At 38.7% G+C, this 105,104-nt stretch overlaps 1 protein-coding gene across 2 annotated transcripts; it reads right to left on the bottom strand.

Moving 5' to 3' along the window:
• Positions 1-11,465: 11,465 nt before the first annotated feature.
• Positions 11,466-89,918, bottom strand: LOC120523822 (anoctamin-4-like). Of its 2 annotated transcripts, XM_039745454.1 has the most exons (20): positions 89,508-89,918; positions 75,231-75,440; positions 61,295-61,355; positions 59,082-59,204; positions 58,650-58,857; positions 56,170-56,292; positions 42,401-42,493; positions 40,261-40,349; positions 39,654-39,775; positions 37,997-38,086; positions 36,639-36,791; positions 35,460-35,496; positions 35,036-35,145; positions 22,323-22,474; positions 21,948-22,116; positions 20,311-20,440; positions 20,071-20,204; positions 19,393-19,473; positions 16,373-16,439; positions 11,466-11,724 (listed from the first exon to the last, which is right to left on the bottom strand). In XM_039745454.1, the coding sequence occupies exons 1-19, from the start codon at positions 89,820-89,822 to the stop codon at positions 16,392-16,394; spliced, it is 2,448 nt and encodes an 815-aa protein (XP_039601388.1). In that variant the 5' UTR covers positions 89,823-89,918; the 3' UTR covers positions 11,466-11,724; positions 16,373-16,391. The 2 variants fall into 2 exon arrangements, with proteins under 2 accessions (XP_039601388.1, XP_039601389.1); XM_039745455.1 differs by lacking the exon at positions 16,373-16,439.
• Between the last annotated feature and the right edge of the window lie 15,186 nt (positions 89,919-105,104).

Below are 105,104 nucleotides of genomic sequence, written 5' to 3'. Positions count from 1 at the left end.
CCCTCACTCACTCACTCACTCACTCACTGACTCATCACTAATTCTCCAACTTCCCGTGTGGGTGGAAGGCTGAAATTTGGCAGGTTCATTCCTTACAGCTTCCTTACAAAAGTTGGGCAGGTTTTATATCGAAATTCTATGCGTAATGGTCATAACTGGAAGCAGTTTTTCTCCATTTACTGTAATGGAGATGAGCTTCAACGCCGTGGGGGCGGAGTTTCGTGTGACATCATCACGCCTCCCACGTAATCACGCAGTACATAGAAAACCAGTAAGACCTCCAAAAAGCGCTGAAGAAAACATGCATTATATAATTGAGAAGGCAGCAAAACAATAAGAAGCGAGCGAGTGACATACACAACCATATTCATGAGTTCTGCTACTTCGGAAACAAAGCACGATGTAAACCTACACTTTAAATTAAGTTCATACACAGGCTGCCGCTGGCGTTTGTAATTTAGTGCCCACCCATATAAGGCCGTCCGTCAGCGGCAATCCAATAGCAAACTGCCACGAATAAATATTCACGGGTGAAGGACTGTGCTTATGGAGAGGAAGATGAGATGGTCAGGGTGGTGTTTGACACAAACTCAGCGAAACTGCGAGAGAAAGTTTTAAGTGCCAGGACTAAGGTAACATTAAATACAGCCATGGACATAGCACGAGATGGCACCAGCACAGCTGGGAACCTTCGATGCAAGTACACCGAGCGGCTCACGTGAACTGACTCAGTGCAGAGATAAAAAGCAACAGTTCCAAAGAGCTGAACAAAAACCGAATTACACAATTGAAAAGGCAGCAAAAATATGAAGCGTCTCTGATAAGCATATTCATAAATCCAGCTACTGCGAAACAAAGCACACGGTGGAAAAAGTCAATGTCCCGCTAAAGGAAGACAGTGTAAAAACCTGTGCATGCAGTGTGTCAGGTCTCAGATAAAGAAGAAGACGAGCTGTTTATTGATGCAGTAAGAAACGAATCGATGAATGAAACCTGTCATCTTTACAACGATTGACAAACACGGAATGTAACTTGAACACAACACATCCTACAAATACGAACCTGATTGAAAGAAATAATGATAATCAAATCCTTGATGACAGCAACACTCAGTAACACTCACAAAACAAATACTGTATATTGACAGTCATGTTACGTTATTTTTAAAATGTTCCCTTTTCTTTTTCTACCTTTTTTAACACACTACTTCTCCGCTGCGATACGCGGGTATATATATATGTATATATATATATATATCCCGCTCTACATACTCGAATAATGGATACTTTATTCGCCATCAATGATTGTTTTGGTAAAGCCATACTCAGTGTATTCATTAGATGAACGGTAAAAAAGTAAGAGCGAGGGGAGGATGACTTATTGAGGCATGCAGGCTGTAGTGCGTCAACTCTATCTGAATTGCGCGATCACATTTCAAAAAATATATCTTTTCAAGTTCTATTTAGTCCATATTTGTCAAACTCAAGGGCCACGGGCCACATCCGCCCGGCGTGTAATTATATCCTGCCCGCGAGATCATTTTATATACTGTATTATTGTTATTAATGGCCCGGGTATATGAAGCGCTGGTAACACAATAAACTACAGATCCCATAATGCAGCGCTTCAGCTGCCTTGCCGAACACTTACCGCTTACTAGAGTTATTGCGCACTGAGTTTGCACGGCGCTTTGGTGACTTTGAAGAACAAAAAGTCCGTCTACATGCGCTCGAACCTTGTGCATGTTTGGTAGCACATATCTGTGTGAGAAGCTCTTCTCAGTGATAAAGACTAACAAAACAGCACACAGGAGTCGCCTCACTGATGAGCACCTGCAATCCATCCTGAGAATCTCCACAACACAGAACCTCACACCAAACAGAAACGAACTTGTTGCCAAAAAAAGATGCCAGGCGTCCAGCTCTAAAATGACATATGAGCAAAGACAACTGAATGATTTGATTTGTTATTGCACGTAAGAGCGGGAGTCAACCGTTTTAACAAACAGCGTATTGCACTGATACGAAATAGCTGTGTGTGTATATATGTAGATATGTATGTATATGTATATATATGTTTATATATGTGTGTGTGTATGTATGTATATATATATATATATATATATATGTATTTCTGTGTATATATGTGTGTGTATGTATGTATATGTGTGTGTATATATGTAGATATATATGTATGTATATATGTGTATATGTATAGATATGTATATATATATATATGTTTATGTGTGTGTGTGTAAATATATATATATATGACAACAACACTCATCACTCACAACAGTGACAAAACAATTACATTGACAATCAGGTTACGTTATTTTCAAAATGTTTCCTTTTCTTTTCATTGCTTCTTTAACACACTACTTCTCCGCTGCGAAGCGCGGGTATTTTGCTAGTGTTCTAATAAATGAATCTATGGCCTACTTCAATGTCACTGATGGTTGGACAAATGCAGACCTTCAGCTTAATGTTTGACTCCTTCACATTGAGTACTGGGTCTAGCCAATTACCTCATCCTCATCTGTAAAAGCTTTGCCGTTTACTTCACAGGACCACATGAATTCATTAGAGTCTGTCCCCACATCTTTGTCATTACTCCATCTCCTCTCTTTAGATTCGATACACCCATCCATTCAGATTAATCTCTCCTGCAATAGCTACAAAGAATCAGAAAAATATAAAACACTCCTGCTGGTATCCTGGCACAGCCCAACTCACTACTCATGGGTCACCCCATCCACCTGGCTCACCTGCAGTACCTTCAAGTCGAGTACAAGTCACCTATAAAACTTCATTATTAACTTAGAAAGCTGTCTGCTCTGCTTATCCAGGTGACATATAAGATTCTACTCTCACTGTTCCAGTTCCTTTCTTACAAAACCCTTGGTAAACATTAGTTTACTTTTGTGGCCCCACCTCTATGGAGCTTCATCCCTAAGTCCCATCAGGAACACACCTTAAACCAAATATAAAGACCAGCCTCCACACTTTAATTTCCACAGATGTCTGAAGCCACCAAAGATTGTATAACAACTCAGCTGACAAATCAAACAGCCTTGAAAATGGATTCCACTGGAGCACTGGGTCTATACATGGCCTAAACGTTTCTTCTCCCACTGTGGAAATTCTTCAGGAGTCACAGGGTTGCTTCAGACTATCCCTTCATATTTGAATCCCAGCAATTTCAAACATACATGACAGGAACAGCAGTTATATTATAGCTGTCATTAACCTGATGAAAACCTTTGACTCCATCAGGTGGGAAGCCCTCTAGAACAGAATTTTCAGATGTTCCACCTAATTTATCGCACCACTGTGGCTGCTTCTTGGTTAGATGATTGCAGCTGCCCTTTGAAATGGGATGGAAATGGAACCCTTCACCATTAAAATAGGTTAGTCAGGGTTGTCACCATGCACAGCCTAAATAGCAATTTTGAGAGAAGCTCCTCAACCTATACCTCTTTAAGGCTGATGATACAAATCTAACTTATTATTATACTTGTAATCATGGACCTCCAGTATAAAGTTGACAGTGTTGTTTTTGTCCCATCCACAAAAGCACTCCACACTACCCTAAACCAGTTCATATACATCTACAAGAGAAAAAACAAGATTTTTTGCCAAGAGGTTCCTGAGCTGGTAACTGTGTCCCTACCACTCGCCACCACCGGAAAAACACTGCAAGCTGCTGACCACTTCCAATAATTTGAACTTCTTCAAAGATGTTTCCTTTTTGAATGATTAGTTGTCAACTTTACATCAGTTGTTCCAAATTCTCTTTCTGGATAATTCGTCTTTACTCTTCAAGAATCATGACCTAACACAGAAATCAAGCTCCTGGTCTATACAGAGAGACTAAATCAGAAAATAACTGAATTAGTGCTAAACAATATGTCCTTGTGTTTCTGTAAGAGTATCATAATTACATTCCACAAGGATAACCTCCCTGGGCTGGAGTCCATAACAGTTCTTCATGCACGCAAATTCAACGATTCTTTCCTGGGGTGACTTGATTACTAATACGTCACATTTGGTACAGAACTACAAATTCAGCCCTTGTCTTGTAAGGTACAGTAATGAGCCAAGTCCAGGCACAAATACTGATTTTTTTTTGTATTAATAGAAGCTTCTTCATTATTGAACATTTAGTGCTATCTTTGCCCAAAGCCATATACGTATAAATCCCTGCCCACTACCACCACTACAAGCAAATTACTAATCCTACTCACATAGAAAATCTTCCTTCATCCTTTAACAACTCAGTGGCTCTCAAAGTCTGGTCTACAGACGATTAGTGGTCTATAAGCAGGTGCCAGGTGGTCAATGGACTGGTTTAGTCATCTTTCTTTGAACGTTTTTGCTGATAAAGCCAGATGAAACCACAGAGCTCCTTGCTGGACCTTTTTGTAGATGACAGCAGCTTTTACTTCTACATGACTACTTCATGCTCTGATCCTGTAGGTTGTACTTGGCAGACTTTTTTATGCACATACCACTGGCAACAGCAATCCCTTAATTCCACCTTTGAGGCTTTATTATGGATTGTTGGCTAAAAATCTGGACTTTTGAAATGTAAGCCCAGCAAAGTCTGAATGTTAGTCTTGTAATGCAGACTGTCTTTCCAGGTGGGCAGGGTAATGAACCGAATAGGCAAGAGATTCAATTAGGTGTAGTGTATGCCACACAGACCTATGAGAACACACCAGGGGCCTCATGTATAACGCCGTGCGTAGAATTCGCACTATAACATGATGTAAGCACAAAAGCCGAAATGTGCTTGCGCACAGAAAATTTCCGCGTTCTTCTGCTCCATAAATCCCGATCAGCGTAAAAAGTAACACACATGCACGCGCATTCGGTCCAGCCCTGTCTCCTTTCAGAATTACGCCTCTTTGAATATGCAAATCAATATAAATAGACCTTAAGCTCAGCGTTCTGTAAAAAGGCAATGGCAAAAGCAAGATGGAAAATAAGAAATTCAGCGAATACCAAGTGGAGGCAAAGAAAAACGTACTATTTGTTGGTTCATACAGTGGTATAATCAACAAAAGGAAGTTGATCGAGTGACATAGCGTGTTGGAGAAACAAACTCAAGTTCACAAACTCGCACAGTGCCCGACTTAAAAAAACAAGTTGTCACATATCAAAGTCACCGTGAAAAGGCGAGACGTAGCCCACCGTCTGAGTGTCATGTGGAAGCTTATTAGGGTACAGAGAAAAAAAAGGCACAGAGTAGGAAAAAAAGTACAAAATGTTAACTTCAATCTCAAAATATCCACTTTAATCACATAGTTTATTTTGTCATTAAAGTAGAACATAAACTTCATCCTAAAATCATTCAATTTACTAGTTTCTCAAATCCCATCGTAACTAAAGTAGCATGTTAAATGCTTTGTTTTGTATTTGATCTTTAATGTGCTCTATGTGTGTGAATCACTGCGTGCTTCCGTTCTTTCTCTTTCTCCGACAGGACACAGAATCCATTACATCCGTGATATTACAGCTCTCTGAATAATTAAAATACTGACATGTATACGTGATATCATTTTCATGATGATTGGAGTTAAAGCATGTTATTAAGAACACGATGGCGCAGTGATTGTTCATGTCTCATACAAGATGCTGCTGCGCCCTGAAATAATTTATTGTAGAAGTACTGTCTCTTTCAAACGTACTAACCTTCAATTCTTGTCCTTACTTTTCTTTCCCCAAATACCCAATCGCCACACAATCAGCTCTGTAATAGACTTTAAGCCATCTGTAAGCTTAGAATGCAGATTCTTCAAAACTTTTAAGGAACATTGAAATATCTTCATAGTACTTCTTTAATTATTCTATCCATCTATCCTTCCAGTGTCGCGCCAGTTTCAGCAAATATACAGCTTGAGGCAGAAACAATACGTGAACATGCAAGCGCTGCAGCACCGTGTTCTCACATGTTTAATTATTAAAAATACAGATTATTTAAATGAAGTTAAAGTTTTATCTGTATAATATAATCAACATATTTTGCTGCATTTCATCTTACAAATGATAACGTCATCATATGTAAATACGTGCTTTATAAAGTGGCGCAGGTTGTGCAATATTATAACTGTAGTGCAAGTTTACAGTGAGGTAATTGTACTTATAAGTACACACAGTTCTACAAGGAGCAATTGATTGAGTGCGTTTATAGTTCTTGGGATGAAACTGTTTCTGAACCGCGAGGTCCGTACAGGAAAGGCTTTAAAATGTTTTGCCGTGGCTGAGACAGCGTGTGCTTAATGCCGTATACCGATAATTCTCTTTCTGATCAGCTGCTGCTGTGATTCACACTCAGATACAGTGATATAAATACTCTGAGTGGTGCAGTGAGACTAATATGGAAAAAGATGATCCGTTGGGGCAACCCTTAACGGGAGCAGCTGAAAGAAGAAAAAAAAAGATGCAGTGAGAGTAACAATGTTAAAGCAATTATGGTATTTGGAACCGTCACCTTATCGTGGTGGAGGGGTTTGCGTGTCCCAATGATCCTAGGAGCTATGTTGTCCGGGGCTTTATGCTCCTGGTAGGGCCACCCAAGGCAAACTGGTCCTAGGTGAGGGATGAGACAAAGAGCGGTTCAATAAACCTCCAATGAAAAATAAAAACTGTGGACGATGTTTTCCCTTGCCCGGACGCGGGTCACCGGGGCCCCCCTCTGGAGCCAGGCCTGGAGGTGGGGCTCGATGGCGCCTGGTGGCGGGCCTGCACCCATGGGGCTCGGCCGGGCACAGCCCGAAGAGGTAACGTGGGTCCTCCTCCCCATGGGCTCACCACCTATGGGAGGGGCCAAGGAGGTTGGGTGCAGTGTGAGTTGGGTGGTGGCGAGGCGGGACCTTGGCGGTCTGATCCTCGGCTACTGAAACTGGCTCTTGGGACGTGGAATGTCACCTCTCTGAAGGGGAAGGAGCCTGAGCTATTGCGCGATGTCGAGAGGTTCCGGCTAGATATAGTCGGACTCACCTCGACGCACAGCTTGGACTCTGGAACCAATCTCCTTGAGAGGGGCTGGACTCTCTACCACTCTGGAGTTGCCCGGTGAGAGGCCGAGCAGGTGTGGGCATACTTATTGCCCCCACTGGAGCCTGTGCATTGGGGTTTACCCCGTGGACGAGAGGGTGGCCTCCCTCGCCGGGTGGGGAAGGGTCCTGACTGTTGTTTGTGCGCGTATGCAACAGCAGTTTGGAGTATCCACCCTTTTGGAGTCTCTGGAGGGTTGCTAGAGGGCATACCTTCTGGGATTCCCTCGTTTTGCTGGGAGACTTCAATGCTCACGTGGGCAATGACAGTGAGACCTGGAAGGGCGTGATTGGGAGGAATGGCCCCGATCTGAACCCGAGCGTGTTTTGTTATTGGACTTCTGTGCTCGCCACGGATTGTCCATAACGAACACCATGTTCAAGCATAAGGGTGTTCATATGTGCACTTGGCACCAGGACACCCTAGGCCTCAGGTCGATGATCGACTTTGTGGTCGTGTCGCCGGACTTGCGCCATATGTCTTGGACACTCGGGTGAAGAGAGGGGCGGAGCTGTCAACTGATCACCACCTGGTGGTGAGTTGGCCGATGGTGGGGAAGATGCGGTCAGACCTGGTAGGCCCAAACGTGTTGTGAGGGTCTGCTGGGAACGGCTGGCAGAGTCCCCTGTCAGAAGTAGCTTCAACTCCCACCTCCGCAGAACTTCAACCACGCCCCGAGGGAGGTGGGGACATTGAGTCCAATGGGCCATGTTCCGTGCCTCTATTGTTGAGGCGGCTGACCGGAGCTGTGGCCGCAAGGTGGTCGGTGCCTGTCGTGGCGGCAATCCCGAACCCGTTGGTGGACACCGGTGAGGGATGCCGTCAAGCTGAAGAAGGAGTCCTATAGGACTTTTTGTCCTGTGGGTCTCTGGAGGCAGCTGATAGGTACCGCAGGCCAAGCGCGCTTCGTTGTTGCTGAGGCAAAACTCGGGCATGGGAGGAGTTTGGAGAGGCCATGGAGAACGACTTTGGACGGCTTGAGGAGATTCTGGTCCACCGTCCGCGTCTCAGGAGGGGAAGCAGTGCAGTGTCAACACCGTATATGGTGGGGATGGTGCGCTGCTGACCTCACTTCGGGCGCTAGGGTCGGTGGGAGGAGTACTTCAAGACCTCCTCAATCCCACTAACATGCCTTCCAATGAGGAAGCAGAGCCTGGGGACTCTGAGGTGGGCTCTCCCATCTCTGGGACTGAAGTCACCGAGGTGGTCAAAAACTCCTTGGTGGCAGGGCCCGGGGTGGATGAGATACGCGAGTTCCTTAAGGCTCTGGATGTTGTAGGACTGTCTTGGTTGACACGCCTCTGCAACATCGCATGGACATCGGGACAGTGCCTCTGGATTGGCAGACCGGGGTGGTGGTCCCCTCTTTAAAAGGGGACGGAGGGTGTGTTCCAACTATAGAGGGATCACACTCCTCAGCCTCCCTGGAAAAGTCTATTCGGGGTTCTGGAGAGGAGGGTCCGTCGGATAGTCAACCTCGGATTCAGGAGGAACAGTGTGGTTTTAGTCCTGGTCGCGAACAGTGGACCAGCTCTTCACCCTTAGCAGAGTCCTGGAGGGTGCATGGGAGTTTGCCCGACCTCTACATGTGTTTTGTGGACTTGGAAAAGGCATTCGACCGTGTCCCTCGGGAATCCTGTGGGGGTGCTCGGGAGTATGGGGTACCGGACCCCTGATAAGAGCTGTTCGGTCTCTGTACAACCGTGTCAGAGCTTGGTCCGCATTGCCGCAGTAAGTCGAGCCCGTTTCCAGTGAGAGTTGGACTCCGCCAGGGCTGCCCTTTGTCACCGATTCTGTTCATAACTTTTATGGACAGAATTTCTAAGCGCAGCCAGGGTGTTGAAGGGGTCCGTTTGGTGGACTCAGGATTGGGTCACTGCTTTTGCAGATGATGTTGTCCTGTTTGCTTCATCAGGCCGTGATCTTCAGCTCTCTGGATCGGTTCGCAGCTGAGTGTGAAGCGGCTGGGATGAGAATCAGCACCTCCAAATCCGAGAGCATGGTCCTCAGCCGGAAAAGGGTGGAGTGCCCTCTCAGGGTTGGGGGAGAGATCCTGCCCCAAGTGGAGGAGTTCAAGTATCTCGGGTCTTGTTCACGAGTGAGGGAAGAATGGAGCGTGAGATCGACAGGCGGATCTGTGCGGCATCCGCAGTGATGTGGGCTCTGCATCGGTCTGTCGTGGTGAAAAGGAGCTGAGCCGTAAGGCAAACTCTCAATTTACCCTCACCTATGGTAATGAGCTATGGGTAGTGACCGAAAGAACGAGATCGCGAATACAAGCGGCTGAAATGAGTTTCCTCCGCAGGGTGTCTGGGCTTTCCCTTAAAGATAGGGTGAGAAGCTCAGTCATCCGGGAGGGGCTCAGAGTAGAGCCGCTGCTCCTCCGCATCGAGAGGAGTCAGATGAGGTGGCTCGGGCATCTGATCAGGATGCCTCCTGGACGCCTCCCTGGTGAGGTGTTCCGGGCACGTCCAACCGGGAGGAGGCCCCGGGGAAGACCCAGGACACGCTGGAGGGACTATGTCTCCCGGCTGGCCTGGGAACGCCTTGGGATTCTCCCGGAAGAGCTGGAAGAAGTGGCCGGGGAGAGGGAAGTCTGGGCCTCTCTGCTTAAGCTGCTGCCCCCGCGACCCGACATCGGATAAGCGGAAGAGGATGGATGGATGGATGGATGGAATACTATGGCTGTTCCCTGGACCATTATATTGTTACGAGTTAATTACAATCAGGTGCATTACATTAATAAACAATATGCGGTTAGTTTCAGTGTATTTATAAAGCCGCATCATGAAAATAAGGAGTAATCACACAGGAACAGTAGCACTGCTTTGACGCTGGGTGCCGCCAGTCTGCAAAACCAAGCAGAGAACTTCCGTACAACAAGGTATGAGGTACCGTGGAAAAGTGCGTGGCTTTATGCCAAGTGTAGGTTTTATATATCGCGATTTGAACGTGGAAAAGTTCTTACGCAACATTTCTCTGCATACGCACCGTTCATACATGAGGTCCCAGGTAAGAGAATGAGACCTCTTGATTAAAAAAAGGAGCCAGTATGGTGGCTCATAGAGGAGCAGTATAAGAACTGGTTGCAACCCAAAAAACAGACTGAGGTGCAGGGAGAGTTTGACAGCACTCTGTTTCATCTTTCTTAGTACACCTTCCAAAAACAGTGGGAGTAGTACAGGCACTTAAATTAACATCCTTAGCATTAGACCCATGTCTCACTCAAGCTATGAAAAAACAGTGTTAGACCCAAGTGTCACTCGGATAATTGCACAGACGCATCTCGTGTAAGCATTAGACCCGAGGATTACTTGGTGTGTAAAAATGCTAACAACATTAGTCTCAAGTGTTACTCGGGCAATGGTACAGGTGAGTCTTACGTAAGCGTCAGGACTGAGCATAACCCAGGCAATGGTATAGACGAGTCCTCTCAGCCTTTAATGACATCTTGTAAAAAATGTTTTTCAGCAGCCCAGGTGTGGCACACTCTTGACAGTGATACGAGCGGTGGTGCTGCGGAACCTCTCAGTGAAACTGGAATGGACAGTGAAATTGATAGTGATTTGGAAGAACTGAAAAGTGACCCTTGCGTTTGGGTTTTTATTGACCGTGATTCAAATTAACCAGCACCACCTCGCTTTGATATTATGGGGCTGCCAGAAATAAAACTGAACGTTGACCGCCACTTACTTACTTGAATTTATTTCGTGATGATGATGTAATTGAAAGAACTGTTGTTGAGATGAACTGTTATGCTGAACGGTGTAGTGTAAATGACTGTACATGTAACCAGTTTCCTGATCAAAGATATACCAGACAAAAGAGATTTTTGGACAGTATATACAGTATTAGTATCACTGTAATTATTAATTTCAGATTATTATTGATTATTATACTTTTTACTCTTCTTTGTACTTTTAGTATTTTGCACGTTTTATAGTAGGAAGATGAGATTTAATAAAAATTTAATTTTTCAAGCCAAAAAAATGGCTTTTAGTGTCTTTTACATGTAACACTAAGGAGGTTAAGGAAGTGCTTTCCAATAAGCAGCCCTGTCCAGGCCTACTTACTCAGCATTCGAGTCTGCAAACCAACTCCTCTTCTTTTCACATCGAGTCGTTAACAGTATTTTTCAGAGGTACATATAGAAAAAGAATGAGAAAATTATAACATACAATTTCCAAGAATAAGTGGCCACAGGTGATATTTCATACATTTGACTTTCATAAAGTTGTCCAAAACACTTTGCCAGCCACGGCTCCACGGCCACGGCTCCAAAAAATGCTTTTTACACGTAAAGTTTAAATGTTTTAGTCAAGCGTGCAACAAAAAACAAATTTGACAACAAGAATCAGACATTTGTCACAATTTAAAAGTAAAAAGTTCTATGTAAACAACCTGTAATGTTAATATAAATATATAATTTTTTTATTGACACATATTAATGTATAACAGTTAAACTAATTGATTCATGTTACATCTGGATTAAAAGTTCTTTTTTTGTATAAAATGAGTTAATTACAATTAAAACACTATTAAAATACAAATCTTTTTGATAAGTATGTGCACTTCATTTTCACATTATACATTTTTAAAAACTATATAAAAATTCAGTGAGTGGTTGAATTCCTTTTTCATCTTGTTATGGCTTCTTTGTTTCCTGAAAAAGGAAAATAAAATGAAAAAAAAAATTAATATTGTGTGTTTGTTAGAACAGAAAAATTCAAAAAGACAACTGTGCAAGTTATCCTACCAACCAAACTACCAAATGTTAGTACTGAAGACCAAATGCAAAAAAATTCTGGAAATAAACAAACACACCCCCACTGGGAAACCAGTTGGACTTCTAAACTCAATGGTGGTTACAGAAACACAAAACATTTGTTGGAAAGTTTTTTGCAACCTGTCGCTTAGTAAAGCTACCATGTTTAACACAAAACTCCAGCGTCCACAGTGGGCCTTGGTCAGCTGGCCACCCAAAGCACCCTGGGCAGTACTGAGACCAAACAGCACCCAAGACCATGGAGGTGGTCCGTCTGTACTGGTGCTGTAAACATATGGATGATAATCCGTTGTGTCACCTCACCTAGATGCTGGTGATTTTTGTGTTAAGTCTGCTGTATGTTTTCACTTTCATACTATTTACTATACCTTCTGAAACATATACTGTAAAAATGATGTTCCTCAGAATGGGCTTATGATGGATAATACTGTAGTAAAGGAAGGAAAGGACTTCTTTTCACAGCACCCATTTTAAGTGGTACCAATGCTTTAGTAAATAGTCACTCATCATCTTGGTCTACTGCAGTGGTCCTTAATGAAAGCGACCAAAACCCAGCGAGTGGGATTTGCATGCAAGTCTTACAATTCTGGAATGTGCAATGGGGAAAGAATCTGCAGTCAAGCAGCAAGCCAGCATATGCCAGTACTTAAAGAGTTTTTACTCATTATTTTGAATTTATTTTCTCATTTTTGGTGGCAAAATTTGTTTACATTTTAGCAAGATATTTTTTAATTTAAAAAAAAAAATTGCACATGCAGCAAGCAACACCCCACGGGAATTTCTACAATAGGTTCATTCTTTTGAAACAGCCAGAAAACATAATACTGATAATAATAATAATTACATTTGTATAGCACTTTTCTCACTACTCAAAGTGCTTTGCATAGATGGGGGGTGGATACTTCAGTCATCACCAATTTGTAGCACCCAGCTGCACGATGCATTCTCGCACCAGTACGCTCACCACACATTAGCTATTAAGTGGTGAAGGGGTGAGAAGCAGTCAGAGAGAGGGGATGATTAGGGTATGCAGAATGACTCGATTGTGATGGGAAACACAGTACTCTTTATGAAGGATGCCCAGGGATCTTTTATGACAACAGAGGGTCAGGATCTCAGTTTTACATCTCATCTGTAGGATGCCACCAATTTTTACAGCACAGTGTCACTGTCACTGCACTGCACTGAGGCATTGGGATCCATTGCACAAGTCAGCATGGGGAGTGCCTCCTGATGGCCTCTCCAACATCTCTTCGAGCAGCAACTAAAGTTTTGCCTATTTGTCTCCCATCCAAATACTGACTGGGCCCAAGCATGCCACACTTCAGGTAGATGAGCTTTTGTGAATTACATGTAGTATGGCTGCTGGATTACAGAAATCCTAAGAATGGCAGAAATAGAAATAAAAATAATTGGCTTCTTCAGAAAGTCCAGAAAAGGTTAATCAACATAATTACTGACAAAATATATTGTGTACTTGTTGAAACAATTTAGTTTATTAAAAAAACAAACAAAAAACAAAAAAAACACAAGATTACAAAGACAATTGTGCTTTACTAGAAAAGATCACAAAATAAAATTCATTATACACATTAATGACCCACTATTTATTAATTAAAATCAACTTCATTCATCCATTTTCTGATCTTCTCCGTCAGTTTAACTACTGTTGGGGTTGACCAGGCTCAACTCTGCTTAGTATGCTAGGACTTCGCACACTGACCAGGTTGGTTAATTTAGTGCTGGTGGTCTACACAAGGTTTACCCTCACAGTGGAATTTTTTGGATTGAGGACATAATGAGTGCAAACTCTACAACAGAAGATGCTTCATGAAAACAAAAAATAAAAATTGCACGAGATGAAGGATCCTTGACACTAATAGGACAAAGAAAAATGATCAGCTTTATAAATGTGGGTTTTCAAAGCTCAATCTACATCAAAGCACCGGATAAAACCAATAAATGTAATGTTAAATTAAGGGCTAAAAATGGAAGTAGATGTTTTTGCCCTCATGGGCACTGTCCTGCTAGGGTATGGAGCACTCAGCCTTTAGTGCTTTCTTGTCAATTATTGTCCCCAAGCCGTGTTGTCCCCCCCAGCGCCCCCTACTCTTTCTGCTAAATGCTGTATGAAACCCATCTCATCAATAAAGCTCCTTCTCACTTGACTGTTGAATTTACACTGTTCACCAGGCCTCACATCTATTGTATTCTGTAATAAAGGTTAACCACAAAATATTCTAAATAATAATTTTAAACAGGGACAACACTCTGGTACAGCACCTGTTTGTGGAAAGCTTACATGTTTTGTCCATTTCTCCCTAGGCACTCTGTTTACTTCTTATATCCTGCGATGCAAATTACTCAGCATGGCTAAGCTGGCCCTGCATGCCTTGTGATGGACTGCAGTCACATCCAGGGCTTGTCTCTGTCTTGTGTCCAGTGGAGTTTAGATTACAAAGAATAACTACAATGAATAACTACACAGAACAACAACCAAATCCACATCCTTATTAAGAAACATGTTCCTGTTATTTTCTGCATGACCATGAACATCATGGCCAGCCATCTCTGATTCAGCTCACTAAATATCATGCATATGCATTAGTTTTTCACTTCTGCATTTTTTTCTTATTAAAACTAGATGCTGTAGACATCAGAGGTAACCTACAAAACTGGATCTCAAATTGGTTAACTGGCAGGAGACAAAGAATGCAGATAAGAAGAGAAAGATCTACATGGAGTGAGGCCATCAGTTCCTCAGGGGTCTGTCATTGGACCATTACTTTTTCTTATTTATATTAATGAAATTAATTCTGGTATAGTTAATAATGTTGTGAACTTTGCAGATTATACTACAACTACAGCAATAAAAGACACTAAGGAAGAAACAAAAATAATGCAAAAAGACTTGGGCAATCTTCAAAACTGGACAAACACCTAGAAAATGCACTTTAATGAAGAAAAGTGCAAAGCGCTACAGGTGGGCAAAAGGATCATTGACTATAAATACAAGATCAGAGACACTGTCATGCAGAAAGCAACCTCAGAAAATAGAGGGTTACTGTATGTTAATGCAATATTTTCATCATCTAGGCAATGTTCAGAAGCAATTTAAAGGGCAAATAAAATATTATCATGAACCTAATGCAGGTCCCCAAAATCTTCTAAAGTACTGGTAAATTAGATCCAGCTGAATTCTTTGAGCTTAAGGGTGAATAGCATACTCGAGGACACCAGTGGAAATTCAGCGCATTTAGGATCGAATCCAAGAAGCATTACTTTACACAAAGAGTTGTGTGACTGTTGAACAAACTACTGAACCATGTAGTTGAACCAGAACCTTGACATGATTTTTAAGATGTATTTGGGAGAGATATTAGATCCCAGCTTAGCTATTAGCTAAATAAAAGAGCTCTCTCAGAGTAAGACATGTTCTAAAGTCCTGGGATGCACCAGGGGCACTCCTCTGCGCGGCTTCAAGTGCTGCTATGTCTTTCTTGTAGTGTGGGGAAGGGAAGTGCACATAATACTTCAGATGTTGTCTCACTAGTGCATCACAGGTTCTGAGCATAGCATCTCTCCGTTTGTATTCAGCAGTTTTTACAATACAGCCAAACATTTTATTTGCCTTTTCATTTGCTTCTGCACATTGCTTACATGATTAAAATTTTGTGTCAACCCCTTAATTGAGGGTCACAATTAAACGGGAGCCAGTCCGTCGCATGGTACACTCACTCACACATTTGCATTCACTCATACTGGGTCAACTGGAGCCGTTCCTAATAGTTTACAGTAAGCTTGTGCTGATAAACTCCTTATTAGTCGGGCTCACTAAATGAAGTGCCGTATGTGACCTACTGCACGCAAATGACTCACATATTTAAATTCCTGTAGAAAAACAAAATCCAGTACAACACTAATAATGTGCCATACAAACACAATGTTTTTCTTAATTATTTGAAATGAAAAATATACAAATGATTGCAGTGTACCAGGAGACATCTTGAAAGTTTTCATTGATCAAGGAATTATTATATGCATGCCATGTCAAAGTTAAAATGTGTGAGAAAAGATGGTAAGCTTGCACTTACAGTAAATTCATGAAGATAATCATAACACATGATTAAAGACAAAACAAACTGCTCCAAAGTTCCTACAACACACACAGACCATTTGTTTACACTGTAAACATTATTTAATCATTATCAAATAAGAAAAGGCTGCTTCTTGTAAAGATTGTCTAACAACTTTCTGAGAATCTCATGCACTTGATGTAAGAAACGAGCGATAAATAAACAATTCAACAGCAAGCCCTTTGAACTGGTAGTCAATGAGTTATTGTAAAAAAGTCTTATGGTTATTTCTGTTAAATAAAAAAGTGTGATCATCATTATGCCAGGCAACTCAATTCTCGGTATCCAGCTGTGGCACTTGGCACCACTGCTATTGTACTTTGACCATGTGTCTTTTGTTTGTGGAATGAGTGGTTGGTAATAATAATAATAAAACACACATTACATACCAACTTAAAAAATGAAATATCATTTCATTTTCTTCCTTGCTTTTTCTTTCTGAACTCTATAGTTTTCCTGTTTACAGTAAAAGAAACACATTTGTTAGCTACACAGCACACCTTTGCTCAGAAATTATAATACAAATTTCAGTTTTAATGATCACTGCTGAAAGAAGGAGTCGGTTGAAAACAGACTAAATATCACTATGTGTACACAGTGGGCATACTGTGTGGATTTTACATTTGAAAATGTGACTTGTGTTTCAGTTGCATGGAATTGTATTTTTAAGTATCTCAAACATTGTATAGCACCCTGACCTTGTAAGTGGAAGTGTGCTTTGTACGTGTAAAATTTTGAATAGTCATAGTCTGGCAATTTAAAGACTTAGCATTCAGGAAAAAGAAACACTCATAGAAAAAAAAAATGGTAATTTTTTTTAAATACTGTGACAAAATATAAAGGAGAAAACAAAAGTAAAAAAATGTGGAAGAACACAAAACATAATATTATCGACTATGGATTTTTTTTTTGCTTCTTGAACTTCAAAACAGTTCAACTAAAGATCACATATACAGTACAAACCACATATGTTATTGCAGTGTTATGTCACTCTCCCGTTTTGTTAATGAAGAATCCATCAAGCTAAAGAAAACAGTGTCACCAATTCTATGCAACTGAAAACTCCAGAGGAACAATTTCTGGTGTGAAGGAGGAACTGCTAGAATTCAGTTGAGTGGAATGTCTTTCAGAGGGCAGATTCCATGTTGGAGGAGCAGTCAAGGTTCTTTCTGTCTGCATGGGGGAGTGCAGATCTAAATTTAATATTGGGGATACAAAGTCATATCACTCAAAGAAGGCCTTTCTTTGGGCATGCCACAATGAGATAGTGTTCAGAGGTCATACTAATAGGACATTCTCCAAATTTGTATAGGCATCTGTCTGTACTGCAAGGCAGGCAATTCTGAAAGAATTTCTGTATGTCTGGTCTTTGAAATGGTGCTGGCAAACACTGGGGGTGGAATCTCTGCAGGAGCTGCTAGGGAGCACTGGGGTGTAAGAATGACTCAGAGTCTGGAAGGAATCCCAGGAGAAAGTCTGAATGGTTTGTCTTTACTAATGGCGCTTTTCCACTGCATAGTACGGCACAACACGGTTCAGTTCAGCTGACTTTTGGGGGGTTTTCCACTGGGAACCTGGTCCTTTTTTTAGTACCACCTCAGCTGAGGTTCCAAGCGCGCCTAACCGTTACCAAAACGTGACGTGTAAACTCTGCTGGTCACTGATTGGCCGGAGAAAATCGTCATTACTGCGTCACTGGCTATTCTTTTCTTTAAAGGTACACACATGCGGAAGTTTGTGTCCCGTCTCTCCATCGCTGGACGCAGTTTGTTGCATAAGTGGATGAATGTTTCTTCAGACATTCGAAAGTTCTCCAGCCACTAAGTGTTTGTAAAACCGGGAACAATCACATCCCACCACTCTGAAGCACGGTTAAATGTCCAAACAGATGGTCTGTTGCGGCTTTTTGCAAAATGTGGAAGATCTGTAATATACAGAATCAGCATTTTAATGTTACACTGGCAGTTAAGTTCATTTTATGCTTTGCAACAGTGATAAAAGTTAGCTAGTGATGTGCTTTTTTTAGATGCTTACCCTTGCGCGTCATCGAGATAAAGTGTTGTCGTTGTCTGCGTGTTGTTGTAAAAGTTCCACGGTGTCACGGCAGTAGAGGCGGCGCAACTATAACGACACGTAATAATCCCACCCACTCTAAAGCGGTATTAAACTGCAGTCGAAACGCAAACCGAGCCGAACTGAGCCGAACCAAGGTGAGCTGTACTGAACCGTGCTGTGCCGTACTATGCAGTGGAAAAGCGCCTTAAGTACAGGTAAGAATTCCCTGGGGCTAGGATGAAAAGCACTCAACGATAAGACGAACAATGCGTAACACGAATGCCTAGGAGGGCTTTGAGGCAGATACATTTGTGAATAACCACAAGAAGTAGTTACTGTAGAAGTCAAACAGGTCCCGTTTTGTCGTTAGGAGCTCTGCAATGGACAGGCACCCTCACCCATCCAGGGCTGTTGTCTGCCTTCCACCCAGTGTAGCCACCATGAGGGGTTTGAGAATATTATGTAAATTTTATAGGCCAATAATTTTATTGTCCTTTTCCAATTGTCTGACTGTGGCGAACACTAATGAGAAAAATGCAAAATATTATCAGATTTATACATACAGATACACACAAGATATTATAGCAGACATCCGGGACGCCTTCATAAGGGAAGGACTGGGGGGAAAAGAGCTTGCACGGGGCAGTATCTCCCCCTGGACAACAGAGGGCAATCCCCTTAGCGTGCTACAGTGCCATGAGGTTAGAGCGTGGAATCTCACCCTGTTGGGGCCCGTGGCCACTGCCAGAGGGCGCATGGGGAAGGCTGCTGTCAGACCCAGAAGTGATCACAGAACACTTCAAGCACTTCTGGGTGCTATATAAAAGGAGCCACCTCACTCCATTCAGGGAGCCAGAGTCGGGAGAAGAAAGGCAAAGCATGCCAGAGGAGGAGTGGAGGTGGAAGAGAGAGTGAGGCAAGGAGAAAAAAGTACTACATATTGGTGCTATGTGTTTTATTATGCTTGGGTACAAGTAGAAAGCGAAGGGGAAGAGTTTCACACACCTAAATAAAAATGTGTGTCTCTGGACTTGTGCCTAGTGTCAACTGTGTCGGGTTTTAGGGAGCTGGCACATCCCCCTGGTGGTCACAATATACACACACACTGTATCTTATATACATGTATACATACATACACACACATATATTAAAAAACATACATATAGTACGTGTAGAGAAAGAAATAATAATTTAGGAAAAAGTAAATTGTCAAAATATTGTCAACAGCATACTTTGCTACCTTAAAAAACTCAACAACTGCTTAAAAAAAAGAAATATTGTACTAGGATTTAAAAAGTGAACAGTGTGATGTTATTACCCTAGTCGCTACACGAATCTAACACAAAAAATGTACCTGTCTGATGGCCAGTTTTATCTTCTGAGGAAGGTCTGGAATGGCATTTGCCACAATGAACTTCACTATAAAAACGATATGCTAGGTGTGAAGAAAAAAGAAGACATAACAAGAATTAATTTACAGATCTGTCTTACAGCTAAGAAAGCTCCATATGCAGGGATTATTTCTGGTCACATCTATAAATGTTCGTTTGCAAAAATATGGCAGTGATGTCAAGAAATAAAAGTGCAATGTCAATGCTTTATATATAACAAAAAATGCATTACTGACACCAGAGTATGGCTTAGTGTATGTGTTTAGAAGATGCTGCATTTAATATCTGGGACTAAGCCTATCCCAGCAGCCCTTGGGGCAAACAGCCCCGGATAGTATGCCAGTGAATCACAGGTCCAGCCAAGCACACACTGACATATGTCAGATGTGGCATTCACCAAATAACCAAACCTTTAAATCTTCCTTATCTTCATGATGGTATAATAAACATAGAACATTTCCCAAATAATAATAATAATCATAATAATAATAATAATAATAATAATACTCTCTGGCTGAAAAATGAAAGTTACAAAAGTAAAATAATATTAAAACTGAGCAGAAGACAATGAGTGCAGAGTACAAATCAATTTTTAAACAAATGAAAAAATAAGCAGTAGAGAGAAGAAATCAAACATTTACCTCAAATATGATGAAGATCATTAATTGTTCAACCAAAGGTCTTTCTATGCCAAACTGAGAACTGAAAGCAATGAGACAAGCATTTGTCACAACTGCAACAGCATTTATGATCTCCAGTATTGAAAACCAAGGACCTGTAAACATATAAAGCGGTAGTATGAAATTAATGGAGACGTGCCTTACATAATCTTATCACCATCACCTTTTAACACATATTATATTTAATCTTTCATATCTTACCAATGTCTTGGGCAATCCAAGGGAGAGGGCGTCTGAATATCCAAAGCAAACGTTTGGAATCCACCTTTTTATCCACTAGTAGTGTGAAGAAAAAAAGCAAGGGGCCCAGGGGAAAACAGGCAGCAAAAATCTGAGGCATAAAGAAATAAAAAAATTCTGTCAGTAAATTGGAAACTAGTCACATCAGATGAGATTAATTTTAATTTTCAAAATGAAATGAAATAATGCAAACAACTTATAAAAAGTGACATCACACTGTAAAGAAGTATAGTATTAATGAACATTTGTTACTTGTGTGCCTTTTCATCACTACTGTCAATAAAAGCAAGTAAGTGCCAGGAAGGTAAAGTTAGCTTGCCAGTTTCAATAAGCCCTCTTGAATGCTCTGTAAACAGTGTTTGGGAATCCAAAGGCCATTATGGTGGCAATGGCAGGAAAAACCTACAGTGGTGTGAAAAACTATTTGCCCCCTTCCTGATTTCTTATTCTTTTGCATGTTTGTCACACAAAATGCTTCTGATCATCAAACACATTTAACCATTAGTCAAATATAACACAAGTAAACACAAAATGCAGTTTTTAAATGATGGTTTTTATTATTTAGGGAGAAAAAAAATCTACTCAAGAACAGCTTAATCTAGTTCAGAGTTGAACGGACTGGTGCCTGCCCAGCAACATGTGGTGCAAGGCACCAAATGATTCTAGAGATGGAACAGCTTGGGCACTTAGTGCATCTTTAGTAGATTGTTGAACACTGTCAAAAATGTTAAAATAGTTGTAGATTCCAAGACACAAAACTTATTATACTTTTAATTATGCAGAAAATAATGCCAGTGTAGTGATGGCCAAGAAAAAAAATTATTTTCAGGGAGAATGGAGAGAAAAAAAGCTTATGACATAATAGAAGCCAAAAGTGACCAATGCTGCACAACAGCAAATGATCTGAGAAACTTATGGTATTATACCATTTTTATTCTATTCTTATTTATGTGCAAGAATGTTGTGTTGTTTTACCTATCAACTATTTATTGTACAGCACTTTGGTCCTGTGCTGGTTGTTTTAAAGTGCTCTATAAATAAAATTGGATTGGATTGGATTGAAACATCTGTGAAAAGAAAATCTCATGTTAGTCGTGTTGCATAATTCACTTGTCAGTTATCCAGTTGTATACTCAAAACATTCAACATGCATGCCTTTGGTTATAAAAGATTGTTAAATAGTTACTTTAAGAATATATCAGTGAACGCCATAAAGAGTAAATTAAAGCTTCACGGGATTGCATTTTTTAAATTGAATACCCGTATCTCCCTCTCATTCACTAATCAAGAGTCCTGCTGTCAGTTCAAAAAAAGTGACCCGTTGCCATTATACATCATTAGTCAATATTGCTTTCATTATGTTATTTTTTTTTTCTCTATTCCGCCTGAAAATTGTCTTCTTGTCCACCACTACAAAGTAACTGGGTAAGTAACATACAAAAAAAATATTTTTGGGTGAAGTATTCCTTTAAAAGAGATGGAGATATCATGCAGTCCCTTTCATGTTACAAATTTTATACTTACAACTAGAACACCAGGAAACATTTCTCACAACACAATTGTATTGCATTAAACTCTCATTTCTTGATTCTTCTTACCATTTGGTATCCGTATTGAATGACTTTCTCATTATATTCTCCCAGCGTAAAGTTACCAAGATCAGGTTTTCGTTCCTCATCTAAAATGAATCTAGTCGTCAAAGACGTAGTTTCAGGATCTTCCAGGTCTTCCTTGTTACATGTTTTACATATGATTTTTTTCAGCCATCTAGAAAATTCAACATCATTTAAATTGCAAAGTTGATGGTTATAAGCACAAAATGTAAACAGCTAAGACAAGATACTGATTTGTGCGGAGAGGTAAAACTATTGACGGGATAAAAAAAAAAAAAAAACACACACACTTATCTTAATGATAAGAGTAACAGTGTAATATAACTAAGCTACAAAGAGGACACACAAAGAAAAACTTACGGATATATCAAATCGTTGCAAAACTTTGGTAGAGTTTTTACTATCATTACAACAAGTAGCTGAACACTTAGGTCTGATATGCAGTTATTTAGCATCCCACAGTCGTCCTCCAAGCCCTCAAATCCAAGTGAGTTGAAAACATCCCGATTATTCTGTAACGAAAAGTCAAAATACAAGTTAGCAACAACAATTTCCATTTGGATTACTCTTAACTTCTTGCAAGTGTAACAGCACAGAACAATATGGAGGTCTGCTTTGGCTGTCTTTCCAGAAAATCAGTACTTGATATTGGTAGCTACAAATGAAATTACAAATGTGAAGCAGCTTGTTAATTCAGTGCATGCTTGTTTTTTTTTATTGAAAGGTCTAAATTAAAAACATCCCAAGTATTACTGAAGGGGCAAAACAGGTAGATCTTCTAACTATGTTGTTAAAAGGAATTTCTATCAAAGATTCATATTTGTCAAACTAAAATTAGCCCAAATGTCCTTTATTTACATGCCCACCAGTGCAGAAACATCCTCCGTCATCAGTGCCAGGTTAAGCCACCTTCATTTCCATTTCTACTTCAATGTGTTTTTTTTTTTAATTGATACTATGAAAATGGGAGAGATGTTCCTTTCAAAATGTATTCTTTAAAAGGTACAGTAGAAGTTCATTGGAGAAGAACTATATCATCTGACCCACACAATTTTAATAAGGCATCCCTCACACTGTGATTTAGTTCATGCATAAGAGCTTCCAATGTACAGCCAAACCTGTCAACCCTTTTTTTTTTTTTTTACAAATTTCAAACCCTGCTAAAGAAAATATTAAAACAGTTCTACAGTACTTCTTTGAACATGATAATGTATTAGAAATAATGCACATTGTAACGCACATCTAACAAAGTTCAGCATTTTTTAATTTGTAGTTCTTCCCCAAAGTTGTGTGCTATTCTTTTCACCCCAGGGATAATTATGGCCACTGGCTTTCACAATGACTATTACGGAGGAGGTTTTCATGTAAACGCCAATAAACGAAGAGGGAAGAGTGCCGAATGGCAGCATTTTCTCATAGGAAATTTATGTGTAATGTGACACTAAAATGTGTGCATGTAGTTAATTAACACAAAACTGAGATTCCAGTTAAAATGTACATAGCATAGATGTGAAAACAAACAAGAAAAAAGTTGTGTGCACTTAGATTTCATTGAAATCCCTTCAATAATCCCTAAATTATGAAGCTGTGACTAGCAGCTCTTAGACTGGATGTTCATTGTAAAAAAATTAGCTAGTAAGCATCAGGCCTGATTTGGTTTCTGGTTCCCAGACATTCTAAGCTTACAAGTACACCACCTCTTACAACTCCTTGTCATATAGGGAAAGTTCAGCAACAGCGACAGGCATTTTGTCACTACCACTTGTTTAGCAGGACACAAGCAGGTACAGAAAAACACCCATGTGCAAGAAAAGATATCAAAGCAAGTTTATAAGTCTGAAAGGCAGGAAACTGAATAATATGGACATGCAGGAATCCCCTAAGGTTAGCTATTTCAGTAGTGGTAGGATTGAACTCAAGTTTAATACATTTTTGAGAAATTGCTTTGGATTAATATGTATTTAATAGATTTGAAGTCTCAAAATGGGAACAAATGCACGGGTACACCAGTGTATTACAATTACACTTGTACATTTGAAGGATTTTTATATAATTGAGCTACAGTCCCACTGGCCAATTTTGTAATCCACACGGACATACTGCTACCTACGGTTTCACTTAATAAAGCAAGAGTCTGAGGCAAAAAACACACAATGATGGGGATGTAAAAAAACTTTAATATTGTCAGACTTTAACATATTCCAGCATTACTAATAGGGCATAGTCTTCCTTAGCCAAATACAGTTTTATACTATTAGATGTCACATTCACACAAAACAGCCAAATCACTGTGTCATCAAACCCTATAGAACAGCCTTCAGCAGTCAAAGAATGTATCTTTGCTGAACAAAACAGCATTGGCTTCGGGCAACATAGTATGTTTAAGTAACAAAGGTTAACATGCTTAGATCTACAAGGCACAAATGATGTCCAAAAGAAAAGCAAGAGAGCACAGGCACAGAACTTCTGGCAAATAACATGAAGCAAAACAGAGTCAGAATCCACAAGACACAAGCAGAGATCAAAATTCCACAAACCTGAAACACAGCAAAACAGGGCATAAAAAAGGATCTTTGACAAATGATAGGTATACACAGCCCTACCTAGCATACGATAATGTTGTGTAGCAACTTAATTAGATAAGCAATACTAAAGCGCAAAAAGCATAGAGCGCAAGGATAGCAGGAAGCAGCATGGGAAAGGAAGGATGGAGGGTGGAGTTCAGTGACGACTCTGGGAAAACAAAATCATAAACACATGCAATACTGATGATAGTGTTCGCCCATGGTATATGCTGTATGATATTACCACCTACGCCCAACTGTGTGTTCGTCTTCATGTTTGAAATCCCAATAATGTACATCATCGGATCTCACCGTAAAGGATGCGGTTATTGATTACACTGTAATATATAATCATAAATAAACAGTTTTAATGTCACAATTATATTTGTAGAGATATCCCTTGATACATTTGTTATTGCTGCATTGAATAGAAATTTACTTACTTTTTATTCAATGTTCAAGTTTCCCCTTATAATTCTTGATTAACTTGATTAGCGGTTTACTGTATTTCTTGGATTCATACTGACCAGCACACAAATTTGTAGAACAAAATCCCCATAGTCAGAAAATTGTGTGCACAAATAATAGTACTGTACATTAATTAAGAATTAAACACCAAAGTGAGAGACTGCAGAAGGACAAGAAAGTACCAAAAAAAAAAAAAGTTAGACAAAATAAAGCCATGCTATCTCTCTGGGCATGCACATATGTCTTAAACCTTTGTCCACCAGGATGGTGTCTTGACCATTTGCCCCTTTCTTAACCACAACCAACACTCCTTTGATCACCTATTACTACTTGTCTTTCTCTTAGTGTCTTCCTCCCGCCAGGTGAGCCTTTGTACTAAACTTACCTGATGATTCCAGAATCAGTCCTGCCTCTGGCAGCTTAATTTTCCTTATTGCTCTCGATTCTGGCCCAGTTCTAGCACTACTCTGGCTGAGGGTGCCTCCCTTTGTTACATACAAACCACAGCTGATTCATGATTGGCCTACTGTTCTTTCAATTATTTAGAATAATGTGCCTTCTCTGTCAGCCTCTTGCCAAACCTCAGTGGCCATATTCTCTTTCTTGACAGAGGACTAAGCCTCAGCACTGTCTAGGTTGCCTGTCCACTTCCATTTTGGGGAATACTGCATATTTCCATCCTTGCTTTCCATCTCTTATCCCTATCTTGATACCCTACTTGCCAATTTTCAGGACACCTAGTGGTCTCAAGTCTGATATTACAAGTTGTTCTATTCTCTTAAATATTTTACAGGAGCTGAACATGTACCACCTTGGTGTTTCTCTTGCCCCAGTAAACCTGTCTGCCAAACGCCCCTTCACAATCTAAACATCAGTTTAGTCTCTCTATGGCATCATTTACAAGAGCAAATCTTAAACTCAGTTAAATGGGAACCTTTCGCCTACAACCTGTTGTTTCAACTAATTTCATAGTTATTAACTCATTCCAACATTTTAAATTAACTGGTCATTTTCTGCTCTCATTTTATAGTTGGAAAGAAAATGTAGTTCTTAATTTATCAATTAAATCATAGCAGCCGTTGTAAACAGCTGCTGCTCTCTTAATTCTCTCTTTTATCTATGTCCGGCCTCTTAGTACCAATGCAACACTGAACAAGTTACACAAGTTGCACATTATAGACTTGTATTGAATGGAACCTCAGTGTGGATGGAGACTTTTTTGATTTCATTAAAAAGAAATGCACAATAGTGTACAGTGAGGATGGGGAAACCAAGTTGGCTTCAGTCAACTATGGTCTGCCCTTGGGTCAAGGACTGTGCGACCCCAGTTGTTAATTTTTGCAGAGTTCTGTATAAATAATAGTTTTGTTTTCTTCTCCATCATAAACTCACCTTACTTTGAACCTAATTACTTTGTAAGACCAGATCTACGTATTAATGGATCTATTTTTGAGAATTCCAGTATTTGCCGAAAGCAATTGATGTCACTTGCTTAGCACGCATCCCACACCCCCCATGGTAGTTGCCCAATAGCTTGGGTAGGAAAATCTAGCTATGATATTATGTAACGCCAAAAGTCTTGCAGACTTCTTCTATAAACATGATGAAAACTTAATTTTGCATCAGAGCCCCTTGTTAAAGAATTGAAAAAAAAACAAACTTCCAAACAAAGTTTCTGCAACCTTAAATTACACCAAGACAAACAGATTAACTCTGTAGTAAAGAGCTGCTTTTTCCAGCTTCGTCGTTCAGCTACGGTCAAACATAAATAAACAATAATCCATTAGACTAAAGTTTTTTTTTTTTCACTATATCAATCACCTGTTATTTTTATTTTATCTAAAAGCCTCTGCTCCTTGGTGGTACCCAAATGCTGTTAATTAAAAGCACTGTTATAAACACAAACACAAAAGAGTGTGCTAAAGATTGCCTCGCTGTCATTTCCACTTGTCTGCTTATAACCAAGCAATGGCTTAATTTAAAATGGACAGATAGGGCACAGACAGACAGATTTTAACAAGCAATTGCTGGAAAAGTAACTCACTTCAGAACATCTATCATAAGAATACAAGTGAATACACCCTCTTGATTGTTTCTAGGATTTCAAAGCAATAATAGATACAAGTTTTAATAGAAGTAGAAACTGGTTAGACAAAGTAACAGTGGCAAAGGGGAGTTGATTTAACTACCAAAGGAATCGTACAATGCATTTGGAACTAAATGAATATGGAACAATAGTCATGTACAATATTTTGGTAGAAAAATATTTTTTCAATAAATGGATCATTGTGTAAGAATTCCTCAAATTATGCACACACCGCACAATGAAAACAAAGACCTTCTATGTGTCAAGTTACATTAAATATCATGCAGAGTTAGGCAGGGAGGACAGAAATGCTGTTGCTATTTCTAAAGAGAAGCAAGACAAGTCTTGTTTAACATGTGCAGTACTTAGAAGTACAATCATAAAAAGACAAAATGGCACAAGTCAAAAGAAAAATACAGCTTTGGAATGTCAGATAAGTTGTACCATAGACTATAGGGAGCAGGGCCTGAGTTAAATGACAATTTGCACAGCAGCTGTTGAACTGTCACCTGGTAAAGCATTTCTATAACCATAATCCTCCTATTCTGAAGTATATTTTACATTCTATATCATACTCTGAATACTGTTCAGAGTGGTGAAATTATTTTGGTTGGACTAAAGACAGAAACCCAGCTACTGGAGATTCAAATGTGCTTAACTTTGTCATCCAAGTGTCTATCCTTTAAAATTATATGTGCTTTTACTTTCTAAACCAAACTGTAGACACACTAGAAGAAAACAGAAATCAACCTATCTACTGAGTAAATGTTCTTTTATAAATTAAATCATATTTTGTCACATAAAAATTATGCATACAGTACAATATGTAATTAAATGATTATGTTATTAAAACAAACAAAACAAACACACAAGAAATTCTGGCTTGAAAAAGGAAAAAGGCTTTATATTTGCAGCAAATTTATTTTTTATGCTAGCTTATCAAATATAAAAAATAGCCCAGCAAGAGTAGAAGATTAACTGAAACATTCAGTAATAGTTCTAAGAACACATGGAGATTACAGATTATTACTTTAAATAAATGAATCAAACTGCAATCTGCCCTAAAAATTGAGGCAGATGTTGTAATGGCATGCTTTGGTCTATAAGGACAGATGGCATGAGTAGAGTGCCCCATTTGCTTAAGAAAGCTACTTACATGGGTAAATAAATTACCCTTTGCCACCATGCTTGGGTTATCTCTAAACATTCCCAATAGTGTAGTTATTTTGGCTCTACATTTGCTGAAATACAACAATAATATTATCCAGATGCAAGTTGTGTATTTATACACACTGAAAAATGTACTGAACACTGTTTTCCATTCATCTTCTGTCTTATTTAAATGTTCATGTTTACTGACACATGTACAGAGTACAGTGAAATTCCTTCTTGTGTCTGAATGATATGCAACAAAACTAATTATAGGTATGTCACAGATCTAATTTGGTAAACACTGCTGACTCACAGACTAGGTTAAAAAGTAAGGAAATAAAAATGTGAGAAAGTTTATTGTGATTTTATTAATCTATAGGTGGAATGACAGAACCATCTCTTTTCTAAGTTGCTATCTGTAATGTTGAATCTTAAATCTTGTTTTCTCCCATTTCAGAAAGTAAATATCTTTTTGAGGTCAATGCGCAGATTTCATGAATCAATTTTCGTAACTCAATTATCCAGGGTAGGGTCATGGGGCAGTTCCTATCCCAGCAAGCACAAGGTGAAAGGCAGCAACAACACCTGGGCAGGATGCCTGTGCCTTACAGAGTGAACACACACAGAAGCCAATTTAACAATGCTAATGCACCTAACCTGCATGTCTTTAAAATGTGGGAGGAAAACCATGTGGACCACCAGGAGAAAATGCAAACACCATGGAGAGACTACCAAGGATGCAAACCCGCTGTCCTTGTTGTGAGGCAGCAGTGCAACTACTGTGCCACCATTAAACCTACGTTCAGATTCCTTCTCAGTGATTCTTTGTTGTCCCAGAAGCTCTAGTTTACTTTTCCTATTCTTCCTTTTATTTCCATTAAGCAATCCTATTGCTCAGTTTCTATAGTATTAAAGGAATATTCCTTTACCTGCCCAAGTTCACCTTCCACATTTATATTTATCTGTGACAATCATTGCTCCGACATTTGATGCATCACTGATTGACTGCTTAAGATGGCAATGTTGCATAACAAAAACAAACAAACAAACAAACAAACGAGACGTCCAAACCTCAGCTGGATTCTTTAGACTTTGATTCTATCTATATCCAAAACTTGCTTGCTAGGTTCATAAACTTTTTGGTTTCTGACCACAGCACACTTTTTGACTCCTTTTAAACTTCTGTTTTTCTTTCAGTTCTTTCATTCTTCCAATAATCTATGTTTAGATCTTAAGTTTGTACTTCATTTTAGGGCTAGTTCCACACGGACCCACATTTTATTTGTGTGCAGGTAGATCAACTACCTGGATGGATGGATGGATGGATAGATAGATCAACTAACCAAAAAATATTTATTGTCACTATGCAAAACACCTACAGACATTTTGGTTTTGTAATGTTCAATTCAATTAGCCCAATTTTCCTCTTTAAATTTCCCAAAGGAAAAAATAATTTTTAACGTCATGGCCATACACCCTTCTCATTGCTAGGTCTGAGGACAGTGCTTTCTATCTGACCTCTAAAACTATGGATATGTTCTTTCTCCACTACTTCTTTCACTTCATTCAAATGACTGTAACTCTGGCGAATCGACTGTCAAATCTCTTAAATTTGCAAGTGACAGCACACTAATAGGCCTCATTTCAAACTATGAGTCATCCATATACAGATAAGAGGTAGAAAATCTGACATTGTGGTGTAGCCATAATAATTTTTAAAAACTCAGGAAATGATTATAGATTTCAGGAAACGGACACCTGCTCACAAATGGCTCAGCTGTTTGGATGACAGAATCATTTAAGTTTAGGGGCACTGAGCTGTCACAAAACCTTAAACAGGACAATAAAATCACATGCATTACTAGGAAACCCATCAGAGAATATTCTTTTTTGTTTCAGCTGAAGAAATTCAATCTTTCTCAAGAAATTTTGGTCCATTCTACACAGCCATCATTGAGTCCATTCTCACCTCATCTGTAACTGTTTGGTTTGGTGCTCCTCTGTTCAGTGCATCATCAAAGCCTATGAAAGGATCATAGGCTGTAACTTACCACACACTTAAGTACTATACGAGTCCAGAGTCAGGAAGCAGGCTACAAAGATCATTAATGATCCTACACACACCGGGCATCACCTATTCCAAAGACTTCCCTCCTGCAAATATTTTAGCTTTCACTGCACGAAGACAACATATCACCTAAACCATTTTCCTCCATGCACAGTTATTCTTACTAATCAGGTCTGTGATCCTCAGTATAGGTACTGCATACCTACACACTGGACTGCATTTACATTTTAATCCTACTATCTCTTTATGTTTCTGTATTGCCTTTGTATGCTGTATCATATTTTATTATTTTATGTTATCTTTTGTACTCTGTGTTGTCCTCGTATGGTGCATCAATACTATCAAGACAAATTCCTAGTACACATTAGCGTACCTGGCCAATAAAGTGAATTCTGATTTGGATTATGATATCAGATAGAAAGATAGAAAATTTAAAAGGGAAATTTGGCTTTTTACAGAAGGTTTTTAAATAAATAAATAAATACATAAATAGGTAAACAAATAAATTAACATATCTAAATAAGTATACAATACACATAATTCTGTTAATGCACATTCAGATTTTCTTGTTTTTCTTTTTAGTTAAAGGAGTTCTCAGCGTTAGGCCAAACAAATTACCAAATTTCATTAAGAGAATGACTGACTTACTGAAAAGACAGATGATCCATTGTTTAAAACTGACATTAAAAATAATATCATTCCAATATTATTGTATCTCAGATAACTAAACTGTGAATACTGCTTTCAATTCAGATGCATAAAAACAGCCCTGAAAGCTCGTTTACAAAAGATTTGATGTTGGAGTATTCAATGTCTAATATAGCAGTTAATTATTGTAATGGCTTATTTGAGAGTGTCACGCAAGCTCATTGGAGGATCACCTCACAGGCTCACTTGGGTCATTGCAATACCACCCTGAGGCAAGACGAGGCACTAGTGCTAACTATGTTGTATCCTTCTTCATCCAAAGTCTCGAAAAGATGTCCTTTAGCGCCCGGCAGCGAGGAGGATTCTCCGCCCCTTGAGGTCAGACCGGACCCGCTCTCTGAGTTGCACTTTCAGTTTAGAGCGACTCCGGCTTCTTTCAAGAGAACAGTGGAATGGCGACTCTCTGAAGCACATAAAGAATGCAGTGGTTCTCGTTAACTGCCAGCACGCATTTGCCCATGCCACAGGGACCTCACTTTGTCATGGATAATGAATTATTGTATCGGGTTGCTGAACATGAGGGAAGGTCCGGAAGTTGTTGCTAGTCCAGCGGACCTACGGCGGCAGGTTTGCGAGTTAGCCCACTCTCACCTTCTTGGAGGCCATCTCGGCTCCGATAAAACATTAGAGCGCATTAAGCTCCGCTTTTTGGCGGGGATTAATGAGGAGGTTAGCGCTTTTGCATTTCCTGCCGGAGTGTCAACTGCGGCAAATTCCTAGGAAGGACCGTGCTCCTCTGATTCCCCTTCCCCTTATTGGCGTTCCCTTTGACAGGATTGGGGTGGATATAGTAGGACCCTGGAGCCCTCAGCCGAGGATATAAATATATACTCGTCCTCGTGGATTATGCAACCCGATTCCCTGAAGCCGTTCCATTGCGCCGCTACCACTAAAAATATTGCACGGAACTAGTAGGAGTCTTTTCACGGTGGGCATTCCTAGAAGTCCTGACGGACCAAGGAACGCCTTTCACCTCGGAAGCGTTCAAGGAGACTGCCAAGTTACTGAAAATAAAGCATTTAAAACCTCGGTGTATCATCCTCAAACCGATGGGCTAGTGGAGAGATTCAATCAAACTCTCAAGCAAATGCTACGTAAGGTAGTCAGCAAGGATGGGAGGAATTGGGACCAACTCCTCCCCTTGTCCTCTTTGCCTACGGGAAGTCCTCAAGCCTCTACGGGTTCTCTCCCTTTGAATTACTATACGGAAGACAGCCCGGGGCTTATTAGATATTTTAAAGAGGGCTGGGAAGGGGAGGCACAGCCCTCCACTAACATTTTGGAGTATATCGCCCAATTGCGATAGATTTGATGTAATAAGACCTATACTAAAAGTCATATCGAGGAGGCACAATCAGCACAGGCCGCCTGTATGACCGTGGCACGACTCTCCGGGAGTTCCAACCGAGGGTAACTGACTCTGCCCTTTCCAGTCGGAGCTCTATAAAGCTCAAGAGGAGAGTCAGCCAGTGATGGTATGAGTGACCCGCAGGACTTATCCCTGTGCATTTTGAAGACTCAAAGCCGTAAGTGCTGCATTCTAATTATTATTTGTTTTGGTTTTTGAGCATTGAGCATTTGTTTAGTCCAAGAACAAAACTAATTGAATTGGGATGACCTGTTTGGTACTCCCAACATTTACTTTTTTTGTGCAGTCTCTCCTACTACAAGAGCAGCAAAATCCAAGTTATCAATTTAATGTGTTCTAGGATGTAAATAAAAAAAAAACACATCAGTAGAAAGTGACTCAAAAAGGAATCCTTTACAGCTACTCAAGTCTTCCACTGGATTGCTATAACTGCTAAAATACTAAAAAGTCATTTAAATGGGTTTGTGGGCTTGCTAAATCTCTTTTCTGGCCAGTTTTAACCCTCCAAGTTACATATTTTGCATGCTCTTAAAGTTTGTTACCAATATGCTGGTCTTTTCGTAAAATGTGGGTTTAGAGTTTGAGTTTCAAAATGCAAATTACAAATCTGGTAATTACAAACAAGCAAGGGTGGGTGACTCAGACAAAAGGTCTTAAATGGGAAAAAACTACAAAGTAAATGTCAAGAAACTCACACTCCTAAGCTTCAGTTTTAGTTCTTGAAATAAAGGAGTATTTATTTTGTTTTTATTTAAAATTCAGCAAAGTATCTACAAATGCATTTACCTTTTAAATAAAATGGTGCACTCTATGTCACCAATTGATGTATGTGAAATGAAAACCACACAATAGGAAACATGGAAGAGGAATAATGCCATCAAGGATATAACACAAAGAAAGTGAAAATAAATTATTAAAAAATAAATCTACTAACAACTTTAATTAACTAGTACAGTATATTTATAGGCAGTACCAGAATACAACCTACTGAGGTCAATGCAAACATATGAAGAAAGGAGAAACAGGAAACAAGTGCCATGAAAACAAGTAGGTTTCTATTACCTTTATGTGCAGTTCACAAATATGCCAGTGAAACAGGGAAACATAGCTCTGTATTATCACAGGATTACAAAGAAACCACCTCAAGGATCTAAAGGAGACATACTTCACACTCTGCAGATAGTGCAGCTTCTACAATGTAGTGTGCATAGAATGACGGACTGGGTCTGTCCCAGCCCTCTGCTCCAGTGAACACCTGGACTTTTACATGTACCCTTGAATTAAGGTATATGTTACAGGGTTATTGGATCATTATTTTCACAAGTACAGGGTACTGTTAAATTCTAACTTGCAAAAGCTTATCAACGTGCAACACTTTGTCACTCTTTGGTGCCATGATTAGTAAATATATCACTCTTATCTCAAAACTTCTGTCTCCCTTACCTTAAATCACCACCTTGTCTCAACCAAATAAAAAAAAAAAAAACACTAAAAACATACCCACTTTATTTTTGGCTGCCACTTTTGTTCTTTCAAATTGCTCCTACAATATTGGCCTTATTTATCTTCTGTTTTATTATAAATATGTTCTCATTTACCTTCTATTACATTTTAAACACTTTAAACATGCAAATAAATAAAAACTGTGAATTATGAAAATAAAGAAAAACAGCATGAAATATTAGCATAATTATATGTTTTGTTTTGCCTGTTTACTTATTTTGTCCATAATATTCCATCAAATACAACATGAAGCTTGAATTTAAAATTGTCACTACATTCGTCAAAGCTGAGAGGGCGGGCTCTAGCGAATGCTGCGTTTTAATTTGTACATTGGACCTTAGGACGTCCAATGCCACATTTACGGCAGACACTTCAGATGTAGGCTCCTAATGATGAATTTGGAGGTTACAGAATTAAAGTGGCTGCTTTGTACAATGATTTTGAGCAACTGTTTCTTACACTTGTAGTTGATGTGCACAGTCACGACTTTGAGCATGCGCATGAGCCACCCAATTCCAAAGTCAAGCAAAGCACATACATCTACTCTGCAGATAACTCACTAATCAAAAAACAATACACTCTAGAACCTGCCCTTTTAGCTTTGATGAGTGAAAGTGACTGTTTTAATTCAAGCTGTACTTAATGTTGCGTTTGGAGGAATATTTCTGAAAAATATTAAATAAAAAATAAATAAGCAACAGAAAACACACTTTGTGACACATTTATTTGTTTACCTTCACATTCTTTTTTTCTTTTCTTGCCACATTTCACAGTTCTTTTATTTGAGTATTTATTCATTATTTTAAATTTTAAACTGTATGGCACTTGGAAAGTTTGTTATGTCATTGGAAATAATTTTTACAAAATTTTTATTTAGAATTTATCCACCCTGACCTTTTATATTTGTTTCAGCTACCTGACTTTTATAGCACATTAAACTAGCTTTCTTACCATCTATGTGCATCTTGCGAAAACAAGCGACTAAAACATAAAACTTCTATTAACATTGAACCAGTTACTTCAATATATACACAATTGAACCAGTTACTTTAATATATACACAAACCACCATTTCAGTACCACCTCCCACACCTATTTTCATTTTTATTGTAACAGATTAAAAAACACTTTACAAACAATATAAACATGACTTACTCTACGAAGAAAGGCAATGTAAAACAGAGAGGCATAGCTGTTTGCAAATTGAAAAGCAAACAGTTTTTTGATTAGTGCATCATTATAGGCTGTCTGGGTCCTATAGTTTTCTGCAAAATAAAATAAGGATAAGAACATATAAATACAATTGTAAATAAATTGCTAGAAGAGTAAGTAGGAAATGACTGCTCTCTTAAATACTTTAATTAAAAGCTTTCTGTTTTAATGGGCTCAACTCCAAAGTGTTGTATCCTATCGCAACATTACACTTTATTCAGTAACTTCTAATTCTAACCTCATATCCAGAAAAACTGAGTTTATCTGAACAAAATTACCAAAATATTTTGTGTCAACAGAGCACCTTTCACAAGTGAACAAATTACAAAATCTATTAATTTGAAATAAAAAATTTGAAGATACCCACCCCAGTCAGTCATTTTTATGGCAATTTTTTCATAGACCTGCCAAATAATAAAATGAGCTCTTATTTATAATACATAAATTGTAAATAAAAAAAAATTCAAAATACATATCATCATATCTTTGGTAGAAGTAGGTGGTCTCTACTACGAAGGAGACCAAAAAATTAAAGAAATGCATCTTTATTAAATATAAAGTACAGCAGACCAATAAACAGAAATGAACAAGAGGAAACAAATAAACAGGACAAAATATGCAGCTGCACTAGGCCTCACTATGTAGGTTTCATTCTCCCAGTCTCTTAAATCATCTCAGCACGCTATTTTTTAACATTCTATCATCTATACTGTACAAATGGGAATCTCTGCAAAATCTGGTGAAGACTGATAAACGGTGTGGATCTGTATATCAGGGAAATGCAAGCAAGGGTAACTGGTGCCACATTGGATGGGAAAACCAATTAAACGTTGGAATGAAACGTAGCCTGTAGTCTTCACTTGTAAAAATGAGGAATCTGTGCAAAAGGATCAACAGCGTGGATCTGCATACAGACAAACACACACAAATTCAGCTTTATAACAGGAAAGTTACACATATTGAACAAATATTAAAATACTCTGTAATAAACAGTACTAGTGTATGCTTTAAACAAAAATCATTTTGTCATTTTCAGACCTACTGTTACTATGACCTATTCTGCATACACATAAAACATATTATCATTTAGTGTTTTTCTGCTGTGTTAGTGTTAATTAATGCTATACAAAAAAAATTTATTATTCAAAAAGAAGCAGCAGAATTGACTCTCATGGCTCATAATCCTGATCATAATTCATACTCTATTTTCAAAACTGAATGAATGCCTATTTAATCATTTCTTCACTTGAGAAATTGACTTGGATCACCAAAATTATTCTGCCAATTATATATGATCATTGCTATTACTTTGTTTGTTTTAATGTTAAACTTAGTATTAGACCAACAGAGAAATAACAAAACATTGGAACTTATGTGCTTCACTGACCTATGAAACCGCACTTCACTTTTAAATCTAGTATTCAAATGACACCCATGAATTAAGATAAGCAAATGCACCCACTTAATAAACACTTTGGCCAGTCACCTCAGTACCATGATGTTTTTTCTAAGGATATCTCAAGCAAATTACATGAACTTGTTGTACCTGACCCAGGACTGTCATTGATATAGCATTCATCAATGAACTAAGAACTGTAGAAAGCAGGAAAGTTTGGAAAGAATTTTCAGTCTTCACTTTAATTCTCGCCCAAGTTTTGTAAACAACTACTCCTAAGACACTGATGCAAACAAATCCAACCTACAGGAAAAAAATGAATACCTCAATTTACTTATAATCTGAGCAAACAAAATGTTAAATAAAAATAAACAATATTCTTTCATTTGCAAATCTTTCAGGATAAGTACTAGGCTCTAGAACTCTTACTATAAGTTTATACTAAAAGTACTGCATATGTAAAAAAATTACAGCTGATGTTGAGTAGGCAGCAAGATAGTTAAACTGACAATTAAAATAAAGGCAGTGAAAAACAGTTTGTAAGAAATTTACATAAGGCTGCCAGGCAGACACATCACTGCTGCAGACATTGTGAATGAATGACTGTAAATGCCTCAAAGCAGTCAAAATGTGCTTCTGTGTACTTCACACTTAATTCATGAAGGTAGCCGTTAGCAAGCACATTACAATATGCATGTGCAAATACAATGACCAATCTCTCTTTATTAAATGCCTCACTCTTTTTGTAAGGTGCATTAAAATTTTCAAAGAATGGTATTTTTACTGAAGTCATCTTTATGTTGTCATGTCAAAACTTTAAAAATGTAAATACATTTTAGGGCTCTAAAAGGCAAAATTTGTACTTGCTTAGGCAAGAATAAAGCATGAATAATTTGTAACATATGAAACAATTCACAATTGCAAAAAAGCATCTGCTACTAAAAATCTTCGCTAAATTTTGTATGAAATGTAAAAGTTCTTTTCTGGAGCTTGTGATGTATGATCACTGACGGTACATCAGTCAGACTATTTCAAGTATCTGTTGATCCTTCTGTTCCACATTTTAACAATTAATGGGTAAACACAGTTGGACCTTCATATCTACATAGCAAATACTGTTTAAGACTATTCAATGAAGTTAGCAGAATACAGTTTTTATCCAAGGTATGAAATAAGTATTACTATACCCTTATCAATTAATTCAACTATGCAGAGCAGTTTATCAACCAGCAAACCACAAAAAAAAGCATTTTTTCTTTGTAGCAGATTACATTGCAGTTTTACTTCTCCTCAATATGTAGAATAACAACGTAATTCCAGACAACACTCAAATTTATACTGTCAATGAGTGAAGATGCCTCTTAAATTACAGTTTATTATATACAGTATACTGTACATATCTATCTCAGTGTCCACTTTTATCCATTAAAATGAATAAGCACATTTGTTTATCAATATAAATGCTTTAGATTATTGTATGAATTCCAAATAGCATCAGACACCCTTACCAAGACCAGTAGAACAGAAAAGGAAGCAAATATTTTTGTGTATCGATAACTAGTTGGATAATATGGAACTTCATCTCCAGTGACCAGATCCTACAAAATGAATGAAAAGCAGGAAACATCAATAACAGGTTTTAAACAACAATTTGCCAATAATTGATTGAACCAAAAAATGTGTCCTTGTAAGATTTTGCCACATTACTCCTACTATAAATTAAACCTACTTTCATTTTTCAAGAAATTGCATACCATTTATTTTAAAGTTAAACAGACAGGATGTAAATAAAGGCCTTTTATTTAATTTAAAAAATGGCACATTGTCAATGACAACGGAAGTGTGACTATAAATGCAAATCACCTAAGGATTACAGTAATTCAGTAGAAAACAGAGGCAGTACTCTAATCTGTTGTAAATATTTGACATCAACCCATATCCTGATTCTTCTATCGATTAGAGGATAATGGTTGGCAGAGCACTAGCTATCCTAACAGTCCAGGTGCAAAGCTGGAAGCAGCAATCCAAGAGCACACTTCCAAACGCACACAATTTTGCACAGAGATTTGCCAAATACAGTGGAATGCATATGTCTTGAAGAAACCAGACACATTCAAACTCCATACAAGCAGCAAGCTGAGCTGCTGTCAAAACCAAATACCTAGACGTGTGAAAGGCAGAGATTCACCTTTCACAATAAAAAAAACCTATTGCTTAGAAAAGCCAGGATTAAATACCCAGGTCACACTGAATTATTTAGCAGTTATATTATTTGATATCATTTATATTGCCAGACATCCCCCTACATATTTACCTAACACAGAGTATTGCTGGTCTAAGATCTAAGCCTGCTCTCGAGACACAGAACAACTGCATTTAAGACAGGCTGTAACATCCTTTATATGTGCTCATGTGTACAAAGCCCAGAAAAAATATGATTTTCACCTTTTGTAAACAATACATAAAACATGATACAGGATTACAATGTTAGGAAGGTTTAAAAATAAATAAATAAATAATTAAAAATAAAAAATGAAGGGAGTTATTTTATTGTGTCAAATCAATAAGGACACGCTGTATTTGAAATGTAAAATGATATTTAAAATGAACATTTTAGATTAAGCTTTATAAATTGTTGCTTTACTTAAGTTGTATTGTTTATTTCACTCATTCACTTCCTCCCTCTGGTAAATAATGGTGACAACGCACTGAACAAGCCAGCCCAGAATTCTCTTTCATATCCCCATTTTTCAGCTTCTCTTGAGAGAAATTCCCTGTGTATCCAGGCTATCTGAAACATAATTCCTTCATCATGCCAGAGTCTGCACTTGGATGAACCTTAGCTGGCTTATTCCGATATGGAGAAGTAGCAACTCTACTCAAATTCCCTGCATGTTGTTGAACTCCTCGGTCTGTCACAGAGTGTTAAACGCAACAATCTCATTTTAGTCACTGAAAGTGTAATCATCACATTCCTTTTCCAAAGGAGGATTCCAACTTGCAATAGGAGTCCTTCAGAGTACCCACTTAGCCCATCTCTACTATATACTCATCTGATTTAGGTATATTAATGGTTTAAATGCTATTGTTTTTCTTTTTACACTTTTAAAGCTCCCAATTATAAAAAAAAAGGATTACAAGAAAAGCAACATTACAAAAACAAACCTTTTTTGTGAGAATTCCTTTAAATTCAGGTCGATCTGGCTCATTTCTTTCATAATCTTTCACTTTCCACTTGTGAGACAGACTTGCGTTTTTCCTCTTCCATATTTCAAGAAACACTGTCCCTGTGAGTCAAGAAAATGCAAAAGAAGCTTATGTCCAACATTAATAACTACCTCATACTTATACTAGCTCAGATCTCCCGTTTGTCATCCTTAAAGAACAGTGTACTTCTAAACTATTTCCAGCAGTTTTGTTGTCTAAACATCATACATATGCCTGGCATACGTATGGGGCAGCCACACAGCAACATACATTTTTTGACAAAAACACCAGTTCAGATTTTTTTCAAGACCATATGCAGAAATGCTTGCTCCACTTAAAAAAAAAAAAAAAGATGTTCAATATTCTGCTTATAAAATTCTGCTTATAAATGCAGACTCTAAGATTTCAAAGAGCAGTTTTAAGAGGCAAAGTTTGTTCACTAATTTATTTTTTCTTCAACTGCATTGTCAAAAAATGTCTCAAGTAAATGTCTGATAATAAAAAATTAGTCATTTTATCCAAGAGTCAAATGTTCAAATGTTTTAAAACAGAAAGAAGATCTTACCCCAAAGACATAAAATCAATGCAAAAATTGGAGTAGCATTGTTATCCAGTGAGTATTTTATTATGCTGGACGCATCACTTAAGGTTTCCCTTGGTTAAAACAATAGACAATGAAAATCATTACTGATGACTCATACTATACATACCAGCAACAAGAAATGAGGCTCAAAGTATATAGAAAGTTATCAGGAAATCAAATTATTATTTAAATTATCACTGCTGCACAGAAAATCATCACATATTAAACAACAAATTTTAACTCTCATACAAAACCAAAACAACGTTTCCACAATAGAATCATCACATCTACAATTATATATCTAGTATGTTAACCTTCAGGATGGGACTCAGTTAGGTGTTCTATTTAAAAAATTAACCCACAAAGTAAGGCAGCCCAGTGGTATCAATGCTGCCTTGTGATAATGCGACCAAAATTCATGCCTTGGGTTCTCTCTGTGTGTAGCCTGCACGTTCTCCCTGTGTGCGCTCTGGTTTCCTCCCCACTGTCCGGCAACATCCAGGTTCAGTGAACTGGCATCGCTAAATTGACAGCAGAGTGTGTTTTGTATGCTGTGTGTTCCTGCCTTGCATTCTATTCTAGCTGGGGTTGGCTCCAGCCTCCCCACAACCCTGGTCTGGAATAAGTAGATAAGAAAATGACATGACACAATCCAAAAAGGAGTGTTAGCACCATGGTTCTTTTTCAGGAAATTAATATTATTCTAACTTAGTTTAAGGTCTATTTTTGTCTGCTTGGCCTTTTAAATAGAGCAAGAGACTAGCAACACGGTGTTAGCAATTGCCAAAGATGGAGGAAGATACAAAAGAATGAAACAACAAAGGACTGGAAGCGAGAGACAGATGTGCTGTTGATATAAAGAAAGCAGATTGGTTAGCTATATAGCAACATACTGACCCCAACAACTAATGCAGAAAAGATGGGTACTATGGTAGTTTCATTTTCTCTGATAGAGTCTTTTCCTTCTTTGCATCTCTCTGTACCAGAAGACAGACCATTCAATAAAAAGACACACATTTCACTTTCTCCATATTTCATGACCCCTTAATCTTCCCCTGTCTCTAATCGACTCTCATGGGCAACCCTGTAAATTATATTCTAGTAAATTCAAATGTATATTATATTCATGTTTCTAATATGTAGAAAGACACATACTAGACACATCCGCTTTCAGAATGTTGTTTTATTCTTGGGGACTAGTAGATGTATTGTATAGGAAGTGCTGGTTATGAAGGATAAATATGTAACAAACACTACAACACCAAAGAACCCATTTGTGTCAGCAATCAGGGCTAACAAAATTGCGACCATGTTTCGCAAGGGTTCTAAAACTTCGAAAACCGTTTTCACTGAATAATGTTCTTCTGCACAACGCCTGGATAGTTTCTACCCTTATTTAAAGTTGTGTTTTTAGCATAACTGCCCAAACAGTTGCTGCCCCATTACTAACCTTAGGTAAGAATAATAAAAAGAACGCCATTGAAGATGACTTATTATTTCTAGCCCAAATGTAACTTCTGCTGTTTGGACATATTGACAAAGTAGAACAAATAAATTTAAACAAGACCATTTTGTCGGCCCTACTTCAAAAAGTAGTTGTAAAATGATCAAGCACAACTGATTTGTGGACATACTTGAAACACAATCATGCCAATGCTGTATTCAGTTGATGCCCTCCAATTCCCCAGATGTGGATGGCGAGACCAATGATGAGGAACAGCACTTATGATTAACTTTGAAACTAATTATAACCTATAGCCATTTATTTGTTTGTTTGTTATGTTATTTATGGGCACAGTTTGCTGAGAAGGGTTTATCTAAATAAAGACTTTTGCACTCTGTTTAAATGGAAACAAGTACTGTATGTTAAACTTCTGCATATTCTATAAGCTACTAGTGGATATAGTGTGATTAGCACTACTTGTTTAAATAACAAAAAGTCTATTGATTTTCATTTAACAAATATGAAACTGTGTGTTTAGATGGAGGTATAACCATCTACTCTCAGTAATTTTTTGTCATGTTTTTGAATGAGACAAATGGCCACTAGACCCCTTATGCTATGTAATAAAGTGAGCACTATTCCCTGAGAGAATCTCATTTTCCGCAAAAAGATACTTACTGCACTGTATTATAGCTGCCCTTTGTTGTGCATGTTTGATTAAGGGTCTGCTCTATGAGTCTTCTCCTCCATTCCACATCATAGCATTTTTTCCTTAACAATTAAAAAACACAAATTTTGAATTGCTGAGCCTTGTTAAAAAAAATCTGATTTATATGCACAAGCCTATCCACAGATCAATTTAAAAAAAAAAAAAAAAGATTATTGTTTGTAAAAAAGCAGAGTGTTTGATTAATATGGCACATTTCAGCGTATGGCATATGATGCATACAGTTTTCTAGAGGGCACACAAAGTTGAACATTTCAAATGGATAACCATACATTTGGTCCATCTAAACCTGCTTCTCTTTTTGCCCATGCAAAACATATGCCCCTGCGCAACTCAAGGAGTACTGCAAGGGCAGGTGTCCAATTCGGATTGCTTATAACAAAAATAGCGTTGGAACCTTTTAAAGACCAACAGTAGAATTTCTAAGGCCAGTTCCAAGAACATTCTTCTGATGGCAACATACTTCTCCTATTTTCCAGAAAGGGAAAACACAACAGCAATAACACTCAAGATACTGATTTAATTTATCAAATTGTCCTTTGGTCTCCAAAACGGTTTTCTAAAGATAGACCAATAAAAACTCCAAAAAAACAAATGAAAAACATTTCTAAAAACAAGTCACAATGTAATCCGAAATATTATTCATTTTCAATACTTTCATGCAATGTAAAGTGTTTTCCACAAACATATCCATTACCCCATTGGGTATAAGTAACCTATACAATGGTATAAGATATGCAAATACTGTATTGGAGAGAAAAAAAAAGTCCACCACTAGTAAAATACCCAAAGAAAGTAGAAAATTGCAATAAATTCTAACAAACATGACACCAAAGTCTTTGTAAACAGAACAGCAATTGCATAACATCTGGTGGATGTCTGTTTGAATTTTAATGAGCCATTAATGCACCGATACTCAAACATTAAAGGTCAACAAAAGTGCTATTTTTTTAAATTTTAGAGTACACTACATATCACCCACATTGACTATTGGCAAATGAAGAGACAAAGGAAAATAACTGGTGAACAAGTATTGAGTGGAATATACAAATGATTAGTGGGAGTAACACTAGGTAGATGTTCCAAATTCTGCTCTTCATTTACAGCAAACCTCTCAGTATGAATGTGTTCTATGTCACATCTCCAGATCTCCTACTTTCTAAATAATAAATGTTAGACACTGAAGATGGGTGAGTATCAGTCAGTGCTCCTTCAGGGCTGTGGTCTGTTCCCTCTCCTTTGTCTCTGTACACTAATGACTGTGCCTCCAGTGACCCATCTGTTGCATTTCTGAAGCTTAATGATGACACCACCCTGACAGGCCTGATCACAGATGGAGATGAGGTGCCATATTAGAGGGAGGTGGATCGATTAGCCAGTTGATGCATCCTCAACAATCTTAAGTTGAATTCCTTGAAAATAGAAGAAATGATTGTGGATTTTAAAATACTCTCTTCGCCTCCAACACATCTTTTATTAATGATGTCACATTCAAAGGGTTGAATCATTTCAATTTCTTTGCACAACTATCACACACAGTCTAAACTTGGATGAGAACACATCTGGTCTTATCAAAAAAGCTTAGCAATATATGTTTTATTCTCCGTCAACTTAAAAAGTTTAACCTGCCCAATCAGTGCTGGTACAGTTTTATAGAGGGACTAGCTATACCCTGTGGCTGTGCCCACATAGTAATAAAACAGGACAAACTTTAAAAAATCAATAGACGTTGGCACTATAACTGATCGTGTTCAGCTCTGAAGGGAAAGCGTTCCCCACTTGGGGAGAAAAACACATGGCTGTGATATCTCTGGAAATCAGCAGCTACCCTGTAAAACACATGGACCTCTGATCTTTCTCTCTAAAACGTCAAATGTTACTCCTTAACAGTCTGTAGATGATAACGTTTGTTGAACAAACAGGTATCACTAGCTAAGTGAAGGCAAGATGCACTCCAACATGTGGCGAGACGTAGACCAACTCGAACAGAGGCTCGCGAGTGAATAAGGAAGGCCCCGCCTCCTTACTCTCGGAATACATCAGTACCGCAAGTGACCTATGGTACTTGGTGTGATGAGAGAAGTTGCAAAATCAACTGGAAAGTTCAAGCAAATTATAGAAAACAACCAGATCTAAATCTTTTAAAGTAATTCTTGTGAAAAGCGGATAGACATACAGACAGAACACGCTTGGCCCACAAAATTTTTAAAACCATTTCTTAGTGAGCACCTATGGGCCAAGTGTAACCTACATTCCAAATTTCAAATCCCAAGTCCTCATGGTTAGGGAGATTTCGTGATGAGTGAGTCAGTGACATTTGGCTTTTTTATATATAGACTAGCAAAATACCCGTGCTTCGCAGCGGCAAAGTACTGCCTTAAAATTTTTATTAAGAAGAAAATTAAACCTTTTTAAACTGAGGGAAAATATACCAATAATTATTTGTTAAGGATCTCTTCTATACCACATTGTCAGTTCGGCCCTCCGGTTGTAATATGACCAAGCTGTGCGCTGAGCTTACTCTTGAGCATGCAATGTACAGTTGGCCATGTGAAAAGGAATCTTGTCTCAAATCTCACAGCTTGGATTGCTGCTGTCATAATCGGTTTCAGTTTCATGGTTTGTTTCAATTACGACAGTATTTGCAGGACTTGTGCTTCTGTCAAGCGTTGTAAGCACACAACTGGTTTCATCGATAACTTCTCATCCAGCTTTTGAGAGTTTAAACATTCATAAACATCAAAATGTCCACTACTGAAATCGTCACCTGTGAATCTAAGATGTTTAAGAGGCATTGGGGGTTGTCGAAAGGTGTAAAGTATTTGGCCATTTCGGTACACTTGAAAGCGACAACCGAACAATTCAGTGGCAGCCATCAACTCACATGCAGAACGATAGGTGAAGGGCTTAAGCATTTCACTCTTCTAGTGCTCCTGTGTAGTATAATTATCTCCTGTACCGTCATCAGTCCAAACCTTGAACCTGTCCCAGTCATTCAATACATAAGACACAATGTTCCTCCGGATATCAAGAGTGAGCCTGATATGGCCGTGTAATATGTAACAAAGAGAATGGAAAAGGTAGGTGCCATCTCTGGGCATGGAAACCACTCGGTAAGTGACAGTTCTTTGATCGATGGTGATCACCTTGATAGACATGTTAATGGGGGTACGGCTGGAACGATAAAGGAAATGGGTACTTGAACAATGTAAAGTAAGTCTAAAATACCTACACAATAACTATAATTGTAATAAACCAACAATAACACAGCTGAGAAGCCGTGGATTAAATAAAAAGGCTGTAGTTATCAGCAGGGAGACGTGAATCCCGTGGCGTAGCAAGGAAGGGAATGTAGAGACCGGCGCGACGGACAGCCTTATATAGGCAGGCAGCCAACAACGTGGGAGGCATTGGGATGGGGGACCGAACGCCGCCTCACACGGTGACCGAGCTGCAGGCTATGGACGTATATATGTATGTAAGTAGGATTCAGTTAGCGTTGGGAACCCGCGTACCAAATTTCTTGAAGATGGGCCCATAAGTAACAAAGACCGTTGGAAAGTTCAATATGGCAGCCGACAGTGGCGTCATACCACCGAAATAAATACATACATTGGTTTCGGTTAGCGCAGGGAAGCCGCCTACTAAATTTTGTGAAGATGGGGCTATAAATAAGAAAGTTCAACATGGCGGACGTTGTCGACCGTTATGACCATTTTGCATAGAATTTCAAAATGAAACCTGCTTAACTTTTGTAAGTAAGCTGTAAGGAATAAGTCTGCCAAATTTCAGACTTCTACCTACACGGGAAGTTGTAGAATTAGTGACGTTGAAAAGTTCAATATGGCGGCTGACAGTGGCGTCATACCACTGAAATAAGTACATACATCGGTTTCGGTGAGCGCAGGGAAGCCGCCTACCAAATTTCGTGAAGATGGGGCCATAAATAAGAAAGTTCTACATGGCAGACGTTGTCGACCGTTATGCATAGAATTTCGAAATGAAACCTGCTTAACTTTTGTAAGTAAGCTGTAAGGAAGGAGTGTGCCAAATTTCAGCCTTCTACCTACACGGGAAGTTGGAGAATTAGTGATGTTGGAAAGTTCAATATGGCGGCCGACAGTGGTGTCATACCACCAAAATAAGTACGTATATTGGTTTCGGTGAGCACAGGGAAGCCGCCTACCAAATTTCGTGAAGATGGGGTCAGCCTTCTACCTACACGGGCAGTTGGAGAATTAGTGATGAGTCAGTGAGTGAGTGAGTGAGTGAGTGAGTGAGTGAGTGAGTGAGTGAGTGAGTGAGTCAGTGAGGGCTTTGCCTTTTATTAGTATAGATCACTGAAAGCATCTTCACTTTCTCCATACCAGTCTGGTATGGCAGTGACTCTTCTCTCCCCAAACATAAACTGCAATTTGTTATTTAGACAGCAGAAAAGAGTGTAGAAGTGAAACTGGATTATACGGAGGTCCTGTATACATCACAGCTCACGAAATACGCCGGAAATATAAATAAAGACAATACTAACTTGGATTAACCATCCGTTTCAGTTATTACCATCAAGGAAATGTTACCAGTTAGATAGAAACAGTTTCTTTCCTACTCTAGTCACTACTATTAAACACAATCTCTTATATTTCTAATATGGTTAATTACTAGATAACTTCACAATGTGAAAGAAGACCCTGTCAAGCCTCTGGCTGAGGCAGTTCAATATGAACAAAATGGTGGTTCGACCATAGAAAGCCTGGACAGAGTTTGGGGCAATGTAGGTGGAACTGGCCTGCTAACATTAGGAGGTCTTGCTCAATAATGATGTAGGATGACTTGGTGTGTCAGAACATTAGAGCAATCTAGACGAGAACGGCCATTCAGTCCAACAAAGTTTACCACTCCTATCCATTTAATTCTTCTAAAATAACATCAAGTCTAGCTTATTCCATGTATTGATGGATTCCCTGTGTGAAGAAAAATATATATATTATATATATATAAATATAATATTTGTACAAAATTTACCTTTATCAAGTTTACAGCTGTGTTCTTGATGAACTTATTTTAAAATAACTGTCTCAATCCATTGTACTAATCCTCTTCATAATTTTAAACGCTTCAATCAGGTCTCCTCTTCTTTTGCTTAAACAAGAAAGGCTCAGCACTTTTAATATTTCCTCATAATTCACCCCTTTTAGCCCAGCCTAGTTGCTCTTCTCTGGACATTTTCTAGCACTGCCACTGCTTTGTCCTTTTAGTAACCTGGAGACTAAAACTGCACACAGTACTCCAGATGAGGCCTCACCAGTGTGTTATGAAGTGTGAGCATAACCTCCTTGGACTTGTAACTCTACACACCGTGCTATATAACCAAACATTCTGTTAGACTTCTTAATGGCTTTTAAACACTATTTGGAAGGCGACAGCGTCGAGTTCACCACGACTTCTAAATCCTTCTCATAAAGTGTACTTTCAATTTTTGTATATTCAGACCTAACATTTTTACTTCCTATGTGTAATAATTTACATCAACTTAATAATGTAATAAGTTTCTTCTGCCACAAATCTGCCAGAGCCTGTATGTTGTCCAAGTCCCACTGTAATGATTCAACAGATTCTACATTATGTGTCAATCCACCTAGTTTGGTATTATGTGCAAATTTAATCAGCTTGTTACTTATATTCCTACTAGCAGAATACCCGCGCTTCGCAGCGGAGAAGTAGTGTGTTAAAGAAGGAAAGAGAAACAAAAGGAAACATTTTGAAAATAACGTAACATGATTGTCAATGTAATTGTTTTGTCACTGTTATGAGTGTCGCTGTGATATATATATATATATATAGCAAAATACCCGCGCTTCGCAGCGATGTCGTGTGTTAAAGAAGTTATGAAAAAGAAAAGGAAACATTTTAAAAATAATGTAACATGATTGTGAAAGTAATTGTTTTGTGTATTTGGCGGCAGCGTCACAAAGTTGTTTTCGTCTAGCTGCATCACAAAATATACCACGACGTCTGACACGCCTCCTTTTTACTGTTTTCTTACAGCTTGGATTGCTGCTGTCATAATAGGTTTATATATATGACACATATATATATATATATACATATATAAATATATATATATATATATAAATATATATATAATATATATATATATATATATAAATATATATATATATATAAATATATAAATATATATATATATATAAATATATATATATATATACACACACACACATATATATCTATACTAATAAAAGGCAAAGCCCTCACTCACTCACTCATCACTAATTCTCCAACTTCCCGTGTGGGTGGAAGGCTGAAATTTGGCAGGTTCATTCCTTACAGCTTCCTTACAAAAGTTGGGCAGGTTTTATATCGAAATTCTACGCGTAATGGTCATAACTGGAAGCAGTTTTTCTCCATTTACTGTAATGGAGATGAGCTTCAACGCCGTGGAGGCGGAGTTTCGTGTGACATCATCACGCCTCCCACTTAATCACGCAGTACATAGAAAACCAGGAAGACCTCAAAAAAGCGCTGAAGAAAACATGCATTATATAATTGAGAAGGCAGCGAAACAATAAGAAGCGGCGAGTGACATATACAACCATATTCATGAGTTCTGCTACTTGAAACAAAGCACGATGTAAACCTACCCTTTAAATTAAGTTCATGGACAGGCTGCCGCTGGCGTTTGTAATTTAGTGCCTGCCCATATAAGGCCGTCCGTCAGCGGCAATCCAATAGCAAACTGCCACGGGTAAATATTCACGGGTGAAGGACTGTGCTTATGGAGAGGAAGATGAGATGGTCAGGGTGGTGTTTGACACAAACTCAGCGAAACTGCGAGAGAAAGTTTTAAGTGCCAGGACTAAGGTAACATTAAATACAGCCATGGACATAGCACGAGATGGCACCAGCACAGCTGGGAACCTTCGATGCATGTACACCGAGTGGCTCACGTGAACTGACGCAGTGCACAGATAAAAAGCAACAGTTCCAAAGAGCGCTGAACAAAAAACGAATTACACAATTGAAAAGGCAGCAAAAAATATGAAGCGTCTGATACATACAAGCATATTCATAAATCCAACTACTGCGGAAACAAAGCACACGTTGGAAAAAGTCAATGTCCCGCTAAAGGAAGACAGTGTAAAAAACCCGTGCATGCAGTGTGTCAGGTCTCAGATAAAGAAGAAGACGAGCTGTTTATTGATGCAGTAAGAAACGAATCGATGAATGAAACCTGTCATCTTTACAACGATTGACAAACACGGAATGTAACTTGAACACAACACATCCTACAAATACGAACCTGATTGAAAGAAATAATGATAATCAAATCCTTGATGACAGCAACACTCAGTAACACTCACAAAACAAATACTGTATATTGACAGTCATGTTACGTTATTTTTAAAATGTTCCCTTTTCTTTTCTAGCTTTTTAACACACTACTTCTCTCTGCGATCGCTGGTATATATATATGTATATATATATATCCCGATCTACATACTCGAATAATGGATACTTTATTCGCCATCAATGATTGTTTTGGTAAAGCCATACTCAGTGTATTCATTAGATGAGCGGTAAAAAGTAAGAGCGAGGGAGGATGCAGGCTGTAGTGCTTGCGTCAACTCTATCTGAATTGCGATCACATTTCAAAAATATATCTTTTCAAGTTCTATTTAGTCCATATTTGTCAAACTCAAGGGCCACGGGCCACATCCGGCCCGGCGTGTAATTATATCCAGCCCGTGAGATCATTTTATATACTATATTATTGTTATTAATGGCCCAGGTATATGAAGCGCTGGTAACACAATAAACTACAGATCCCATAATGCAGCGCTTCAGCTGCCTTGCCGAACACTTACCGCGTTAATCAAGTCTAGCTTATGATGCTGCAAGTTATTGCGTTGCTAGCTCACACGATGCTGGAGAGAAAAGTTCATTCTGAAAATAGAGCCTTTAAAAACCGATGGGAGGCTGAGTATATGTTTACTGAACCCGTGTGTCTCATTTGTGGAGCTAATGTGGCTGTAATTACAGAATTTAATCTAAGACGGCACTATGAGACAAAACATCAGGGTAACCTGAATGCAATGCAGAAGATACAGAAAGCAGAATAATTAAATAAGAATCTGACACTTCAGCGGACGTTTTTACCCGTGCACAATCACAAAGTGATTTCAAGTGAAGCTGCTTTTATGGGAGACACAAATGCACCTTGCCCCACTTTCCCTGTTGCCAAGTAATGTTAAACCAAGTCATCACTACGGTGTTCCCAAATACGCACTTTGCTGATAAACTGAGCGCACTGAGTTTGCACGGCGCTTTGGTGACTTTGAAGAACAAAAAAAGTCCGTCTACATGCGGCTCGAACCTTGTGCATGTTTGGTAGCACATATCTGTGTGAGAAGCTCTTCTCAGTGATAAAGACTAACAAAACAGCACACAGGACTCGCCTCACTGATGAGCACCTGCAATCCATCCTGAGAATCTCCACAACACAGAACCTCACACCAAACATAAACGAATTTGTTGCCAAAAAAAGATGCCAGGCGTCCAGCTCTAAAATGACATATGAGCAAAGACAACTGAATGATTTGATTTGTTATTGCTGAAAGGAACACATTTTATTTATATTTCCAGGTTTTGTTATGCAGCATGTTCATATTTGAATTTGTATAATTTTGACAGGATATATTTTTATGGAGAGCAAAATCTTTTCGGATATTTAAAATCTAAGATTATTTTTTATATAAAATTACATAAGAGTAAAGAAATTTGAATGTTTGTTCTTTTAATGTTTACTTTATTTCTAACTTGTATAATTTAGACAGGATATATTTTTATGGAGAGCAAAATATTATAAGTTGTTTAAGGTTTGAGTTGATTTATTCAGGAATAATATTCCTGTCTGTTTTTACCATTCCTACCAAAGATATTTCTGTCGACTAAATAAAAATTCCTTCTATTTAAAATTTAAATAGAACTTGAACAAATACAATAGTTCATAATATCCACGCAGACTTGCACGTAAGAGCGGAGTTATCCATTTTAACAAGCAGCGTATTGCACTGATACGAAATAGCTGTGTGTGTATATATGTAGATATGTATGTATATGTATATATATGCTTATATATGTGTGTGTATGTATGTATGTGTGTATGTATATGTATGTGTATATATGTAGATATATATGTATGTATATATGTGTATATGTATAGATATGTATATATATATGTTTATGTGTGTGTATATACACACACATATATACATATCTTCATATCTATATACAGTACATATCTACATATACATATATATATACATACCTATCTACATCATATATACACACACATACATACATACACACTATATATATATATATATATATTTATATAATGTAGATAGGTGTGTGTGTGTATATATATATATATATATATATATACACATACATACAAACATACACACAGGTATATATATGTGTATATATATGTATGTGTCTATATGTGTGTGTATAGCTTTGGTCACTGAGTGCAAGGGAAAAATAATAAAATATAGTCTATAAGTTATTAAACAGTAAAACATTAACGTTTTAAGAAGTACAGGTACATTGAGCACTACTGGAGTGGTTGCGGGTAAACTACATTTTAAAGGCTGCGTAACACAACAGGTAAGTAGTACTAACAGCAGCTAAAATGTATATGGATCATCTCTCGGTAGAAGATCCTTTTTGAAAGGCGCTACACGACGGTTGTGGTATAGAAATTACATTTTCTATGTGAACGTTCAAATTTCTGTCTCTGGTATTGTGCCTTACCGGCATTACCAGCAATTAAAGAAAATTAGTTTTGTGTCCTCTGCAGTGTTAAGAGAGAAAGGCTTTGGTTTGGGATAAAAGGAAAAAACGTGTAAAGAAAGGAAAGTTGCCTTTTTCTTTTATATAGTATAGAGAGATGTGTTCGCTGACGTTATGATCGCCTTTTGGGGACAGTCGCGGTGGGTCTTGTGTAGACTGGTGAGATATGAGAGATATATGGTGAGATATATATATTTTTTTTTTTTAGCAAAATACCCGCACCTCGCAGCGGAGAAGTAGTGTGTTAAAGAAGTAATGAAAAAGAAAAGGAAACATTTTAATAATAACGTAACATGATTGACATTGTCATGAGTGTTGCTGTCATATATATGCCTGCCTAAATAAGTCACCTCGCCGCTCTTACTTTTTACCGCTCATTTAATCATGGCTAGTGGCGGAAAAATTTTAAAATGGAAGGAGGATTACACTGAGTATGGCTTTACCAAAACAATTATTGATGGCGAATCGATTATTCATAAAGCTTGAATAGGTGATCTGTTTTTCTGTGTTAACCTCATATTTTTTCATACTTCTTCTCAAACCAAGGTGGTGCGAGGGTAAATTGAATAGGGATGCGCTGATCAAAGTAATTGGTGTACCAGGAAATCATGCATTGACAAAAGTTCCCCTTTGCTTGTAATGCAAAGTGTGATTAAATGCATTATTTTTTAATGCGTTATGGCGCACATTCATCGAAGCTTCTCAGCTGTGCTTGTGCCAAGAAAAGGAAACATTTTAAAAATAACGTAACACGATTGTCAATGTAACCTTTTGTAAGTAGTGCCTGGAGGATTCAGTGTGGAGAAACTCTAGAGACAGCGTGTGTATTAACTTGTGGATTTTTCTGTGAGTATTTGGTGGCAGTGTGACGAAGTTGCTTCGAAAGCACGGCGTTAGCTGCAGAGCTCAGCACAGAGCGAAATAAGGTAAATGGGAGGGGAGATGATGACGTGACTCCCCACATCCGCCTTAACTGTCAATCCCCCACAAACACAGTCTCTCGGAATTTGCATAAGCACACCCCTTCACCTGCAATTTTAACTTAGTTACAAAGTGATCAAAACTCTCGTTTATATCCTGCGTCCTCTCATTAAACTTGTATCCCGCATTCCCCGTGGGCATGAGAAACGCCAGCGGCAGCCTGTCTATGAACTTAATTTAAAGTTTAGGTTTACACCTTGCTTTCTTTCCGAAGTAGCAGCACTCACGAATATGGTAGTATATGTCACTCGCTCGCTTCTTATTGTTTCGCTGCCTCCTCAATTATATAATGCATGTTTTCTTCAGCGCTTTTTGGAGGTCTTCCTAATTTTCTATGCACTGCGTTGACAGTCAGTTCACGTGATTACGTGGGAGGCGTGATGATGTCACACGAAACTCCGCCCCCTACGGCTTTCGAGCTCAACTCCATTACAGTAAATGGAGAAAAATACCTTCTAGTTATGCCCATTACTCGTAGAATTTCGAAATGAAACCTGCCCAACTTTTGAAAGTAAGCTGTAAGGAATGAGCCTGCCAAATTTCAGCCTTCTACCCACACGGGAACTTGGAGAATTAGTGATGAGTCAGTCAGTGAGGGCTTTGCCTTTTATTAGTATAGATTCAAATCATTTATATATATATTAAAAATAGCAGCGCCCTAGCACCGGCCCCAGTGGAACATCACTCTTAACATAAACCTATTCTCCTAAGTGGAACTGTAGCACTATATATGGTGGGGGGGAGTGGGTTTAAATCTAATTTACCATGTGAATGTTCTTCTTTTCAAGCCTGCATATATGCTGGGTTCATGTCCAAATGTCTGTTAATGCATTTTCATCAGATTGTCACAATTCAGACCTATTCTCTGGCACTTTTAGTATTAGCATTGAATTTTACTTGCACAGAGTCCCATTTAAATGTGTGTTTGGTCTAACTCGTGTGTGTGTGTAAATCAGAGACCATGGGTCCCTTGTGCTGACCGCATTGTGATGTCCCTGTATACATGTAGTGAATGTTTTTGATGTTTGTCCCACATATACGGCTGGGGATGAGTTGCATGGTATGCTGTAAACTGCGTTCTATGGCTCTGCTGCCGCTTTCTTGCTTTTAGCATTAAAAAGGAATGTGGGAAGAGTGTTTGTAGGCTTGTGCATTATTTTATACACACACACATATATATACACATATATATATATATATATATATATATATATATATATATATATATATATATATATATATACACACACATACATACATATACATATATATATATGTGTATATATATATATGTGTATATATATATATATATATATACACACACATATATATACACATATATATACACATTATATATATATATATATATGTGTGGTTAAAATATACTGCTTATGTGAAAAAAGAAAACAGTTATAAAACTTACAAACTTTTTTATATAAAATCTACAGTGAACAACATTCATTACAGTGAACAACATGCCACACGTAGCTTCCTTTTTTTTTTTAAATTATAACCACACATCGGTTAAGGGATTTGCTCAGGGTCACACATCAGTTAGAAGTGAAGACTGAACTGCCTGCTTTTTTTGTTAAGTTCATTACCTTAGCTACTATTCTACTTAGCCAATGCAGGAAATAAAAATCCATATTCTAAAACCACAGATCCGGTCTTGGAGCTCTGCAGTGGCTGCAAGTTTTCATTCTAACCCTTTTCTTAATTAGTGACCTATTTTTGCTGCGAATTAACTTCTTTTGAATTAATTTTAACTGACTTACTCTTGAAGACTTGGACCCATTAATTGTTTCTTTTTCCTAAATTAACACTTCTCACATCGCGCTAAGAATCAAAGTTCGCTTGCAGGAGCGATATATTTGCGCTAATCCGAGACAGAGGCAGTGGGCTGAGGGGAGGGGGAAGCGTGACATCAGGAGTGGGAAGTTGATCTACCTCTAACTTGCCTCCACTTAGCTAGCGATACCGTTTTGTTTATTGATTTTTAAAGTTTGTCCAGTTTCACTACTATGCGGGCAAAGCCGAAAGGGGATGGCTAGTCTGAAAATAAAGAAAGTTGAAGGTCTCAGGAATATTGATCTACTTTGGTCCCCAAAACGTTTTAAAATTGTTCTTAGAAAACAGAAAAATCAAACATTTTGGAAATGTACTCTATTGCAGAATGAGAGCAGCAATAAACCATGGAATTAAAGAATGTGTTTAATTAACAACAAGACTCGGTGCCTAATTAAGCAACTGGTTGGAGTGAAATTGGTTGGAGTTTGAGGCCCTGACTTAGTTGGTCTTCTGCTGGCTCACTCACTTCACATTTCATTTCTGTTTGGGTGCAATTTAAGAAAAGTAATTCAGAGAAATTAAGAAATTCAGGTGAACAAATCTTAAAAAACAATTCAATTAAAAATTTATTTAAAATAAGTTGATTAGCAGCAAAAAAGGTCACTAATTAAGAAAAGGGTTAGAATGAAAACCTGCAGCCACTGCGGTCCTCCAGGACTGGAATTGGGGACCCCTGTCCTAAAATGTGCCATATTATTTGCAAACACATGATAAATATAACTGGCTACTGAGACATACTAGTAAAGTACTGTATGTTCAGCTTATTTAAAAAATGAGAAGTTGCAAATCAAAAACATACAACAGCATTTCTTTTCATGGGGGACAAAATTACTGCTAAAATATACTTTACTGTTAAATAAAAAAGGGAAACGCTCAGTTTATTTACAACTTTAAGTCTGGAGTATGGGTATCTGTTACTTAAGTTACATTAAACAATGGAATGCATTGTATATACTGTAGATCACTTGCCTTTTGGAAAGTACATGCTCTCTGAGACAGGCTCAGATAAATTCAGATTTACCTGATAATTTCCAATGTTCTGTTCACCCCAATGCTGAGGGTTACTGGTGACAAACACAGTGCTTTAAGGTCTTGCCTGATTAAATTTTCAGTACTATATTTGACTGAATGGTGGCAGGTTATGCTGACAAGGAAAAAGAATGTAAGATTACTGGTACTGATGAAAATGTGAGAAAGAATCATTGCACCATCACAGTGAACAGTTTTTAGCACAAATTTGTATCACATTTTTTTTTAAGTCTATTGAATTTTGAGTTTCAAATTTATATATTGAAAGAGCTCCCAAAATCTCAAAATAAAATCTACACAAAATCTACGCAGCAGCAATAGTAACAGATGTCTGTAAGTTTCTGTTCCTTTATTGAAAATAATAGCTATTAAGAACCATTCCAGACTCCACCACTTGCCCCTCCTCTCCCAAACTGCTTAGCTTTAAAAATGCCCTTTCCATAAACTTTGACTCTGACCCCACCTTTCCTATTCTGCAGCTGGGAGACTTCCTCTATCCTGTAATCATATGCTAGAATGAGCAAGGGAAACAAAATATGAGAATGGCAATTAGGTATTCCTCTAGCATTGTGTTTGCCTGGTTTCTTTGCTATGTTTGTATTGTTTTTGCCTTTTTTTCTTACTCTTAGATTTTGTCTCTGTATTTGTAAATTTTGTCAGTTAGTCAGTCAGTGTCCAACCTGCTATATCTTAACACAGGGTCACAGGGGTCTGATGGAGCCAATCCCAGCCAGCACAGGGCACAAGATGGGAACAAACCCCGGGCAGGGGGGCACAAATGCACGCACATACACACACTAGGGACAATTTAGGATCGCCAATGCACCTAACCTACAGTTGAACTCTGGGAAGAAACCGGAGCACCAGGAACAAACACACTCAGACATGGGCAGAACATGCAAACTCCACGCAGGGAGGACCCAGGAAGTGAACCCAGGTCTCCTAAATGCGAGGCAGAAGTACTACTACCGCGTCACCGTGCCGCCCTTTGTAAATTTTGTACTTTACTGTAGTAATTGCTTGCATAACCTATTATACCTTCTGCCTGTTTTCCAGTTATACCTCCTTCTTGATCTCATCCTTTTTTCATTCTCTATTTCATTCTACAGCTCAGAGCGTGTCTTTAGCTATACATTCATATATGTTACATGAAATCAAAATAATTTAAATTTTGCTACATTTTACTCTGTAACCTAGCTTTGTAAGAGACTGGAAGCCACTCTGGAATGTTCCTAGAAAATGTTAATGATTGTTAATTTCATCAGTCACTCTGAAGGCTGATGCTGGTGTGTTTTCTTTTATACCGCTACTAACATTAACAATATTCTTTTAACAGGCAGTTGACATCTTCCCACCTACATATGAGTAGATAACACATCAACTACTAAAATTTCCTAACTAAATTACAACTCAATTATTTGAAAAATGTGTTGATTACTGAACTACAGCCACAATAGTCAAAAAAGAATTTTTAGCTAGAACGCTAAAATAACTGTTTCTTTGCAATGTGGGACAATAACTACTGTAACCTGAAATTTGTGTGTCTTAATTAAACAAAGTGGTGCAGTGATTGACACGGCTACCTCACCTATCTGGTGTTTTAAGTTCAATACCTGGCCACGTCTAGGTGGACTGGACATTCTTTCTGTGCCCATTATTTATTTTCTAACCTGCTTTCCAGGTTAGTCTGGTTTTCCATCCAAATTCCAAAGAACTGAAAGTTATGTTGACCATCTACTCTAAACTGGTGCTAAGTGGGTCTGTATGGGTGCCGGTGCAAAAATAGACCAGCGCCACATCTAAAGTTAGTTCTTGTCATGTGCCTGATGCTGCTGGGATGAGCTCCAGTGCCTTGTGGTAATGACCTGGGTTAAGCAGTGGTGAGAATGTTTTTTTATGTTAATGAAACCATGACTGAAGAAGATTCAACTATGAAGAATGGAGCAACATTTCCATTTTGGTTATCAGGAAGAGCCAGTCACAATACTGTTAAAATTCTGGGGTACTATCACAAATATAGTATTTTTGTATGCATGTCTTCTTCCTTCAATTGACAAACAACTCCTTGACCAAATAACAATGTTTACAAAAAAATGTGAGGCTGGCAAAGAGAAGGCAACATACCCCCGTAACCCTCAACTAGATAATCGTGTTAGAAAATGGATTCATTGAACTAAACACATTAACACATGGTGGACTAGCCCTCTTTACCTTTGTTTATTTTTGGAGTGCTTTTATAGTAATTAATCTCTTTAGTCTGTTAAGAGGATTTCATTCTCTTTATTCTTTTCTTGACCAACTATCAACCCTCCCAGGACCGCTCTTGTACTTTATTTTTAATACTGTAAAGATCCTCTTCTTCCAACAATAATTCTATCTTAATATTTGTCTTTGTATTATATAGTATTGTAACTCATCTACATAGAGTTTTGAAAGATAAACGTGTACAGGTTTTATTTTTGGAATTCTTACCTTAAATGAAGACCATAAACAAAAATACAAAACCCCAGAAATGCTGGAAAAATTAAAGTCAGATGCAAAGTCTGAACAAATGCAAAATATAATGCTATTTTTTCTCCAAAATAATTCCTAATTTTTGTGAGTGGGCTAAATTTAAAAGAGGCTTTAGCCCATTTTTTGTCAAGCTCTTCTCTGCTATCTTCAGATGGCATTAAAGCACCTGGAATAGAAAGCCAAAATATTTTGTTAATTTAATTGTGGAATTTTATATAATAATCAAAACTACTGTATTTTAATCAACCCACTTTTCCAAATTTGGGTCAGAGGAGCAGGAGTATATGCTGATAGAGTTAACCCTGGATGGGGTGCCAGCACAAACATCACAAACCCACTCCCTTGAGGTCAGTTTTTAGTCACTAATTAAGCTAACCTTCCTACACATACATTTCACATTTTGCAGCTGGTATTTGTATCCATCTGTTTGAGTCTGTGCTTGTAAATATGGCCTGGGATCATGTAGTATAAAGGATGTTCTGATAGCTCCTTTCATCTGTAGATACAAAAGACCTAAAAAAAGAAAGCAGAAAAGAGTTTCTTAAATGTTAGCTCTAAGAGATGACCACATTTTGAATTATTAAAAAAAACAAAAATCTCCAATTTGGTGGCACAGTGGTAGCGCTGCTGCCTCGCAGTTAGGAGACCCAGGTTCGCTTCCCGGGTCCTCCCTGCGTGGAGTTTGCATGTTCTCCCTGTGTCTGAGTGGGTTTCCTCCAGGTGCTCCAGTTTCCTCCCACAGTCCAAATACATGCCGGTTAGGTGCATTAGCGATCCTAAATTGCCCCTAGTGTGTGCTTGATGTGTGTGTGTGCCCTGCCCAGGGATTTGTTCCTGCCTTGTGCCCTGTGTTGGCTGGGACTGGTTCCAGCAGACACCCCCTGTGTTAGGATAACGGGTTGGATTATGGATAGGATGGTAGAATCTACAATTCATAATTTGATGCAAATTTACTAATATTAATTACAACAGAAGACAGTACTTATGAAACAACATAGCTACCAATTCTTATTTGTTAGGTACAGACTTTTATCTAATGCCATATTAATCCAATACAATGCAATCCTGTCTAGGACAGGAAAAGATTAGACAAGGATAGACAAGAACTACTATCCATCTGCTGTGTTCCAATTTAATTTAAAATAAAAAATAAAAATCTGATTATATCTATCATTTTCTGTCTATCTTTATTCGATCTATTCTGTTTTTATTTGGTTAATTAAACTGCTAATTTCTATCACTTCACCATTTAAATGGATTTTTAAATATCTTATTACTGCAACTCTGATTTACTTTCAGGCTTCATTCAACTATCCTTACTTCGATAGATGCAGGTTATTTCCCATGTGAAGTAATACTGTCCTAAAATTCTTTTATGAATTTTAGCTGCCTCTGATTTTTAAACCACTTGTTTCTGCTCTTGTATTGAACTCCTTTCACAGTTCAATATTTACTCATGTCAACACCTGCACTCAAATTATTCTTATGATCCGATACAGCAGGGTATTCAAATGGTGACCATAATCCCAACGCCTGTCTCAACAGTCTATTTTTTCAGTATACCCTACTGTATACGCATAAAACCTGAAACAATCCCAGCATTGATCAATTCAGTTTTGAGGGTGGAGTGCCTAAACAACAGTACATCTATATTTTAAATAAACTGTAAAAGTTGTGTTAAATTACATATTATACTGTATATAAAATTGTACTCAAATGCATCCATCTATTTTCTGAACCATTTTCCTTCCAAAACTAGATCATGTGGTTTTAAAGTTTACTCTAGGAGCAGCTGGAACAGGTAAGGAATACCCTGGGATGGAACGCCAATGCATCAGAGGTCGCATCTTCCCACTGTCATGTTTCAGACAGGATTTTTACCCTGGTCGGAGCTCAATGTTGTTTTTATGCCATTTATCCATGTTACTTTTGTTTATTATTGGTTTTCTTCCTAATGCCTCCACTGGGTTCCTTCTGTTCTATGAATGGATCAGTAAGAGATGGAACCACCTGCTAATCCCCACCAGGAACTGCCCTCTGTGCTATAAATATGGAGGGCCTTCTATAGTTCTTGGTAGTTCATTTTGAATGCTCTAGAGAATGGAGCGTTGTGTTTTGCTTTGCTCAGTACCTTTTGAGATGACTGGAATTTTGAACGTGCTCAATTTTTGACTTTGTTTTCGATTCTGTATTGGAACTGTGTTTGCCTTGGACTGCATTGCCTTGCCTTCTCAGGCAATTCATTTTTGTGCTCCAAGGAGCTTCTTGTACTGCAGAGCATCTTTTATTTTATAAAAATTCTTTGAGGACTATTTTGTGTTTAGCTGGGGCTTTTTAACAGTAATCCACCCCCAGCAGGCAATTTTGGAAGCATCCCGGTTCATAACACTAAACTGCACACCTTTGGGATGAAGAAGAAGAAGAACAGTGTACCTGTAGGAAACCATTCTAGACACTGTGTAAATTCTAGGAAGTCCACACCCAAGCTACGGACCGAATATAGGACACCAAAAGCTGGTAGTTAGTAAGCAGCATTGGTTCCTGTACTATAATGCCATCCTAATAATAAAATATGTGACAGACACAAAAAGTAAATATCCTACCCATTTTGACTTTTGAATTTTTTCCATCACTTGCATCAATATTTGTTAGTATATGGTGGGTCTGTAAGAAAATAAAAAAGTTATCACTCATCTTATTTATTTTACAATAATATACCTTATGAGAAATTGTAATAATAAAATGTAACTAATAGCTGTGAATACCATAAATCATTAATTTAAACTAAAAGAAAAGTGAGCTTACAGCATACAGTATTTAAGTTTAAATTGCTTTTGAATTTGACTATTACACTGGAATCTGGAAGCACACCAAAAACAGTATAATTCTTATGATATTTAAATTAATGAAGATAGTGTACTGTTTAGCCATGAAGGGTTTTAAAGCATTAGAAAACACAAAATAACAAAATAACAGCATTATAAAAGAATTAAGATAAGCATACAACAATGTATGTATGTATTAACATTACACAATGACATTTTATTTCTAAAATGTTAAAACTTTGCAATTACACTAATAAAAGTAAATCTAAAATAGTTGATGAAGCAATGCAGTATAGCAAGGTAGTGCAAACAATTTAGATGTATTCATCTAAAAAGTATCGCACAGACGTACACAATCCCTCGAGTTCTAATTTCTCCAGCATCATTTGTATTGCTTGTCTTAGCATTATTTCCTAAAATGGAGTCATTCCAAGCACTATCAGCTTCACTTCCGGCAGGATGATTTCAATTGCAAGGCTTCTTTGTTACCATAATACTAACATCTTTTGTGAAGGGATAGCTCTTTGAGATTTCATTATCCATTCACTTGGCCAGAATGTAGAGTGCTGCATTACAGATTTGATTTTGCTTACAGGTGGTCATTTATGGAAATCAATTCTAGTTCTTTTTTAATTGACCCTTAAATGTCCTGCTGACTGGCACATTAAGAAAGCTGCTGGGAATCCCTACCAAGTGCACTTACTGCACTTGTCTACTTTTTTTTGTTTTAAATGGAGCATTTAGCAGAAACATACTATTTGAATCACCTAGTATGGACAATGCTTGACATAAGATTTGCAGACTCTTTCCTAGGGTGCATTACATTGGAACATATTGATGTGGTTGCCAAGGGCCCATGCATTTGGTAAAAGGAAGAAGGACTGTATTGGTTGGGGTTGGCTCCATTCTCCCTACTTGCTTCCTGGAACTTCTTGAACCCGGAACCGTTCATTGTTGTAAACAGATGAGCTGGGCAAATGAGGACACACACAGTCAGTGTGGGACTGATGCAAATCCTTAATCTATAAAATCAGGTGCCAAAAAGTGGAGGCTAAATGTCCAAACGAGGATCAAATCAAGAGCAAACATATTCTGTTAAAACCACGAGCCTCAGTGCTTCTCTCTAAAATCCAATCTCTCCTCAGCTTGTCCTTTGTGGATTCCTCAGCACAAGGAGACATCCACCAACAGGTGCAGACAGTCCTTTATCTCAGCATGGACTCCTGTTGCCAGCCTGTTAGCATTTGCAGGGTGCCATGCTGAGCTTTGCTCCTTGATCCCTCTAAGCTGCAGTTGTCAGGCCTCTGTGGGAGCCTCCCAAAGCACTAGGTTGGTCCTGGTCCAAAAATGCACAGCAGGAGCAGCCCCTCTGCCCACCACTTGAGCATCTGGTCACATGCTTTACTCACAGGGCTCACTTTCCAGTCTACCTGCTTCCCATCACATATTTCACCAGCTCTGTCCCATTTCTGTCCTTCTCTCTATTCTGTTCCTTTCCTGGGACCTCCGTGTCTTTGTTTTTTCATTTTTTTTTATTGTCTTGATTTGATTTTGACCTGATTCTCTTTGTTCTCCCCTTTATATTGTGCAGGCTCCTTTTAAACTGCCCAAATGGGGTAACCTCCTGTATCTCTAAGTTGTGAATGAGGCACCTGACTGACCTGCTTGCATTTGAATGTTTCAAGAACAGCCAAGAACTCCAATCAACTCTGGAGCAGTGCCTACATGCACATACAACTGCACCTGTTCAGAGCCTGCATACTCCAGGACTCAATTATTCCACAGACTTCTTATCACAAGGATGCAGCCCTAGAAATTTATAAAATCATGCCTAAATTGATGGTGAAACTCCTAAAGATTATATAACACTTACTGATGGTATAATGAAAGTGTCCATTAAGGGCATTGTTAAGCTGCAGGTAGTTCTCTGGTCAAACATAAATGGCCAACAATCCTAAATAAGAATAGGCATTTTATTTGTTTTAAATTCTATAGCATTTGTATTTGCTTGGGTATTTGCTGATCTTTCAGTAGCACACAATGCTTTCTCTACTAAAAGAACAGAATTGACAAAGATGCAGAATGTCAGTTGCCCCTTCTACACCTGCATTCGAGTGCCTAATCTCTTCTTCAGCTTTACCATTATCCAAAATTTGGCTGGTTTTCTGACCTTCACCTGAAAAATACATGTGTCAATCAAAGTTAACATTTTCCAGAGTAAGATTATCATCTTTATCTTAACCCTAAGCTAAAACTCTTGCCTAATTTGAGAGACTCACACATACATGCATTAAACTGTACTTAGAAAATGTCTCTGACCACCTAAGCTACACCTTCACTTAAAAACACATGAATAGTCTCTTTTGAAACTTAATTTTTGGGGACTCAAAAAGCTACTCTCCTTGAAGCTCCTGAACCTGAACAACTTGTAGGATCACCAGCTCTAAGATCCACTCTTTCAACTCAAGACTGAACTAAATCTGGATGAAAGTGTCTTACTTAAAGAGAATCTCAGGTTATAAACTCATGTCACAAAAACACATACTTTTCTCCAAGAAATTCTACAGGAAACAGCAAAAAGCTTAACACTCAAATCCAGGTGAGGAAGACAACACTACAGAAATGAAAACACATCAAGTCCCTGTGATGTAACGGTGTAACAAGCTTTGGAATAGCTGTGCCAGGGACACTTCTAACTTTTACAAGCTTTGCAGAAAATTGTAAACAAGACAGTCTAAAGTTGAAGAATATTGTAGGCTCTGCCTTACCCACAGGGTAAAACAGCAAGGGAGAACTGACTAAGATGCCAACAACATTTATTTCAATAGCACATTTTTATACACAGGATGTAGCTCAAAGTGAGTTCACATGACGCCCAAGAGGAAAGTTATAAGAAAAGTAAAACAAATTAAATTAGTTAAGAATAATCATGAATATCAAAAAAAATAAATACAGGCTTACATAAAAATAGACATATAATTAGTAGACAGGAAGGCAATCAAAAGTTCTAAAATAAAAAACAAAAAGCCTTGTAAAAATCAAAACTAAAAAAAAACCTCAAAATGTACTAAAACAGCCTTTTCTATGTCAGTTTTTTGTCTCCTCTTTTATGGTGATATGTCAACAATTATTTTATTTCTATAAGCCTTTTGTTTCTCTATAAATTATAATTTTTGTTTTTTAAAATGAGTGAATTCTAGTTACCTTGACATACAGTAAGCCTAATGGCCGGGGTCCTCCACATGCAGAAAGATGTAGGAAAAATAAAGTGGGAGATCTACCGAATCTAGTCAGAAATTACAGTAATTAATTGACTTATTAACAATCTATTCTTTTCTCTTATCCAGAATCCTAACATTTTACTATGAATTCTCCAATTGTTCCATAAGGATTTTTTTCTAATTAAATGGAACTGGCAACAGACACTTCATAACGGTGAATTTGAATTTGATTCTTCATGCTTGTGTGGTTACATCCGTCTGTAACTCATACTTAATACTTAAAACACAAGTTGTTGCTGTAATAAAATGATTTTCATAAAGATTATAACAGGATACCTGTTATAATCTTGTACAGTACTCCAAACCTTAAAGGGGGTACCTTACTGTATGTGAGGATTAGTGAATGCAGAAAATACAAAAGATGCTGTTCATTCTTCCTTTTTCACTGCACCAACCTGTAAATGTTTTGCAAACTGACATTAATGGGAATTGAGGGGTAAATTGTTCGTAGAAGGGTCTGAAATGCTTACCATTTACATGCTTGCCAAGGTCAGTTGACACCTGATGAAGTTAAAGTACGTTTGTTTCCTGGCCTTGTCACTCTCCTTGTGGAGTCTGCACTTTGTTCTATGGATTAATCTAGGCTGGCAGCTCTGAATAGGCAATTCTGGGCTCCATCTTGTAAGTGACTAATACTTAACTGGCCCAGCACAAGGTATCATATACATAAATCAATCTCACCAATACAAAAGTCTTCAAAAAAAAAAAAAAAAAATGTTTTGAGCCTATCATTACTGAGAAAAAGAAACCGATTCACATTTGTAGATTAAATAAATAAAAAAAAACCCACACACCCCTTCTGCAATTTTATATCTCCCACAGGCCAGAATGACAAAGAATTAGGGACAATATGTGCTGCAAGCATAAGCATTAAACATACAGAAGCTGAAGCCAAAATGTGATTATTTGGCACAAAATAGACATTCAGCTATTAATTCAGCTCATTAGTAAATGTAAATACTAAAGCTCTTTGTTTAATTTGCCAGATGAGAATACAGGCAATGTAATAAATACATGAATCAGTTGGTCAGTGATCTGTATCTTTTCACTGAACCGATTCAAATCAACTTGATTAAGTACAATGGCCATCTCCATTTTTCTGAAGCCAAGTCCTTGGCAGTTAGCAAAGTCAGGTTTCAAAGCTCTGATGTATTTAAAACCTATACAATTTAGAGGATTTGGACAGAATTCACTTTAGGCTTAATAAACAAAGGCAAGTCATTTTTGTAGTGACTATATCTGGATCTGCCACAACTACTATGACAAATGGAAACCACCATAAACACCTAACTTAGACGCCTTATCCAATGCATACATGTTGCAATCACCTCTCACACACTAGTAGGTTCTAGACTTCAAATGCCTGTTTTCTCCTTCAACATATTTATGTCTGATTAGTTGTCTAACATTCAAATATTTTAATAACAATCTTTTTTTAGTTTAACAAATCATTGGATGCCAAGATAGTTTTCTTTCATTTATCACATGCCCGGGACACAAGGAGAAAGCAAACACTGAGGGGGAGGGGGGTTTGGGGAAAAACACATCTGAAGACACAATTTTCTTTTATAACATTTTATAAGGAGGCTGAATACAAAATATCTATCTGAAGTAACTAAGATTTTAAATTTATATCATTTTGGTATGCTCTGTGTATATTTATAGTTAGCGAATACTTTTTGTTTTTATTAAAAAAAAAAAGGGAGTAGTGATGACGGTGTCAAATTTTTCTAACTGGTGCAGGTTACATTGCTATGCAGCTCACTAACAATACTGTGTTCAGGTTTATGACACTCAATTAAAGGGAATAGGATGGGACAAATTTTGAAACACGCTTTAACTGCTTTCACAAAAATGTCTATGAAGGAGCAGAGGACCACAATATGCAAAAAAAAAAAAACAACACACAACACAGACACATAAACACATATTACTCCACCTAAGAATGTAGAATAAATGGCTATATTGGTCAGATACCTTTAATTGCGTGTCTGCAGAAAGCTATTCTCTCATCACCTCAGACAGAAAGTGCACAGGCACAGTAATTAATTGAATCGGGAGTATTTAACAGGTTGTGTGAATTACCTACCTTCATAATACATTAATACTATACTGTATAGTATTTAATGGCAAACTTAAAATTCTAAGCAATGCCATTGTAAATGGTCTGCCTCTTGAACTAATGAACTCTGCTATAACAGGAGTGACACATGGAATACAAATCATTCAAAAGATAATTCTCCATCATTTGCTTGAGCAGAAACCTTTTCACTATGTCACCTGAGCCATACATGTACATTTCCACAATTTATGTGTTACACTGCAATGATTCTCTCAAAATAAAAACTGAGATAAGTTACAAATAGTTTTCACCAGTGACCTTGTTCACTAAATATTTTCCTGGTGTGGCTGACGTAGACAAAGATATATATTTTTTTTATCATCCGTCAATGCGGGTCGCAGCCCGCCGTTTATTCTGTTTCAGACATTATTATAAAAGCTGACCTCCGTGCAATGGCCAGGTGGTAATTGTGATGCTGTGCCGAGCATGTCTTCGGGCGCTGGCTGCACACTCTCCTCAGCCTCGTAAACCGTTGGGCAACCATCTGGCCCGAGTCACCAGAGACACGAAAGTCACTGCTGAGGTAAGTAAACCACTTGACAAGGTCAACATTCTCTCCGCAAACAGACACTGCCAATGGTTATACCCAAGAGGTCATTAAAGGCCTGGATCTTGTTTTTCTATCTAGGACACTCTCAAGCCCAGAGACTCTGACTCCTTTCTCAGTCTCTCAAGAGCCCTGATCAGAGCTTCCATTGACTCCACCAAGATCACAGCATCATTGGCAAAGCCAAGATCAGTGAATCTTTCTTCACCAACAGAAGCCCCACAAATGCTGGACCTCACGATCCTGCAAGCATGGAACCGAGTAGGAGCAAGAACACAATCCTGACAAACCCCAGAATCAACTGGGAAAAATGCAGAGGTTCTCCCTCCACTCTGCACAGCACTCACAGTACCAGTGTACAGGCCGGCCATGATATCCAGCAACTTTGGGGAAATCCTGCGAAGTCTCAACACTTTATGGAAATCAACAAAGACTCCAAAGAAACTCTGACAATATACACATTTGCATGAGAACCCTAAGGCCCAAGATGCAGTCAATGGTAGACTTCTTAGGCGTAAGACCAGACTGCTCCGGTCGCTGATAGGTGAGCAAGTGATCATGAATCTTATTGAGGATGACCCTAGCAAGGACCTTACCTGGCACCGAGAGCAGTGCTATCCCCACGTAGTTGCCACAATCCAGGCGAACATCCTTCCCATTCCAGATAAGGACGAAAAGTCCTGTTTTCCAGTCAGTTGGGATGACGCCCATCTCCCAAATAGAAGCAAAGATTGCTTGCAATACAAGGACGACAGCTTTACCACTAACCTGGAGAAATTCACCCTGGACATCACAGATCCCTGCATCCTTCCCTCCCTTCAACTGGTTCAGCTCCTGTGCAACCTCAGCGAGATTGGGTGGTTCACAGCTAATTGGAGGATCACCCTCAAGACTCATGGATCCTGAGATATGCAACATACTAGCTGGAGGATCAACTTTAAGCAGCTGTTCAAAGTAGCCATCCAGCGGCTCACAATTGCAGGGTCATCTGTAAGGACTGTTCCATCACCTGCATTGCAACTCTCAGAGAACAGATTTAGATATGCATAACGCTTTGATTCCTCTATAAGCAGGACATGGCTCACTAGACTATAGGTGGTTGGTCACATGCTCACAGATTCCTCTAAAACGCCTACTTAACAGCCCTCCGAGCCCTCGCAGCCATCCCTCTCAGTTCCTAGTACAGATCGGAGTTGCCATCAAGCCATGCTCTGTGACTCCTCTCGATGATATCCAGGATGCCCCATAAGACACTTCCTTCTAGTAACAATGGCAACACCTACACAACCCTCAGCAACCTCTCATCACATTAGGAGCAGCAGTCCCAAAAACTGCGTGCAAACTCTTTAGAAACAGCCAGATTTTGGGATCTGGTCAGGTCCAGCCTCATTCTCCTAGTCGGTGGCAGCCTACTGGACCTAAGCTGGATCTTCAGAGGAGCAACAAAAAGTCTCGTCAGAATTCACTAACTTGCCACTGCTGTAGACCCTGCAGTTCTGTAGGAGTCTCTGGGATATACCCATTAGGATGTGATCAATCTCCTTCACGGCAGCACCAGTATTGGAGTACCAAGCCCAACGATGCTGCTCAGGGTGCAGGAACCAGGATCCAGTGATCCACTGCCCCTGACCTTTTGCTAAGTCAAGGATCATGGAGCCACTTTCACCATGGTCACCAACCACCAACCACCAACACAATCCTCACTGCCAGTGCCAGTGGTCGCACTGAAGTCACCCATGACCAATGGAGTGTCACCTTGCAGGTACCCATCAACCACAGAGCGAAGTTGAAAATAAATGTCTCCCTCACTGAGGCATCACTCATTGCGGTCAGAGCATACACTCATTGAAAGAAGCGACATCGGACACCATTGGAAGGAGCTGATCCGCCACATCAATAGCTACTCCCCGAGGATGACAGCCATCAGAATGACCAGTAATAAAAGGTGTACTCACCAACAGAGATCTGGCCAGTCCCAGATCTGTGCACCACATTGTATACTCCATATTTCAGTGGTGGCACTCTAAGTTCCTCCGACAGCAGAGGAAGATGATCCTACCCAGATGGGCTACCTCAAATTAGGACCCAGGTGCTGCCGTGCAGTTGGGGATACCACAGCACCACACCAGTTCCGATTTCCATCAGGCCTGACCCCATTGGCTCCCCAACAGTTTTGACTCCTCCGGGGATGAGGCTCCCAAGGATTTTCCCCCATCCCCTTCATAATGCAAGCAGCCTTCCTATGGGCGGCTGCAGTAGAGCTACTCCCGCCAAGAGCAGAATGGAGTCCTGTCTGCTGTTTCAGAGCAAGTTGGAGGACCATTTGCAGGGCCAGATGCAGTTTAACATCATACCCAGGATAGACAAATACATGGGAAATAATATAAAAAAAAAGAGAGATTATGATACAATGTTAGGCAAGTACAAACTATTTTGTGTTGTCTACTCTGTTCTTGGACCAACACTGAATTTTTCACAGGATAATACCAGATGACATTTATCAGATGATTAGATTCCACCAAGGAAAATCCATTAAACTTTACAAAGTGAAATAATTTATTGTGAACCAGTATTAGGCCTTCAAAGTAAGTCAATATTTTCAGATCTTTTTCATTTTTTAAGAGGAAGAGCAATTTGAGGAGGTAATTTTATACAAGCAGAGCTTTAACACTAAAAGATCATAAAAAGCATGTTTCCCTCTTCACACATTATGCTGCTAACATTTACTAGCAGTATTCTAATTGCAAAAAGTTGTTGAAATAGCAAACAGTAGGAGCACTAAATAGCAAATCCTCTACTTACAATTATTTTAACTAAGGGCTAAATCAAGTGAAAATAATTAGGTAATTTAAAAATAAACACTTCTTCACTGATGAGTGTACAATTGTGACAGACTTTGGAGACATTCGTTTTAGGTAATGTCACGTCTACAATATGGGTTTAACATTTGAGGCAGACTGCATTGTTCTGGCACATTTGAAAATTGCACCAAACAGTTGGTAATTATACAGCGTGTCTATTTTCTGTGGCAGTCAGGCACAAAGGAAATGGCACTGCCTTTGTTTTCAAACACATTATTCTCAACAGGAAAATAAAACACTTGATGCATTTTCTTGGTGGCTGCTTTTTCAAACCTACTCACAAACTAAAGAAAGACTCCATTTATGTGGTGTTTTTAATCTAAAGAAAACAATTAATTGGTCCTAATTAAATTTAGGTATATCAACAATCATTGTGGTTTTCCTTTAATAGTAACAAACAGTATTATTATTACAGATATACAAGTTACAAGATTTTTAATGAGATTTCACCAGGAGTGTTTTTGCACCAAACCTTTTTAGGAAAGAGTTAGTAGCTTTCCTTGGCTTTTCACGTTATTTAAAAAGCTTCTCTGTTAACTAACTGAACAACTGTTTTGTACATACAAATAATAATAATAAATAATACTTTCTTTAAAAAAAAAATCAAAAAAGTAGAATGTATCAATTAAAGTGGTAAATTTCTTCAACAAATTAAACTGTACTTTAAGCCATACAGCAAATTTCTAATCATTGTTCTGTTGCCTGCCATCTGCATTATAATCATAGACATCTCTCTCCCTCTCTCTCTATCTAGAGATTGTGACAGATAGGGGGCGCTATGATATTCTATATGGTGTTCCACAAGGCTCTATTCTGGGTCCCCTGCTCTTCTCAATCTATATGCTTCCGTTAGGTCAAATTATCTCAGGTTACAACGTGAGCTACCACAGCTATGCTGATGACACACAGCTGTACTTATCAATAGCACCTGATGACTCCGACTCTCTCGATTCACTAACACAATGTCTTACTGGTATTTCTGCATGGATGAATAGTAATTTTCTCAAGCTGAATAAAGAGAAAACTGAAATTTTAGTGATTGGCAATAATGGATTCAATGAGGTTATCAGAAATAAACTTGATGCATTAGGATTAAAAGTTAAGACGGAAATAAAAAACTTAGGGGCAGCTGTTGACTGTAACCAGAATTTTAAACCGCATATTCATGAGACCACTAGGACAGCATTTTTTCACTTAAGAAATATAGCAAAAGTTAGACCTCTTATATCATTGAAAGATGCTAAGAAATTAATTCACACTTTTGTTTTCAGTCACCTAGATTACTGTAACGCACTCCTCTCAGGACTACCCAAAAAAAACATAAATCATTTGCAACGAGTGCAGAATGCAGCTGCTAGAATCCTAACTAGGAAACGAAAATCCGAACACATTTCTCCAGTTTTGATGTCACTTCACTGGTTACCTGTGTCTTTCAGAATTGACTTTAAAATTCTGCTTATGATTTATAAAGCCTTAAATAATCTCACTCCATCTAACATATCGGAATGTCTAGCACCCTATATTCCAAATCGTAACCTTAGATCCTCAAATGAGTGTCTCCTTACAATTCCAAAAGTTAAACTTAAAAGAAGTGGTGAGGCGGCCTTCTGCTGTTATGCATCTAAAATCTGGAATAGCCTGCCAATAGGAATTCACCAGGCTAATACAGTAGAGCACTTTAAAACACTGCTGAAAACACATTACTTTAACATGGCCTTCTCATAACTTCACTTTAATTTAATCCCGATACTCTGTATGTTCAATTCATCATAATAACTATTCATGGTGGCTATAAAATCTGTACTGACCCCTACTCTCTCTTCTGTTTCTTTTTCCGGCCAGCTGCGCCACCACCACCTACTCAAAGCATCATGATGCTCCAACACAGATGGACTAAAAGCCTGATGTCTACGGGACCATCATCATAAAGTCCTTCTGTGAAAACCCTAAATACAAAGAGGACTGTTTCATTTATGTTAGGTAGATTGCCCAGAGGGGACTGGGCGGTCTCATGGTCTGGAATCCCTGCAGATTTTATTTTTTTCTCCAGCCGTCTGGAGTTTTTTTTTTTTCTGTCCACCCTGGCCATCCGACCTTACTCTTATTCTATGTTAATTAATGTTGACTTATTTTATTTTCTGTGTCTTTTATTTTTCTATTCTTCATTATGTAAAGCACTTTGAGCTACATTTTTTGTATGAAAATGTGCTATATAAATACATGTTGTTGTTGTTGTTGTTGTTGTTGCTGCTATCGCTCCCTTGAACCCTTGTCCAAGACGTCAGACACCAGGTAAAAGTCCAATAATTTTCCTTATTTGGACAAATACAGTGCACAAGCACCCTCCTCTCCACAATACTCATTAAATTCACACAAATACACAATAATAATCACTCCACCACTCCCAGATGCATTGCCACCAAGTACGTCACTTCTGCTGTCGCTTTGCCTATGACGCACTTCCGGGTTACAGGGCACATATGACTCTCTGGGCCTCCCTGCAATGTCCTCTGTTGGTCCCTGGGGTATCCAGCAGGTTTGTAGGGGAAAACTCCATAGTCCATGATTCCCTGCTGGTATCCGGGGCACCTCCATGCTGCAGGGAGAGCTCCATCTGGTGGCTTGGGGGTATTGGCCGTGATGATAAGCCAGCCATAGACCACAAGATCTATCTATCTATCTATATCTATCTCAATATATATTATAAAAGGAAACCCTGGGAGGAAACTTTCTCAGAGATAATTTCAACTCCCGTGAGACTTTAGGCCAAGAGATTCTGACACTGCCCAAGGCACTGAAAAAGCGGAGTGGTGCCTACTATATACATATATATAGTAGGCACCACTACACTTTTTCAGTGCCTTGGGCCTCCACACTGCGACACATTTAGGATGTTTAATTCCAGGCATGTTTAGTTTGCAGGTAAACACACCAATTAAAAAAAAAACTGTTCTTTCATTATTTCATTGTACCAACGTCCTAGGCTCTTAACTGGCTTCTCAGAGACTGTGGAAATTGCCTCATCACCAATATAAAAGCGCTGGCCAGCCAAGTTTCCCTTAATGATGGAAATGCTTCTGAACTTGCTTGGCTTGCTCTTCATCCAGACCATCTCAATGTATCTTGGAGCTTTCTAAGCAGTCTCCAAGTATAAGCCTAGGTCATAGTAAGTGTTGTAAAATCATCCATAAATGCTCCGATAGATGGCATCCTCAGACCAGGTCTTATGTGCTGTCTTCCAACCATCCATTGAGATGTTATAATGATCACCTCCATAGCCATGGTGAAGGCTAGAGTGGAGATGGGGGGTACAGCCTGTCATGATTCCTATCTCCAGACGCTGCCATCCTGTGGTGAAACCTGCTGTTACGCAACAGCTGAATGTCCCAGAAATATGCCTTTACAAGATCTGCGAGAGCCACTGGTAACCTAAAGTAGTCAAAGGCAGCCCAGAGGAAGTTGTGAGAGACTGAACCAAAGGCATTGGCAAGGTCCAGAAACACCACATGCAGATTTTTTCCCTCCTTCTTGGCAACCTTATTCTGGTGCCAGATGTGCTAGTGTGTTCCAGAGAGACGGAGAAGCCCCGAAATCCTTGCCTTCTGAAATGATGGATCAATGAAGTGGTTTCTTTGCAAGTAACTGGATAGCCTTTGAGCCACTATGCTGAAGAAGATTTTGCCCTCAACATTTAAGAATTTTTTGATCATTCACTTGCTGTAAACTGTAAGCATTCAAGTGTTGATCTACCTTATTTGAAGCATACTAATCGAAATTACATAAGTACTCTGCCTGTGGTTGTACTAGATCATAACAGAGTCTGAATACCCATCTGGTTTATTAGCTGGATACTTGGGAAGCTATCGCAGGAGCAGAGATGTGTGAAAATCAGAAGTAGGAACCTGGGAGTGATTTTCTGATCTTTTTATTAAACTAAGTGAGGAACCCTTGGACCATATTAGAACAATCTAGATGAGAACAGGGCATTCAGCCCAACAAAGCTCACTGTTCTTATCCACTTAATTCTTTTAAAAAAACATTGTCTAGTTTTTAAAGGCCCTTAAAGTCTTATCGTTTACCGTCCTTTGTAGCTTATTCCAAGTGTCTATGGTTCTCCATAGAAAAACTTCCTAATTTTTGTGCAAAATATACCCTTAACAAGTTTCCAGCTGTGTCCCCATGTTCTTGATGAACTCATTTTAAAATAATAGTCTCGATCCACTGTACTAATCAACTTCATTGTTTTTAAACACTTCAATCATGTCACTTCTTAATCTTCTTTTGCTTAAAGTTCTTTTAATCTTTCTTCATAATTCATCCCCTGTAGGCCAGGTATCAGACTAGTTGCTCTTCTTTGGACCTTTTCTGGTGCTGATACAATCTTTCTGTAGCCTAGAGACTAAAACTGCACACATTATTCCAGAGGAGGTCTCACCAGTGCATTATAATGCTTCAGCATAGCCTCCTTGGACTTGTACTCCACACACCGTGCTATATAACCTAACATTCTGTTAACCTTCTTAATGGTTTCTGAACACTGTCTGGAAGTTGATAGCGTAGTGTCCACTATGACTCCTAAAACCTTCTCATAAGGTGTACTCTAAATTTTCAGACCCAGTTTAACCCCCCACTACCACAATTGAGTATTCAAACCTAATATTTTTACTTCCTATGTGTAATAGTTTACATTTACTGACATTAATCTTCATCTGCCACACATCTGCCCAAGCCTATATGCAGTGCAAAACTATCAATTGTCTTTTTACTGAAAGACATCATAATAAATGCTGAGACTTCTACATAAAATCGACTGGTGTTTCACAGCCCTGCCACTTCAGGACAAAACAAACAGAGGACAAGCTAGAAGGCCCAGCACATAAAATGTTCCACTGTTGGTACTTACAAGCAGATATCTCAGAGAAGGGCGGAAGAAGGAATCCTTATCATCAATTACTTCAAAAAGGCCTTCATTGTCTGTGTATACAGCACTTACTAATTCATCATCAGGTTCAGTTTCAAATCTCTGCATAAAACAACTCCACAGATTTTTAATTGTTTTCCAATGATCCTTATTGACTGTATAGCATCCATTGAATTCTTTTGTTTGTAGCACCTAGGAGAAATCAATAAAAATATTTTAAGATACAAATGAAATACTGATTTTGCATTTTTAAATTATATAAAGAACATAAATGGAATCTTAAGACACATTTATGAGAAAAGTAATTGCCCTATATCAATCATAGCCATTATTTCATTGAGGTGAAATTAAACACACCTTCAGTAAGTTTTAACTCACCCAGGATCAATTTTGGTTTGAGAGTAGCCCTTCTCTCAATATAAAAAATCTCACCTCAAAAGACCTGCATTCAATTTTAGCTTGATGATAGCCCTTCCTTAGTTAAAGGGATGAAAGTTAAAGCTTGCTCCAATATTTCACAGTGTCTTTACTCCCATTAAGTAGCCTTAAAATAGTTTATTCCTGTACTGCTAACCAGCGCAAATAGCAGTGAAAAGAGAAAGGGACCAATAGAATAAATGTAGCTGAAATTAATAAGTAAGTAATGAAGATAAAAAAGTTTAAACAATAAGATTTCAAAGCTAATAATGCTGAACAGAGATCGAAGTAAAAAAAAAAAACAAAACAACATGCCCAAAAATTTGTAACCAGAGAGAACAGATAAAGAGTCTTAAATTGTATAATTTTTTAGAACTATAGCTGCAATCTTGGAAGAGACCAGATGAAAATTGTGACCTTTTGTTCAATCACCAAAATTAAATCCTTCACTGCAAATGCTCAGTGGTTTTTAAAACAAGCCATGAGGTGCTCATTTCATAGCAGCTAGGCTGGACCAACAAAATGCATATTATAGTGGAAAAAAAGGATACAAGAATGCTTCCTTACTCTAGACAGAAACTTTATTGCTTTCCTATACAAAATACAAATTCAAGAGTGGCGTTTTCGGGAGGTAACTGGGGCGAGGAGTTGTGTGTGACCTATTCAAGTGGATTTGTCAAGTTATATTCTCCAGTATATATTAGAAATACTTCTAAGAGGAACCCTTTTAAAAATCCATGTTCAAGGTCAAATTCCACACATGTACGTCTTTGAAAACATTCTCTAATCTATTTTCATCGCCTGAAAAGGGTCACCAGTATAATCCCATCCTAAATTAGGTATAGCCCATTAGTCGCTGGGTTGGCTTCTCCTATCTGTAGAAAAAGACACTGCAACCAAATTAGACTACGAAGATGTCGTCAAAGACTTTTCCAATCGGAAGGCAAGACAAGTGGATTTTTGTCTCTGAACCGGGAAACCAGTAAAAGATTTCATGACGATACCTCTACGTTAATGTCACACTTCCTGACGAAACACAAACTCACATTTTATTTGTAGGCCATAAAAATGTCCGAATATTTATGCATAAAAGCATGTATCGCTAATGATAACCGGCTGACATGACATCAATGGGACTTATGACTATGACATCCTACATATCGAGACTCAGAGTATACTTGCAATTTGGGTACTTTTCTAGAAGAGACCCTGCTAATTTCCGAATTGCACCACATCGCATTTTACACTGTTGTGGTATTGTCATGAATTATAAATTGCACTTTAATAGATTATATCGTTATATTTTGATAAAGCCCACGTTTCGTACAGTTTATACAGTTCACACATACTGGTAACAGCGTTTGATGTAACCAGCCCCATGTGGGGTTGTTCAGCCCAAGGCCCTGCACATCCCTAAGGCCACCTCTGTATAAATTATAGCATCATTCTATTCTTTAACAAGCACAAAGTTGTGGCTTCTGTTCAAAATCTTCATAGAGTCTGAATTATTATGTAAGCAGGTGCTGTAAAAAGCCTGGGGTCCTAAAAACTATTGAAATCGTCAGAAAAAAATTGAAATGTAGAGATGTCAGGTAATTGAAAGGATCTACTCTGGGTATCTCTCTCCTAGGAGGTTTCGTTATGCCAACATGCTCACCTCGCTTGTGTATTAGCAGCAGAAGGAAAAGTAAAAGGGATACCGTTTTGGTGATGTGCTTGCATCGCTTGTGTATTAGCAGCTAAGTGAGTTTGTTTCCTCAGAGGTGGAGTCCTTCCACCGACACCACCTCTCATGTCCGAGCCAGACTGACAGACACACACACACACTTCCACACGTAGACATTTATATATAAAATGAGATCAACCGTAAACCGATGTCACATTACATGACTTTTTGTCATGAGACAGGCCAGATTTGCCAATCGCAATCGCAGATCTCGTTGCTGCACTATGTTAAATTTCACAACTGAAAAACTCACTGGCCAAGTCACATTTATCGACTGTCCAAACAAAGTGTAATTCCAGAACGCAGTACCTGAGGTCAGTCAAGTAACGGCCCAACATCAGGAAACACCCTCAGTGTCAGTCACAAAACGTTCATCGCATTACACTATGGTTAAGATTAGGGCCCCATTACATTATGGTTAAGATTAGGGTTGTGCGAGTGTTATCTCACTCAAAGGGCATTTTGTGACTGCAAATTGTGGGCATTACCTGACCAACGTCATAGGTATTGCAGGCTTCAGTTAAACCCAACTCAACTGCCCAGCACAGGTATGCACAACCCTTTTTCTGACAGTCAATAGCGTGCTGCTGACAGTGCTGCATGGGTGCAGTGAGACGGGTTAATAACTACTGCGAGTTCAACAGCAATCTCTGCACTTTTATCTTTTTTTCCATTCTGTCATGGTACTTAAATCCTGTGACATCACAAGGACAAGGCTCTCTTCTGTTTATGAAGTCCAAACAAGCCTCCATACTACAGGATGGACCAGTGCTCTGCATGAAGGGTTAACAATTGGAGCGATCTGAGTCAGAGACTACTCTTTTCCTTTTCTGATTTAATAAATAAAAGCATGAGACTTCAAAAAGAAGAGCATCTCCTGTGACTGCAAGGTTCCAAAAATTTGTTCCTTATTACTATATTCTATGCCTTTATATTCCATATTAGTGTTCATTGGGTGTCAGCTCTCTTGCATTTACACCCTGCCCCTCCAACTAACAAGAAAAATAAACAGGTTTGATTTTATCTTAGCCAATCGCAGTCTAGTTGGTCTCAGCAGTTAGGTATGTCACATGGGAGTATGCTGCGGACTGCCTCAGATTTGGCAAGGGTAAGATTATCTAAATTAAGGCTGTGACTGGAGAAAAAAAATATATATATATTTGCTGGAAAAGTTGCCTAATGTGACATGGCCTTTAAGCATTGCTGCAGTAAAATCTGTGCCATGTTACAGAATTATAACCACTTCTTAGAAACTTTGTTCTCACTTGTACTCGGTTTTATATGGTACTCAACATTCACAAACAAAAGGTTCTAAAGTTGTTTTTATCAACTACAGAGATGCACGTTATGATCATCTAAATTATATTAAACTGACTGCAAAACTAGAATCACTTATTTATTAGAACAGGTATTTCAAATGTTAATACATTACTATATGTAACATCCTCCTTCTCAACTGATTGTTGCCTGACACTGTGAAGGATTTCAATATCCATTTATACTGGTTTTCTAAAAAACAGCATGAGTGTGCCCTGTGATGCAGAGGTATACCCATTTAGGGCTGGATGCTGCTTTCCACCCAATACTATCGGGATGGGCTCTGTCCTATTTTTAACTATGAAATAAGAAACATCATAAAAGCAGTGAGAGTGTGAATGTTTCTTTTCTTATTTTATTATTACATACTTGTATAACAAACATGAATTTCATTGCACTCTTTACAAGTGTCAAACAACCTGTGGTAATGAAAAAAACACTGCATTTAAACCTGGGACATGACATTGTGATTGTGCTACATGAATGGCCCTTTAAACATTGTTAGCATCAGCTCAAGTCAGAAACCTTAAACATGTGCTTGATTCATTTTCAGAGGTCAAACAGAGCTAATAATCTGACAATATAAAATTGCAATGTTTATGTCAGACTTAATTAAGACATCCATTTTATGTGCTGGTGATGAAAACAAATCCTGTCAAATCATTTATAGCACGATCACTTAAACTGCAGATTACATACTGTATGAATTCCTTTTTACTTGTTTTTATGTCTGGATTCCAAGTCAATAATTAAATGCCCTACTACAATCAGATCATACATTTTTCATTTGTCTTTCTTATATAAGCACAACACAAACCAATGTATACAGCAGATGTTACTCCTCTACATTATGTAAGGGTGCAACAATAACACTACATCATGGTAACAAACAAAAACCACTGAAACATTCACATTTACCAGTTTCACTTCTTGTGTTGTGCACACTCATTGGGGGACCCCTTCACAAATGATGTCCATCCATCCACTTAACCATCTATCTGATCCATTTATCTTTTGGTTAAAACAGAGGGTGGTGGGGAGATAGAGGCAAACCCAACAACATCTGCATTGCAGGAATTAGATAGCTAAAAAGGACACTCAAGTATCAACACTAACTCACATCAGCTTAGTTTAGAGTTCCACTGCCCAAATCTGGACTCAAAGTCAGGTCCTGTGAACCCTGAGGGAGTATCTACTCACTACACCACTAAACAACAAGCAAAAAATAAATAATAAAAATGCATAATTCTGTAATAGCATCTGAAGAGAGCCAGGAGGCTGGCGTTTAAGCCAGATGGCAAGTCATCTCTGCCAACCACAGTGTAGCTTGCCTATCGCTCTCCTATCATCTCACTCTCTGTGCTAGTCAATTTTTCTCCATGAAATGGAAAAACTGTGTGTTGAATTACCTACCCATTTCCTGTTCTGTACCAACACCACAAAAAAGAATGCAGTGGTTTGAGTTTCTGTTTCAAATTACCTTCCATTTCAAAAGTTTTAAAGAGATGGAAATCAAACTTGTGATACTTGCATTCAATCAACATATACTTACAAATTGATCCTTGGAGTATGTTGATATCACTCATCTAACAAACTTTTGACTTTACTCAAAATGAGTAGGTTTTAAGACTTTATGTACCCATTTCAAGTACAACTAACTTAAATTTCTTGGCTGTCACATTAAGGAGTGTAATTTGTGTAAAAATAATATAAATGGGTTTCATTTCTTTAATTAACAATGACACTCACATAAATACTTTGTAAGGTATGTTCATTACGTTGACTTTAAACATAATTTAGATCAATTTACATATTATACAATCCAGTCATATTAAATAGGCTAACTTCCAGGTACGTTTAAAAAAGTAAATAAATGTCATTGGCATAAAATCACCTATCATGTTAGGATACCACAATAGTGTTGTCAAAACAGGTGATTTAGGGGGAAAAAAAAAAGAATTGGACATTCAGTAACTTTGCTTAACAAAAACTGTTCATGTTTACAGTAATCAGTTAAAATAACCCAAATATAATACATTAATGTAATTCCTTTTACGCTGGTTATAGTAACTTATTTGGTTAGTGTTAGGATAACCAAATTAATCTGAAATTCATAATGAGTAAAAAATATTATTCACATAAATAGGCATTGCAGGATATTTTAATGTTTGTCATCTGGCTACATAATTTCCTATTAACAAATCTGTAATAGAAAGTTTTCCGACCATTTAAAGCTATAAGAGGTTTTGCTGTGCTTTTTAAGTGAAGGCAGCTATTCTTAAGCCTGTATGCTCACCATGAGAGACACTACCGACTAGAGACAGGGGATGTTTAGGAGGCCAGAATAACCAGGCCAACGTGGGCAAATAAGCTAGGACATCTAAAAACATCCTACTCTGAAAGATGTACAGAGATGTCTTTTATGACCTAAGAGAGTCAAGGCCCTCGGTTTTCTCTCTCATCTGAAGAAAGGTGCTATTTTTACAGCACTGGGACATTGAGATCCTGCACTGCACTAGGACACTGAAATTTACTCACAGACCACAGGGGAAGTACACCCTTCATGGCTGCCTGATTTTCCTCACTATAATAATAATTCATTACATTTATATAGTGCTTTTCTCAGTACTCAAAGCGCTATCTGGTTTTAACTTTGCCAAGACTGTTTGAAATATTGTCTTCAGTCACACAAATTAACCTTATTAAATTGGCGGCCTATTTCAATTCCAACGACTATGTTTCCTTTTTTAGCTTTTTAAAATTATCAGTTAAAATCATTAAGTTCACTGATGACACCATCTTTATTAGTCTAATTGCTAACGGCAATGAAACAGCTTACAGAAAAGAGGTATCTTGCCTTGTGTCTTGGAGTGCTTCCAACAACCTTGTGCTCAATACCACCAAGACAGTGAAAATGGTCATTCATTTTCGCAAACAGCAGTTACAAAATCTAGAAACTAACAATTCTGCAGCTAATATGGTGGAATCTTTCACATTTTTGGGCATAGCTATCACAAACACTCTCAGCTCGGACGTTAACACTACTTCCATCACTGACAAGGCATACCAGTGATTGCATTTCTTATGCCAACTAAAGAAATTAATCATTTCCCAGCCAATCCTTGTTTAATTTTACAAAGCTATAGTTGAAAGTGTAATCACTTTCTCCAATGTTGTCTGGCTTTGGTTTAGCAAAGGCACATTCCAAAAATAAATTACAGGGTGTTGTGAGGTCTGCTGTGCTTTTCCATTTGTGGCAGACCCGTACACATCTCGTGTCACTAAACTTGTCATAAAGATCACCATGCACTCATCTAATCCAGCTCATTACTTATTCCAAAAGTTCCCCTCAGATTAACGCTTCAGGTCAATACAAAATAACAGACACTTCAATAGTTTCTTTCCCAGAGCCATAACCCTCTCAAACTGGTAACTTACCCTGTGTCTTATTTGTATATTCATGTGTTCTGTCTTATATTGTATGAAGGTGTGTGTGTGTGTACAATCTATGTACATGTTATGTGCAAGCACATATGCATGAACACTACAGACTCACACTTTCACATCATCATTTGTACGTCTCCTTGATAAACTTTGTAAGAAGTTTTTTTTTTTAACTTATGCAAATTATGTTATTTGTATGTGATGTTGTGTTCTTTTATAAGCAGCTCCAAATCAAATTCCTGTACATTAAGCCCTGTTGAATAAAAGTGATTCTGAGTCTAGAGAGTAAATGACATTGCAGAAAATGGCATGATACAAATCCAGGTAGTTCATTCTTGTCTGCTGCCCAGTGGTTGGAATAGTTTAAGAGGATAGCAGCCTTTCTAACCACCACCCCCAACAAACTCGAGGTATAATGAGACAGGCACACTATTTTTTGAAACAAAAAATACAGCTGTTACCTTCATATAATCTTTAAACATTTGAGTCTAAGCCTATGTTAAGGAGATTAAAATGAGATGTTTTTGCAGGATGCATAAAGGGTTTGTGTAGGTATTTCCTTTGTTGCCAACAGCCTCCCTTTTGAAGATGTTATAAAATACCAAATGTCTGCTTCCTTTTGCCTTACAATTATTTATCTTCTAAAATAATCTTTTTTATCTCATTTCAGCACTCTACAAGTTTAAATTGTCATTAAATGACTGTGATACCTCCATCAGAAAGAAAAAAATGTAAAAGTGTATTACTTTTAATTGATGATGTTTAGTACTGGTGAGAATACATTTACAAAAGCTAACAAAGTGTAAATGTGCAGATATTGTTGCACATATTTGATTTTACATTAAACTTTCCTAAATATGTACTTGTTCAAATGAACAGTTAATATTCTTGTGTTATTGAGTGTAGATTATTTTGTGAGTGCAGGCAACATATTTAAAAGCAAGCTGCAATTTTACCTGTCTACAGGATGTTTAAAAATGTTGCAATGAACTGTATATTACATGTATTGTTTCATGCAGTGTTTTAGAATTCTGTGTCAAAGTGACCATTTTAGTCTGTAATCATAAAACAGAGAGGATGCATGTATGCTTCAGAGGGAAATGGCATTATGTGACAAAAGGTAAGGAGGAATAACATTACGGGGTCTAAAGCCAGGACGTACAGAAGGTGTGAGAGTGTGAGTGAGAAAGACACCACCCTTACGTCAGCTTCACTTTTGAATTTCAACAAACCACCTTCAAGGACACTGCCTCACAAAGATGCTATTACTAAAGAAGTTCTTTGGCTTTCGTATCATTATCTGAAGTATCTTCCTTTTTATCTGCCTCATATGAAGCCTTTGGACTGCCACAGGACTGTACATGCCAATTTTGCTACTCATATATTGTTAATCATTTAGATTTCTATTATATTCATTGCTTACTGATATTATACATAGTCTATCCTAATAAAATTCTTTTCTTTACAATCTGTACTTTGTCTGCATAACTTGGGTGATTGAAGTAATAAATTATATACAGTGCACCTGGTATCGGCAGATTGCCACTTCTTTCTCAGGGACAGATGATGAAAAGTTTTGTCTTCAATAGTGAGCAGGGCAGAAAGGAGTAACATGCCTTGGTCATTGTGCCAAGGTTAAAGAGCCTTAGCCTCCAGCATCTAAAGCAGTGGTTCCCAAACTCGATCCTGGGGACCCACTGTGGCTGTAGGTTTTTGTACAAACCAGATTCACAATCGCTGATAATAATCAATAACAACTGATCTCATTTAATTAGCTGATCTGTTTTACTCTTCTCTTATTCTGCATTTAGAAAAACACAACAGTATGGTTTTTACATTTATAAGACATTTAGAAACATTTCTGTATTTTTCTAAACTATAAATGCTTAACTCTCTTTTGCTGTTTTTCTATTATTTTCCCCTTTTCTTGTGTAGTTTGCTCCCTTCATTAAACCCTAATAGTGACAATTAACAACCAGCACAGCAGACACCTGAGAAGATGAAAGCTGCAATGACTTCAGTGTCAGAATATCTAATTAGCAAATCAATTGAATAACTAGAACACCTGGAAAAGCAGAATGAAATTTAAGCTGAAAATACTGTTAACGACTTAAAAAAAAACCCTACATAGTCCCCATATAACTGCTTATTACATTTTAATAAAAATCTACCAAGCTTAGTTTGTAATTTCTATATTGACTCCAAAACATAGAAACTGAGAAATAATGACTCATTTAATTAGGCTAAGAGTCCAATGAAAAATGGAGGTTGGTTGGAACAAAAAACCTGCTGCCACAGTAGGACTCCATGATCGAGTTTGGGAACCACTAATCTAAAGCCCTACGCTGGTCTGCTCAAACTAAAGCTAGTGATTCTCTATTTGGGTTATTAATAAGTGACATACTGTGCAGGCGTCACAAGTAACTTAAGTGGCTTAAGTGCAGTGTGTGTGTATATACTGTATCCAAGCTTATGCTAAATGTAGGAAGCACAAGAGAAGACTAATCCATAATAACCTGAGAAGTCTCAGTTATTCCATGATAAAACACTAAATTACTGCTTATTTATAACTCTAAGTTCTTCCAGGTATACTCCGTCCATCTAGTCTGGAGTACCTGGGGAAAACCCACAGAATGACAGTTCCTTGGACTCAGAAGCTGTAAGGCAACAACATAACCTCTGCACAACTGTGATGTTCGATATGTAGTAATCACGGGGTTATTTTTCGTTGCAAGAATGAGAATGCAACCTTGAGGAAGTGGAAATCCAAGTGCCTGCAGAAACCTCATAAGCACAAGAAAAACATGCATACTCCATATACGTGGGGGATTCAAGGTAAAGTTACAAAATGGGATTTATCAGAAAATGGGATGAACCTTAACAAAACTGATAAAGTCATTTCTCAATGTAGTCTCCACCCTTCTCAAGGCACTTGAGCCACCAGCCTGGTGGTGCCTGGATTCTAGCGAAATAAAGTTTTGTCTTGTGCTCGCAACCACTTGTGCACTGCTTTCTTCACGTGGTCATTCGTCTTGAATCGACGACCACCCAGATGTTTTTTTTTAGCGGTCCAAAAAGGTGGAAAATCACATGGTGCCAAATCTTGGAAAAAAGGGAGAATGTGGCAAACCTCAAACTTCAGTTTTTCCCAGACAAGCCTTGGTGTTCTTAGAAGTGCGTGGGCAGGCATTGAGACAGCAGTCCCCCCTGCTTGGACAGAATAGCAGGCTTCACATCAGTCTCCAGCAAGTCACCGTAACTTGCACTAGTGACTGTAGTACCCCTTGGCATGTAGTGTTCGACAATAAGTCAGGTGCACGAGTGGTTGTGAGGACAAGACAAAAATTTTATTCTGCTGGAATCCTGGCACCTCCAGAAAGGTGGCTGGAGCAAATGCATTGAGAAGGGTGGAGACTACACTGAGAAATGACATTATCAGTTTTGTTGATGGTCATTCCATTTTCTGATAAATCTCATTTTCTAACTTTAGCATAACTCCACCTTGTAAACGGTGATATGGCCAAGATTCAGACAGTTGTACAGTACTGTTAAACAACTTTGCCACCCTGCCACACTATTTTATGCTAAAATAAACCTACTGTGTTTACACTCCCTTAAAAATTGAAGTTAGTAAAAAAAAAAGAAAAAAAATTTAAAACAAATAAGCTAGAAGTCAAAATAACAGACTATAATGGTGCTTAGAACAAAATGTACACTGCTCGTCTCTAATAAGTTTGTAAGTTATAGTTTGTTTATGAATTTGAATTATTTTTATAATTGTGAATTATGATTTTTTCATGAAACTGCACAGCCCTAGTCAAAAAAATTTGTAATAACTTTTGTATTTAAACTGTTATTAGCCTTCTTCATCTTGTACTGCTCTGTACTGAAGCTCAGTTCTCTTAGCAGGATGTTTGTGATGGTGCCTGCAGTAGCTGAAGTAGTAGCATCATGAAAGTCTTACAAGTCCAACCAACATACCAAATTTTTCCAATTTCTGGCACTATGATAAAGAATAAAGATTTCTTTCAATTATTTGTATGGAAGATTTGGGTCAAATAAAATTCACTTATTCTCAGGTCTTTAATTTCCAAAATTCAGTAAGTCAAAATGCAATTAGAAATATAAGGATTTTCCCCAATTAATTTTGAAACAGAATCATAATTACTGAATTCCTTGTAACAATGTCTTACTTAAATGTCTTGCAACTCTTTAGAACTTAAATTCATTCATGTATATCTATACTAATAAAAGGCAAAGCCCTCACTGACTGACTCACTCACTCAATCATCACTAATTCTCCAACTTCCCGTGTAGGTCGAAGGCTGAAATTTGGCAGGCTCATTCCTTACAGCTTACTTACAAAAGTTAAGCAGGTTTCATTTAGAAATTCTACGCGTAACGGTCCTAACTAAATCCTACTTACGTACATATATATCGGCCATAGCCTGCAGCTCAGTCGCCGTGTAAGTCGGAGTTGCGTCCCCATCACCACGCCTCCCACGTAATTGAGTGCCTGCCCATATAAGGCCGTCCGTCAGCAGCAATCCAACAGACGCGCTGCCGGGAGTTAAAATTGCTGGTGAAGGTGTGTGCTTATGCAAACGAAGATGAGATGGTCAGGGATAGAATAGTGTTTGGCACAAACTCAGCAAAAGTTCGACAGAAACTTTTAAGTGCCGGGTCTAAGCTAACATTAAATAAAGCTGTGGACATCGCAAGATCGCACGAGATAGCACAAGCACAGCTGAGAAACTTCGATGCATGTACTCCGAGCGGCTCGCGTGAACAGACTGTGAACGCAGTAAGCAAACAACAAGCAAGAGCTCCAAAGAGCGCTGAACCAAAAACGCATTACACAATTGAGACGGCAACAAAAGAATATGAAGCGAGTGACACATACAAGCATATTCATAAGTGCAGCTACTGCGGAAACAAAGCACACGGTGAAAAAAGTCAATGTCCAGCTAAAGGAAGACAGTGTAAAAAATGTGGTAAATTGAACCACTTCGCTAAAGTTTGCAGGACTGGGAAAGGTAAACCCGTGCATGCAGTGTGTGATGTCTCAGATAAAGAGGAAGACGAGCTGTTTATTGATGCAGTAAGAGAGGAACAACCCTCTGATGCTGAACAAGCCTTTGTAGACATATCAATAGGAGAGCAAGGTATAAAGCTTAAGTTTAAATTACGTTCATAGACACGCTGCCGCTAAATATTTGCAGGCAAATCCACACCTTAATACTGGGAATGCCTGTTAAACATCCTAGATTCACGAGTACCGATTTGGGTAGTGAACACTTCGATGAATGAAACCGGTTATCTTTACAACAGTTGACAAACACGGAATGTAACTTGAACACAGCACATCCTCCAAATACGAACCTTAATGAAAGAAATAATGATAATCAAATCCTTGATGACAGCAACACTCATAATAGTCACAAAACAATTACATTGACAATCATGTTACGTTTTTTTTTAAAATGTTTCCTTTTCTTTTTCATAACCTCTTTAACACACTACTTCTCCACTGTGATGCGCGGGTATTTTGCTAGTAACCTTATAAAAACCAATGAGGTTAAACTTAAATGTCACTTCTTCTATTACTCAACCATTTTCTGGACCTGCTTTATCTTGTAAAAGGTCATCGGCAGTCCCAACCAATGTCATTATATATTGTGATGTTCAGGCACATGGAATAGGACCTTAAAGCCTGTAGTAAACTGGCACTTCAAAGATCAGTGACCTAAGGAATACACTGCAAAATCTTTAAGGCATCTATTTTCTAAAGCCAAACTGAGCATTAACAAGAATAAGGCTAAAATTGACTCTAGACAGAATGCCAGCACATAAGTATCACTCAAAACACACACCCTCATATCAAGTACGTTTAGAGGTACCAATCAACCGGAGCATTTTTCAACTGTGGGAGAAAAGCAACAAAAACACAAGGAGGCCCAACAAACAAAAAGAGAAGATACACCTTAACAAGGTTAAATGTATTTTGAGGGAATATACAGCATCACATACTAAATATTTCATCTAACACAATGCACACAAGATTATTTTCCTTGATTCAAGATAACTGATCTTCATTTTCATCATTTCATTATTAAAACAATTTGTGGAAAAAAGTTGCATTATATAAAACATTAAAGTGAGCGCACTTGTAACCTCCAAGTTTAAATAACATTTTCACACAGGGGAATTCAATTAATTAACATACACCAAAGGAACTGGAAGCATTTATGTTTTTTCAGAATTATAAAATAAGACAGGGGACATGCTGTGTCTTGTTGTGTTCATTTCTAGATAGAAAACTTTGGTATTTTTCTGTTTTTGAGTGATACATTACAATATGTCCTTTCTATGATAAATAGAGTATAACTCTATTACATCTAATGCCCTTGGATTTAGTCAATTAAAATTTTCCTAAATATCAAAAGTTAGATTAAAAATACAGGTACTGTACACTGTACTGTAACAAAGGCAGGAATACAACCGAATGGGGGATGTCTGTTTTTTATTTTATGTGGTTGCAAGGATTGGAAAATGAATGACTGACTGATTTGTAAAGTCACTTATTTTTGATTCATTGCGTGTTTCTCGATTAGATTTAACTACCATTTAAACTACAAATCGGCAAACAATCTGATTGCCATTGATACATGTTCCAGCTGTGCGAAAATAAAGGAGTAGTTTCCCATATTTTGACTAATCACTTAAAATGACTGAACTGTAATAACATATGCACGGCATTTTAATGACAGTTTCAGCATTACAGAACTGAAGACGCAATTTTTCCATCCGAGGCCATCGCAAGCCATAATCATTAATTAGTCGCCACGTTCGTTTCTGTATACATCTGCAGCAATCTGTTAGCGTAACGGCACTCACACGCCGAGGCAAAACTCGACCCCAGTGCTGCTCTAATCAACCTGTTTACCGGGGACGACTCACGCGTAGGGGGCGGATCTTTACTTCCTGCTACAGTACTAATTCTGAACCAGCTGCTTTCCGTCTCGAATAAAAAGTCAATTCAAACACAGCAAAAAGCAACGGCTTCATCCATGAAAAATATAATAATCTATACATATACTTTATTTCTTTAAATTGTTTATGTATATCAAAAATAAAGGACACCAAAAGATAAACTGTAAGAACCTGTAATTGACAGAATTAAGCGTCGCCGAAACTCAAGTATTAATTATTCGTTACAATTAAAACAGGTGAAAAAACGTGAACCTGAATACAGGACCGATTATTAGATTCAGAGTCGAACCGTAAACATTTAAAGATTATATTATCAGATGCAAGTACGGACAGTTGGCGTTAGCCGTCTCTGGCGCACTTACCGCCGTCTCGGATCTCGACATCGCATCACTAAGCAGCGGCATGCACAACCGCAGCGACTCGGCAGCCTTACTGAGCTCGGTGAAGGGCGCGAGAATCTTCACTAGTATCTCGTCGCCACCCGTTAGCTCTTCTTCTTCCACCGTAAGACACCCATCCTCTTGAACTTTACGGATATATTCCTGCACTTGATAACTGAGCTCGTGTTTCTTCGGATAGATCAGCACGTAATCCGCAATGCCGTTCCCCATGGCTGCCTTTCGTCGCGCGACTCTCGTGCTGAACCACAAAACTGGCGCAGTCATGCCCGAGTGCATACTGCACGAGAGGACTTGAGTTTCCCAGTCATTGCCACTACTAGGCACGCAAACTACCCCTCCGCCTCCACCATAAATGATCCATGCAAAATAGCCCAGCTAGAGACCAACGTATCAGGGGACCGCTAGCTTGCCGGGAGGTGTGACAATGCCAACTGCGCCGACAATTACCATATACGCGCCGTAACCAGTGATCTATATGTCAACAGTCCGCTAATCCTTTGCTTAGGTCAGTTGACTTGTGCAGTAATGCAATCATAACTTTCATTCGTGCATTTTATTTTCGCAGCGCTGGTTTTATGAAATGTATAACTAGTCCCCACTACAGGGGTGTTCACTTTTATCAATATTTGACCCTGAGGATGCGGGTTCCCCTCGCAATAAGCAGCATTGGGCATCTTCCCCCAGGGGGCAAAGATCTGTCTATCATCCGAGGGGTAACCTGTGGTATAACGGTAGAGTCCGACGTTTTTTATTGGTGAGGGAATAATCCATTACTTGGCGAATTCTTTACGGGTATAGGAAGAATTGTTTAAACAGCCACGTCGTCACGAATGGGTGGCCATCACAAACCAATTGTATTTGTAATGACCTTTTCTGACATCTGTATTCCTAATTAAAATCAAGATACCCACGGATCCTCCTTTTCTTTAGCTCACTTAGGTGATATGATATGGCAGACACATTCTGGCACCAGTGTTAAAAAATCTGTATGGGACGCCTGATATTTAACGGACTATTAAAATTTGAAATTATAAAATACAATTTTTAATTGATATTGAACAGTAACTGCAAAACTAGTAAAAAATGCTTGGTCATGTTTTCATTTTCATTTTTATCTTGCATGTTCAAAAACTTGATCTTGATCATGTACTTGCTCTGAGTAAAAATCACATTTATTATCACATTTATATTATAGTCAGATAACAGAGTTCTTTCAGAGTCAGGTAATACAAATGAACATATTTTCTTTAGAAACCATGAAACACTTTTTGAAAGGCAGAATACACTTCTAAATATTAACTTGAAATGTCTTCTCCCAGGTACTGCAAACAAAATCCTCCACTTCTTGCAGCCAGAATCTGTGGATTTTCCTTTCTCAGTGAATTTGTTTTAGTTTTTAAAACAACATGCTACAAATTCATATTTCTTGTCTTCAAACAACTCAGTTACCACTCCTTTCTTCAACAGTCGCTGGCCCATCTCAGACCCTGGCTTGCGAAAATCCATCCATCCATCCATCCATTTCCTAACCCGCTGAATCCGAATACAGGGTCACGGGGGTCTGCTGGAGCCAATCCCAGCCAACACAGGGCACAAGGCAGGAACCAATCCAGGGCAGGGTGCCAACCCACCACAGGACACACACAAACACACCCACACACCAAGCACACACTAGGGCCAATTTAGAATCACCAATCCACCTAACCTGCATGTCTTTGGATTATGGGAGGAAACCGGAGCGCCCGGAGGAAACCCACGCAGACACGGGGAGAACATGCAAACTCCACGCAGGGAGGACCTGGGAAGCGAACCCGGGTCACCTAACTGCGAGGCCTCTTTTTTAAAATGCCAGCTACAAACTCAGGTATGGGAACTAACTGTAAAGCTTTCTGTCTGGATAGTGATCATCAATTTAGATTGGATTTCTGCATTTGAGGGAATGTATGAAAACATAGTGCCTTGCTCTTCTACTGGCTCAACACAAAGGAACATAACAATGTTCAGCTGTAGAGCTATCTGTAATCTGAAACTTCTTTTTTTAATTTTATTGATTTTAGTGTAATCATTCCATACAAATAGATCAATTTTTACAAAAAGTACGATTGAAAACAAATCAACCCCCAACCCTGAGAAAGAGAGCATGGCCAACGGAGTAAAACTTAGAGCTAGTAAAAATAAATGAATTGATGAATTTAATAAGCGGATAAAGATAAATGGAGAAGAAAAAGAAATGGGAAGAGAATCTACTTCTTCAGTGCTTTAAGAGCTTATTCTAATTAGATCCTGCCAGGTTTTGAAAAAGTTCTGCACAGATCCTTTAAGTGAGAATTAGATTTTTTTCCAATTTCAAATAATATAAAACATCAGTTACCCACTGGCTTAAAAGAGGAGAGTTAGGATTCTTCCAGTTTAGCAAAATACGTCTGCATGCCAATAGTGTAGTAAAGGCAATCACAGTTTGTTTGTCCTTCTCCACTTTAAGCCCATCTGGAAGAACACCAAACACACCTGTTAATGGGTTAGGAGGGAATAGTAACACCAAGGCTTTCTGAAAGGCATTTAAAAAATTTTGTCCAGAATGATGTTAATTTGGTGCTGGTCCAAAACATGTAACCCAGTGAGGCTGGAACTTGATTGCAGCGTTTGCAGGTTGGATCTTGCCCTGGAAACATTTTGGACAGTTTTAAGCAAGACATATGTGCTAGATATATAATTTTGAGTTGTATAATTGTATGCTTTGCGCATATGGAGCTCGAGTGAATTCTCTGCATTGCTACCTTCCACTTCTTTTCTGATATGTTGAGTGAGCGACCCTTTTCCCCACTGTCTTCTTGGATCTTTGAAAGGGAAGGAATGTAAAATAATTTTATATATTGCAGAAATGCTGTCTAAGTCCTCAAAACTGAGCAATATTTTTTCAAGCATAGAGGAAGGTGGGAGATGAAAAAAATTGGGCAGGTTCTGTTTAACAAAGTTTCTAATTTGAAAATAGTGAATAAAATGTGTTGCTGGAAAGTTACATTTGGAATGTAATTGTTCACAGGATGCAAAGATGTTGTCTATATAAAGATCTCTAAGTAATTTAATCCCAAATGTTTTGCAGATATTAAAAACTGCATATGTTTGCGAAGGTTGAAAAAGGTGGTTCTCATGCACAGGTGCCACAGATAAAAGATTGTCCATCTTAAAATGCTTCCTACATTGGTTCCATATTCTGAGTGAGTGAAGCACAATTGGTTTATTAGTGTATTGGCTATAACTTGCATTTATTGGGGCACAAAGCAGGGAATTTAAAGAAGTACTGCAGGATTTCATTTCTATTGCTCACCAAGCCTGTGTCTGTTCATCTATTTGTGTCCAGGTTTTTATAGCTTGTATGTTTGCTGCCCAGTAATAAAACTGAAAGTTAGGTAGAGCCATGCCACCTTCTGCCTTAGGTATTTGTAGGGTCGCTCTTTGGATACGTGGATGTTTTAAGTTCCAAATAAATGAGGTTATGGTTGAATCTAATTGCTTAATAAAATATTTATTGATGTATATTGGAATGTTTTGAAATAAAAAGAGAAGCTTAGGAAGGATATTCATCTTAACAACGTTAATTCTTCCAGCTAGAGTGAGATGAAGGGTCGACTATCTATGCAAGTCTTGCTTAATTTTTTCCATACAGATGGCAAAATTTTGTTGATAAAGAGATTTACGTTTACTTGTGATATTTACCCCTAGGTATTTAAACTGATTTGCAATGATAAAAGGGAAGGTGTCCAATCTAATATTGTATGCTTGAGAATTCACTGGAAAAAGCATACTTTACTGTACACTGAAACTTAAACATCTTTTTCTTTAAAATTCTCACCATTAAACAAAAATCAAAAATGCAGTATGGACAATGGAAGTGCTCAGAGCTGGCTGAGATTTCACTGGAAATACGTTAGCACTGCCATGTGCATAATGCCTATTGGAGCTCTGTATGTGTCAAGTATCAGGCCACAATGAGATGCCACCTTCTGTGAGTTGCTGAAATATATATATATAAATCAAACCCTCAAGCTAGAGTTTTGTCTTCATATTACAGAAAGCATTTGAACATTCAATAAATAATGCAGGGCGACACGGTGGCGCAGTGGTAGCGCTGCTGCCTCGCAGTTAGGAGACCCGGGTTCACTTCCTGGGTCCTCCCTGCGTGGAGTTTGCATGTTCTCCCCGTGTCTGCGTGGGTTTCCTCCGGGCTCTCCGGTTTCCTCCCACAATCCAAAGACATGCAGGTTAAGTGGATTGGCGATTCTACATTGGCCCTAGTGTGTGCTTGGTGTGTGGGTGTGTTTGTGTGTGTCCTGCGGTAGGTTGGCACCCTGTCCAGGATTGGTTCCTGCCTTGTGCCCTGTGTTGGCTGGGATTGGCTCCAGCAGACCCCCGTGACCCTATTCGGATTCAGCGGGTTAGAAAATGGATGGATGGATAAATAATGCCCTATAACGGGTGGCCAGGACACCCCTGCTGCATATGTTCCAGGGGAGCAGCCATGGGCTCCTCAGTACCTCCCTGGGACGCTTGGTGGCTTGGTGACGTTGGTGCCTCAGTTTCCCGCAGGGCTCCATGGGAGAGGGATTTCTCCACAACCCTGTGGGGATCTGGGGTGGCCGCCAGGGGGTGCTGCATGGATCCCGGAGCCTTTGTGGACACCTCTACAGCCCTGCCCGGAAGTGCAATTAGCAACAGGTGATCAAGGACCTATAAAAAGGGCCAGCATCCACCACTTGAGGCCAGAATTGGGAGGAAGAGGACAAGGTTGCCTGGGAGGAGTAGTGGTGCCAGAGGAAGAGTGTTTGTTGGTCAGTGTTTAGTGCTTGGGACTGTGTTGTGGCTGGAGGGATTACGGGGAAGACGTGCCCTCCATCTGAAGAAAAATAAAGCCTGTGTCTTTTTAAAATGTGCCTCAGTGTGAATCTGTGCTGGGTCAGACTTGAATTATACAATTCGAATTCACGTTATGGGTTGGTTGTTTGTGTTGTTGAGCACAAGGCAGGAAACAGAAACTGACAAGGCAACAGTCCATCAGAAACCTCACTCACTCACATACTGGAGCCATTTTGGTTTGTCAATAACCTAATCTGTACATCTTTGAAGATTTGGGAGAGAAAACCAATACATCCACAGGGAGAACATGCAAATGCCAAGTAGACAACTATGTGGGATTTAAATCCAGGATGTTGCATCTGTGAAGCAGCTGTGCTAACCACTGCACTACTCAGGAGAACATAATATACTACATTAATTTGTTTATTTTCTCATCATAAAAATGTATGTTTTCTGAGGTTTAATATTTACTTACCTATGAAAGTGTGGTTCAGGAAAGTTGTGTTGCTTAAAATTAAAAATAATCTATTTTTAACAATGTGTACATTTGCTGAGCTGGCTTTCTTCAAATATGTAACTTGTGGAAAAAGTAGACACAGCCAAAATTTTAAGTCAGATATTTGCATTACACAATTCTTTGCGGAGCCCCTATGGAACCCCATCTGGGCTTTGCACGTCTTGGGACTATATGTGTTAAAACAGTGGTTACTAAAATCTTTTTAGGTGCACTCGCATATAATGCAAAAAACATTATCATAAAAATGTGAAATGCCCAACTAGAGGAAAAATATTTTGGATCATGTTACACAAACATTGAAGATGCATACAATGTTAAATGCTGCCCTAATTTTGGGTTGTCTGATCACCTTTGTTGTTTCAATCCCAACCAACAGATCACTTATCAAGAAGGAAAAACAATTAGTGAAAACGGTTAAAGTGTGCTCAGATGAGCCTGTTTGACAACATATAAGATTGTTTTGAAAAAAAAAATAAAAAATAGAGTTAATTTGAACCACAAGCAATGACTGATTTAAAATTACACATAGAGGAATATGCATCATATATTCTGTTTTGCATTAATAGTTGTATAGATGTATAGATAATGTTATCACTAACAGAAATCTCTGCTTGCTCCCAAATCAGAAGCCATGAATAAACAAACATATTAATTCTGGAATGCAGCTTTTAGATAAGGAGACAAAGCAGCTTATAGTAGTGCCACTGCAGTCCTTAAGAGGGGCATAAAAAGTGCCAGGATGAGCTAAAGCCAGAAGATCAAGGATTACTTCAACAGCGATGCTGACTGCTGTTGAGTATATCAAGGCATTCCAGCATTTCAGATTAAAAAGGCAAAAATGATTATACCTTTTATAGTGATGTCACTATGGCATGTGAACTTGATATTGTCTTTGTTGGGTTCAATAAAGAAAACACTGAAATAGTCAACAAAGCTATTCGGCTGGGAGATGAACCAGTGCTCACTCTGAATACATATGAAGTAAAACTTGTCCTACAGAACATTAACATACATAAAGCAGTAGGGCCTGATGGTGTTTCAGGTAGAGTACTTAAAGCATGCGCATGTCAACTAGCAGGAATCTTCACCAGTACTTTTAATCACTCTCTGTTTCAGGCAGTGCATCCCACATGCTATAAATCTACATTTTATTTGTCTTGATACCAAAACAATCATAGCTAGCTGAAGAGCCTGAATGAATCTTGTCCTGTTGCTCTCATCCATACTATTGCATAGTACCAAAAAAGATTGTTTATGGCTCATATTAAGTGCTTTATTCCTTCCAGTTTAGAACAGTACCACTTTGCCTATCCTGAGGATGACAACTTTATTATTCTATACACTGTTTTAAAACATCTTGAGAATAAAGATGCCTAGGTTAGAAAACAGTTTATCAATTATAGTTCTGCATTCAATGCCATCATTCCCAACAAGCAGATCTCTAAACATTAGGTCTAAACACAAATGTGTGTAACTGGATAGCAAATTGTTTGACCAATCAGCCTCAGACTGTCAAAATAAGTACACATTTTTCCCCCACCTTAACTTTGAGCGCAGGAATGACACAAGGATGTGTACTCAGCCTCCTCCTTTATGCCTTTTTTATCAATAACTGTGTGCCTGCTTATACTTCAGATACCATCATCAAGTCTGCAGATGACACAACAGTAGTATATCTGATCACCAATAACAATGAAGCCGCATATAGGACACAGGTGCAGAACTTTGGTGAGGTGGTCTGATGGAAATAATTTATATCTTAACACAAAAAAGACAAAACAAATCATTCTAGATTTTATGAAAAATCAAAGGACAGGATATGTATGAAGTATGACCGGTAATGATTTTGTGGAAAGAGTATTTAGATTTAAATTTTTTGGGGGGTAAGTATTACAGGAGATCTCTTTTTGTATAGTAACACCTTGTAAATGTGGTGGTGCTAGGGGTCGCTATTGCCCCTTTAATCCCAGAAGACAGACGCTCAGGACATTAAGTAAAAGCAATATGAAGATCTTTAGTTTGCTCTCTTCTTCAAATAGTGCCTTCAAGCACCCCAGCCACAACAAACAGGCAATTAAATTACCAATAAAAATAATAATAAATGCAATTCTCTCCTCCACACCTCCCAGCAAACTCTTTCCTACACCTCCCAACTCCGGCTCACTTGCTGGGTTGCCAACAGTCCTTTATATAGTCCTTGACCCGGACGTGTTTCTGTCCTTCCACTCAAGTGATTTGCTAGCACTTCCGGGTCTAATGAAGAACTGGCTTTTCTTCAGCCTGGAAGTACTTCGGAGCTTCCATCCATGTGACTTGGGAGTACAGTACTTTCAAGCTATGGATGAGGAATGGCTCCTCCGGTCCTACCCAACAGGGCTGAGAAACTGAACTCCAAGTCCCATGATGCACATGTGGAAATCTGGAACACCGTTACACTCCAGGGGAGCTGCCATCTAGCATTTTGGGGGAGGCAGTGTCCAAAAGTAGCTGCCTCCCCCCATCCTTCCATCCTCAGGGTGCCCCGGCCGGGTTGAGCTGCCAGTGTCTATCACAACCTCTATTATAGTAAGGAAAGCACAGAAACAACTTTACTATTTGTGGTGACCGAGAGAGAAAACTTGCTGTAGAATCTGCTGGTCAACTTCTACAGGTATGTTACACAAAGCCTATTAACCTACTGTATCACAGCTTGCTATGGCAGTTGTACCAAAGCTAAAAAGAGAACTCTTCAGTGGGCTATTAAAACAGAAGAGAAGATCATAGGAACATGACTGCCAACAAATAAAGACATTTATAGCTTATGCTGCTTGAAGAAGGCCTTTAATATTACAAAGTAATACAGATCTATTTTGCCCTAGTAAACGTCTGTTTGATCTTCTGCTGTCTAACAGGCATTTTAGAACTATTCAAGCCAGCAAGTTGAAGTTTAAATTTAAGTAATACAAAGTTTAAATATTTTAAATACAATAAGTTAAATAATGTAATAAGATCTTATAATAATATATATTGTATATGTGTGTAATATTTGATTTGAAATTTGTGAAGGTATTTTTATAATATTCTGTTATTGTATATTTATTTATTTTATTATTTATTATATTATTTTATTTATACTTACAGCATTTACAGTTTTTTATTTTTCTTATTTTATTGTATACTTTTATTATTTATTTGGCAGTTGACTTAAGCAGTTTCTGACATCATTTTGTTGTGATAACACAATGACAATAAACTTTGATTTGATTTGATTTGAAGCACTTACTGTGATTGCCATGTATGTCTGTCTGTCTGCCTAGATGAAACAACTCATTTCCAGTTGGAACAATTTTATTGACAACTGTCACACTATTATTCAGGTGAATTTGTTAGGAAAGCTCAGTTTCAATTTTGATATCTTGAACACATTGCCTTGCACAAATTTTTGAAATTTCAAAATATCCCACTCCCACTCACCTCATATTGGTGAATTTCTGAACTTTATGTCTTAACACAAAGAAACATTTGGTGAGACTTCAGTTACAGATTACTATACAGTTTCAAATTTAGCTTGAGAAAAGTCACTTCAACTTGTATGTTTTGTAGGTTATCTCTTTTACTAGTCCAAGGGTCACTCCTAGTGGCAAAACGGATTCCAAACACAAGTTAGTGAAATGTCGGAGAAGCACACATAAGTGCAAGCTGTTAATACATCCTCTTCCTTCCCCTGCTGCTTGTAGTGAATTAACTGATAAACAAAAAGATCATGCAAGGGCTACTCTGTAAGCATGTAGTAAAGAAAAATGTTCTCAATACTCAGCAACTTTCATCATTATTATATACTTCCATCATTAAGTAATGAATAGGATAAGAGAGTAAAAATATAAAGACTTACCAGTTAAAGTGAAACCTAATCCTGAAATAAATGATGTATGACACGGAGGCAGAGCAAAAACGGCAGCAGTATGGATTTTCTCTGTGAGGTCTGTGCCTGACCTTTGATTTGTGTTATTTAGTTAGTCACTCAGCAAATGAGGAGCACTGTTAAACACCAGAAGAAATTTAACAGAATAAATTAACAGATTCACTGAGATAAGTGAATCACATAAATTGTCACATAGAAATAACTGTGCCACCATATTGAAAACTTTTATAAATTTACTTGACCTAAATGAGATTTGACAAAAGGTGAACTCTTGATTTTTAGTCACAGCTATTTTTAGTTAGAAGATACATCAGATGACTTATAAACATATTTTTTGTGAAAAAAAAAGAATTAAAATTTAATTTATTTTAATATATAAATTTCAAAATTCAATTTAGTTTTACATATATATATATATATTTACATTTATCTTGTTTTGATTTACAGAATTTCTTAACGTAGTTGGTCTTTTTGTGTTTTTACTAAATAGATTGTTAGTATTTTGTTATTTTATTTTGAAGCAGAAAAGAGCCTCTATGTCTGGTCACGGGGCGGCAAGGTGGCGCAGTGGTAGCGCTGCTGCCTCGCAGTAAGGAGGCCCTGGTTCGCTTCCCGGGTCCTCCCTGCATGGAGTTTGCATGTTCTCCCCGTGTCTGCGTGGGTTTCCTCTGGGCGCTCCAGTTTCCTCCCACAGTCCAAAGACATGCAGGTTAGGTGGATTGGCGATTCTAAATTGGCCCTGGTGTGTGGGTGTGTTTGTGTGTGTGTCCTGCGGTGGGTTGGCACCCTGCCCAGGATTGGTTCCTGCCTTGTGCCCTGTGTTGGCTGGGATTGGCTCCAGCAGACCCCCGTGACCCTGTGTTTGGATTCAGCGGGTTAGAAAATGGATGGATGGATGTCTGGTCACTATTCAAGGTGTGGAAGTAGTACTTGGAGGTCCACATTAATGACAGGTTGGACTGGTCCCTGAACACAGAGGAACTATATAAGAAAGAGCAGAGCAGATGCTTTTGTTTTTAGGAGACTGCTCTCATTTAATGTGGAAAGTGACTTCCTTCTCATCTTCCACAACTCTGTGATGGCCAGTGCAATTTTCAACACAGTGGTGTGCTGGGCTGGTAATATAACTTCAAGAGAGGCCCACTGAATCAGAATTCTAAATGAAAGGTGAAGCTCAGTTATAGGATGCAATCTGGACCCCCAGGAGGTAGTAGCAAAGGAAATAATTAAAATAAAACTGAGTTATATTATGAAAGATGCTGCACATCTGCCCTCTGACCCACTAACACTGAGAACTTTCAGCCAACAAATCATTCAGCAGATGTGTGTCAAAAAATGCTACTGGGGCTCCTTTATACCAACAGCAATATGCCTGGATAATGCCTTACTGTGACTGTGACTGCAAGGTCAGAAGTCTTCCTTCTGTTTAATTTTCTTTTTTGTTCAGACCAAAGTGTGTGTATATTTATTTATCTACCTATTTAAGTATGTATTGACTAAAAAAGTTTCGGTAAAAAGACAAATTTCTTCCTGGGGACAAATAAAGCTAAGGGTTGATGAACGGTATTAATGCCTTTTCTCCCTCTTCCACAGACCCCCAGAAGGAAAGGCCAGCTAAGACTACGCCCACTTCCACTTCTACATTACATTCTCCTGCAGACTTCATTTACGCTTGGGATCCCACCCCTTCCTTTTCTCCACCTATAAAACCAAAGCCTTCACTCTCTTATTCAGTCTTCATTGACTCAGTCTCGAATGATTACTTGTGGCTATTGTCTGTTGTTACATAAGACATTTCCTTCAACATGAATGACTGTATTTTCTTGGTTTGTCTACATTTGATAAAGTAAAAGGTATTCATATGCTGTTCATGTACCTGATGAAGTCCTGTGGCTTTGCTGGATAAAAAATTACTGTCAAACAGAAAGAGTATTCTCATTTCAACATTAATAATGTCATATTTATTGTGATTTTTATTTGTTTCTTCTCTTTTAGATTTCCATACCTGCCATACATTACTGTTGGCTTTAAGGGCTTCATCTGTCTTTTGATGTCTTTGACTTGTATCTCTACTTTTTTATGATAACTTATAATACGTGTGCACAGCTTGCAGAATTTGTGTCTGTTCCATATTTGGTATACAACATAGCAATACTTCCTTTCAAATGTGTAGTAATATGACACAAACTAAAGGTTGACCATGCTCAAAGGCCATTCTGACATGTGTAAACTGAGAAATATGAGCTCTTGTGTACATGGTTCAGTGAATGTACAGACACTATCAGTATATTGTATTTTACCTCAAATAGCTTTCTGTGATATTGCTAGGCTATGTATTATCTCTGTCAGCTTTTGACTTTCCATGTCAGACTTCAAAGTATAGGAATACTGCAGCCCACAAAGTCTTTTTTAAACTGCTAATGTAGATGCTTTCAAGTTTCATTTATCATGTTGCAGGCTGGTCTATTGAAAATTGTACCAGCATGGCTCTGTTTCAGAGCACAGGTATATTTTTAAAACTTTAAATTTTTCTGTGACATCAGCACTGCAAATACAATTGCTACCCTTCAGAGTCTGGTCCCTCATTTGACTTTTGCCTTAGATATCCTAAGTTTGGAGCTTTCATTTCCCCTCATGTTTGTTTGTAGCCTGTATATAGTATATAGTATATAGTATATATATATATATATATATATATATATATATATATATATATATATATATATATACTGCTCAAAAGAATTAAAGGAACACTTTTAATCAGAGTACAGCATAAAGTCAATGAAACTTATGGGATATTAATCTGGTCAGTTAAGTAGCAGAGGGGGTTGTTAATCAGTTTCAGCTGCTGTGGTGTTAATGAAATTAACAACAGATGCACTAGAGGGGCAACAATGAGATGACCCCCAAAACAGGAATGGTTTAACAGGTGGAGGCCACTGACATTTTTCCCTCCTCATCTTTTCTGACTGTTTCTTCACTAGTTTTACATTTGGCTACAGTCAGTGTCACTACTGGTAGCATGAGGCGATACCTGGACCCTACAGAGGTTGCACAGGTAGTCCAACTTCTCCAGGATGGCACATCAATACGTGTCATTGCCAGAAGGTTTGCTGTGTCTCCCTGCACAGTCTCAAGGGCATGGAGGAGATTCTAGGAGACAAGCAGTTACTCTAGGAGAGCTGGAGAGGGCCATAGAAGGTCCATAACCCATCAGCAGGACCAGTATCTGCTCCTTTGGGCAGGAGGAACAGGATGAGCACTGCCAGAGCCCTACAAAATGACCTCCAGCAGGCCACTGGTGTGAATGTCTCTGACCAAACAACCAGAAAGACTCATGAGGGTGACCCAAGGGCCCCATGTCCTCTAATGGGCCCTGAGCTCACTGCTCAGCAGCATGCAGCTCGATTGGCATTCGCCATAGAATACCAGAATTGGCAGATGCACCACTGGTGCCCTGTGCTTTTTACAGATGAGAGCAGGTTCACCCTGAGCAAGTGACAGAAGTGAAAGGGTCTGGAGAAGCCATGGAAAACATTATACTGCCTGTAACATCATTCAGCATGAGCAGTTTGGTGGTGGGTTAATGATTGTCTGGGGAGGCATATCCATGGAGGGTCACACAGACCGCTACAGGCTTGACAAAGGCACCTTGGCTGCCATTAGGTATCAGGATGAAATCCTTGGACCCATTGTCAGACCCTATGCTGGTACAGTGGCTCCTGGTGCACGACAATTCCTGGCCTCATGTGGTGAGAGTATGCAGGCAGTTCCTGGAGGATGAAGGAATTGATACCATTGACTGGCCACCACACTTTCCTGACCTAAATCCAATAGAACACCTCTGGGACTATGTTTTGGTCCATCCAATGCCACCAGGTTGCACCTCAGACTGTCCAGGAGCTCAGTGATGCCCTGGTCCAGATCTGGGAGGAGATCCCCCACAACACCATCTGTCATCTCATTAAAAGCATGCACCGATGTTGTCAGGCATGTATACAAGAACACAGGGGCCATACAAAGTGCTGCGTACAATTTTGAGTTGCTGCAATTCAATTTTGGCAAAATGGACTGGCCTGCCACATAATTTTTCACTCTGATTTTTGGGCGTCTTTGAATTCAGGGCTCTGTAGGTTGATCATTTTCATTTCCATCAAACGATGTGGCATCCTTTTGTTCCTAACACATTACCCAGTCTATATCAGTATAGATATCCAGGAAGATTTCTTTTTCCCATTGAGATCTGATGTGTTTTCAAAGTGTTCCTTTAATTTTTTTGAGCAGTTTATATATGTATATATATATATATATATATATATATATATATATATATATATATATATATATATATATATATATATGTCAAAGACCGAGGAGACAGCAATAAGGGTTGGGGTTTCCGGCCCCGTATATTGTACACAGCAAACAAAAACACCGGTCAAAATTATAAACAAACAGTTCATATCGCGCGCCGACTCCTGGCGTCGCGCCATTTTATTGGGGTGGAGGCGGAAGTGGAGGAATGCTGGGAAGGACCGCAAGGGAGGATGGGAAGGATGACGTCAGGGCAAGATGGCGGAGGAAGGGCGGAAGTACGCACTGCGGTCAATCCAGGCCTATGGTGCAGGAAGGTCTTTCTTTCTATGAGGAAGCAGAGGGAGAAAGTTAATACCCCACCATTCCCTGGCGAATGGTTTCCCAGGTGCTATCGAATCAATCCGGCCTCCTACTGCGTGCGTGACACGATCCCCCTTAGCCCAGGACCGTCAGGTGGGGCGGACCTAACCGAGAGGTCGTGAATACGAGAGAGGGCATCGGCATTGGCCTGAAGGGTGCCCGCCGATAAGTGACAGTGAACTTATACGGCTGTAAGTCCAGGAACCACCTGGTGACCCGCGGATTCGACTCTTTGTGTAGGGACATCCACTGAAGTGCAGCGTGATCAGTCACCAGAGCGCACCCAGCAGGTAGTAACGGAGGTGGGTCACTGCCCACTTAATGGCCAAGGCCTCCCTCTCCACTGCAGCGTGCGGGTCTCCCGGTCCATCAGTTTCGGCTAAGGTACATCACAGGGTGCTCGACACCATCGGCGCTTTGGCTCAGCACGGCACCCAGGCCTGTGTCCGGCGTCGGTCTGGAGAATAAACGGGAGCCCAAAATCGGGCGTCCGTAACACAGGTGCCGGCGTTAGGGCCTTCTTTAGGTCACTGAGCGCGTGTTCTGCTTTGTCGGTCCACACCACGATAGGGGCGCCCTTTTGTCAGGTCAGTCAAGGGTGCTGCTCTTTGAGAAACGGGAACAAACCGGCGGTAGTAACCCGCAAGCCCCAAGAAAGCCTGCACCTGTTTCTTGGTACGGACGGGCCATTCTAAGATGTCTTTAACTTTGGAGCTCTGTGGCGCACCTGTCCTTGTCCCACGAGGTAGCCTAAATATTTGGCCTCCTTTAATCCAAAAACACTTCCGGGGGTTTATGCGGAGGCGGCTTTAGCCAGTGTTAGGAGGACAGCTGCGACCTGCAGTAGATGCTCCTCCCAGGTGCGGAATAGATGACAACGTCATCCAGGTAAGCGGCACTATAGGACTGGTGGGGCTTCAGCACTCTATCTACCAGGCGTTGGAAGGTCGGGGGCCCGTGCAGCCCAAATGGGAGGACCTTGTACTGCCAGTGCCCGCTAGGGGTGCTAAAGGCCGTTTTCTCCTTTGCGGATGCCGTTAAAGGAATTTGCCAATACCCTTTTGTCATGTCAAGGGTAGTCAGATACGAGCCGTACCCAGCCGCTCGAGGAGGTCGTCAATGCGGGGCATGGGGTAGGCATCGAACTTGGAGATCTGATTCAGGCGTCTAAAGTCATTACAGAACCTCCAGGAGCCGTCTGGCTTGGAGGCGAGGACAATAGGGCTGGACCAGGGACTATGGCTCTCTTCAATTATGTCCATGTCCAACATACGTTTCACCTCCAGTTCGACCTCTGCGCGTTTTGCCTCCGGAGTCGGTAGGGCCTCTCCCGACGATTACCCGGGCTCCGTGACTATATCGGGGCAATCAGCGGTCCGGCCGGGTGACTCGCTCACTACCTCGGGGATGGCTCGGAGTGTTTGGGCTAACTCCTGCCGCTGCTTGGGGTCAGCTCTTCGCCGAGGTTAAGGGCAGTTGTGCTTGCGAAAGGGAGAGTGACCTATGGGAGCTGGGAGCTCCTCTCTATCTCTCAGGGCTTTAACAGGTTGACATGATAGATCCTCTCACTTTCGGTCGGCGATTGGGCTGTTTCACCAAATAGTCGACG

This window comes from Polypterus senegalus, chromosome 2, assembly GCF_016835505.1.
Source record: "Polypterus senegalus isolate Bchr_013 chromosome 2, ASM1683550v1, whole genome shotgun sequence".
Taxonomy (NCBI): Eukaryota; Metazoa; Chordata; class Cladistia; order Polypteriformes; family Polypteridae; genus Polypterus; species Polypterus senegalus.
This window is presented reverse-complemented; position numbering and strand designations above follow the sequence as displayed.

What these genes read in the sequence shown, in the direction of transcription:
- LOC120523822 (XM_039745454.1), bottom strand. Translation starts at nt 89,822, where the DNA reads ATGCACTCGGGCATGACTGCGCCAGTTTTGTGGTTCAGCACGAGAGTC. An exon ending in GTTTATGGTCTTCATTTAAG is followed by an intron (nt 56,293 to 58,649) that starts GTAAGAATTCCA and finishes TTTCCTTGTCAG; the next exon opens with CATAACCTGCCACCATTCAG. An exon ending in AAGGAATTCTCACAAAAAAG is followed by an intron (nt 38,087 to 39,653) that starts GTTTGTTTTTGT and finishes TTCATTTTGTAG; the next exon opens with GATCTGGTCACTGGAGATGA.